The sequence below is a fragment of the Echeneis naucrates genome, chromosome 17, assembly GCF_900963305.1.
Source record: "Echeneis naucrates chromosome 17, fEcheNa1.1, whole genome shotgun sequence".
NCBI lineage: Eukaryota > Metazoa > Chordata > Actinopteri > Carangiformes > Echeneidae > Echeneis > Echeneis naucrates.
This window is the reverse complement of record NC_042527.1, coordinates 19,184,701-19,289,007: the sequence shown is the minus strand read 5'-3', so window position 1 is coordinate 19,289,007 and position 104,307 is coordinate 19,184,701. Positions and strand designations below refer to the sequence as shown.

Genomic DNA, 104,307 nt, shown 5'->3' with positions numbered 1-104,307 from the left:
GTTTCATTCAAAGCAGCAGACTGTGATGCGTTCAAGAGTTTTTTCTGACTGTAGGTGGATTCCTGTATAGATCCAGACTGGATCAGGTCGCTGCCTCTTTCACAATGACACAATGTCTGCCTTGCTCGTGGGTTTGTTTCCTGTGTGGGTCTCCCGGAGGAGCTGCATTCAGCGGCTGAACACACAGCTCCTGTGTCCTGCCAGAAGATGAAACCTGCTCGCTCTTTTATATCCACACAAACGGCTCAAAGGCGGATCTGTTGGATAAAAAAAAAAAAAAAAAAAAAAAAGATCCTTTATTCGTCTCCTTCTCTCTCTTTTCCATTTTGGAATATGTTACATAAAAGTCAGCCGAATCGCTTCATTCTTCTCCCATTTCCTTTCACTCTGTTGCTTATCTTTTCTGTCTGCTTGGTTTCTATTACTCTACCTGACGGTGTTGTGAATGTAGCGAAGGCCTTTGTTACTCCTCCGTTTTGGTTGGCGCTTCAGTTGGACTTTAGGAAGCTCGCAGGGAGCTGATTCGGACGCTCATATTCAGTTGGGCCTTTAAAAACAGAACTAATTATTCAACATTTGTGTATTCAGATTGAACAGATCGAAGTCTGACTCACTTTAAAATCTATATTTTAATGCTTTGTTTTGTTTGTTTGTTTGTTTTTTTTTTACATGCATGCGTGGTCAGTTTTGGTCTCACTGCACAACCACAAGCATCTTTTTTCATAATTTTATTTTTTTTATTATTTTATTATTTATTTTATTTTTCACCAGCTACAACTCAGGCCTCCGTTGCGAAGGGAAAAAAGCATTTTCTGGATGTTTTGTGAGGTGGGATCCAACTAGGATCTGCCCGTCGACCAGGTTTCGATCCAGTTGTCCCCATGGTGAACTGGTCTTGTTTGACTGGGCCTTTTAAGATGAAAAAGTGCATTCACTCGTCAGCTCATGCGTGTTGGTGCCTTTGTAATTAAACCGTCGTCAAAACAAGATGAATCAAGCTCAAAACTGAAAACAGTTTCTTACTCTGGACTCTATTTTTTCACTGTATCTTTACAGAGAAAACAGTTTACCAAAACTCTGTTATCATCTCTGAAATCCACTTTCCATAAGCGTTGAAGTGACTGGCGTGATTATAACATAATTTTAGAAATTGCAGTGGAGACGGAGAGCGGCAGGAAATCCACCTTCAGAATGTCACTGTGCTTGTAATTGACTTTGGTCTTTGTTCTGGTCATTTGGTGCCGTCTGCTTCTGTTCAGCCCCCCGACTGCCACCGAAGGAAACCTTTCGTGTCTGGTCTAATCCTGCCGAGCTCCAGACAGACAGATGTAGACAGACAATCCTGTGAGTCGTCGGCTAAAGGTCACGACTGAGACAAAGAATTAATGATTTTGCTTTCCCTCTGAAACACATTCTGCTGGTCTGAGAATGATTTCATTTTAATTCTGTGTCTCTCTCATCAAAGTTGCTGCAAACTTTTCAGTGGCTTAATTTGCGAGACAGGCAGCCAGTAATAATCTCCTGTCTCAGAGCCTGTTTAACCTCACGATAAGCTCCTTTTACACGTCTGTATAACGTGTTTACAGGTTTTTAATAACATAATATTTTCATGCATTTTCTACAGTGGTTTTATTGTGTTTAGTTTTTTTTTTTTCCCTTTTGGATTTCTGTCATTCGGTGTGTTTGTGTTTATTTGCAGCTTAGCGCTTTGTGTTTATGTGAAATGTATTTACATGCATCATCTGGATGTGTTTACCATCCACCCAATTCCATGTTATTTATGTCACCGCTGTGCAAATCGCTTAACGCCTGACTCTGTGCATCCGCATCGAACACGTTTACCGATCGATGTAAATCCACAGAAATGTCGGTGGAAACGATAGGCAGACAAAATGTAAATGTGCTAAGCGGCTCTTTCAATATTTTTCAGCAGCAAGATTTTTAAATAAAAGGTGATGTTCTTTTTTTTTTTTAAATGGTTTCCACTTAATTCTTTTGCGTTCTTTTCCAAGCCCTATCAGGCTTTCATCGATGTATCCATGGCAACTAAAGTCTGGTGTGTCTGTCGCTGTGGCGATACAGGGGCTCGATTTATTGACATTCTTCATATTTTATTTTTAATGACACCCAAATATTCTTGAATACGCGTTACAGCGTACTTGTGTTTTTCAGTCTCTGTAGTATACAGTTATGAGGCACAATTAAGAAGGAGGACCATTAGCCTGCCAGTCAGGCCTTGACGAGGCGAGTTGATGGGGGGGGGGGGCCTTGGGCTGCTTTCTCGCTGCGATGCCTAATGAGGCTTGTCGAGGCCAAGGGCAGTTCATCTGACATGGGAAATTTCTCTGAAACCACAGTTGTAGCTGACAAACGATGTCTGCTGATGAAGATTTGTTCAGGGAAAACGTTCTCATCTTTTTGTCTCTCGCAGGATGATCGTCTTCAGCGGCAAGACAGACGTGCAGATTTAAAACAGCGAGACTAATTTGGCTCTCAAACAGAGGCCTCCTCAGTCGAGAGTGGAAATGAATCAGGGATACAGGCTATTCTTCTAAACGTGTCTGTCAACCTTCAACCTAGAAAAACTGTCTCACCAATTAACACACTTCCCCTCACTTACTTCAGAAGCTATTTGGTTTCTTTTGTCACATATCAGCCTTTGGAGGGAGTTGAAACGGGAGGATTAGGTTTAATTTAAAAGGATGTCTTTGTGCGTTTCGTATTAGCATATTTCAGGAAGTCTGAGGCAGAAGAGGACTTTTGAAATGCTTCATTTCTGCTTTGCTTTATCAAAGGTCAGTAAACAGGATGCAGTGACAAACTGCCTAGACTTGACCTCTGATATCTGTGGGCAGCAGATTTCCAGCTGAAGGAGCACTATAAACACACAGAAATCCCTGAACTCTGTCCGCATCAATAGCAGGTCTTGAATTTGAGCCACGTCGGCTCTACAGACCTGCAACGCAGCAGCTGATACTGAAGATTAACAGCAGAACTTCAGCTGTCAGGAGAAGTGTATTCCCAAGCGACAATATGAGGAAGAACCCAGCCACCAACAAGATGATGGTTTTGTGTTAGCGGGGATTTTCAGGTACGGGGGCTCCGGCTCGCTGTGATCTCAGTACGTTTATCTCACTCACTGATATTCCAGACGAGACGCTCAGACTGCGTCAGATGGGTGCTAATTACACAGAGCAGAAAGAGTCCCTCTTATGCGGTCAATATGATGTGAGCGAGCGCGGCTGCTGATGGGGAGCCCGGTTTGACACCGGCGGCCCACAATCCACTCTTCTGTTGGGGCCAATTATCTTTGTGATCTCAGTCTTTCCTGTGCAGCTTGATCATTGCCATGCTGAATCACTTCTGTCTTTCTACTGATGATCTGAAGCTCAACCTGATCAGAATATTCCCTCTGAGGCAGACTGAGACCGACGCGGGCTGCCAAACGCAGAGCGCATCAGACGCTCTTAGATGTAAAAAATGAAATTTTAAACTGTCTTTTTTTTTCATTCTTCTGTTTTCTGAGCATTTGAAGGTCAGTATGAAATCTTTCAATCTGCAAAAACTGACATATAATCCGCTTTATAAAGTTTTAGCAGACATCACATGCACTTTCATTTCCAGTTGAGTTTGTGGATGCTTGATGAATGTCAGAGTTGACTCACAGCAATGTTGTGCATATTAATGAACAATTGATACTGGCATTTCTGGAAGCTTAGCTGAGCCCTTTGGGTCCTTTAGCTGGATGAGACCCAGACAGCCTGCACAATTACAGCCACATTGTGTTGTGATAACTGTATTTCTTTATTTCCAGGTGAGTCAAGGCAGTTAAAAATATATTTAAGTCTATTTTAGTCACAGATGTATAATGTGTAAGACTAATGAACTGTCAGTCATGTAAATATGAGATTATATCAACACATTTCATGTTAAATTAAAGAGCATGTTCTGGCAAAAGAGGGAATGAGAAGTGCAATATTGAGCCAGTTATTTGTCCAAACTGAATCCCGTGAAGAACAAATTACTCTCTAAATGTACCTGCTGTGTGCGGTCTGTTTATCAGAATTTAATGGATGAAAACAGCAATCTAAAAAAGGAAAAGCAAAAGTATTAAAACACTCTGTAGACCCAGAAGGAACTGTGTAGCTGAATATAGCTATCTGGGTTTGTCCTGATGTTACGGCTTTGAAAGAGACAGACATCTACAAATTGAAAATCAAACCTGAGAATGAAAGAAAGGATAGAAAGGTAGAAATAACATGACACCAAAAGTCAAATTCCCATTTTTATTGATGGGATTGCTGCAGCAACTGCAGTCAAATAAAATTTGGCTGAAATGACCCTTTAAGTATAATATTGGTTTCAAAGGGCCTGCGGGTTGGCAACAGGGCAGACTTTTGAATCACCTGAACAGGCTTTAATTACTGAACATGGCAGTCATTTAATCACAATTAAGATTCTGAACTGCTGTGTGCCGTCATAACAGTGTCAGCGCTCACGTTAATATTTATTCATTATAGAGTGAGAAAGAAAACATGATGCTACGTGAGATTTTTTTCTCTTTGGTCGGGGTCAGGGCATTAATTAATTCTGCAGTGACAAAAAGGGAATATTAAGCAGCTAATTAGTCTTGGCAGGACATAAACGAGTGTAACTATGAATAAATGGCCCACTGAATCACTGCTGCTGTTTAACGCCGTGGAGGAGAATTAAAATTTGTTTGCAGGTGGCAAAAGACAAAACGGTGAAAACGTAGAAACGTGGAAGAGCCGTTCCAGACCTCCATGGTCCAATCAGCGCTCCTCTCCTCAACTCTGATTACTGTATTAGCACGTTATTTGCCTTCCTGCCCTTGAGGCAGAAATAATCCGTTAACCCTTTGAACCTGCGGCCGCCGAAGCACAAACAGCTCTGCTGTGATTCTGCAGCGTCATTAGCTTCTCCATTAATTCCACATTCAGCAGTTCAGCTCCTGTAGGCAACAACTCAAACAGCCCGTGGACTGAACAGTTTCTGAAAAAGATCATTCACAGCGAGGAGGAGTACAGCGCTTCCTCCAAATATTCATTCTGGAGACAGAGTCACAGTTCAAACAGCCGTGCAGGTCAAACATCGAAACGCTGACTCAGCATTTGAATGCCGACAGTTTGAACTCTGAGGAGTTGTTTCATGACTGCTTGACCTTTTGTGGGAAAGTGCTGATGAGAAATTATGTGTTTAACTTATTCTGTGTCAGTCTGAGCATCAGCACAGATTGAGTCCGACCTTTGATTGGACATCCGCAGGAATCTGGTTGTTTCTCACCATCTTTAATCCGTCACGTTTGATGAGTTAAACTGACAACAAATCAAGTGGCTCCATAAAAGAGTTGATGGACTGATGAATTAGAAGGAGAATTTAGTTTTATGGCTCATTTTCTTTTGTTGGTTCATTGTCGCAGATGTAGACACCAAAAAGAGAACTTCCAAACTGCAGCCGACGGGAAAACACAACTCTGTGTGCTCTGTGTTCAGGAAGTTAGCAGCTCAGATTTGCAGCTGTTTTAGCATCTTTTAGCTCCTGAAAACGTTACAGCCTGCCATCAGTGTCGTTTTCAGTTAAACGTTTTGTGACCATCGAAGATATAATTCAGCAGGCGAGTGAAAGCTAACCTCTTTTGAAGATACTTGAGAATTTCACTCAAGTATCTGACCTCAGCTGTGACACCAGCCTGAGATGTTTGTGAACGTTTAGAAATGAGTTTGTCTGAAAAAATAATTCAGAGAAAAAGAAAAGAAATGAGTTTGTCGGAGATAATAGTGCAGGCTGTATTTGAAGTTTGAGAGCTGGTGCTGCTTGACGACAGGTTGATGGGCCAACGCGTTCACCGGTGATTCCGACTATACATGTGATGGAGCCACCTGCAAATGTGCAATGAGTTTTCTCGGGGACCAAACAATTTCCAGGAACAAAAGTTATTAATTCAGTTTGCTCCTGCTGCCACTAAATGTGTTGCTTTTATTGATGTTTTCCCCCATCCTGAGCCGTTGCTCTGGTTTTTCTGTTTCTTTTTTGTAACGGAGGAAGATTGCTGCACGTAGACGTCCTCCGCTGTTGCAGAATTGAGGTCAGAGTTTTTCCAACATTTGTTTTGTGGAAGACGCCTGAAACACATGAGCTGTGGACGAACAGGACATCTTTTCTCCTCTTTCTCTGCCTTTCGCTCTCAGTGTTCAGTAATGGATGTTTACATGGAGACAGGAGCAGTTTGCTCAGATCTGCCCTGCTGCTGCTGTCAGTGGGAGATTGACAAAGAAGAATCAAATGTCAGCTGTGACAGAAAGAAACCCTGCAAGTTGAAAAGCGACAAACAGAAGAGAGAGAACAAGCTGCTAGACAGAAACACAGGAGGGCAGAGACAGACGGTTGGACACTGTGTGTAGAGTGAGAGGAGGAAATTTCACGTGAGAAGCAGAATCCTAATCTAAATGGAGAACGAAGCCCGAGGCAGCGCTAAATGCATTAAGAGTTAGTGAAGAGCAGGAAATTATGTTATTACCTAGAAGTCTGAATCGGGTCATTACGAATTCATAATTGTCCAAATGTATATGTGAGCTATTTCCTTTTTCCACTCCAACCACCAGTGAAACTAAACCCACAGACCATAACATGTTATTTTTAAGGATTATGTATAATTTTTCATTTGTCAGCATGGCTTCATCGAAACCAGCTTTTAGATGTGTAATGAGGTGAGTGTGTTTGGCTGATTGACAGTTTTTATTCGTTAGCTTGCTGCAGTGATAACATTTGGGAAATTAGAATTTTTTTGTTGTTGTTTTTTGACCTTTTGACCTTTTCAGCATTGAGAGTGAACTGAGTACTGTGCTGCCTTTGGTCTGTGTTTGAATCTCAGCTCACAAACTGCCACATGGCACTGAGTGAAAGCCAAACATGTATTCATAGCTGTCATTTAGTTGATTTTGTTCCAGAAACACCTAACCCAGATTTGGATTTTAGTTTTTGTGCAGTCTGCTGCACAAAACCAGTGCAGATAATAAATGGATGATGATTAAGATGCTGACTCTTTAATCTGATGAGACTGAATCTGAGTGGCATTTCCAGCTGCAAATGTTTGTACTGAATGCTCACAAATGTCCACTTTGCCGACCTTTGACTTGAGAATTGAACGACGTAGCATTTCCACAGTTCCACTCATGATGGAGCAGCCAATCACATTAGCTGTGAGAGGCGTCGCCCACTGAGCTTTCCCTCTTCCAACATCACACTCCGTAGCTCCCCTCAGGGCCCCTCAGCAGGACGCCAAACCTCTCCATTTCCTTTTTTACAATAAATGCTGACAACAAAACTGTAATCTCTGCATGACCTGCAAGAAGTGTCTACACCGCCGAGCTTCCAGCAGCACGAATTCTGCGAGGACAGATGCATCATTTCTCTCTGGGTTTGCCCGTATTTTGTCCAACGAGCTAGTTCTTTGTCCTGCAGGTTCACTTCCTGGTGTTATCCAGACCGATCAGTGTCCTCTAAATGCTCAGTAATCTGTAAACAGTCACAGTGTGCTAATAGAAGGTCTGGTCCACTAACACACCATCACGGCAGCTTCTCTGTCTCGTGCGGCTGTCAGTCAGCAGACGCTCAGGGGTTGTCAGGATTCTGACGCGCCTCGCTGAGCGGCTGAGGGTCTAATATCATGCTTCATGACACCTCTCAGGCCTCCGTAGTTGGACGCTAACCTGAAAAAGCAGTCAGTTAAACAGTCTGCCGCTCCCTTTGTGGCTCATTCAGTCCCGCAGCGACGCTCTGGGTAAATATCTCGCTCCACAACACGCTCAGTTCATCTGCCAGTCATACTGTGGTCAGGCCTGGGACACCGAACGCTCAGCTTTTACAAACTGATAAAAAGAATAGTAAGCTAAAACAGAATTACAATCACAAGTGAAGCTTTATATGTGAACTGGTGAACCTACATGGTAAACCAAACTGCATCGCTTTTACTTTAAGCTTTAACATTAATTTAAGTGGCAAGAAGAAGAAGAAAATACTTTGTTGCTCCAAACAGATATTTAGTTTTGTATCTTCTTATTTTTTTGCAGTTGTATGTATGACTGCTTTGAATGACCAAAACTAAAATCCAACATCTACCGAACATTTCATATCACAAATAAAACATAGACAGTCTAGTTGTGGCCTGAGGGTCAATTAGTCGTCCTTCGGTTTTGAAGTCGACTTGAGTTTCCGTTTCCAGCCCAGATTTAGCCCATGATACCTGAAAATACAGTGTTGTCATTGATTGTGATAAGTTTGTGGCAGTTCATTACGTCTTGGCCGCGGTGAAACTGAGCATCTGCTGTCCCTGCAGCAGAATACTTCTGTTTACCACGGTCCATTATCTGATCAATCCTCTGTTGTCTGTCGGAGCAGCCAGCAGACACAGATTCACTATCAGACATCCTGCCTCTGTTTCTGCATTTGTGTCCACGATTGTGTACACGATGTTTGCTTTTTACTCTGTTCTCATTAGACGAGAGCGCTAATCAACAGAAACAGCACGATTGATTCTTGTTTGGTTTAAAAGAGGTGAATTTTCTCAGTAGATAAACAGAGAAATGGAGGATAAAGGGGAAAGGATGATGGAGACACACATACTGAGTTTGTTTCTGTTCAAACTCAATTCAAGATCCCTTTTTCCATTTATACCTGCGGAGGGGAAGTGAATGCATACACCAGGCTAAGCTTTTAGATCAACATGGAATTTCAGTCAAAAGGACTGTGAGACACTTTGTCATGGCTTCTCTCCACCTGATCAGAGATGAGCAGTGATAGTATGTTTGACAAAGGAGCTCTGATGTCCCTTATCTTGACAGACGTATTTGCACTTCTGTTGCTGTCGGAGGTCTGTGTCAGAGGAGATAAACGAAACACAGCTTCTTAACTTCAGACTGTTTGTACTATTTTCATGGGCCCAACGAAAGAGTGGAGATCTGAAGCACTACTTTCTAAAAGAAAAAAAAAAAAAAAAAAAATCAATTTCTGGAGCCGATCGTCTTATATCACCTATATGTCAAAAAAGCAGAAAGTTCACCCTTTTTTGTACTCAATCAATTCAATAAATGTGAATTTTCTGCTTCAGACAAACAGAACAAAAGAATAAGAAGATTGATCTGACAGGAAAATGTAACTCTCTCAGACAAAGCCGATCTAAAACTCCTCAGTGCCACAATTTTTATTTTAGAATACATTTTTTTATAGATAAGATAGAAACAGGCAGAATGGCGACATAGTGGTTCGCCCTGTTGCCCCACTATAAGAAGGTTGTGGGGCCTTTGTGCGTTTCCTCCAGGCTCCAGCCGCCCCTTGACCCAGAAACCAATAAGTCGTAGAAGATGAATGAATGAATGAAAATAGAAACAGAAAATTGCACACGCACACACACACACCCAGCGTTGAAGAGAGTGAAGAGTAAACCTTAGTGACTACACCTTGGTAGTCACCCAACACTTCCTATCGATCTCATCCAGTTACCACGGCAACAAACTCACTCGTATTCGCTGCTTTTTCAGGAGATGAGGTTATCGTAATTTTATTTAATTTTTTTTTTAGGGACAAAAGAAAATTTTAAACCCGATCTGTATCAGATCTGCGGTCATTAATCATTTAAACTGACTTACTGTGATGACGTGCTGCTCACCTGACGCCTGTAAGGTCATCAGGTGAGGAGACTCTTGGGCAGATTTGAGACTTCAGATGAATCCACAACTGTAGGTGCGACCGCCTGGCATCTTCGGCATCGCCACCTTGAGTCTAACTCTTGTGTGTCTGCGTCTGCTTGTTTGGCTGACAGTATTTTACCTGCAGTTTTCTACTGTATATATCAACCGGCGATAAGATTTTGTCAGGAAATTAAAGTGAATTTCCTCAGAATAACTCCATCCTGTCCTGACCAGCTCCCATCCCTCCCTATCTGGCGTCTTTTCTGTCCTCCTGCCTGCCTGCCTGCCACATCAGCCAGCCAATGTTCTGGGTAATTGAGTATTTTTGGATACAGTTCTGCTCCTCCTTCTCTCCTGCAGCACGGCTGAGCTGCACAGTGGCAGCAGTTGGTGAAATGAGCAAACTAATACAACAACAACAACAACAACATCCAAATTAAATCCATAGTTAATTTGGGCATCATTAAAAATAATCTCTCGGCACGTTCTGTCTCTGAACTGAAGGTTGGAGATGCATCCAGCACATATTCATGGTGGTAATTACAATTTGTCTGATTAATTTCCTCACTGTAGTTGAACTGCTGCTCCACAGTAACTGATGAATTGGACTCTGATAAATTTCCTTTCAGCAACATTTTTAATGAAAGAGGTGAATTGAGATTTATTATTTTCATGTTTAATGAGAACCTATTTCCCTCTTTCCCTCAAATGAGGTCATTAATGGATAAAATAGTGAAGCTCAGTTGGAATCAATGTACTCTGTGTGATTCAATGAAAGGAAAATGAAAATGAAATTTTGGGTTTTGGTCACTTTTAGTCACGTTAGATTCCTGTTTGTTAGATATCACGAGGCAGGCAACACAATCACAGTCGTCACACAATCAGACACAACAAGAAGGTTCCGGATGGTCTATATTTAGATGGCTACTCCATTTTCAGTGATGGTAATCCTTCGATAGCTGCTGATCCCTGATTAGGAACCGTTTTGTGTTCCTGCAGAAAATGGATGATATGTCGGTTCACTCCAGTGAAACCAACATTAATGAAGTTGCTAACCGATGCACCAACATTTCTGCTCCACAAATCCTTGTGCTGGAGTTGTGTTATCTGCAGGTAATCCTTTGTTGTGGCTGTTTTGTGGCAGTTGATTTGTTAACTAACTAGCTAACTGTCTGATGCTAATGTTTGTTGATTAACATCCTAAATAACTGCCAGGCGTTGGATTAACGTTACCTCATCGGTGAGGGGCCATTTGAATTATTTCAAAGTCTCTGCTGTTGGTACATTTTGTCATCAGCATCACTGCATGTGAACACATTGACTGCCAATGCGATGCACTGCATTGAGATTGGGGGGGGAAAGACATTGGTCTACATTATAATTTGACATAATAATAATGATGATGATGATAAAAACACACCAAAAAAAACATTTGTTCTCCTGGCTCGCTGCAGCGACACACCTGTCCGTCATCAGTAATCATCCCTCCCACCTGCTTCCACACAGTTTATCCACCCAAACTTCACAACCTCTCAGCTCGTTGGAGTAACTTGTCCGAGTTCTTGCTCGGCGTGTTGACTCATTCATTCCTGTTTTCCTTTTGCTCTCCGGACTGCCTCTTCTGTTGCTGTCCACCTGTTTCCTGCATTCTTTTGTAGCATTAAAAATGTCCTTTTGATGGAAGATGTAGTTAAACTAAATGTAGTTCCAACCAAAACTTAAAATCTCTTAGAGTCATAAGAGTCCATTGTCTTATTGACGTTACATTGATGTAGTGCGCTTCACAATTTATTTCTGAGTGTCACCTTAACAAATTAGAATTTTGTTCAGCCTTTTGAGAAACATCGAAAGCTGCAGCTCGCGTTAAGCTCAAAACCTGTGAACAAAATCCCACTCTTGGGGAAATATAAATGAGTTTGATGCAATATCAATTACTGCTGTGCTATTTGTTCGGGGAAAGTAAATGAATCAAATTTTATGGCTTAAGAAGTGTGAAGGCAAAAGATTAGAGCACGGAGGACAACTTTTCCATCTCGTACTGAGTGCGTCTGTTTGCTGTATGTACAGTTTATTGTTCAGGCAGAACAATGCAAATGCAAATAACATCCAAGGTCACAACAGTAGATTAAAAACAAAAACAGCTAAAGCGGAGATTTAAGATAAATACAGAGTGAGTGGAATCAATGTCTCTACTCGAGTAAACATACAGCTCTGGTCAGATCATTAATTAGGATGTATGAGAAATAAACAACAGTGTATGAATTTTAGGTGCTGCACAACATTTGATTGTTAAATATTGTTTGGAGGATGCAGGTCTTTTTTTCAGTGATAGACACAGTCATTGTAAGCCTGCATTGGAGTTTAGAGTCTACACGACTCTAAACTCCAAATAGGCAAATAGGAAACTTCATCCAGATGACGCTCACCTGTGGTCCAACCAGCAGAGACAGGAAGAACCATCTCTAAGGAAACATGCCGCTTTCTTCATTATCTGACTGGAAGCCTTTGGGCATTTCACACCATCTGTCAGCGAAGGATTAAAAAACACAGCGATCCGTCTGTGAGCTCTCTAAGCCTCTACACCTTATCTACTTATCTGGCCCTCCTCTCGTAGTGTTGGAAAGTGAATTTATTCCTCCAGAGATTCAATTTAAACATTGAAGTTTGGAACTAATCGCAGCGTTTTAGCTCGACACAGTTTGGAGTGATAAAAGCACTAGTTCCCCCTTAAGGGGGTTAGCCTAACCCTAACACTCTTCACACTGCAGGCCTGCACAAAAAAATATTTCTGTTATTTTTAAAATCAGATTTGACTTCATTTTAATTCATCCATCCATCCATCAGCCTTGAAGGCCCTTTTAGAAAAGCCCACTAACCCCTGAGATACACGCGTTGTTGAGCTGTGGGAGGAATTCCCAATTACAAGCAACGAATGAAATCTGGATCCTTCTTGAATCCAGACCACCTTTTTGAGAAAACACAGTTCCTATGGTGTCCGTCCTCATTTATTATCTCTTAGCTGAGTCAGGATTACACAACAGGCAGCCCTGTACTGTACTACGACCTAAAGGCGGTTTAGAGCACATTAAGAAGCAGATACATTTAGACTCTTTGGTGTGAAAATCAACATCGGAGTGTTCGATGAACCCGTCAGTCGAGTTCCAAGTGTTAATCAGATCTGACTTATGGCCCCTCTCAGAACTGGGCTTTTTCTCTCCTTTGGAAATATTTGACCCTCAGGAAATGAATTCCTATTACCCTCGAAACCCGGTTCGTTAAATCACGGTGGCACTTACACCATCTGTGGGACCGTCACTAATGAAGTGGCGGTGAATCAAGGTGCTAAACTGTAAACACACCTCAGCCACCTCCTGTTGGTGGTTACCAGGCCTCACCTCTGAACCCGGACCTTCTCCTGCCAACCTGGTGGGAGTTACTGTAGTTTAACAAGAAAAAACAAACCCTGGCAGTTAAATAACGTATTACAGGCAAAAGAAAATAATCTTTTTTTTTTTTTTTTTTTCATGATTCATGACAAAATGTGATTTTCAAAATGTGTGTTGCCAGCCAACTTCACGACTCTGAGACTCTGAAGCCCGGTGGGGAAGTTTCTGTACTTTTATTTTTAAAGATCTGTTATATAAATAAAATCCTTAACTCTTAGTACAACTACAAATTCAGAGCAACACTCAAATAGTGAGGCCAAACATTTTGGAGAAATCAAAATGTGAGTAAATATGGAGTTACACAAGCTGCACTAAAACATTAGATTTGAATTCTCATGTAATTAAACATTTAGGCAATGAATGCTGGTCACCCTGGGTAGCACTATCATTATGTTTGTGCTGTGAAGTTGTGTAATAGCACAGATTTTGGGGTTTTGGATGTTTTTTTTTTTTTTTTTGTTGAACTTTGAGCACAAAGTGCTGAAACACACACTTCAGTGTAAAACTGAAATACGACTAATCAGCTGGAGAAACACAAACTTGCGACTTCTTCAAACAAAGCAGTGTCTGCTTGCTGCCTCTCAGAGAAAGTGAAACCTTCCATGTGTGGCTAAACACAACTCTTAACACAAGAGTCTTTGGACACTTTCCTCATAACACAATGAACACATAATCCTCCACTTCAATGCATCTTTGATGAGCTGACAGGCCAAGACCTGAACTTTTACTGTCTTATCATAGAGAAACACCTGTGTTGTGTTAACTTTAACCCCTGGGGGGGGGGGTTGAAGGTGACACCACAGATGTCGTTGCCTCAGATGTGTCTGTTTTTGTTGTCTTCTTCGGAGATTAAACATGCCGCTCTGCTGCCCATGACGTTTGTTGTCTGTTTGTCAGTCTGTAGATGGAGTTACCTTGTATCTCCCGTATTTAAGATTTAAATTGTGAAACGTACTCTGGCTGGCTGACGTAGATTTATAGCTCCCTGACTGTTCGTATTTTAGCAGAAACATAAAAGTCTCAAGAGCGTCAACGCGTTCACATCAACGCTAACAACATGTCCACTCATATCGTCCGAGCTTTCACTGTCTGAAGATGATCCGTGCCATCTCCGAGTTTCTGAGAAGTCAGTTCACTAAAATGTCCCATGTGAGGTCAATATAGCCAAAAATAGTAAGAAGTTATACAGAAGCCACATGCACAAATATTAGTCAAGGCTTCAAAGGCCAACTTCTACCTTCAACCATCATTAAAATGTGTTGAGCTTCATTCATAGAGACGGTTATAGCAGCAATGTGGGCAGCTCAAAGTTGAGGGTGTCAATTTCCACATTGGCAGCCTGCCAGGCTGAGCAGAGGGGATAAAACCCTCTCTGGATGATAAGTAATCTTTCTTCAAACCTCCACAGTTAATCTACTTTACAATAACTCCTCCATTTGCTCCACATCGCAGGACTTAATTACAGATAAGAGCAACGGCCCACCCTGCCTAAAATGAATGAGTGTACAGTACACAGAAGTGGACTCTCTAACTCTTTTCTGGCTTCGAGCATCTCGATCTCTGCTCCGCTCTCAAAGAAACTCTGAGTGTCTTTTCTGTTTCAGCCAACTGGCCAGCCGGTCAGGCAGCAGGTCTCCAGCAGCCTGCAGCCGCCGCTGTGAATGTAAAACAGAGTCAAAGTGCATTGATCAGCAGCTCGCTCCATCTGCCATTCGGCATAAATATGAATGTGCAGCAGCAGCCCACATCATGTCAGAGACATTCAATGCTTTTAAAATTTAGTCAATTTTCTACTGGGAGCTCACAGCAGCCTGGACCCCCGCAACACATAAATGTGGATTATAGTACTGTAAAATATACATGAAAAAAGAGATAGATGGAAAAAATTATGCTTAAATTTGCAAAATAAATTAAAAGCTGTTAATGTCTTCATGTGAGACAAATATATATATGACAGTGTAGATTCATTGGTGGCATTAAAAAGCTTCACATTTCTTATTAATATTTATCAACAATATCTGAATTAAAAGTTTCATCCCAAATTTAGTTTTTTTTTTTTGGCAGATAGAGGTGGATTTGAATTGGACTCAAGGAGCACGAATAAACAGAAAACGTTAAAAATTGAAGTCAATTTTTCAGGAGTGGGACTCGTATCCAGAGCGAGATGAAGACATCAGAGAGCCAGCAGACGTCTGACTGGAGTTACAGGAGGATGCAGTGACAACAGACTACTTAAGTAAATCATGAGTCATTGTTTTTATTAGTTCCCTGTAAGCTTCATTTTCATTATGAAGCTACCTGTTTTGCATATAAATGGCAGAAAGAAAACGCACAACTAAGCAGGACGAGTGGATTGCTTTTGTTTTCCGCAGCAGCTTTCCCCAGGTAGAGCTACATGCAGTCAGGGGAACCTTTTAACCGACAGAAGAAGAGCTCATTATCCGAGGACGTGAAGAGAGCGACAGAAACAGAGTGAAGTGACCTTTCAATCAGAGAAATAACAGAAGCTACAGGTGTGTGGATCACAAGTCTCAAGCTCAAATGTTTGGAAAGACAATGGAGTTAGACCGCTATCCGCGCTAGCTCCTGCAGCTCATAAACCCATTCGTGCTACTCTCTGCCGTAAACTGTCGGTGGGATTTTGGACAAAAGAGAAGGACGGCACAGGTGTTACTCAGATGATCAACAAAGGCGGAGTTCCATTCAAAACTGTGACAAAGAGCCAGCCTGCACAATACGAGGAGCTGGAAACTGAAGCAGCCGAATGGGATTAATCCATCATTAATTTATTACCAGTAACTCACCTGCTGGGACTTCTCTCCAGACAGCTGCTCTATTAATCCCAGACAACATTATCTTCTTCAATACGAATCTCCTGCTGGGTTCGTATGTCATGTGATCAGAATTCATTTGGTGCAGGGTTTCTGCTGCTCTGATGCTCAGTATCATATTCCTCACCTTTCTCCCTTCGGCTTTCAGACACGCTGAAACTTTAGAGTTCATTTGCTTTTGTCTGTGATTTTATCTTTTCACTTGCTGGACTTTAATCCTGACTTTAACTTTGTCAATCAGAGCTTCAGACTCAGGCTGACTGTGGCTGTTGATCTGCGTGTTAAGGTCATTCCTTATAAATTAGGCCACAAGGAAACTAAACTCATTTACCAGGGAAACCTCTCACTAATGCATCCTTTTCCTGCCAAGACTGAGGGGCCGCCAAGTTTCAGTCTTGGAGGGGCAGAGATCCATTAATAATGCCTTTACTCCGACGTCTGACGGAGACAAAACCTCAAAAGTCAAAAGACATTTCTGCGACAGCGCTGCTCATTCTGCTGAGAGGGAAAGGAAACCGCCTTTCTCCATGTCCTCCATTATGGTCCAGTTTCAGTCACAACAGCAGACAAGTGATTTTTATCAAACCGCTCAGATGGAGCAGCCACTAATCTTTTTTTCCCTCCACAAACAGAAATGGCATCAATCTGCTTTTCCAGAGGAGGACAGGCTTTAGATGGCGAAACGTTTCTCCTCACAAAGAGGGTGCAGAAGCCAGTTAACACAAAGTGACACCATGTGTTCATCCCACTTAGTCATCAGGAGGATTTTATTAAACCCAGAGAGGCGTCCATTGCGACCATTAAATAGCCTGCGGTGAGTCTCAAGTTTGCAGTTTTAAAATCTCTCATTTAAATGTGGAGCAACCAGCTGGTTTCTCTGTGTGTGGTGTGTTCGTGGGCCAGCGAGGTGTGCGACACTCCTGTTGAGTATGTGTGTCTGTGTGATCCCTTATTTCTCACATGCTCAGGGGTTTGCTGTTATCAGATTCCCCCTGCTGCATTTTTTTATTTTATTTTTTTTATTTATCACCTGCCGTCTGTCCCCTCAGGAGGTTTTCATTATCAGACCCTCCCCTCGCTCTGCCTGCCTTCCCCACTCCTTTTCTGTTTTCAGGCCTTTTCCTTTGAACGTACGGATCCTGCACAAAGCCACCATCCCTCCTCTCCCATGCGGGCTCACAGTTGCCCCTCTTGCCCGCTGAAAGGCGGGGGGGGTGCATCTGAGCTAACACAGAGCTGTTCTGTTCGCCGTGTTCAGGCTCAGCTGCGTGAGCTGCATGAAAAATGGCTCGCATTTTCCGTGCCATTTTTTCCCCCTTCCTCCATTATTTTTATATTAAATTGCCGCTTGCATTTCCGCTAATGCAGACAAATGTAACCCTAATTGAGTTTCAAGTAAATGTACAACTCTGTGAAATGGCTGCTCTTTTACTGACAATTTGAGGATCTTTTTTATGAATACAACATGGTTACTTCCGTGAGTATTGAAGGTAAGTGTGAGTAATTAAATAAATTCTAAGAAAAGGAAAATAAAAGAGGAAGCAGTCTGTTGTTTTCTCCAGCGGAGCTGCAGAATTACAATCAGCAATTTTTAAAAGAAGAGAGGTTTTATGTTGATTTCCCCCCCCCCCTTTTTTTTTTTTAACGTTGTAGATGTGGTTTACTCAAAGTCCAAATTCTGAAGGTTTCTGGAATTTCTAGTTTGCTGACCTGATGACAGAGGCTGCAAGTGTAAATGTGTAAGATTAGTTCAAATCCAAATTAGTTGAAAAATGATTTCCTTGTTAAAACGTTTCAACCGTCTCGACACAACATGGCCGGCATGCTTTTCTTCCTTTTTCCGGTTGTATGTCTCGGTGGTTTGCCAAAAGGGGTTGTGGGTTTGAACTTCCGGTGGAGTTTTCGTGGCTGCTCTCGTTTCTTTGGCAGCAGCAGTGAATGTTTCCAGTCTGTTAATGTAACGCGTCGATGTCTCCCAAACAGAGAAGAATAAGATTTGCGGAGGGCTCCATTAAACCCTCCTCCTCACCGCTACATCCACTCTGCTTCAATTTTTAATCATCATCCACGAAACGTCGGCGCCCGGTCGTCGGGGGACTTTTATTTCTGCCCATCTGATCTGTTGTGCTTTAATTTCCTGCCGTGAATTTACCTTCCTATACACAAACCAATCAGCCAAGCTCTCTCATGACCTGCCTCTGTTTACATACGTCTTCTCACATCTATTCTCAGGTTGTTTGTTTGCTGTCTCTTGTGATCTGACTTCTGCACGCCCACATCTGTTGGTCGTCTTTGGCTTTGTCGGTTGTTTATTTTGGTTCCCAGCTTTAATTCTAACATTATAACATCTAACGTTTTTTTTTTTTTTCTTTTATATCATGTAGCTTCTTCCTTTGGTCTTAAACGGGTTTCACCTAATCCACCTCCCATCTGGTTCCTTCCTGGTGTCAGTGCAGCATTAGATCAATGTGTTGCCTTCATTTCGATATTTCAGATGGAGCTGAACACTCACAGTGGTCTTAACTGCGTTTGTTTGCCTTCAAAATTAGAAATTATAATTGTGTATCTCTCCTCTTCGTGCCTGTGCTTTCACCTTCAGTGAGATGGTAGACAAAGATGTTTAGCTAATCATTACTGAAGTTTTTTTATCCAACCTTGGTCATTTCAATTTCAATTTCATTCCAGTTTTATTTATTTACCCGTGCGAGTGCCCGCTGACTGCAGAAGTTATCTCGAGGCACTTTCCAAATAGAGCATTTCCAGACCTTCTTGATATGAAAGCATTTTCAGAAACCTGGAGCAGAACCAGACTGGGTGAGCAATCATCCGCTTTCTCCGGTTGGGTTGAGAGAGAGATAGAAGAAAGAGAATTGAGTTTAATAACGCGATGACAGTTAATATTATTATTTTTAGTAAGTAGCGTTGAGATATTACAGAGAATAAACTGATATGTGTAACTGATTTATTGAGACTGAGACCGTCCAACATTATCAAACTCCGCTTTAGTCCAAATGAATATCAAATGGATGGGAAGTCCACTCATTGTCGCCAGAGGATGAATCCCAGCTTATCCAGGAAAAAATTACCAGATATCCTACAAACAGATAACAGAACTGGCACAAAACAGATGATTCATTCACGGTCACAAACAAAAGGGAGAAAAAAAAAAGCTAATTTTTTGAACAGCCTAAACGAGCCACTTCTGCTGTGCTGCATATTTTGGAGTGCTTTGATAACATCGTAGTTAATGAGGCTCATTTTAAACACGTTTTATATTTCAATTGCTGAATAAATTATAGTATTTATGTTGTGCTTTCCGTGCAGTTGCCAGCTGACTGTGGCTCTGCAGCTGTTTTATTACAGGTTGTTCTCGCCTTTTGTGTAGTTTCTCATCACTTTCCAGCATCAAACCCCGATGTGTTGCCAGGTTGGATTGACAAGAAGTGGCCCAAGTAAATAAACACCGTGAGGAACACCAGAGGAGTTGCTTTCACACATTAGTCACCTGAATGCTGTTTGACGTGATAATGATGATGATCATCAGAAAATTATCTGTCTGACCTCACATTTGGTTTTTGTCATCGTCACATTACCATTTTTAACCTTTTATGTCGAACTTCATCCATCAACCACAATATTCAGATGAGAGATTGATTGGTGGTAGTGTGTGTGTGTGTGTGTGTGTGTGTGTGTGTGAGGTGGGGTTCTTTTGAATTCACACCGTGTGAAGAAACTGCAGCCTGAAGTTCCGACCAGATTATTTCTTTTCAGTGGAGATTTTCATCCTGCAAGTGTGGAATAATGCATGATTGAGAGCCTGCCAGCATCCCTCCCTCCCCTCCTCTCCTCACCTCTCCTCCCTCCTTTCCTCTCCTCCCTCCCTCCCTCCTCTCCTCCTCTCCTCCCTCTCCTCTCCTCCCTCCTCTCCTCCTCTCCTCCCTCCCTCCTCACCTCTCCTCTCCTCCCTCTCTCCTCTCCTCTCCTCCCTCCTCCCCTCTCCTCCCTCTCCTCTCCTCCCCTCCTCTCCTCCCTCCCTCCTCCCCTCTCCTCCCTCCCTCCCTCCTCTCCTCCCTCCCTCCCTCCCTCCCTCCTCTCCTCTCCTCCCTCCCTCCTCCCTCTCCTCCCTCCCTCTCTCCTCTCCTCTCCTCCCTCCTCCCCTCTCCTCCCTCTCCTCTCCTCCCTCCTCTCCTCCCTCCTCTCCTCCTTCCCTCCCTCTCCTCCCTCCTCTCCTCCCTCCTCTCCTCCCTCCTCTCCTCCTTCCCTCCCTCTCCTCCTCACCTCTCCTCCCTCCTCTCCTCTCCTCTCCTCTCCTCTCCTCTCCTCCCTCCTCTCCTCCCTCTCCTCGCCCCCTCCCTCCCTCCCTCCTCCCCTCTCCTCCCTCCCTCCCTCCTCCCCTCTCCTCCCTCCCTCTCCTCTCCTCCCTCCAGTCTTGGTTCTGAAGAGATCTCTCTTGGAGCTGGAGAGGAGAGGTCGGACGTCTCTCTCCTCCGGCAGCCACCGGGCTTCTCTGCAGCCTCTGTCGGCTTCATCATGGGTGTGTGGACTAAACAAAGAGTGTCCGGGATTATCGCTCAGGTCGCCCTGCTTCTGTCCAGCTTCTGCGGGACGACCGGAGAAGGTGAGCAGCTCGAGCCGTGCGCGCTTTTACTTTTCCCGGAGGAGACGCAGCGAGTCCGGGCGGCTCCGGACCCGGAGAGAGGAGCCTTGAACCGGGGGGGGGTTTCTGTCGCTGTCACCCTGCCTGGAAACTAGTAGTGTGTTATCTTCCTCCCTGCATGTAACACCCAGCTGTCACGTAGTTGTTGTGTTAACTTGGACGGAGTGCAGGTTGTTTATGTCTCCATGAAGGTTTTGGATTGTGGTGCGTCTCTTTTGCGCACCGCTTGAAAAGGAGAATGAATGGCAGTGAAAGTGGTTTCCTGTAAATGATGATTATTTTAATTTGATGTTATTTACTAATCACTACATGATGTGTTTGAGAGCAGCCCCCCTCCCCCCCGAAAAAAAAAAGTCTTCAGCAACCAACCCCCGCATTAATTCACTTGGTTTTGCCGCATTTAATCAGCTGCATATTGACTTCAGCGTTAAAACCACCCATCTTTGCACACTCCAAGATGCTGTAGCTCCAGAACAGACTCTCTACCAGGAAAAGAAAAAAATCAAGAGAGAAAAAGAAAATCAGTTGTGTCTCAGAGGTGCTAAAGCCGGTTCATCCACCGTGTGCGTAAAACAACATTATAGCTTTGTTTTGAGGCTGATTTAGTGCTCAGCGCAGCATGATGAGTATCCTGGGACTGAGCCACGTTTATGTAATGTTCACACACTCCAGAGAGCAGCCAGATTGGGAAGGTGTGTGTGTGTGTGTGTGTTTGGGAGAAGGTAGGAGAGGTGGGTTTGATCATTTGACCTTTGTGGTGGAGATGAAGGAGAAATGTTCTTCATTTCATAATTTTATTTTATTATTTTGTGCCAAACAGATTGTTGGTGCTCACTGAACTCAGCTGTGAAGAGGAGAGCAGGTAGATGGGGGGGGGGTTCCATCCATGCACAGTTTTACTGCCCTTCAACACATCTCTATATTGTCACCACTTCTTTCATCAGCTGATCTTCTCTTTAAATCTCTACAGTGCTTTTCTTTGCTTCTCTTCCCCTTTTAAAGCCAGAAATCCTCTGCCACATGACCTCCACCTCCACCACCACCATCATCATCATCATCATCATCCTCACCGCTGCTTCTCCCTTTCTGGCTTCCCATGAGTTTTAATCTTCCCTGTGACACGTGGTGAAGGTGTCAGAGAGCCAACGTGCTCAGTAACAACTGAGGGCTGCTGCTTCTGCAGCTGGAGACATTCAGAGATGGGTTAGCAGCTTCTTCTTCTTCTAAAGAAGTCTTCTTTCCTTTCCGTCAGCTCCTCCTTCTCCTCCTCCCTGTTGGCTCACTTTCTAACCTCTCCAGTTCTGTCTCCGTCCTCTTCCTGCTGTTTCCTTTTAGCTTCTCCCCTCCTCATGTCTGACCCCTGGATCTCTGCCCTGCTGCTGTATCTCAATCAGAGAGCTGCTGCTGTGTCGCCTTCTCTTTCTTCCTTCCTCCCTTTCTTTGTGCTGCGACCACATCACCTCATGCTGCCCTCTGTGCCCTCTCCTGCTGCTCTTTTCTTTCTCGCTGCCTTTCTCAGGTTGTTTTCTGATTCCCTCTTGCGCCGCTAAAAGATTCAGGCTCAGACACTTTGTTCGTCCCAGTTTCACTTCTGTCAAACTGTAAAAGCCTCTGAAACAGCATTTAGATCATCACTGGACAGTAGAGGTCTCCACTGAAACCCACACTGATGAAACTGCGAAATAGTTTCAAGGTAAAGAACGCTGCATCTTTTCAGCAATGGACAGACGTCTCTGCTGCACTGAACTAGTAAAAAATTGGAAATTTTCATGGATGTTCTCATGCAGCCGTGGGCATGAAGGAATTTGAGGTCTCGAAGAGCGACTGATTAATATTGAATATGTAATTAAAAGCTTGTAATGAGCTGATGCATCAGCTTTGTGTTTGTCCAGCACTGATACAATCCATGTTTACTGCTTTGATTCTCATATTTCCTGCTGCTGTTTCTCTGGGTTTTCTCTGACACACCAATCATGAACACACCATAAACCTCAGCAGTGTAATAAGTTTAGTCTGCAGAGGTGAGGGGATCCCAGCTGCTGTTTCATGTCTCCACTCCCCCCTTCGTTATGGAGATGGTACAAAATGACAGCGAAGTAGAAGTACTAGTGTTACCTGCCACAGATGGCGCTCCCATGACTTGTTACCTGGAGGGCTGAAGTGCCGCTGTAGGTAGAAACAGCTGCCCTCAGCGCCGTGCAGTCAGTGCACATTCAACCACCATTTGATATGTTGGTAGATGAGTAAAGGCAGGTTGAGGGAGTGCTCCCTGAATCAATAATGGAAAAGTTTAATCTTTATAAACGACATTAGCTTCCGTCTCTCCAGCTGCTGAAAACAAACCTTTACAGATTTGTCACTGTGACTTCCATGTTTCAAATTCCACATCATAATTTAATCAAATTTAATAATGTATAATCAAAAACATTAATTAGTGCAGCGTTAAGCACAACTTAAAGGTCACATATTTACATCTCTGGAGATGATAGGCCAGAGGAAGCTCACAGCTATTCACAGTCTGAGTCAGAACTTCTGGGACTTTGTGATGTCACAACAAAGCAGTCACCGTCCTCAGCCACCCCCCAGCCACAAATTCTTACAGATATCAACTCAGAGTGACCTTTTCTTAAAAAAATAAAATAAATGAATGTAGATGTGAATCAGGTTCAGAGAAGTAAAACCCTCAAAACGTCACGATGCGTGCCATCGTGAAAGAGCTCTCCATTCGTAACACTTTTTCACTTACACTCAACGATCAAACAGTGAGAAATCTATCACAAAGAGCGAGACAGATTCTTTCCAGCAGAAAAAAAAACCCAAACAAACTAGAATCCACTGTTGCCTCGGGGGTAGTTGTGCTCTGAATGAAGCATGAAGCTGTCATCATTACATACGATGCACAAACAAGTTGTTTGTCTGCCCATTCTCGATGTCTGGCTGCTGTGGAGGCAGTAAGCTGCGAAGTTTGAACGCTGCAGACTGTTGAGATGCATTTCATGTTGGCCCGTTCCTGTAAACTGAGGCTTTATCCTCCGTGAGACTGCTGGTTGTTCCTCAGCACCTTCAACAGGAAAAATCTGAAGGAGGTGTGAATGTAAAATATGCAGAGGCGCTAAGAGAAGCGCAGAGGAGGAGAACAGGCGTCAACAAACTCTCTAATCTGGCAAAAGAAGGTTTGCAGATGCAGGTCTGCGTCTCTGGACTTCTGCTTTTGGACTCGCTCTGTTTCTGGATAAAGCAACAGCTTCAGTTCAGTGCAGACAGTACGTGTTGCTGTTAAGTGTTTAGTGTGCCGTTTAATTAGGCACTGTTGTGCTCGTGTGCAGAGATTGACACGAGCCTCCGGGAGAAGCAGAATGATGATGAACTCAAACCCAATTATTGACTGACGGGACTTCATTTCCTTGTTTTTGCGACTAATAATAAAACATAAATTATTCAACTAACATTCAAGCAGTTCAATACTGATGTAACTATGTCTCATAGTTTGTCCTTTTCCTCTGCTCAACTTTGTCTCTTTCTGCTCAAATCAAACCGCATCCTGAAGGTTTAGCAGCAGATTGATTGATTGATTTTCCCTCCATCCAGCTGCATTGCATTCTGGGCAACCGATGCTAAGCTATGCAATGTTCCATTTAAAACTTTTTATTCTGTCACCCTGGTGCTCTGGTACTTTAGACTCAACAAGCATTTATTTGATTGTCAGGGATATTTGTAGATACATTTGTGTCAAAACATATTCTATTGTACATCTTATACATCCTGACATATATATTATATTAATACAGATAAACAGTTTAATGTAAAAGTCACGATCTAAGCAGGGGGAATCATTAAAAAAAATGAAATTAGAGATTTGATACAGTAGTTTTTTTTGTAAATCTGGGATGGATATAAAAGTTGTGGAGATGGAAGCTAAGCAGACAGAAGAAGCCAGGCGTGTTCACATATGACGTGTGAAGAGCAGTAAAAGGTGACGACCGCAAAGATCAATGCAGACAAGCACTGAAAATAAAACAGAATTTGCTGCCTCAATACGTTGTGATAGAGAAAACCATCTTGAATTTGAAAGCTCCCGGCCTGCTGAAACCAATAAGTTGCCCTTTAAAGCTTCCATTCCTCAGAGAGTCCACCTGTTGTTCATCATCCACTTAATAATTGTCCGTGACTTCTCTTCACACTTCATTTACTTTAGTGGTCCGCTGGTGCCGCAGGGCGAGCGCTGACTGAGGCTGTTTATCAGAGGGAAGCCAAGGAGCTGCAATACGTCCTAAGACGTTTCCTCGCTCACCGCAACTCGCCATCTGTGCGGTTCGCCCCACTCGGCTCAGCGCTTAATTCAAGCACAGCAGGCACTGTGATTTATTCAGTTATGGCTAAACGGCGAATACACGTGGCTCTATGCGTGTTATTTTGATGCTCAGAAAATATAGGAAGAGAAGCAAAAATGCTGCCTCTGCCACTCTGAGCAGTTCTGGGTTAAACCCTCGTTCATATAAAGTTTTGAATTATGGCTAAAACTATGTTTTCTATGGTCAGACTGACTTCGACCTTTGACCACCGAACTCTAAAACCTTCATTCTTGAGTCTGGAGGTGTTGTCTTCACAAAATCTAAATCAGGGTTTATAAAGGCGCTGTGATCTTGACCTTTGACCCTTAGCCACCCACATTTACCCAGATCTTCCTTAAATTCAAGTAGAAGTTGAATTGTGTATTGTGGCTCCATGGGAGTCACGTGATCAGAGCCTCTACAACCTTCTGAACTCCACTGAAGATGTCGTAGTATCTTTGGATCTGTTAATGAGGCCAGTAAATGAATCACTGTGGTGTAGTTTTATATGATGGGGGTCCACTTCCTCCTCATCATTCCCGCTAAACGTTACTGGTTGCGTCAAAGTTGAGAGCAAAACAGGGTCAAGTTACGATGACGCATGTTTATCATTTATTCATATAATGCTGTCCTCCCTCGTAGGTTCTGCCATGGGAGAGTTTTCTCTATGAAGTCATTAATCATATTACTCATCGCCCACAGATGGGAGATAGATGGCTTCTTTCACTGTCCTCAGGAATTCTGCCGTCATGTCTTTAACTCCCCTCTGATTTAGAGCCACTGAGGTGTGTGTTATAATCACAACCCGACAACAGAACACTAAATGACTTTAAGCCCAGTCTAATGACACATAATGACTCTGACAGCGCTTCGACTGTGTGCGTTTGTGCGTTTTTGCATTTTCGGGCGTTAAAGTGATGTTGGTCTCCTTCTTTCGCCTCAAGCAGAGAAGTTTCATCCTTGAAGCCAGTTATTAGTAGTCAGCTTGTTGTCTCCCTGCAGAGCGAAAGAAAGCTGTCCCGTCCTGCCTCAAAGCCGGCTGCTCAGTTTGAAAAGCTGCCGGTTAAAACGGAAGGTTGTGAAAGTCACGGAGGGATTGATTCATATTCAGACAATATCCAACTTTTTTTTTTGCTATCTGATTACACAACAAAAGAAGCTGATGTGATTTCTTTGTTTTTTATCTAGTCTGTTAATTACACTAAATTAAAGACAGCATGGGCCGGTAACTCACACATCTCATACTGCAGGGAGCTACTGAGATGCTGGAGGCTGAATGACAAATTGGAGAGAGTTAGTGTTTCTCCAGTGAAGGCTAGTGATTCTTTCAGGCAATGTTGGTTATTTAAGCTTCAGGAGCTCCGGGGGAATTATTAGAGATGCTTGATTAAAAATCAGAGCTGTTGAAGAATCCCTCGTCTATTCCAGATTAATCTGGTAAAGAAAATGCTGAGGAAGGGGCAAAACGCAGCAGCCTGTTTGGCAAAGCACTGCCTCATGGGAAGGTATTACTTTTCAATGAGCTAGTTGTTTTCACTGGGGACAACATAAACCCGGGAATATTGACTATTAGCTGTGAGTATGTGGTGAAAATCTCTGCAAGCCTCCTGCTCCTGTTTGATTCATGAGAGGGCAGCATCAGAGTGAACCAGGATGAGGAAAAAGGGAAGCAGCTGAGGATAAATCCGCCTACATATTTCTTCTTTAGTGTCATTTATGGAAATGTGTGCAGGCAAAGCGGAGCCACGGACGAGCTCTGATGAAGTCAAGGTTACAGAGCCAACATGGAGCCACCAGCCATGAATCTGGAGTTATTAACCCAGGAACAGGTAGTTTAGTGAGGAGCTGACAGAGGACTGCAGACCTGCTGGACCGGATTAGTTCAAGGCCGACCCCAAAAGGAGTCCAGCTCCCCCAAAAAAATGGAGCCATTCATTGTGTTTGGTTGTCATCATAGATTACTTTTGTTCCACCTGCAGGGTCACAGTGTTCAGGTACTGAAACAGGTGTAGGGAGCAACCGAGTGCAGCACACAGAGTCACAGGTGTAGTTGGTAATGACCTTTATTGTTTAGAGCAGCACGCACGCACGCACGCACGCACGCACACACACACACACACACACACACAGCGGGAGAGTGGAGATGGCAGCAATCAATTCAGGAATCAGCAGTCAGGCCAACAGTAAGTCGCTGAGCAGTGCGGGTTGACAGGAAACAGGCCTGGAGAGTCCTGCATGCTGCAGAGGAAGTGGAGGGGGGTTTATATACCGGGCTGATTGCAGATGAGAGACAGGTGAGCAGTGAGAGGGGGCGTGGCTTCAGTCCAGGTGAGGTGAGGTGAGGTGAGCCATGAGAGGTAAATCTTCATTCACATTTTTCTCTGGTTGTTCTCCCACTTCGGTAGATTCTGCTGAATTTTGAGGAAAGTTTGATGGTTCATATTGAACTATTCTGCAAAACGCCATCAAATGCTCTGTGGTAAATGTCTATGTATGTATGTGTGTGTGAGATCTGAAGGTGTCGTGTTGACATCCATGCGTGGATTTAGATTTGCTCCACCTGGGCTCAGGGCGTGGATCAGGATGTTTCATTGTGACATCACAAAGTTACACGGCTCCTGATGGCTCAGTTTTTAATTCAGGCTGCATGCTTTTCTCTGTGGACGCAGAAACTAAACACAAATGTAACACAATTTTTGGACTTTTAAGACAAACTGCTCCTGGTTCCAGATTCATTTCTTCATTTGGAGAATCTTGTGTATCTTGTGTATTTATGAAGGTGCATATGTAGAAAACATAGTTCCTCTGTTGTCATCTTGACAGAGACAGCTGGTGTCACTGAGACCGGACTGCTTTGGGAATTTTAATGTAACATTTTCATATGTCCTCCCCTCACATACACAAGCGTCCCCTGAATGTTGTGCTCATGAAGTTTGCATTATTCAAAAACTTCTGCAGGGCTAATTGGCCAATGTCCGTCTTCAGGACTTTATTCCTCACAGTCAGGAATCTGATGTGGATCTGGTTTCACACTGAAATAAATGCAGATCGCTGTTTGTTTTTCTGCTGCTCTCGTGAGGGGAATCAGGGAATCAGAGCTGGTCGCTGAGTCAGTGGCCATTAAAGACGGAAGGTACGGCTGAATTTCAACACAACCAGACAGAGCTGAATCAAAGTGTGAGGTCAAACGGAGGTGAGGAGGGGGGAGGGTACAGTAAAGGTGAGAGCTGAGAATGAGGAGGGGTGATGGAGATGGGAAAAAGGCTGGAAGAGCAATATAAAGTTTGGAAACGCTCAGAAGCATTTGCTCTTTGATTCTCACAGCTGCGGCAGCTGACATTTACTGCTGCCTTTCCTATTTTATCCCTCACTGGCTTTTTGCTGTTTGTGCGTTCTGGATGCACCTCACATCTCGGATATGATTTGACTTCATGAGACAAAGCAGGAAGCAGATGAGGACAAGGAGGATAGCAGGAAAGATGGCATGTATGGGAAGAGAGAGAGGAGCAAGGAGGGTAAGGACAGAAGGAAGGACGCAAGCAGGAGAGTGCTGGAGATGTGATGTTGGGGAGAGCAGACGTGGAAACACATTTGAAAGGAAGAAGACACTGAAGGGAGGAGGAGAGAGTTCAGGGCTTTATCTGCCTCCTCCAGTCTTTGTCTGCAGTGACACTCTCAGCGGCCTCCACGATTTCACGCCATCCTGCGGTGTGTGTGTGTGTGTGTGTGTGTGCGCATTTTAATGTTCTGCTCACAACTCTGCAGAGTCCTGCAAGTTGTCAGTTAGTCCAAGACTGCGCAGATTTTAATATTAATGTCTATCAACTTTGAAGGAATGGCCTCCAAGCATCTGAGTTCCTGAAGTTCTGCTCATATTGCACATTTGGTGCTTTGGTGCAAACTAAGAGTCAAATTAAAATGGTGAAACACGTCCATCATTTTCAGAGAGAGGGCTCGACAACAGACTTTCTTTTACGACTTCTCTGGGAAACTGATTTGGGATTTGGGTTCATCGACAGCATTGGTGCCCCCCAGCTCTGTTTTCAGTGCATTAAATGCCATCTTTTTCTGTCAACTTCTCGTCCACGTCAGCTGTGAAAATCAAAGTTTAAGTCTCTGTTTTGGTTGAACACAAAGATGATTTCTCTCTTTTGCAGACGGGAAGGCTGAGAAGTCTTTCTGTCGGCAGATCTAAATCTTGTGTTAACTGTCTAACTCAGTGAGAGTTTGTCTGACAGGACAAGGATGCACATGGACATTATAGGAGTTGTTTGGTTACATGTGGAACTTAGAAGGCTGCAATAATGTTATTCATCACGACTTTTACATTTTACTGTTCTGTGTGTAGTTAAAAACGAGTCAAATATCATTATTGCACGTGCGGATGGTTATGAGCATCAGGACTGAAGTAATCAGAGAGCGTTCATCCAAAATGTACCAACATGGCGCCGGCTGATGGTGACTCGCTACGAGCTTCTGTCTCCCCTGACGCGCTTTACGTAACTCACTGATTAGCGGGATTGCTTGCTCTTTATTCTCACGTCTGGATGTTCCCGCTGGGATTCGTGCCATATCGAGCATCATCATAAACACGGACCTGAAAAACAATTAGAACTCGTGTGTGAGCAGATGTTGCTGCTCTGGCAGAGCGGTCTGCTGGTCCTCAGGGAGCCGTGTGCTCAGGACACATCACAACAGTGTGGTGCGTTTTACACCAGAGCACCGTGAACCAAAACAACATTCGTTTCATCGTTTTAAAACTCCTGAAATAATAAACACAATCGCCACAACCAGCATCTTCCTGAGGAGGACTGATGGCTGAAGATAGCTCCCCTGTTTTGTGTCATCTGGTGCAAAGATTGCGATCCTTTCTTTTTATTTCTGCGTACCTTCAGCTTGGCCATTGTGCAACATTTTTCTAATTGCTGAGTTGTTTAGGGTCAGTTTATCCTAACAGGACTGTGGCCAACAAGCTGTGACGGGAGATATTCGCCACCATATGCTTCATGTCCAAACGGTAGACTAATTGGGATCGGTTCACATTTTCACTGATCGCAACAAATCTTCTGCTCTTTGAAGCCCCGATAGCTCGGGCCAGAAGTTCTGCGTTAACGCTGGAAGGACACAAACTCTTTGTGTTTCCAGCCTCAGGAAAGACAAGCTGTGATTGAAGAAGAACGCCAGATTTTTTTATTTTTTATTAATTCTTTTTTTTTTTTTTTTTTTGAAAGCGCATTCATCTTCTAACGTCTCCAGATGGAGGACGGTTTGAAAGTTAACCTAAGCAGACGGTGTGACGCTCAATTCATCTCACAACGTGCACAAACTCTCTGCTGTAAATGTTTAACCCCGACCTTTCTCTGAACTGTAATATCAACCTAATTCTAACCTGAACCTTAAAACCAGGCCTGAGGGGGAATCGAAGAATGAGGACTGGTCAAATATTCACTTTTCCAAAACGTCTTCACCTTCTAAGGTCTATAACGGAAACAAGCTCTTCTAAATCTCACCAGTGTGAATGTGGAGGACTTGACTGCAGCAGGAGGTATTATAATTTTCAAATCCCAGGTTCTTTGGAAGTTTTGATCTCGTTGGTGGTGTCAGCCTCCTCGTACCTCCACAGCTGTCCTTGAGAAATTGTCCAGCTTCACCATTCAGGTTCAGTCTCACTGGTTTCAACCAAAGACCTCTAAAAACTCGCCGTGCTCAACGCAGGCAGCCAGATGTTGGTGGACGTCAGACCCAGAGCTTAAAGACCATGAATGTTCAGCTTTCAGCGGCAGCTTTTCCATTTCTGTCACTGTTGTGTAATTTTATGTCACATTTCGGTTTGTTTGGGATGTGGAGCTGTGCGATGAGTGATATTACTGAACACTTTGCTGCTGAGCAGTAGGTAGATTACGATAATAACTTAAATGACTCATATTTTAGTCTATTTCTTTTTTTTTTGTTTTGTTTTTTTCCAGCTGTGCTCAGTGCTCGGGCCGTTGTGTGTAGAAGCAGCATTATGTGTAATCATCAGCCATTCTCCTGTGTTGCTCCCTTTTTCTTCGTTTGTCGGAGCGGGTGTTACGGTAAATACTGAACTGTCTTTCTGGTAAACTGTCAAATGGAAAAAAGAAAAATGCATCATTAGCCGTTTCTCTTAAACAGATGTAAATTAGCTTCTTTAAGTTTTGATAGTTACGTTATTACACCGCTGTTTAACAGGAGTGCGGTTTTGATTGCCTTCGATGCAGCGGTACAGCGAACAGGGTGAATTTCTTTAGGTTTTAAAGCTTTGAGTAAACAAGGGCAAGTTGCCTTGATTGACTCGTGGTGAGTGCACGTTCTTCTTTTGGCCTCCGCAAACAATCAACCCATTCGTTTTGGATTAGCTGGAAGTTTAAGGTGGAGTTGGTCTGACCCACCACAGGTCACAGTAAAGAAAATAATGCATCAATGGGCTGTGCTGGGAAACTAATATAAATGAATGATTTAATAGTTAATATCATATTAAATGCTATAATTCAAGCATAGTGTATAATTTTTCAGCATTGTAACTCTCGCAAATGAATCAGCACTGTTTTCTTCCATTTCATGAGTCCTTTGGGTCCCATTAAATTTAATTCCTCTTATCTGAAATAAATAAATTTTACCAGGCTCTCTGCATGATTTGAATATCTTTGTCGATTTTTGCCTGAATGACGGAAACAAATGACCTTGTTTCTATGGACATGTGTTGATATTTTCAACAAAGATGAAATACATTCAATCATTTACTTAATGCAGCTGCTGGATTAGTAGATATTTTATTATTTGTATCTCCTCCTGAAGCCATTAGTACGACTGATGTAGCCTGCAGCATTCCCTCCAAATCTGCATAATTCTGGTAATGAAATTCACAGCGAATGTAATTTTGGGGGGCTTCAGCAGCGTTTGAGCTCAGTCTTGTTTCTAACCTCTCTGTGTTTATGTGAGTTAAACCTGTCAGTTTAAAGATGAAGAGATTTTTAAACGCTGCTGTGATCTCTTCATTTGGTTGATGTCTGTCTCCCACTCAGCCACCCACATCGCCGCTCAGTGTGATGAGCCTCGGTGAGAAGGACGATTGTTCTCTCCTTTCAGAGGCAGCAGTCAGGATGCTGTTTGCAGTGCACAGGCACTAAAGTAATAATAAAGTCCATGACAGATCTGATGCTGGGAGGTCTTTTGGCACTACAGGAAAGAAAATCTTGGATTTTGTCTTACTCCTACAAATCAATGAAGTCCAACCCATAATAGGTCATTTTGAGGTTACAGCGTGTGTTTGGTGTGTTCTATGCTTAAAGAAAAAGATTTTGCTGAAACAGCCTGACCACACAAATCCAAACAGACATCCTTGAGACCTCTCACCCATTTCAGATCCAGACCTCTTTGAAATGCTAGTTAATCAAGACAGGAGATGTGTTCATGGGTGAATCGAGAAATATGAGCACTTTATATCTGCGATGTCCTGAGCCGCTCTCCTGACTGAAATGGGAGAGGCACGTTGTGCAGATTAAAATCATTTCTTCACCGTATCTGGCCATGTTTTTCCCTGACAGCAAGTAAATATTGTGACAGTCCTTCTCCTTTAATACATTCCAGCTCTGTAGTGAAGAACTGGGTTCATGAATAAGAGAGAAAATTGTGTGTGAAATGTGAATGTGAAAAATGGTTTCAATGCAGCTCTGAGTGACTGAGTTCAGAAAAATAAACGCTCAGGTTTAATTATCATAAACTAAAAAGAGTGAGCAGACAATTCAGATAACAGCTCGTCAGTTTTAGTTGGTGCTGAAAATGCCATAAATGGATGGGATGAGTCTTCACAGCTGTCACTACTTTGATACCACAAGTGCTGTAATGTCAGTCTGCTCGGCTGGAGATTATTCACTCTGTTCCCTCCTCAGCAGAGCCGGCTGTCTTTATTTTTGTCAGACTTAAAAATAAACTCATAGATTAAGCATTCTAATATGTACCTTACATTGTTTATATCAGTAAAATGAAGGTTTGGTTTTATTATGGCCGGACAACGCCCCTTAGGATTAGGTGAAAATAAAAATAAGGATATATTCATGGTATTCATGGTTAGATGGATAAATACTTATCAGGGCAGCTTGAACACACAAAACACAACACCACACAAAAAAAGTAAATAAAAGCCTTGGTATGCATGGTGAAAAAAAAAAAAGAATGATTAAATTCATGAAATTAATTATTCATATATTATAAAGACTAACATGTTTTTTTTTATACAGGTCCAATATTAGAGTTACATTACAATAAAAACACTTTTAATATCTAGTAATAAATTCATACAGTTTCTGCTGACGGTACATCTTAAATAATGTTAAATCAGTTTATATAAATAAAGTGCATTCACTGACTGAATGGGGTATTTGAAGCGGTGCTGTTGGGGAGGGGGGGGGCTCCAGGCCATATGCTGGTCTGGAGCCTGTGCTGTTAATTGCGTGTCAAAACAATGCTAACTAAACCAGGAGAGGAGAGCTCCTGCCATGTCCTCACCTTCAGGGTATTAGTTAGCACAGTACTCTGCTCTGCATTTCAATAAATCAATTAACAAGTCGGGCCACAGGCAGCTTTAGAACAGATACTGGCTCCTTTTGAATAATTCAGTACTTGTTGTATATGTCACAGCCTGAACATAAACCGAATTTAGTGTAGAGAGAGAAAAAGTTTTGTTTTATTTTATCTTTAAAGCTGATGTTGCCGCAGATTCTTCACCAAGATCATTCTGTTGTTTATTTAATTAGACAAGTTAAAAGTTTGAGAGTGACAGTTTGACATAATTACAGTTGGAATGGGACACTCAGCGTTTAGGGGAATAAACAGCAACCCTTTAATGCTTCCTTCATATCGGACCTTCAAGCTGTCTTCAAAGTGTGGATGTGGTAGAGAAGCTGCAGTGCAAAATGGATCTTTGATGGGAATGCATAATTTGGCCACGCCCAAGAGTTTCCATTTTCAGCCCGTCCTGCGGTGCTGTAAAAGGAAGGCAGACACTTCTTATTAAATAGACTTTCCTCCCATTCTCATGTTCCACTTCTCAATTTTTCGGACAAGCGTTGTTCTCTTTCTCAGGCTGAATGTCCTCACCACAGGGGGAACAACCAGCAGCTGTCCGAGTCCTGCTCTGCTGGACCATGATGTGAATATGAAACGATCTGCAGTCCTGACAAAATGTCAGGGCGAAGGAACGGCCTCACACTGAGGAAGGAAAAGCGTCAGGGCAGGCAGCGTTCAGCTCAACGGCAACTCAAAAATTCTCATTATCGTCACCAAAGGATTCATTGACGATTAAAGTCGTTGAAACTTGAACATCAGCTTTTAAATTCCCGAATGTCAGAAAGGATCAGCTCATCAGATGATCAATGGCAAAATTACTTTTTTGCAAGTTGATTCATCAATTAATTGATTTCCTGAACTTTCAGTTTCCTGCTCCCAAAATCATTATTCATGGAGTTTTGGCCATAAATTAAAAGTTATTTGGAAACATCACAATTTTCCAGTCAAAAGGATACGTTTTGAAAACATGAACAGATTAATTGGTTTGTTTCCTGACAGAGATTAATTAAAGTAAAAAAAAAAAAAAAAAATTCATGATTTTAACGTTGCTACAACAATCCACAAACACTGTTTTTATATTTCTGCAGCTACTTTGGGTCAAACTGGATGTAGAAGTTGTGCAGATTAGTTGAATGGACGTCGACGGGCTCTGCATGAGGACGACTTTTAGTTCGCTGGAGCAACAACAGCAACAACAACAACAACAACAACAACAACAACAAAAACAAGCTCCAAATTGCTGGAAGCTCATTATCCTGCCGGCTGCGACGTGCTCTGAATGGATAAATCAGCACTGAACTCGGGCTCTGAAGTGCAGGACCTCCTGTCCGCCGCTGTTTGTTGAGGTGATGGATGGAGCTCATCAGTATTCAGGGTCTTCACCGCAGACACTTTGTTTTTCAGCGTAACAGTAGAGAAGCGGACAATGCAGGTGGACGAGCTGCGGCCTCCCTCTCCAAGTGTTAGTCCACCTATCAGGTGATTCATTGTGCCCGACTGTGCCAAGGACCCGACACTCCTCAGATTTTTATTTATTTACGCTGCTGTCAAAGTCACAGTTTAGTCACCTGGACTCATGAAACTGGACGGCCTGCAGGAGAGAGGTCGGACTCTTCGAACGCTGAATCCTCAGGTAGCAGAGAGGATTAAACATTCGTTTGATGGGAGGATATTTTATTGAGAGAAAAAGGCATTATCGTATTACTCAGATGTCAGTTGTCAGAAGGCTTCCCTTTCATTTCTTCACCTGGGCAGGAATCAGGAATGGGACGACTCTGTGAACTTCTTATTGGTTGTGAGTGATGCCGCTGATGCATAAATGTTTCTTCTTTTATCGCGGACGCTTCGGATTTAAATGCCATGAGAGGAGTCTTTTACAGTGAATTTGGCTCCGACAGAAAGAGGCAGGAGGTGCGGGGCTTTATTATTCAGGATAGCTCTCTCAGCCGGGGTCAGCGTTGAGGTCCAGTGGCTGCAGAGTCCAACAGGTATTCAACATTTAGCTCCATTTTCCTCCGAGCTGTCTGTGTTTGTGCTCCGCTGGTCACACAGACGGCGACGTCCACTCTTAAATGCCAACTCTCAGCTGAGGGAAAGCGGCCCGACGTTTTTAATCTGCGGCTCCTTTCTCTCTCTCTCTCTGATTGGAGTGTTACCTCGCGCCGCTCTCACCACACATTATCTCCTCAGGGATTAAAGCACTCAACGCTGGAGAGCCGTACCTCTTATTTCACCTCTTCAGACGGCTGTAATTCACCTGCTTTTCACGCAGGATGAGGACTCCCCCACCACCCACAGTAACAAGTGTCGGTCAGGCCGAAGCCAGCGGGGATAACTGCGGAGGACTGACTGACATGTTAAAAGCAGATCATTTCACTTCAGATGTCGCCCGGTGTCAGCTGGGATCGGGTTCAGCCCCCCGTGGAGCACCAAATGGAGGATAAACCTCAACAAAGTTGTCCTTTAAACCCAAATTAACACCCCCCCCCCCCCTTTTTTTTTTAAACCAAAGCTAATGAAACTCTTACTGTAGCACGTCCACACAGTGGGAGACTGAATCTGTGCAACCCAAACTGCTGTTGTCAAACTGTGCAGGAGTTTAGACAGGAAAGCTGTTTTTGTTTAATCCCTTGAATATATTTTCTTTCTAACTGAAGTGGCTGTGTGTTGGACGCCACATTCTGATGATGTTGAAATATTTATTCTCTCCAGCCGTGGATTTCCTCTTTTCCTTTGCTTTAGTTAGCACACTAACCAACTCGCCCTGATCTCATCTCATCATATTATTTTGTGCTGATGTGTCCAGTTCAGTCTGAAAGGATGACGTGTGCGTCTGGCTCGTGGAAAGAGTCGTAACCTCTTCACCTTTAAACTCTGAAGGGCTAAACAAGCAGCTGATCCCGGGAAGAAGTGAGCAGAGGAAATTTCACACAGCCTTTATGTTGTTGCCTAAACAAAGTCCCATCATCCAAAATACAGATTTCTAGTCTGCTAATCGTCACATCAATAACAATCTTTGGTTTTTAACATCAACCCAATTTTATGTCTGTCAATAGAGTCGGTCGGTGCAGCTTCTTCCTGCTTCCTTGAATCTGTTTAGAGAGAGACTGGATTATGTTCCTCTCTAGCTTTATGTACCGCAGCTCACCTTTTTGCTATTAAATAGTTCAGTTCTGTCGTTCACTCGCTTTAGTGAAAAACAACATGGCGGGGAAAAAAAAGTGAAGTCATCTGGCCGCAGAGGAAACTGAGAGGCAGATGAAGACCTCGTGATGTTGAGGTGAAGTGCACTAATGTTGACAGAGTAATCGAAGCCAGAGCTGTGGGCCGGGATGGGCCGCGGTGTGAATCATAGTAATTGGCTGTTGTCTTAGCGCTGGAGAACAACATCCATTAACGGAGAGGCTTCAGATGGAGGCGGCGTTAGTTTGGCTGTAGCTCACAGTCTGGAGCTCCAGAGGAGACCGATGCTCATGAGTCCGTGTGTTCAGACCTCAGAACATCCAGTTCTACTGTTTCTAATGTCACATGTCTTTTCTTGGTTCAACAACAGCAAAGACACATTATCGACGGCATATTTATGCTCTCTTGATGGGGACACTAATTAAAACACACTCAATTACTGTTAATTATTGTAGCGTGTAAAATATATAGATGATCGGCCGTAAACCATCAAAGTGTGTTAACAGGCAGGTTTCTCCTTCTCCATCAGTATCCAACCTGCAATGAGCCAGTCAGGACGCCATTCATCTCCTCAACATTCATTTATCCATCCATCCAGGCTGAATTACACCTTTCATTCATCCCACTGCACATTATTACGCTCTTCATTCATCTAATATGCTGCCTTTGCAGCTGAAAGACTAGATTCCACTTTGGGGAGCATTAAGATTCGTTCTCAGTGAGAACAAACCTCAGTTTTGATACTCGTTACGGGAAAGTTTCAGATTTAGCCGCATCTCTCAGAATAAGTCCTGTTTTTTGTTTTTTGTTTGTCACTCTGTTTTGTCCTCGGTCTGATTTGTTTTTTTTTTTTTTTTGGACCTCTCCTGTTTGAACCGTCAGCTCTGGTTGTTGTGCAGGAATCATGTTGTTGTGACACCCCAATTCATACTGGATGAGATTTCTAACAGGATAAAATGCGAAAGTGATGATTTACTGTGTCCCGAGGATCTGTTGTGTGCAGACGTAGTCCTTCGGCGGTCTGGTCTTTGCTTTCTCTTTGCTCTGCTCAGCCTCATCCTGACTGTCGCGCAGCTTTCATTCACAAAAACAAAGCTCATGGTTTAAGATGTTGTGGCTTTTGAAGAAGTCTCTTCAAATGTAGCCCTAAGTTTGGAAACAGCAGTTTTACATCTAAACCTTATTCAGTGCTGTGACTCAGATACTCCTTTTATATTTTGGACAAAAACTGTTCCGACAGTGCATTGGAGAGAAATCGCCTCCCTCCCGACCTGCTGCTGGGAACTTCTTCCCGCTCAATGAAACACCAGAAAATAAAGTGTAAAGTCTGTTTTCACTCGGCTTTCACTTTCAACCTGCAGCTCAATGATGCAACTCCACTTCCCCACTAAATTTTGTTTAGTGCGGCCAAAAGAAACGCAACACTCCCACCAAATAACATCTGGTGTGCTGCTTTTGTCAACCTCTGAGCGTTGCATCACTTGTTCTGCAGTACTTCTGTTCAACCGTGGCAACTTTTTCCGAGCTTTTAGCCTCTTTTCACATTCAACTGCGTGAGGTTTATCCTAAATGCCGACGTGTGTGGATTCTTTTATCACCATATCAACTAAATATTTAGTTTCATCTCTAAAATGCGAAAAGGGAACGATGGAAAGAGCTGAAATATGAATTATTGATGGTCCATTTTGAATAATTAATGCTAACATGTAAGTAACCATGGAGAGGGAAGTGTGGGGTATTTCTGAGAGCTGGGCAAAGTTACCACAACATGCTGTTAGTGTAGATGAAAACTTTAGAAAATTTCCATAATCTCAACTTTACTGCAACTTATTTGGAGCACAGACAACAACACACACACACCCTTTGGCTGCCCCACGTGATATTTAAATGTTTTTACCGTCTAAAGCTGAATTTCCTTACATTTTTACTTCCCATCTTATTTGGTATTCACAAAGTGCTGCTCTCTAACCATGTGTGTTGTGTTTTCTGCTCTGTGATTGGTTGACAGAGGTGTGCGACAGCCCGCTGGTGTCCAATCTGCCGCCGTCGTCCTTCAGGAGCTCCTCCCAGCTGTCCAGCAGCCACGCGCCGGGCTTCGCCAAACTCAACAGGAGAGAAGGTGAGGAAGAGTCTGACTGACAGTTTGGATCGGACCTTCACATTTATTTGGGCAGAGAGGAAGTTACGGCACAAAATGAACAAAAGATGTTTCTTCAGGATTACTGATAAGTGGAGTTATCATAATAATTTAGAATTACAGCAGACTGCATTGGAGGTTTTCAGCGTATATTGTGGCTTTTTACTAGAGTGCAGAGAAACAACATATTTCCGCTGACGTTATTAATTGTGCTGAAAAGCTATGCTTGTTGCAAATTAAATATGCATTTAAAAGGTACTCAGCAATCACCAGGGTTTGTTTGTTTGTTTTTTTTTACCACCTTTAATGGCTCTGCTCTGGCAGGAGCCAGAGATGTTGTGGTTTCTGTTTGTCTTATTTATTTAAAGTGGCCTCGGCTGAATTCCTCGGTATTCGGCACATACGTTAACTTGGTGTCAAGGTTAAACTGGTTTGAATTTGGCACGTAGTTGAGACTTCAGAATTTCCTGCTGCAAGTATAATAACAATGAGACACAAATATTTATGTGGTTATTCAAATGGTCAAATAGGTCAAACATCATTGTGACAAATCATTTTCGGCAAAAACGCATCTGGCCTTTATTCAGCGCTGTAACTCAGGAAGGGCAGATTGTGACTGTATCTCCTGCAAGTCAGCCGTTGGATGGAGGCAAACATCCAGAAGCAGCGATTCAGCTATAAACAAAGCACAGTATTTAGCCTGGCAGCATCAAGCCTGCAGGAACTGTTGCCATTCTTTTAGACAATAATGCAAGCAGTGGATCATAGGAAGTCTCATTTCTGGGAGAGTTGACGATCCAAAAGAGAGAGCCAGGAGCAGCTTCTTTGGTCTATAGTGGTGCTGTTCCACACGGTGGGAGACCCAGCAGGGAGTCCTGCAGCGGGAGTTAACGTGACTGAAAGGTTGGTTGTGGAGTTTCCTGGAGGAAACAGGCTCCTCTGCTCTGCTGTGAGGGTGAGACGGGTTTATTCCAGATCTGAATGATTTTCACCAACTGGGACGCTAATGGCAGCCGGAGCGGCAGCACATGGCTCATTTAATCAATTAAGGCTGCTTAAAATTCATTAACATCATCGCACAGCTTTCTGCATCACCATGTCTGTGCTGTTGTGCTGTTCAAAGCCACAGATGTTAGTAAACTGCATGTTCAGGCTTCCGCTGAGTAATAATAATTATGTCAGGATGAGTAAATGCAGGGTTTGGGAGTGTGGGTGTAATGAATGACCAGCCGACTGCGGTCAGCATCATCATCGCTCTGTCACTGTGTTTTTTTGTTTTTGTTTGTTTGTTTGTTTGTTTGTTTTTTTTAAAGCCAGCTCCGGCTGTCGGCAGATTAGGAGAGCTCGCTGTGTCACGATCCTTCTCTGACTGTATCTACCCGGAGCGGCCCACACAATCCCAGCTGTTTGCTGAGGAAATCGATGAATAAATGAATGTCTCCATCTCGTTTCCATCTCCTGTTGCTGCTGCAGCAGCTAACAACAATCTGTCTCAGAGGAGCAGCTTCGCTTTCTCTTCATTTACTCCCTAAATGAACAGATTAGCAGAGCCCTGCAATATCACCTACAAGATAAATGCAGGTACTTTGTGTGTGGGCCTCCTAGTCCTTCTGTCATAACAGCGGACAATACTTACATGCATGAGATGAATCTTTTGTCTATTTATTTTTACTGTCTGCCTCTCTGTAGGTCTGTATCGCCTCACTTGTGTTGGCTTTTCACACATTAAACTTGAAGTATGAAGAATTGTATCTATTGCATTTACAGGACAGCAACATATTGTGTATTGAAGGCAGCCAGTCAACATTTGTGTCATATAGAAGGACGAAGTATTTAACAGATACGGTGACCTTTAGGAAAAAGTTTAACATCGTAACCATGCCGACCAAGGTTTTGTATGCTTGTGGATGTGCGCAACATTTGAAAAGACTCACCTCGGGGTTTGTTCCGGAGAGGAAGTTTGAACATTTCTGCAGCTTCTCACAACATTAACAGGAAACATGACTGTGTGTTTCCTCTGAGAGGTTGTTGTGTGTAGACTGCATCTCCAAAAATTTGTGTGATGGTAAAGTGGGAAGTGGTGGCATTAAAATCGAAAAGATGGTCCTTCAAGAGATTCCTTGAAATAATGTGTGGTCAGGACAAAATACTTGAGACTGCAGCGCTGTAGAAGAATAAAACAGGTTTGTTTTGGACTGTGTGGAGAGTTTCAGCTATATTTTGACGTCAGGTCCCACTTCATCCTTTAATGACCCTCCACACCCATCGCAGCTCTTTCCTTCTTCTTCTCGCTGCACCGAAGCGGTCAGCTGATACTTTCAGGACATCGTGGTGACCCTTGACAACTGTAACAGATAAAGTTTTGAGCTAAAACATCCACTGATGACGACTTTGGAGGGAGGGAGAGAGAGAGCGAGCATGGGGGGGCGTGTTGCTACATGAAGTCGTTACAGTTATTAGTTTCTCTTCGTCCGCCGTTGCAGTTCCATCAGAATTAGTCTTCTTGCTAAACGTTAATAGCAGTGTCCATGTGTAAACGTTTCCTGTTCTCAGGCAGCGCAGTCATGCCCACCCAGTTATGCTTGAAAAGACTTCAGAATTATTGCGGCGCAGTAATCACTTTCCACATGAATCGAAGGTTTATAAGAAGAATTGCACTTTAATTGGATCTCGTTCTGGTTGTGTGTGAATGGATTGCCAAATAATCACGTATTGATTCATGTGCGCGTGTTCATCGTGCACTGTTGACTCCACCCAGGCCTGACATCATACTTGAAGCTGAAGTGGAAAAGTGTTGCACATCGGGAGGAGGAGGAGGCCGGTGTTCTGCTGCCCGCTGCAGAGTCGGGCCTATTAGGCTCTCTGTCCATCTGACATGTTATCAGGCTGCTGAAATTACCATCCAGCCTCGCTGCTATTCTCATTCAAATTACAAGCCTTCACTCCAGGCTGGTATAACAATTTCCCTGCAACACGTCCTTCTTCCCCTCTTTTCACCCTCCAGTCTGTGTGTAATAATTGCCCATTCACTTCTGAACTGTAAGAGCCCCCCTCCTCCTCTTCAGCAGGTCTGGTCTTTCCTTTCCCACTCAACTCTTCCTTTTATTCTTACGTCTCTCTCTTTGTACGTTCCTGTCTGTCCTCTGTACCTATCAGGTAAAAATATGGCTGCATTATTAATGATTCAGCCGTCCTTTTCTTCACTTCTCCGTCCATCTGCTCCTTACAGCCCATGGCGGTCTCATGTCAGGCTTGGTCTCCCTTCAACAAGCCGTGCAGCCTGGCCAGCTCTCCTCTGCCGCACTGCTCTAATAACAAAACAAATTGACGAGGTTTCAAGTGTCAGACTCCTTCCAGGTGGAGTAGATCACTGAAGTATGAAAGGCGAAGTAAGAGATGAACCCACAGCAGGTTAGTTTAGACTATAAAATCCATTAACGGTGACAAATTAAATGAAATGCACCTTTCTGAGTAGCGTACATGATGTATTTTAGTGGCCCGTAATGATCCAATAATTTTCTGAAAATTTATTGGAAATTCTGCAGGAACAAAGTTATAAAGGCCACAGGAAAGTATTTCATTTAAGTTGCTGAAATATTTTGATGCAATGCCGACCCTAGTTATCTTGAGGAATTTCAGATTTTACAGAAAAGCTGTACACATAATAAAATGGTCCACAGTGAATGCTCTCACTGGGCCGCTTGTTCAAGGTTCATTTACTGAACCTCACCAAATGCAAGATTTCTCACAATGCTAGGACCGTTTTATTTCAACTAAATGACTAATGACTCTGACCTTTTTATAATCTACATTCACTGGCCTAAAAAAAAAAGCATTTCATGAAGGTGAGAGGCATAAACTTAACTGTGAGTTGTTTTATTTATTTATTAATTTTAGCAGCCTGCAAATGTGGAATATGATGATGATGATACTAAAAAGATTACAAGAAAATGGCCACATTATTAAAAGGACAAGTTTGAACGTTATTGGAAATAATATGAGAGCAAAGCTCAAATAATCAAATTCACTTAAAGCTGAAATTACTTCTGAAATATAAATGAAGCGAGGTCGTCAGAAGTGGCTGCTCTATCGTGGTATTTTTTATATTTACCATCAACAGCCAACAACAACATGATAGTGGATTAATGGACGGACTGTGAAGGTGGACGTCGGCTCTGGGACTGAAAAGTGACCATCAGGGTCTGCAAAACACAAGAAGTCTCAGTTAACTTGTGAAAATTGTTGTCCACTCCGCATGGGATCTGCACATGTATGCCACTTTCTATTTACATTTCTGAAGTGATATTAGCAAGAAGGAAGAGCAACAAAACGCAAAGGCAGGAACGTGAGAAGGACAAAGAGCAGCTGGACCAGATTCAGATAATCAGATCAGACTCCTGCAGCACTCAGGGAGATGATGGAGCTGAAAACATGACTACTTCTCGTGACGCACAAATAATAACAATTATAATAATCAACATGTGGGGGCTGGTGACCTGCTCCAAAGCTGTAGTTGCATGAGATAAAGTAGGATTTAAAAATAAGAGAAGAGGGCGAGAAAAGCCTCTTAACTTCTGGGTGGAAAAATAAACAAAGTTGCATCATTCAGATTCTACACATGAATATTTTTGATGTTATGAATAACATAATAGCTGCTGGTATTCCCATTACAGCCTCTGCAGGTGTCTTGCCTGCAGCGTTACAAATCCTGCAACACTATTCATATCATAGTAAAGCTTATTTCCACCGCAGCCCATCCAGCATTTTACTGCCCGATCAGATGAGCGGACAAATCAATCGCAGAGACTGCTGTTAGGGCGTCTTAGCATCTAACTGAAAATGACTTCTAACATTTCAGCTGATTGCTGACCTTCAGCGTGATGATGCCGTCTGGGTGGTTGGCGCTGTCGCTTTTGCAGCTCGTGCAGTAAAAGTCACAGGTGAACAATACATTGAAAAGCTGGTTTAATTGACTAGAAATTGTAAATATTGAGCGGCACTATTTCCAAATCCTGAAGCCCGAAGCAGAGTCTGGCTTTGTAATTGGCTGGCAGCATGGCGATGTCAAACAGAGTCGCCATCATTAGCTGTAACGGCGTGTTGTCAGCAGATTTAGTTCCCTGATGGACACTGTGGGGGAGAGGAACCAGAGGGAGCCCTCTCTGATTTAAAGTGACAGCCGTGACAGAAAGCACTTCGTCCGTCAGCCGTCTGTTCAGCCTGTTTGAGCCTCACTGACGGGGCGGACACACTACATCACTATAATGCCTCTGAGCCTTTGAGCCATTTCCTCTGCTCTCCTGCTCCTTCTCTCCACAGTCTAATGTTCATGAGTAAAGGTCAGCGCTTCTGGTCTTTTCTGAGCCGCTGTCACTGCCCACGCCGGTTTTTCATTCATTCATCTTCTACCGCTTATCTGTTTTTCCGGGTTGTGAGGGGTGCTGGAGCCAATCCCAGCTCACATTGGGCGAGGGGCGGGGTCACCCCGGACAGGTCACCTGTCCGTCACAGGGCCAACACACAACAACCACTCACACTCACAGAGGACTTAGAGTCACCAGTGAACCCAAACAGGATGTCTTTGGACGGTGGGAGGAAACACGGAGACTCCACACAGAAAGGCCCCAGGCCGGGAACCGACCCCACGACCTTCTTGTTGTGGGGCAACAACGCTATGCCGCCATGCTGGCTGCACGCCAGTCAGTCAAGTGCTGATTAGCTTAGCTCCAGAAGCCGCAGGAGTGACACCGGCTCATTTTCTCCGCAGTGATTTTCTGCCTCTGTACAATTTTCAGATTCTGCTTTTTGATTGGTGAAGAAAAGACAGGAAACGCTGAATCCGATGGGACACACAGACTTCTCTTGTTCAGGGAAAAAGAGAGAATAGAAAGCCGCAGATGAGCAAAGATATGAAATCACGATGCCAAGAATGATTGTTACTAAGTATCATAAGTGTTTCTGCAGCAAATCAAAGAGATTCCAGTCAAGAAATGACAGATCTGCGAAATTGGATTTAGTCAAGTCTCCAGCCACATGCGATGCAAATGTTAACTGAATTACCAGAAAATGTGAATTTAATGGAGATTCAACAAGTTTTTTGTCATGTGCACAGTAAAACTCAGCATTTAATCCACACAATGAAATTGTTAGTCTCTCCTTCCACACCAGATCAGGTGGAACAGATAAGTGGAACAGGGAGGCTGTTTGCAATCGTGTGCAATGAGCAACATTCAGATAATAGATAATAAAATAGAGTAGAAAGACTAAAGGGCTATAAAATGTATAACAACATAACAACGGACTACACCAATAACTATAACTAAAGATGTCGCAGGTTTCCACTCTTTCCAGCCCGATCTCACTGATGTGTAGCGGAGCATGCAGCTCCGCCCTTCTCGTTGGGTCGATAATGATTTCTTTGGTTTTACTGGCACTGAAGGAGAGGTAATTATCCTGGCACCTCTCTCCTGTACGCCGCCTCGTCGCTACCAGTGATTTAAAAAAAAAAAAAAAAAAAAAAAAAAACTTGATCATGGTGTTGTTCTGGGAGCCAACAGAGTCCTACGTGAAGAGTGTGTACAGCAAAGACCTCCGAACGCAGAGCGCTTCATCTTCTTTTTTTTTTTTTTTGTGTACTTCCATGACACCACAACCTGTGAAATGAGAGTCAGCTCCTCCAAGTCAATGTGCAGCAGCGTACTGCTGGGAAACGATCCATTGTCCCTTTCTTTCGGGGACCTGAAAGCTGAGACAGACCGGTTGGTGGTACCTGAGACTCCCAGTGAAGACTACACTGCTTTCCAGTCGACCTCAGCTCTGAGAAATCTTTCCTCTCTTCCCGCCGTTTGCTGCCTGTCGGTCCCAAATGGAATTAACTGCTGTGCGGTTCTGAATGATGGGCCGAACGACTGACACAAAGACGAGCAGAAAGAAAAGCTTCCTGCAGCCAAAGTTATCTTACGACCTCTGTCCTCAACACCAAAGTCAAACGGCTGACTGCCGTTCCCTGGAAGCTTGCGATAAATTCAGTGTGTTGCTTCGTTTCAAAATGTTTGTGTCCTGCTGGGAAAAGCAAATGCTGACAACAGCATGACAACACGAGGACACGTGACATGTATACTGTTTGTTTTTTAATCATTTCCAGGAGCTTATCCACATCCAATGTTTGTGCGTCGCCTCTCTTTGTGTGTGTGAGTGTGTGCGCTCAGTGGGACATAGGTGAGCAGCCCTCTTCTTCAGCACCGTCCATCTGCTGTTTGAGCTCTGAGGCCTGACAAAGCACTTTCCCACGAGAGAGCGAGAATACAGCCCCCCCCCATCTATCTATCTGACAACGCACACATTTAATGACTAATCAGTCAGCTGACCCACATACGCCGTGGTGCAGCGAGGCAACACATGGCAATGCTAGACACCTATGTGAACAAGCCATCATATTTTCATTTTCTTTGCTCACTGATCTCAGAATACAAACAATCGATACGTTCCAATGCCGCTCTTTAGGGGTGATGTGTAACATGGGAACAGCAAAACCAATCAATAGATCAACCAACAGCCCCGCGGTAATGTCATATCTGCAGAGAGATGAAAAGGCTGCTGGATTCTCAACAACTGAGCGAAGCGCGGCACCGCAAACTCCTATTGATGTTTTGTGTTTGGGTAATATAATAAGGTGCCACACAACAATATTAAAGCAGCTCTGGTGAAACGGTTCGGCTCTGATGTCGAAGGAGATAGCTCAGATAGTTTTGTCACGAGGATGTCAGGACTCGCAAGCAGAAAAAAGAAATAAAGAATGAAATGACACAATAATGCAGCGATTCTGCCGTCACTGTCAGCCAGCAGCCTCGCAGGCAGCAGGGGGTCGAGCATTACTGTAGAAAACACGGCAGGAGATGATGGACTGTAAAAAAAAGGTAAATTGAAGGTTGAATTTAGTGGATTGCCATGAAATTGAGAAAATGACATTTGTGGTCACCAGAGGATGAATCCAATCCAATCTTCTGTTTTTGAGTGGAATATCTTGACAGATGTTAGATGGACTGAGATGACGCGTGCTAATGATGCACTAACATGCTAACACCAGCATCAAAAGCCAAAGCTGGATGTTCTGTTAAATTTAATAGTATCATTGTCTCATTCACACGTTTTGTGAATATATATTTATATATATGGGTGTACTGCGTTTCAGTGTGCAGTCCATTGCTGTGTAATGTGAATTTAGATTGCAGGTTAGATGTTGTGTTTTCGGTGCAGTGCGTGGCGCTCAGATAGAGGTAAAAGTCTGCCATCCCGTATATATCTGCTGAACACCACATACACACACACAAAAAATACATGTCTGAAGGCAAATGATAAAAAAGCCAGAGAAGTTGTAAAGGCTGCAGGTTTGGAAATTGGAAATGGCTTTCTTTTTTTATTTATTGCGATTTTATATTATCATTATTATTATTATTAAATGGACAAGTGAAATACAGCTCTATGTATCTGAAAAGACTGTTTTGTGTAACACAGCAGCAATCTGTGTGCCTCAGACTCTTTATATGTATATATATTAAAAAAAGTCTCCTGTAGAGTTTTGAAATTAAACCAACTCTGTATTTCAACAAGGAAAATACAGCGGTGTTTATCTATTGCACTGAAATCGATTTTTGTGAGTCACAGAAATCTGATTCATTCAGGTGCTGTTATAGAAAAATGTTAGTACAATGTGCAAATCATTACACACACACACACACACACACACACACAGGCTCACATTCACGCTGGTGACTCAAAAGCTCATTTTTCTCCACTTATTCGTTTTCTGTCTCTGCAGGAGCTGGAGGTTGGTCCCCTCTCACCTCAGACAGGTATCAGTGGTTGCAGGTCGATCTTGGCGAGCGGACCAAGATCACCGCCGTCGCCACCCAGGGCCGATACGGCAGCTCCGATTGGCTGACGTCGTACCTGCTGATGTTCAGCGACACCGGACACAACTGGAAACAGTACAGACAGGAGGACAGTATCGGGGTGAGTCACACTGCGGGGAATAAACTGCCAGTTGAAATGTCTCGATCATCAAACCCTGCTGTCTGTCTAAACACAATCCACTGTGAGACAACAACAGACGGTGCTGCCACAGGAAGTATAAAGAGGGCTGAAACAGTCCTGAAAAATAATTCACAGTCACGCATAATAACCAGAATGACAATTCAACATGAACTTATTTACAAGAAACGACACGATTTTATCTTTTTTTTTTTTTGCCAACGGTGTCTAGCTTTGTTTTAGGAGAACAACAAAATGCTCAACAACAGCAGAAATCCATGCAGGCTTTTGATTCCCAGTAAAAGGAAGCTTGGTTGGTTATATGACAGATTGTTCTTGAATTCATTCCAACAGTAGAAGACAGCAGCAAAATAAATAGAGGAGAACCATCTTGAGGGAATTGCACGTGAAGACCACTGAAGTTGGTTACAGCTGATTTTTGAGCAGTCGTATTTACAGAGGACCTGGTGTTTAGCAGCACTGATCTGCAGGGATCAGTTCAGCCTGTGGAGATAATCACAGCCATCGGAGGCCTTTGACTCCTCATTAATAATGGAAGGACGAACGAAAGAGCTCTGCTGACTGTGTGGACCGTCTGCCAAAACACTTGAGCTGCTGTTGATGGACGAGCAGCCGGATGATCGAGTCAATGAGGAAGAAGTCCGCTGCGTGTCAGGGAAAAAGAAAACATCTCTGATCTGATTTTAACTTCATCTTCACTGTTTCAATCATTCAGTTTCTTCTCTCTTCCAATAAAAAAACAGGCCACGCAACATCCACGGACACACGGTAGAAGCGGACAGATCCGCAGCAACGCCACATTTGTTCCAGCGTTTCAGACGGGGAGCTTTTGATTTCTGAGCTGAGCCGAGGCAATTTCCTCATCGAGGGAGAAATCCGGCTAATCTGAGTGCAGGGGATCGTCTCTGTCGGAGCAGAGAGCAGCTTGTCACGGCTTAAAAACATGTTGATCTGACACTCAACACAAACTCTGCACGATCCCACTCACATTTCAAAGTGTTTATGAAGTGCCACGCATTAGTCAGCCGGGCTTATAGACTCATCAGAGGGGAAAGTTTACTGCAGGAGCCGCTGGGCCTCCGCCGTCAGCTTACTGGGCTACACCTGTTTACTGTTTTTACCTCGAAAGCCTCTTCCTTTGAAAATCTGCCCGGAAAAACTGTATCAGTAAAACTTTTTTATTATTTATGATTTACACTCAGTCGTTACATCCTGACCAGGACCATCAAACGAGCGCACATTACCCCACAAACACACCACTTTGCCACAAGTGTCTCTTTTCATCATGTGAAGAGATCCAGCTTCACTCACTTCCAGAGGAATTAATACGTTAATTATGTGTCCGAGCTTTTGTTCAGCCGCGTGAGAGTCGGTTAACCTGCAACCTTCAAAGGAGGGAGGCGATGAGGAAAGACGGACGGATGGCAGAGATGTGAGAGTAGCACAGAGACATACCCATCAGTTTAATCTTATTTATTGCACATTACTATTCAACATTGCATGGAAGAGGCTTGGACTACACAGTCTAACTATAGAAGGACCTGTAGATGGTTCAGGCAGACGTTCATGGTCCCCAGAGGATGATGGGCGTTACCTTTGTTTTCCCTTTTGTGCCAAAAACGAGTTCGACATTTGTAGCTGGAATATCTTCGAGCTGTGAAAACGACGAGCATCCTGCCCTCTCTATCTTTTTTTTTTTTTTAACTCCTGGGCCGCTTTAAAAGCTCAATCCTTGGAACAGAACACTTCCCCTCGTACCAATACAAAGGCCGGATAATGACTCCTTGGAGCACTTTTTGTTTTAATGATAGCAACCAAATGTTCAGGGCTGAGCTGAAAACGGGAGGCTCTGTGTTCCTCTCTGTTTGATGGGGGGCGATCGCGTTGTTATTTTCCATCTGTTCCTGAATTTGTAATTTACCTTTTTCTACCCAGCCATCCGTGTTGTTGTTGCCGTGATGTTTTTAGTAAGCATTCGGACTGAGATAACAAAAACACAGTATAAGTTAGTCCATCCAGGCACAAAGTAAGAGATCCTCTCAGTGGCTCATCCTAATAACAGGAAAAATTTAAATCCTTGGACTGAAGAGGAGAGTGGGAAGAAACAGTTTGTCTCTTTTCAACGCAGTCAAAGTGTCTTTTTTTTGTGCGTTTTCAGTCTTTTCCAGGTAACAGCAACGCCGACAGCGTGGTTCAGTACAAACTGCAGCAGCCAGCCATCGCTCGCTTCCTCCGCCTCCTCCCTCTGGACTGGAACCCCAGCGGGCGGATCGGACTCCGGCTGGAGACGTACGGGTGTCCTTATAGTGAGTCTGTCGATCGCTGAAGGAGACAGCTGGAATCTTCCTGCTTTGGTTGAATTGAACACAAATTGACCAAATAGAATAAATATCAAATGTGAGGCTTCTCTTGACCGCCACGCAAACAACAAACCTTTGCACATGTGAACGACACTGTTTTGTGGAATAATGCAACTCTGTGTCGTTTTGGAAATTTAAGTTGGTTTTACTGATGTTTTAGGATTCACAATGTTCACAGTCAGGAACTTTAGGAAGTCTTTACACACACACACACACACACACACACACACACACACACACACACACACACACACACACACACACACACACACACACACACACACACACATGCACACACACACTCACACTGCTCACCTCCCTCCCAAATCCCCGGCTACAGTTTTATTTCATGTGGCAAACAGAATCCAGCCTCCCTTCCAAAAACAAACTGCATCACATCAGCACACAAAACCTTCATGGTGTGTGTGTGTGTGTGTTTTGTGTTGGACAGGAGACACATTCATGACACTCAGCAACAGAGAATCTGCGTCCATCGTTGGTCTTTGACTCGTCGTCTAACGAAACCTTACTGCCGTGTCCCCGTTTTGTGTTTCCAGCCTCTGATGTGGCGAGTTTTCACCACAGCTGCGGCGGTCTGGTCTACAAGTTGAGCCCCAGCCCGAGGAAGACGTCCAGAGATGTCTTCTCTCTGAAGTTTAAAACCCCGAAGAATGCTGGGACGCTGCTGCACGCGGAGGGTCACAGAGGACTGAGCCTCAGCCTGGAGCTGGACAGAGGAAAACTGCTGCTGCTGCTCAGACAAGGTGCAACACCCGCAACGCTCGAATCTACCGAAAGATACTGATTCATCAATTAGTATTCATTATTGATGAATCAGTATCTTACAGTATGAATACAGTAATTAGTATTCATTATTACTAATATCTGCTGCACTGGAGAATGCCATGTCTCTCTGCAGAAGCAGGCTGGGAGATAAAGGGATCCAAAATGCCGTGCTAAACATCATATTGTTCAGAAGAAAATGAAAATGTCGCAGACAAACACATGAATGTTATTTTTCTTAAATCAAACAAACAAAACAAACCGTCAGCTGAGACGGTTCGATCGGCGATCACTTTGTAATTTGTGAGTCTCTTTATGGCCGTATTGTATGAGATATAAATCCTCTGGAGTAACTGTAGATTGGTTTTGGTTGGGTGAGATGGCCGACACACACGCCGCCACCCGATTGGTTTAAATTTTGGCTCGCTCTCTGCTGCTGCATCTCTGTCTAGTTACAGCTGTGATGGATGGGTCTCGTTTACTGTAGCATGTGTTGGGGCCGGACTCTGAGAGACTCCACACGTAGTTTACACTGTGGTGTGTGTCTGTGTGCGTCTGTGTGTGTCTGTGAATGGGGTTAAACCAGAGGTTGTTGGGCTGCCATGCTGAATCATCCCCATATGGCTCTCCTCTTTGCCTCCTCCTCCCTCTTCCTTCATCTCACATCTTTCGGACCACTCCTTCCTCCATCTGCTTCCCCCTCTCTGCCGCTTTACTTCATCCATCTTCTCCGGCTTTTTTGTGACGCTTGTCCAAACACAAAGACAGACAAGAACACACAGAGTGACCGAAGTACCTTCAAAGGGAAATCCTCATCCCTCGAATCGTCTGCTGCGTTATATTTTGTTTGATGTGATCCTAATGTTTAATTACTTTTGGGGATTTTTCATATCAGACTCCTTCTTCCCCTTCCTGCTTTTAATGTCTCGTCTTCCAACATGAGAATAATTTTTATTTAAGCAAACGCTTTTGTATTTTTCCTATCTTTTTATTGTCTGACAGCTTTCTGAGCAATCAAATAAAAGCACAGTAGGTCAGATTTCAGGTATGAAACCCTCACCTGGATGGTGGGCTGAGGTGGGCGGGGCTTGGGGTGTGTCTAAGAGTGATGACGATAATTTCATTTCAGATATCCTGGCAGGTGGTTTTAAGGCTCAGTTTCTGACTTCAGGACCAAAGTGTATCTCTGTGGACTGAGACCTTTGATATATTCACAGTATTAACATCGACCTGGACCTGATTTATAATCAAAAAATAAAAAGGGCACCAATTTAATACGAAATGAGACCAAGCAGCAGAGCATTATCACGAGTCAGAGGTGTGGATTTGGAGATTAGCCTGCAAAAATGTTGACATTTTCAAAAGAGCGTGCCGGTCGGGTTTAATTTATTCAATCCTCCCTTTTTTCCTCCCCACGTTCGGCTGAGCCACTCAGACAGAAACATTACGACGTAAACCGCTCACATCTCTAAACCTCGCCTGGAAATACGCCGGCTCAAACAAAACCCAACGCCACTGTTCTGCCATGTGACACGTTCTAGTGTTTTCTAAACTGTCACCTCGGAGAAAGGTCGACGGACTGCGGCTCACTGAAAGGAGATTAAACTAAAAACCAAACTCTTCTTTTTTTTTTCCCCTCCTTGTTCCTGTCAACTCATCTTTTTTTTTTTTTTTGTCTTTCGTTTTATTCTTCGTCCTCCGCAGTTTTTATTTCATATCAAAAGAGTCTTGCTTTTTTCAGCCTCTCATATTTTCATCTTGTCATTTCTGTTTTCTCTCGTGACATTCTTGTGTATTTTGACCTCTTGGATGTGCTTTTGAAACTCCTCACCCCTCTCTGCTGTGTTTTCATGGTCCGATACCCTTCATCTTTCTTTTCTCCTTTTTCATCTCCACACACACACACACACACACACACACACATCTCCCTCCATCTTGTTTTCTCTACATTGGCTTTTTAGGTTACTGATTGTGTAATTTAAGTCATCTACTGTGTGCATTGACCCTGAGCTCATGCATGGCCTGCTCCGCTCCGCTCTGCTAACACTAACACATCCAGGTCTGAGCACACTGCAGTTTGCTTTATGAGGCAGCTCCTGAGTGACAGTCCTGCAGAGAAACAACAGCGATGACCGATGAAATCTTTTTCAATATATCATTTTTTTCAGAGGTTCAAAATAAGGCTCTTGTTGAAACTTTGCTTTATCCTTTTGTTATGAGATCTTTGTGTTTTGGTAATTTTAGGGATGCTGATACTGTAACCAGGTTTTCACTCAGTGCCTAAACACCAGACATGCTGTTTTGTTTTGTTTTGTATTTTTTAGATTTATGTCCGCAATGCAAAACTACCACTTTATCCCCTTCTGCTTTACATTCATCAAAGTGTCAGGTCGGTATATTGTGTCTTTGTCGGCTCATAACTCAGCCGGTCCTTTCCTGTTACTTTAAGAAAATAAAAAAGCGTCAGGTCGGTGTGTCTCACTTTGATCTGAGTTAAGGCTCTGCTGTAATCACACATATCTGCCTTTAAACAACTAGACCTGTGTTCAATATCAAGAGGTGCTACAATAATACATCTTTCATTTGGTTGCCCTGCAGTGTTTTTTCCCCCCTTGTGTATGTGCCACTTTTGTGTTTGTCTGCCAGAAGTATGTTGATGTTGTGTTGTTTTTTTGTTTTTTTTTTTACCAGTTTAAATCACCTTTAGTTCTGGAGAGGAGGAGAACTGTGGATAATAGGCTTTGGGCCATTGTGAGTTCATGTTGTGATGCTGTAAATCAGTGCAGAGGTATTGGCTTTGTTTGTTTTTGCATTTATGCTCAGAGCTCCCAATAAGCCCGACCACTGTTTTCCTGTGTAATTAGATTTGGAGAACAGCTGTAATCCGGTGAACAGGATATGATATTGTGCTGCACTGGAGGAAGAAAGCAGGAAGTGTTTGGCAGAGGCTGCCAGAATGAGGCAAACACACCCAGTCCGACCGTCCTCGGCATTAAAAATACATGCAGCAGTCATTGGCAGCTTTTTATCTGTTATTTATTTTAGATTTTGCTGAGTGTGCTCGCTCTTGTTCAGCAGCAGCGGATTTCCTCGTGTCGTCTTACACGTCCTGATTCACATCCACCGTCTGACTTTCTAGGCTTTTTATAGATTTCCAAGCGGCTCAGACGGAAGACGGTAACAACAACAACAACACACCACATGAGTTCTGCCCTCATTTGTGCTCCACAGACGAAATGAGTTTTGATTCCTGAGCTCCCATGACCTTCTGTCCGTGCCCGTATCGCACTAATCTTTATATTTTGGTCCCGTCTGCTGACCCCGTGCCTCCTAATATTTTCTGTGTGCTTTCACACCCCAATCAGGACGTGACTTATTGATTCTTGATGACCCCGAATCTCAATTCACACAGCAGCCTACTGTCAGCTCAAGGACTCGCTGACAGTAGCTTTCACACAAAGGAAGTGTTGCTGTTTTTTATTCTACACAGTTTTTCCCCAGTTCATCCAAAAACATTAAAAAACTAAATCTGTTGTCTTGATGACCTGAACACTGATTAAAAGGGGGGGAGACCACAAAGGGAAAGTAAAGACAAGCAGCTGCAGCAGAGAAGAAAGCCCTCTGTATATTAATGTAATTTCACTTCCTATTTGCCTTCTCTCAAATTTCTTATATCGAATCCTGCTTTCTTTTATTTAGCCAAGTAATCAAAACAACCGTCCAGTGAAACACTCAATCTCAACATCCCCTCAGTTGCCTCCGATAGTGTCACAGTTATTCAGTTAATGAGAGCCAATAAAGAGATATTATGCGTTTTGGTTTTGTTTTTTTAAGTCCTGCTGTCCTTCCTCTCACATTGATTGCTCTGTCTCCTTCCATTCGCTGACTGTGATTAAATAACTCATCACTGTGATTGTGTTGACAGAACTGGTCTCCGCTTCATCACTTCGTAACTGCCTTTTTTTCTCACCCCAGCTCCTCACAAAATGGGCTGATCTATCAAAGATACATTTGTCCGTCATCCTCCAAACCGCCCGTGTTTGTCTCCGTGACGCTGGAATTGTCTCTCCCTAAAGACCATCTAATACATTTTTAATGACTCGCTGCATTCAGCTCTTTCTACACTGTCTTCTGTCAGCAGAAGCACAAAGCTTCTCCCTTTTTTGTTGGATGGCAGAAATGTTTCCACTAATTCAGCCCTGCTGGTGTTCATCTGTCATGAATGATGTCTCACCATGTTTCCTCTGCAGTGTTTTATTTAGTATACTTTTGCTTCATTTCTAAAATTCATGTATGCAGATATCTCATGACCTCTGTGTGCTTGTCTTTGACAGGATGCTGTCAAAATTTGAATATTTATCTCAGTAAAGCTGCTTTTATTAAGCTGGTCTTCGTTTCTCGTAGCACCAGGTCAAATGAAACAGTGTTTATAGTGAAATCAAACAGTTTACTTCACTCTCTGTCAGGTTCTTCGTCCTCTGAGCCCCAGCGTCTCACTTCCCTCGGCAGCCTGTTGGATGACCAGCACTGGCATCACGTAGTCCTGGAGAGGCGCAACGCTCACCTGAACCTCACAGTGGACAAACACACGAAGAGGGTTCAAATCCCAGCAGAGTTCAGCCACTGGGAGTTGGAGCAGGTGAGAGGAAACAGGAAACATGACTGAGATGGACAGACAACTAGACTGTAATCAAATATCCAAAGAATCATTAAAGTGTTGAACTACTGTAGCAACATTAGAAATGTAGTTTTTTTGTTATTGCGTGTATGTGATCCGGATATTGTGCCCATATAGCTGAGTTTTGGGACAGTCCAGAGCATCACGTCTACGAAATCAGGCATGTCAGCCAGATCCTTCCACGGCTGTCTGGAAAACGTGCTGTACAACGGCCTCAACCTGATCGAACGAACCAAACAGAGCGACCAGCAAGTCACCGTCACGGTAAGTTCATTTCGCCCAGCGCAGCCACCGGTGAGTTGAATGGCCATTTAAATGAACTAAACACAGCGTTGTTTGGTATTTTTGGAGTTGTTGCGTCTATTTGAGTTCCATTGTTTTGCTGTTGTGAAATAGTCTTATAAGTACTTTACTTGTGTGCGTTAAACACACTGCAACTCATTTTTAAATGTAATGTTTCTGGAACTGTTGTTTTTAAAAGATGGTTTTAGTCTCTGCCAACCCAAATGGACTTCAGCGTTCTGATAAGAAGTGTCAAACTTCCTGTAATCGACTAACTTTTATTTAATTCATGCAGAAATGTAGATGAAATAATGGGATGTGTAGAAAGAGGAAATGTGCATGCCTTGATATAAGAGCACAGCATGTGATGTTTCATTTGGTTTCGTGGTTACTAAATGTCGATGAATGGCAGCGGTGCAGGATAGCTGCCTATAGAGAGGTGATGCAATGCCCGCCTGTCCATGAATAGAAAAGCAGCTTTGTGTTTTCCAACTTAAGCTTTGTGTAACGCTGCAGGCTGTCGGGCTTTTATGTGAGAGAGAGTGCAGCATCAATCTCTGGGTAAGGGCCAACAAAACCAAAATCTCAAGGCTGTCACAGAGTCTGGCTCTCAATAAAATCCTTATAGGTCACTCAAACATCCTTCTTTGGGGCTTTTTAAAATTAATTTAATTTAACTATCATCCGTGACCAAAATGTTGCATAACCACAGACCTGCATGTTTATCTTTTACTGTTGAAGTTTTTGTCTCATTTTGCTTGCAGTTCTTTTATGTTTTTATTTTTTTTATTTTTAAGTAGAACTGAGCCTGTGTGTGTGTGTGTGTGTGTGTTAGAGTTCCCCTAAACCCTCTGGGGTTCAATCTTAGTGGTGAAATATTGGCGGCCTCAGCCTGTAGCTGCAGAGCTTAATAAAGGACGCAGGAGTGTGGACGGTCACACTGTCACTAATGCCTCCTTATATTGGCCATTAGGACCCTCAGATGTTTCTACATTCACAACGAGCGGAGCGAGCTCATCATGTTGAGGCCGTGAAGCGTTTCTGCAGGGAATGATAAACTTGGTCTCATTACAGTAAAGATTCAGACGGCAGATTAAAAAAAAAAGGAAAAACTAATTTTTTTCGACAACGAGGTACACAGATTCATATGCATGGCTGGAAATCTAATAGAGGGCATTTTGTAACGATGCCGTCGCTCTTAAAGTAGTTGCCGCAAAGTCACACTCCAATTTAATACAGAGGCTGAACGGTGTTTCATGTGGCACTGTGAGGGGAGCATTGGTGCAAACACAATAAGTGTAGATGGTGGCACTGGAGCTTTGAAGGTTACAAACTTTGTGTTGTGGCGCAGCACATCCCACTCCAACACGACTTCTTGTGCTTCACTTTAAATGCACCACAAAGGGCTTTTACGTGTCGTCTGTACTTCCAGAGCATTACAAAGATAGCGGTGTGATACTCCCAGAAGAGAGCTGGGAGTGTAATACTGCCGCAGCTTCAGCAATGGGCCCGGAGTCATTACCACAACTCAAAACTATAGACTGTAACAGAGATGTCAGGATAAAGCAGTGCCGGGCATTCTGTGTGCTCTCCTCCGTTCATTTTCAGTCTTTATCTTTGTTGCATCCAGCGCCAGGTGACTTTGGCATCTTCGGTTTGCTTTCCTAATCTCGTCCTAAGCTTTGCTGTTATCATTATGGTAATGCCAACGTCCTCTTTAAGGAGACTTGCTGATGAGATTGCTGTGACACGAGGTCACACCGACACGCCCTCTGCAAGTGATTAATATTCATGCTTTCATGTTGTTTTATCTCCACTAATCATTTCCTCTCCTCGCACTCTGCTGCTTCTCTGCATCTCAGGGCAACGTGACCTTTTCCTGTGCTGAGTCGCTTTCCGTCGCCGTGACGTTCCCCGGCCCGCAGAACTTCCTGCAGCTGCCGGGGGCGATGGCGTCCCATTCGAGGGGCGTGGACGTGGGAATGCAGTTCAGGACGTGGAACGATGCGGGGCTACTGCTCACCTTTGGCCTTCCTCAGCAAGGAGGAGTCGTCTGGATGTACCTGAGCGAGGCTAAGCTCCGGCTGCAGATTCAGAAGGCGGGCAGGGCGCTGCTGGAGCTCAGCGCAGGTCAGGTGGCAACCTTTAACCCGAACCGATGATCGTGTTCAGTTCCTGCTGTGCCAGGCCTCATGACTTAAACCCCGTACTTCCATATTAACCTTAAAATGAATAAGATGCAGGAAGAACACACCTGGGGCCAGATGTGTGAGTGGTGCATACACAAAAACCCATGCATGCCCCCGTCCCACAAATATTTATGAATGCAGCAGACAGCTCATGCATTTTTTGGTCCATGCATACACACTGCAAGCCAAGATAGAGACAAAACAAACAAAACGCACAACTTCACGCGACCTGAATTCTGATTATTATGGTTAGCTTTACTGTTTAAACCTGCAAAAACTACTTGACAATTCATAAACAGAAGTTGTGACATTTCTGGTCACAGCCAATAATAAAGTAAAGAGGAAAACAACACCTGGAGTTCCACCTCAACATTACTGATGAGTTCAGTTTGTTATCCAACTGTCCCTCTTTTTTTTTTTTTCTCCTCTCAGCCGTGCCCTAATATATCCTGGCGATGACTGTGTGCACAATTATGGATTAATTAACCAAATCTGTATTCATCCAGCCATAATTATGGGAGTGGAAATGAGGCTTGTTTCTTTAGCGGTTACATTTATAAAATCAAACGAGTTTAATGCATCTGGCCCGTCATCTGGATCGTTTTGGGTCCTGCCAAATGACAGTCTTTGAAATTCAGTTTGAGAGCTATGGCAAGCCGATTTGATGCCTGTGTGGCCGGTCTGCAGTAATTGGTCATCTAATTTGGTCATTATTACATGAATACACATGCTTGGCCTCTTCTCCTTGGAACTAAAAGCTTACAACATCTGCTGCCTTTCTCCCCGTGCAGCCATGAACACGAGAAGGAAAAAGAGAAATCGAATTTTCGGCCGTGTGTTAATGAGTTTTTGGTTCCCAGGTTCTGCTCTGAATGATGGTCAGTGGCATTCAGTGGAGCTGAGGTCCAGACCAGGACGTCTGACCGTCGCTGTGGATAGAGAAGAAGGAGGCGCCGCTCACGCCAGCCTGTCGTTTCCTTTCACCACTGAAGGCCACCTCTTCTTCGGTGGTAAGCGTAAAACATCTGTCTCTTTGTTTGCTGCTAAAAACCCGAAGACGGTCTTAATACACTTTTACCTCATCAGGTTGTCCCGCTGTAGACGACAGTCAGGGATGCAGGAGCCCCGTCAGCGTCTTCCAGGGCTGCATGCGCCTCTTAACCCTGGACAACACGGACCTGGACCTGATCCTGGTGCAGCAGAAGCAGCTGGGAAACTACAGCAACCTGCAGTTTGACATGTGTGGAATCATGGACAGGTGAGCTTCCTGCAGACAGAATCTGCCTAATCATCAACACGCAGGGAAACAGGCACAGACAGACAGGACTCTGGGAACGAATGTCGAGCTGTTGGTGCTTTGGACACCCACCAAAGGCTCCAACAGCCTGTTGGTGCAGTTACATATCTAAGAAACCGCCAAGCATTTTGATAGACTTTACTCTGCTGCAAATGTTCCACGTTCATGTTCATCACACACTGAGCAGAAAGTCCAACTGGAATTAATTGACGTGACAGCGAGTTCAGGCCTCATGATAAACATTTTCAGTGCAGTTTATGGATTTTGAGATGATAAATGAAGGTGCAAATCAGCAGTGACAACGCAGCATCGGAGCAATAACTTCACCCCGAGGAAATGAGCTGGAGGCAGAGGGAGGTGGGGGAGGGGGGCAGTTACAGTCACAGCAAACAGCAGCACAATTAATGAGACAATTACAACAATTATACACCCACCCAGAGAGCACAGCGCACACACAGTCACACACATTCAGCCCTCCCCACCCACGCACACACACACACACACATTTCATGTAAACGCACACTAATATTGAATCAACCACATATCTTTGGTAGATAAAGAGAATCTGCTCCAGTGGGTTTAATTAAAATGTCTTTCTTTTTCTTTTTTGCCTTCATTAAAGTATTAATCAGGACAACACAGTTCCTGCACAGATCTGACTGTTCAAAAAAGACACACACACACACACACACACACACACACAAGCACATGCTCTGAGTGATTGAATTTTGGTCCCTTGAGATGTATTTTAAAATAAAAGCCAGGAGGAAAATGGTCATTCAGAGCAGGTTATTATATCAGCATTGGTGTGTGTGTGTGTGTGTGTGTGTGTGTGTGTGTTATTATTATTATTCAAGGCAAACACTCTGCTAACAGCAGATATGGAACAAGGAGCCTCTTTATTAGTTCAACACCTTGTTTGATACCAAACCTTCCTGATCATTTTTAATTGACTACATAAAAATGTAACACTAACATGAGAAAATCATCCGTGTGTGTGTGTGTGTGTGTGTTTCACTGCCGGCAGCATGATTAGAAATAGAACAGAAAGTCTGTCAGTCAGAGTCTGAGCGGTGAGAGCAGGAAGGTTGTCTTCAGAGCTGAACGTGCCGACATGAAGCGGTCTGTGTGGACGGAAGGTACAGGTGCTGTCAGGCTAAATTGGATCACCTGGGCCTGATGGACTGTGGGAGAGTGTGTTTCAGACATTTCAGTGCCGTGTCAGTTACGACATTGCTGACGCAGTTTGCAGTTGGAAAGGAAAGGCTAACTTGATTTGTTTTTTTGTTTGTTTGTTTTTGTCGTTGTTGTTGGTGACATTGTGTTTGATTCAGCTGTTGTCACAAACTGTCAGTGTTCAGTTCTGATTAACCAGCCGTGTGCATATTTGTTTGCCATGTTTGCACGTGAAGCAGTGAAGGCATTTATCTTTTACATTTGGTTCCTGTGTGGCGTTTTATGAAAAGAAGTTCATCCAATCTCGAAATGGATGCTTCATGAATCATGTCTGTTAATGTCACGATTTAGACGCTGAATCTCACCCGGTGCATAATCTGTATGAAATAAGTCAGCGGTTTTCAGCGGTAATTAGAGTTAACACGGTAAAAATGAATGCGAATGTGAACTTGCTAACTTTAGATTAAAGCAGCGAGGAGATAAATGGAGGTTAACATCGGCCTGTAGCTGCCTGACAGGCTGCTGACTCAGCACTTTTGACTAAATAAAAGGCACGCTGCAGATTCTGTACAGTCATCACTTTTCTCCTGAACATTCCTGCCTGCCTGATGTTGAGCAGCTAGCGTGCATGGCACGTTATCGCGGCGTCTCAGGTTTGATTCCAGCCTACGCTGCGGGTCATTCCACTCTCCACCTCTCCCTATTTCCTGGTCGCTACTTAATAATAGAAATAAATGCAGAAAAAAATAGGAATCAAAAAATGTTTCTGCTTGGTTTCAGAGAAAAACATACACTGTCACATACGTCTGTATTTAAAACCTGAATGTTTTATTACAGTACAGAGACGAGGCGGCTCCTGATCCTAAAAAATACCAACACACAAACACATTCAGCGAGACAGAACAGAGAACTGTGGAAATGGGATAGTTAGAAAAGTGCCTATTATTATGGGCTTTGTTGTTGTTTTTAATTTGTGTCTGTGTTCAACCCTGGAACAAATTGAAGCAATGAACGTGAATCAAAACACTCTTATCTGAGCCAAATGCAGCAAGAAAAGAAAGAAGTTAAGGCCAGAGAGCATGCACATAAAACACGCTGCTTATCAAAGCTACAGGTGCTCACGAGTCAACAAACGAATAATTCAGCAGTCGGACAGTCATCGTGTTAACAGAAACACAAAGACGTACAACGTTCCACTCAGAGATTACTACAGCGACATCTTTATCGATTGTCTCTGTCGTATCTGAAGATGCAGCCTCAGAATGACAAAAAAACGATGATGGATCAAATTTAACTGCGCCCCGGTATCATAATCTGGCTCATCCTGCCGGCTGTTGGTGACAGCATGGTTCTTGTTTTCACACTCAGTGCAGCTGAGGTGTGTATTTGGTGTGACAATGAAACATGATTGAACACGTGTGGTGTTGAATTGATAAGAAAAGAAAACAGTGTTGGTGGATTTGTGGATGGATAATTTGCAGAGCCGACCTTTTGGATTTTTCGGTTTGGATCATTCTAACAAACATGTTTTGTTCTCAAAAGAGGATCTAAGTTCAAAGATTCAACTTGAAATGTAACATCTTATTTGGAAACTTGTTCAACCCAAGTTTTGTGTTATGAGGATTTTTTTTTTTTTTTAATCTCTTTGACATCAGCTGATGAAAAAACAAAGAAAAAAGCTGCAGTTGTGGGGAAGTAAACTTTATTTTCAATCTCTTGGAGCGGAATCTGTTCAGCTTTCCATCCAGTAGCTGTTTCATTTCAGAGAGATTTTGTCCAATTCAGCAACCTCCCACAGCAACACGCTGTCAAACTGCAAAATATGACTCCCAGACGTTACATCAGTTCTGACCCTCCTGCACACTTTTGTCCAGGAAACCACAGGAAACGCTTTCTGTCTGTTTAATGAAGATAAGCCTGTGAGTGTTAGATAGAGCTGACTGATGGTTCGATCCCAACACACTGAGCCTGTTAAGACTAAAAGATGTTTCAGCTGCTTTAAAAATAAAATAAAATAAAATAAATGAGCGATGAAGGCTGAATTTTAACATCAACTGCTTTTGTCGTCTGACTGATTTTCGGCAGAGAAACTTGGAGGACTGTGATGGCTGCCAAACCAAGCAGGCAGTTATAAATCTGCCATCTGAGTAAACGGCCTCTGTCTCTCTCTCAGGTGCTCTCCCAGTCACTGTGAACATGGCGGACGCTGCAGTCAGTCCTGGACCTCCTTCCACTGTAACTGCTCCGGCACCGGCCACAGCGGCGCCACCTGCCACAGCTGTAAGTCCCCCGCTCTGTCATCTGGTTTACTGTCTGGTCCTTCGGGCTACGCAGCCGCTGGTTTCCACAAGCTTAGTGATGGAAATCCAGGAAGAACTGAAACAGGGAACAAGCAATTTTAAGATTAAACTTAACATATTGGGGTCTTAGATGATGTTTCTCAGTATCAACTAAGGCCACGATCGTCCTCAAACTTCCAAACATAACCACGGAGAGGTTGAATGTTGTTTTAGTTCATCATGCGGATATAAAAAGATGATCTGGATGCCGTTATGTTTCTCTCCCAGATGTGCTCTCTGAGCCGAACCACTCAAGGAGAAAGAGCAACAGGGCAAAGAAAGATGAAATGAAAAATGACTGAATCAACTGAAATGTGACAGAAAGAGCAGCAAGTTCCTTTTACACACACAAAGTGATTTTTAGGTTATGTTTTTCTTTTTTAAATCACCGAAGCAAACTGAAAATAAAAAGAACAGAAATGGCAGAACGCTATGAATGAGTGCAACAGCCCGGAGACGAGTATTAATACGCTGCTTAAACGAGACAGACATTAAAGTTAAAGTCTTTGAAGATGACATTTAAAGTGGGATGCTGGCTTTACAACCTCCAACACAAACCTGAAATTTAGAGTGCGGCAATCACAGATGAATTTAACCACAAGACTATTTAGTAATAACATTATTTAGCACTGTTTTTTTTTCTCCTCTCCGTGGGTTTTTTTAACCACGCCGACGTTATGTGATGAATTAAAGGAGCGAGATAAACAGGTGAGAAGAGTGTGGGAACCTTCAGATACGGATTTGACTGCAGAGGAATCGCAGGTGACTGGAGGAGGAGGAAGAGGAAGACGTGGAGCTGAGAAAGCTTTGATTTACTGACTCGTTTCTGTCCTCTCCAGCTGGACTGATCATGAATTTCTCCGCTGCAGCTGAAGAAATAAAACCTTTTTGGCGATACATACATATGAAGAAACTCCCATAATCCTCCACGGGGTTGTTATCCTCATCCCCTGGCAGCTTCCATGTGCCAGCTGATGTGCCGATGTTGACTTGATTTGTGTTGAAGCTGATCTCATTATTTTCCTCCCAGCTGTGTACGAGCAGTCGTGTGAGGCCTACAAACACAACGGCAACACGTCGGGACACTTTTACATCGACGTGGACGGCAGTGGACCAATCAGACCACAGCTGGTCTACTGCAACATGACAGGTGACACACACACACTTTTATTCCAGGTTCAGATAGTTAACATTTCCATCACGGGATGTAACGGATGGTGCTCCTCATCTTTCAGGATGGTAGTAACGTTTGCGTTTCTTCGTGTCTGCAGAGGAGAACACGTGGATGGTGATCCAGCACAACAACACGGACCTGACCAGAGTCCGACCGTCTCCAGGTCTGAACCGGCACTTTGTCCACTTCAAGTACCCGACTGAAGAGGAGCAGCTGCTGGCTGCTATCAGCCAATCAGATCACTGCGAACAGGAACTGTCTTACCACTGCAGGAAGTCCCGCCTCCTCAACACTCCAGGTAGACTGTTTAATGGATTTATCAATTTATCAATAAAACGGTGAAACTGTTTATTGAGGAATCCCCAACATGTAAAGCTATAAAGGTCAAAAGGTCATAAAAGAAGAGCTGCATCGAACCATTTAAAGACGTTAATTGCTCAGAGCACCAAAAAGCGCCTCGGGACGTCCCTGGAGCTGGAGGACTGGAATGATTTCTGGGGAGTGAGGAATAATCACTTTTCTGAGTGGCCCACATTTTGTTTCCAGGGATTCAAACATGAAATCCTGCGGGCTGCCCGAAGATCCTCTTAAAACAGCTCAACTCAGACGACAGGAGGAAAGAAGATTAACGCTGATGACAAACAGATTCAGATTTTTATCTACTTATCGTGTTTGAAAGACTGAAGCCACGACGGCTGAGTCACTCTAGTTTTACTGTTGGTGTTGTCTTAAACGCCGCTTTAACAACGAGAACTGGTGCGATCAGTTTGTGCCAAAGTAAAGAAAACTATCAAACTCTCTGCAGATCCAAACACTTTCCCGTTCTACCAGATAAAAAGTCATTGTTATGCACATTCCAGCAAACCTAATCAGGTTCCAAGGATTTTCTTCCCATTTATTAGTTAGTCAGACAAATGGATTGTGTACAATTCGTTTAAATGTCTTCCTCTTTTAGACTGAGCTTTAAGGACAATTAGTCTGTCTGTGTTTTGTTCTGTGTTTTTCCTCAAAGGCTTTTTCATGGTCTTACAAATCATTAATTGACCCTAACACTGTGATTTAGGATCAGTTAAAACAACAAAAGTGTCTGGATGTGCAATTTTCTTCTGGCAAATGCTGCCGGTGAAGAAGCGGTTAGGAAATGATTTATGAACGCCATTAAACAAACTGAATTTCAACATTTATCTTTATCTTTATTTTATTTTATTGTGCCAAAGCAGCATGTAGTGCTCTAATTTGAAAAGTTTATACAAAACCACTGCAGGCCATCAGGGGTGATCATTTGGTGTTAATAATGTCTGTCTTCAGCATCAGTCAGGGTTTAGAAGATGGAGGCACGGATGGTTTGAGCAAACATTTCCTCTCATTGTTGTTTTGTTATTTTGTACGGCCGCACACACAAACATTGTTCGGCAATGTTAATCTTGTGTTGTGGCTGATAGTGTCGACATGGAGCCATGTTTGGCCGTGGAAACCAGAGTCTTATAGATAAGGAGATAGAGAAAAGCTCAACCCCTCTATCCAAATCGAATTTTAGTCGAGAAGTGAAGGCCGTTTTCAGTAAACTGAGGGCGGATGGATGGATGACTGGGAGTTTAGCCTCGAGTTCGCTCACCATACCACAGAGAGAAATGACATTGTGTCTCACAGCACCGATTCAAATTATTTTCAGCCTGGCAGCCTGTGACATCTGAATCTGAACACGGTGATGGTGGGTTTTTTTTTTTTTACCCCGCCGCGCTTTGTGTTCAGTTTGGGGTTTTTAAGAAGACAGCACGTCGGCAGACACACAAAGCTGAAGATCACCAGAGAAGCTGTGAGGAGCGTGCCTAGCTCCAGATGCCTCCACATGCAGCACCCATCAGCGAGGACGTCAGCATTTTTCTAAAACACAGACAGACGCTGCGCTTCCTCTGACAGCCGGGAAAAGTCAAGGTCTCATCCTCAGACTGCATCCATAGATCACACACAAATCTATGCATTAAGCTTGTCTTTATACACACACGGATGAAAGTAATCTTCTCCTGAAAAGGAAATGGAAAGAGAAAATCATACTTTTTTTTTTTTTCAATATGTATATCATTTGTCCCTGATGTGTTTTTAGTTTTATTGTGATAGATAAAACTTAACAGGCAGCCTTTCTTAGGAGAAGTTAGCACACCTTTCTGCTCACAAATACATTTTCCACTTGTAAAGAAAATAGCTAACTTCTGCTTTTTGTGATGTGTAAATCTGAAATGAACGCATTTATCTCATAGATAGCGCTGCATCATTCACGGGGAAGGTTACGAGATCGCTCCCACATGAAAGTTTTTGTGTTTTGCAGCTGTGCTTTTATCGCCGTTGGTGGAGGCAAATGTTCCCATCTCCTCCGTTTTTATGCAGCGACATGTTTCCCCTCAGCAGGACGCGCTCCTTTGTCTCGTTTTGTGCGAGCAGAGAGAACAGAAGACTCTAATGTGAAAGAAGCCAATACAGCAAATAGTTGTCTGGTGTAAATCACCTGATGTGTTTGTGTGTGTTTCAGAGGGCTCTCCGTTCAGCTGGTGGCTCGGTGGTCCCGGCTCCGGTGGTCTCCAGACGTACTGGGGCGGAGCTCACCCGGGCAGCCAGCAGTGCGCCTGCGGCCTGCAGGGCGACTGTGTGGACCCGCAGCACTACTGCAACTGTGACGCAGACCGCCTGGAGTGGTACTGAAACTCACACCTTTTTTTCTCTCTTCCTGCATTTCTAGAATATTTTTCTTGCTGTTTCTATTTAGCATCAAAAGGTGATGTTTTTCTCCGGGGCGGATCGCACTGGCATGTGGCATGTTGAGCTTGAGCATCTGTTTTCAGCGTCTACCGTCAGCTCAACACAAAACAAGATTAAAAAGACAGAATGTGCTATTCCTCACATTTAGTTCCCGAGGGTGGTATTTCTTTTCTTCGAATTTGTGTGTATTAAGTGGACTGCTTTTCAGGAAGATGAAGTCATGGTGCATTGACGTCAAACTAAATATGAACTGACTTGTTTTTTGTTTTTTTGCGTTACCAAACTGCTAGAAACTTAAAATTTATAGTAAAGCCAAGACACTGAAAGAAACAAATCTGGGCTGCTCAGCAAAACATGAACTGAAAAAAATGCTGAAGTTGATTAAAATTCATAGATGTGAAAATATTTTGGCAAAAATCTAATGAAAAAGGCAGGAAAAACAAAATGTAATAACTAGAGGATCCTGCCGTGCCTCACTTTCTGTCTTCCATCATTCTTCTACCACCTGCCCAAACTGCCTCTATTTTTACATACCGCCGCTGCGCTTCAATATTTTATCATGCTCAAACTGCTGAGTACATCCGTCCTTCCAGCCCCGAATGTATTTTTATCTGCAGCTTTCCTGTAGCTGAAGGGTCAACAGTAAGATTACCCAGAGTGCATGAAGCTGAGAGTAGGTGTCGATGGACTGGAAGAGTCTGGTCTTAAAAAAAAAAACAAAAAACGGTGCGTGTGTCGAGCATCCAGACGACGAGGGTTTGGTTTTTGGAGTAAACAGGAGATTTCACCCGCAGTGTGCAACGTTTGCATCAGCATGTGACAACATATGAAGTCATCACCAAAGTGATGTAACGTTGGGAACATTCACAGCGTATGAAGGGAAATGAAGAGTTTGGCTCCGGTTGGCGTGTTCTTGTTCATATTTTACTCTGTTTCCTGCAGGGCTGAAGACTCTGGCCTGCTCATCCATAAGGATGGCCTCCCAGTCAGGTCTCTGATGCTGGGGGACGTCCGGAGGCCGGGGTCAGAGGCCGCCTACAGGGTCGGGCCGCTCCGTTGTCATGGAGACAGTAAGTCCCATGCCGAAAAGTAAAACAGAATTCCAAATGAGCAGAAATTTTCTCTATAGTGGAAATTTCACCTTCTGCCCGTCCAAACAGATTAAGTAACGCTGTAGTTCAGTTTTTTTCTGGTTTAATCAGCACTGAAGCTGAAAATCTGTCTGCGGTTGGAAAACTGGCTGAAATCAGCACGATGTCCACTTAGTACGTCTTCCCCGGAGACGTCTTTCGTCTTTTTGACGCAGTTCACATTCTGGATCTGCTTGTGCTGGTTGTGTGTGTTCTGTTTGAATGTGCTTTCCTTCATGGTGACTGAAATAAACATGACACCAATCTAAAGCTTCATATTCACAGCCGCCACTGAGCAGAATTACAGCCTGTGGTGACTTTATTATAATAAACTTTTTTTTTTTTTTTTTCAGTTTTGTTCCGTCAGTCTTCAGCACCTGAAAATTGATAGATGCGATACAAATTTGAAAACATTTTTCAAAGAAGGTTTCTTTGTTCTCAGCTCCGGTAATTATCTGGTTTGTGTCTTGAGGGTTTCTTTGGGTGTATTTGTGTGTTTTTCAGAGAATCTTTGGAACGCTGCGTTTTTTGACAAGGAGACGTCGTACCTGCACTTCCCCACCTTCCACGGGGAGCTGAGCGCCGACATCTCCTTCCTGTTCAAAACCACGGCCTCCTCTGGAGTGTTCCTGGAAAACCTCGGGATCAAAGATTTCATCCGCATCGAACTGAGCTGTGAGTCGGAGCTGAATCCCCACACACTTCAAGGGAATGTGTTCGCATTTAGGCCCTTCATGTTCCTTTATGACGAGCTCTTATTTCTACTTGTGAGTCTAAATTGGTTAGAAAATGCAGCAGAATTTAGTTCGGATGACAGTTTATTCATTCTCATTCTGGCTTTTAAAGAAGCTTCGTCCTTTTTCTTTACTCTCACTTGACTTGAATCCACATAATTTTAACTACTCCTGGATTGTGTTGTTTCCATTTTCCTGTGTTAATTCTGCTTTAGGCTGTTTGCCGGTTGCTTCAATCAATTCCGGCTCTGCAGCTGAATGCCTTATACAAGCCTCTCTGGGTACCATATTCTGGTCCTCGAGGGACGAGGTTGCATTTACCATACAAAACCGATAAAATGTGAACAGGATCAATTCCATAAAGAGAGACTCATAATTACTGCAGGCAGTTTCTTGCAGCCTGTTTTTAATTTAACATTTTCAAAGCAGGCTGAATGGACTTGCCGGGGCATTTTCACCGTGACCCTCCATTCATTCATGACTCCTGCATTATGCGCACGGCGTAGTGCGTCATTTAGATTATGACAGTAATGACTGACAGGGTGTTATTTAGTTTATGGAGCTCCGTGGAAATGTAGCAGGGAGTGAGATGTATGTTTATTGCCCAGCATAGATTGTGTCATTTGAAACATAGCTGTGTTTCTCAACAAGGTGTCCTTGCTTATATGGTTATGACGGTAATGCAGTGAGGTAAGAAATAAGCCTTTATGGGCAGCAGTGATGTGAAGCAGGCGTTATCAAGTCAGCCATGCTTGGCTTCAGAAGCTTTGACCTCACATTGCTTTGGTGTGGTTCTATTTTTTGTGTTGTGTTGCGGTTCAGAGGATGTTGTTTATAAAAGTGGGACACAGAAACACAAAGACCTGTCCTTGGGAAATCATTGTTGGTGTTGTTGTTCTAGCTCTGCACACTGTTGCCCGTGATCACAACAACTCCGACAGCAACTGCCAAATGAAGTCAGCGAAGGATGCTTCAGTCGGTTCAGTCTTGTTCTGCATTGTGTAGTAACACATTGTGTAGTGACACATTGAACCGACATGGAGAACAGGACCGGAGCACTGAGCTGCCGTGGCGCTCAACCAGCAGAACCTAAAGCTCATTGTTTAACATCCCCCCACAACTTCTACCGACCAGCCGACAACTGTTGAAACAGTCCAAACACACACATTGCACGTCGGAGAATGGTTGAGAACAAAATCAGACTTAAGAGAGTAAATATTAGATTTACATCAATCAGCTTTGCGTTGCTCTGGTAAACAATTCATGTCAGCTTACAAGGAGAACATGTTTGGACTAAATGTCCAGTTGACATCACGAAGGAAAATATAAACTATTTTTGAACTACTTCAGATCTGTGCTTTGGGGGTGAGTAAACAAGACGACTCCAAGTGAGTGATCTCACGTACCAGACAGGCAATAACACAACGAGGTGGTCTGACTGAAGAATACAAAGTACCCACAATGGAGCAATTACCATCCAGAAGCTAATTTAATCAGGACTGAGGCCACTGCATTAAATCAGTCACATTAAAAGTATCGAAAAAATGCGTAATTCATTTGTTTTTTCAGATTAATCTTCACTCAATTGTAGTTGAAGAGCATTTTATAGTTGTACCTGGTTCAGATAAATAAATCTTTGGAGTAGTTATGTAACCATACGTCATATCTTCATATGACAGGAGCAGAAGAGAATCTGGAACAACTTCAGTTAACCTTCTGATTTGTGTTTTTTTGCTTTCACACTGTAGGAACAGCAGGAAACCATCTTCGTGTAATCAGGACGTAACGTTTTAGCTTCGTTGTTTGTTGGTATCCCGTGAGAACAGTTCTCAGGCTGCTCGGTTAGAAAGCTCTGCTGGCTTTAGTGTTTGTTGTTTGTTGTGAGAGAATAATTCAACTTTAATCCGGAGAGCGCTGCATCAAGTCTCCCAACTCACCACCACATCTGCCGGTTCGGTCCAGCCCACCTGGCTGTTAAAGCTCCAGTTTTTTCCCCGATGTGGCGTTGGCCGGTCTCTGTGTGGAAGTACGCAGCGATAAAAATTAACATTCATTCCAGCCGCACTTGGCAAGATTTTTATGTAAATATACACTTGAATCAAAAATTGAGGATTCTGCAGATGTGTCCCCTTCACCTGCCTGCTTTTCCAACCACGCCCCGCCCACATTGTTCCTCTGCATCATGCACAACTCTCCAGACTTGTTTCCTGGACTGTTTACCTGATCTCCGGGAAACCTGGTCTGCCTGCTGTAGTGGGTGTGGCTTTGTGAACTGCATCACAAGTTAACGCTGTTTTTCTGGCATTTTTAGTCATTTCACAACATTATTGAATTAATTACTGCTCTCTGAGATCAGATGGTATCTTCCTGATTAAATCTGGTTTTGGAGAAGGAAAATATTTACATCAATCAATGCTGTGCAGTAACTCTCACTTTTTTTCTTCCCCAGACCTTATTTGGCTTTTTCTGTTTTCTGCTGCCACCATAATCCCACTTTTTGTGATTTGGCAGATTGAACCGTAGAAAGTAATGAGATTTTTCAATTGAGCTATCATATATGAATGTTTTCAGCTGCTGCAGGGGTTTCTTCACAATGAATCAGGCGGGGGGGGGGGGGGGGGGGGGCAAAGGAGCCAGTTCTAGCTAATATGGAGTGAGGAACAGTGATGTGTGTGGATGAATCTGTCACTGTAGTTATGGGGACCACAGGAAGAAGAACCATTTGTAGAAGAAATATCTTCCCACTGAAGTAAATCTGCTACCATTTTAAACTTCTGCTCCCCTTCCTCTCCTCCACCAGCCTCCACTAAGGTCCTCTTCTCCTTCGATGTGGGTAACGGCCCGCTGGAGGTCAGCGTGGAGTCCAGCGTCTCCCTGAACGACAACCGGTGGCATCGAGTCCGAGCCGAGAGGAACGTCAAGGAGGCGTCGCTGCGGTTGGATGAACTTCCTGCCGCCACGCAGGAAGCTCCTGCTGACGGACACTTTCACCTGCAGCTCAACAGCCAGCTGTTCATAGGTGAGGAGCCTCTTTCAAAAAAAGAAAAAAAGGGGGGGGGGCGCAAATATGAAGGTCCCCATATTTTGGATTTGGTTTCTTTGTTTATGAAAACTGGGACCTCATCATCTGTGTCTGTGTGAAGTTTCCATTTTCACAAAGCGCTTTCTTGAATTTTCTTGCCTTGCTACCTTTTACTTTACTTTTTGCTTAGTTTCTGTCTCTGCAGCCCCTTCCTGAACTTAGAAGCTCAGAAAAACTCAGTTGATCTCTTTTGGCAGTAGAGCTCTTGTTTTTTTCTTAAACTTTCCAAAACACAGAGTGTCTTGTTACCCAAAGCTTCTGTACATACTGGATCATTTACATCGGCGTCATCGCTCGTGTATTATTTCTAAAGGTTGGCGGTCAGCTGTACGAGTCAGAAAAAAATTGAAGTTACTGTCTAACAAAAGAAAACAAATATATGTGTTGCCCATGCCGAATGAGCGTGTAGGATGAACCTCCTTATAAACCATCTGCAGATGTTTGGCACAGATCACTGAGATACCATAAAACTGGAACTGCACATATCACGTGTTCGAGTTTTGAAGAAAACGGGAAGGACGTCGCTCCATGGTGCTCGTCAAAAGCTTTTCTTTAGGTTGCAAGGCCACAATTTAACCTTGGAAACCAGTTTAATCAGGTTACCAATGAAGGCCCTCAAGGTAAATGTAAAAAAAAAAAAAGAAAGAAAGAAAGAAGGCCACCTGAGAGAAGTAGATGATGTATAAAGGCATGACAAGGGTTCAGATTTAACACCGATAATGCTCAAACAGATAAACTATAATGTTACACATTCATGTTCTGCTCCTTTTGGCTCAATTTTTCACACCTGGACACATTAATACGCCGTGTTGGGGGAGCTGACACTGTCCCTTTTTATCGATAGCTAAATCTGACACCCAAAGTGAAGTTTAGGGATCGGAGTTTGGCTGGGAATGTATTCCTTTTTAAATTTGTGAATCTGCTGAATCCCGTTGACTTCTCAGCAATATTGGGGAAGAAAGATGCTGAATCTGCACATTTGCTCTGTCGGGCTTCTAGTTGTTTCCACCCACCCTGACAGATCCAGAGCTCAAGACTGCCCACAGACTGAGGAGGAGTCTGAACCTTCTGTTGGACAAACACCACCAGCAGTTAATACAAATATGAGAAGCGTTGAGACCACTAAGCACTTAAAAACCTTCGATAAATAAAAATGCAGCAGGCAGCAGCGGTTTAATCACAGAGAGTGCTGTGGTTCGTTACAGCGAGGGTCTTTAAATAATCTGCAAATGAATCTGAACCTGTAAATTAAACGGTACACAGTCCCAACATGATCAATACTGCGTAAACGTTTATCTCAGCTTCGTCTCATACAGAAAGGAAATCGAGGTGAATATCGACCAGCTGCATCTTCAGCCTATAATCCACTCTGATTAACTGACAGGTCGCCTCCATCAGCCCCAACAGACACAACAAACACGTCTTCTTGGGAATTATCAAACACAATGGAGTATTGTTTGAATGGGGACATGCTGGATGTCAGGCTGCGTGGCGATGATTTGCACACAATGTACACGTGCTGAATAAATACCACAACATCTCAGTTCAGCCTCAGCACTGAATACATTCTGTGTGTTATAGGTTACAGGCCTGTGTGTGTGTGTGTGTGTGTGTGTGTGTAAGCCTGCCTTCCACACATTTGTGAGGAAAAGGTTTACTTTTGTGTGGATGTTTTAATCTTGGCATGCATTTGCAGCTTCGATATGATGTAGAGTGAACCGTCAGTCTGTCTTAGCTGTATTAATTATAAATCAGTCTCGTCTGTCTTTATAAGCTATAACTTCACCATCAGTGTATTTATGAGTTTTAAGTATTCCATTCAGATTTATAAGGAAGAGAATTACATTGTCCCAATTAATAACTCGTTTTATTGTCTTGCAGTAATTTATAAGCCATATGGCTGCTTTTCCAGTTCCTTCACTGCCTGATTTTTGTCGGCGTGAAATATCCCCACACAGCAGTTTTCAAGAGACAGATTTTTTTTGCATTCAGTGCCAGCAGCATTTCACATTGTTTGTTGTATTCCCTGGTTTGGATAGATAAGGCGTAGTTTATTGCTGCTGCAGGGGCATCAGTGTTGGGGGGGGTGAACATGTTTGTTTTGTTCATCCTGTCAGTCGTAATATAAGCAGAATATTTCCAGTTAGTTTAAAAGAAAACATTCTGCCGTCGTCTGGATTTTGAGGTATTGTTTTTCAGATTTATACTCTGATTTCTGATATTCCTGCAGCAAATTGCAGAAAATTATTTTGAATACTTCAGTTTCTTAAAGTATACATCATTCAAGTAATTTGTGAATTACATTGATCTGGGGTTAGGGTTAGGTTTATGGAGCTAATCAGAGTGTACTAACTCCAAACAAGATCTCAAACCAGCCACATCAGAGACTCAGACAACACTGCTCTGAGCTAAACGCCAGCAAATGTTTAAAGTATAATGCTCTACCGTTTTCACCAACTTTTTTCAGCACGTTGGCATTCTACTAACATTTGCCATCGGCAATATGTCGAACATTTTCACATCAGTCCATCCAATCCACGTTTCCCTAAAAATAAAACTAGCATGAGCCTTCTGGTGCTGCGAGAAAAAAGGAAAATCTGATCATAGTCATAATGATTCATTTCCCAGGAGGCCAGGAAAATGTAATAATTTCTTAGAGGGTTTGAACATCATCAGGCTCGGTGCCCTGCGGCCACGAGGTTAATAACAACCACTTACATGATAAAAGATGGTGCTGCTGCCTTTCTCTTCTGTTTGCTCATTAGTTTGATGTGTGCCCCCCCGTGTGAGCCACATGGGCTTTTCCCGTGTGAGCTTGGCTGCATCAACATCTCACTTTCACTGCCAGCTGCCAGTTTTAGCCCTGAAGTGCAGAGCCCGGTCCCGGCTGGAGCTTTTCCAGTCTTATCGACCACTCAGGGACAATTAGGGCTCAGCACCTTGCCCGAGAACTTGATAAAAACTTAAGGATCGACCCCAAATCTTATTAAGGCCCCCAGAGAGTTTCTCCACTTTTAGCTTTTTGGATCTGCAGGTTGAGGTCCAGAGTATTTTAAGGCATCCACATTCCCTTTGATAATTTTTTTAACCCTACATCAGTATTTGTTTTTCAATTTGTGTTCCTGTGGTCTCATAAGTCCAAAGTTTGTTCTTATATAGAAAAGCTGTGATCATCTCGCGTGAGGATGTGCCGTATATGAGGTTGAAATTCTCCCTGACAGCCCTGCTGCTTTCATCAGACATAATCTACATGTGGCTTTTTTGATCTTTCCTTTCATCTTCACTCGTTTTTTTTTTTTTTTGTTGTTTTTTTTTAATTAACGGATTTACTGTCCAGGAAGTAGTTCCCGTTTCCACTGAAGTTCCCGATAAAGTGCTTCTGTTGACAATCTGGATGAAAGTGCTCTTACAGATGCCCTTTCAGTAGAGGGAAACATGATAGTACTTATCAGGAAGTAAATAAAATCAATGAAGTAAGCAGAAGGACAAGGTAAATAAAAAAAAAACCAAACAAACACACACTGGGCTGCCAAAATGTCCTGTGAACGTATCAGCCTCGGCTAAAAGGAGTACAGTAATTTGTTTTTCACTTGTTAATGAATGAATTTGAAAGTTAGAGGTGATATCGGAGCAGTGGGAGGTTTATCGCTTTACCACCCCTTCTTCCATGGGGGGTAAAAGGTAATCTCATCTTTGGCTTCATCCCAAGTATTTTATTATTCTGTTGTTGCAGTACCTTTCATTTGTTCAAAATATTCACTTTTGGGTCCATAATTTGTCAACTTCAGTTCTACCCTGTTCAAAAAAAAGAAGGTATTTTTCACCTTTGTTATTGCTCAGTTTGTGCTTCAAACATATTCATGGCGGTCGGCCATTTGTTGGTGTGAAAAGCTGTAGGAAGGTGTGAGCTTTTGGGAGCTGAGAGCAGCCGAGTGCTGAACGCTGAGGACAATCATAATTTCACCCCATGATATTTACAAAAATGACATGTTGACAGACCTGACCTTAGTGTGTATGTGTGAAAAGGTGGATGTACTTTATATTATTTCTCCTCTGGCCTCATGTTCAAAGCCATTATTGAAAAAAAAAAAAGAAAAAGCTTCTGAAGAGAGGTGATGGAGAAGGGAGGAGCTGCCTGCTCCTCACCGACGGATGTACAGCAAACAGCCAACACCCCCCCGTTAGAACGTCAACAGTTAGAATGACACTTTTCAGCCAGAACATAAAGACAGCTGATGAAAGTTGTGCTCCCAGATCAATTTTCCAGCTACAGCTTGTTGCCTCGCTGCTGTTTCAGCGTTGTGTCGTTCTCATCAGAAGGCTGTTGACAGTTTGGGGCGTGCGGCGGAGCAGAGGCGACATGTGGAGCTGCTGGAGATGACAGGAAGAGGAGGGGAGAAGACAAACTGAAGGGAAAGAAAACAACGATATGTCAGCATCCGAAGAAGTGAAAGAAAGGCTTTGGTGGGGCGGCTGGCTTTGATTGCTACATGCTTTGATGCTGCTGCTTTTTGATATCTGCAGTTTGAGCAGCACAGGGAATCTGGAGTGGAGCTTTTTACTCCCCTGCATGGCAACACAAAAAATATTTACATTTTACAAAGCAATAATTACCATTCCTCCTTTCCACCGCCTCAGGAGGCACAGCGTCCAGGCAGAAGGGCTTTCGGGGTTGTATTCGCTCCCTGCAGCTGAACGGCGTCACCCTGGACCTGGAGGAGCGGGCCAGGATCACGCCTGGTGTTCGGCCCGGCTGCCCGGGTCACTGCAGCAGCTACGGCTCGCTCTGCCAGAACCAGGGCCGCTGTGTGGAGAGAGCCAACGGCTTCCACTGCGACTGCAGCCTGTCGGCCTACACTGGAGTCTTCTGCCACACAGGTATTGTCCACATGCTGCGTCTCAACTTCAAATCAGACGACCGACGAAGGCAAAGTGTTTCAAAAGTTTGAGTTCTGCCCATGAAGTTGTCACGGTCTCTACGAACACACATTTCTTCTCTAGCTCACCGGTGCTCCCTGCCTTGACCTGTTTCTGTGAGAGCTGTCCAACCAGCTGAATACATGTTGCACTGAGTCCCATTCACTGCCTCTCCTCTGCTTTACATTCAGTTAGCTCGTATATATCACCAGCCAAGGTCAAAGCTGCAGCCCCTTCCGCAGGAGAATGGAGCAGATTGATTATCTGCAGGTTCACCTCCAGCATCTCCATCTAGATGCTTTATTTCTATAGCTGTTCTCTCACAAAGCATTTAATAACTCAAAGAATCAAAATGTAAATAAAATGTGCAGATCAGAGCCAGTGATCCAGACCATCCATCCATGGGTGTGTTTGTTTTGATCAGGGCTGTGGACCTTTTTACTGCACTCAAATGTTTCATGCAAATATTGTCTGCTTGATGTGCTGGAAGCCGTTTAAGCCATTTGTTTGATGTCAGAGTAATTTCAATCATAATGCATCATCCACTTTACATCTGTACCTATCTGTCCACTGTCAGCAGGGCGAGGCACACAGTACGTTTTAATTAAACTTCACAGCTCCATCGGAGCAGCCATGTTTAAGGTTGTCTCCTGAAAACTGCTTTCTTTCATCGGTATAAAGTTTTTCTTCAGTCTTGCGTTTTGAGAACATCATGCTGTCTGATGACGCGCATTTTAAACTTGATTCATCTTCTGTCTTGGAATGTCTCGGCATTAGTGTTATGAGATTTGTGTACATCTGCAGCAGGTGTCACTTCTTCTATTCACAAACGTCTGCCCGGCTCATACACGTCCCATTTGCTTCCCACAAACCTGGAACCCATCAAAACGTCTTCCACACTCCCACCGCCTCTAACTGGCTGACAGCTTTGTTTACACCGACAGCATAAAGGGTTGTTTACCTTTCCGGAGCAATTCAGCGGGTTATTGCTCTCACTAGACAGTCAACCAGACACCTCATAGACCTGAGATGGAAGCACATGTCTCCTCTGAGCCGGAGCAGATGGATCACATAGGTCTTGCACTGCATTAACGTTAAATACAGTTCTTAATAAAAGGATCTCTAAAAGCGTCTAGTGAGACCAGGAAATGTTCTTATATTGCAGACGAGCTGTCTGTTTCGGCTGAACAATGCAAATGGTAAACTCCAGAATATAAATATTTGCAGTCTGTGTCAATAGTCTGAAATAACAGCTTTTTTTTTGCCCTCTCTTCCTCCAGAGGTGTCGGCCACCTTCAAGTCGAGCACATCCGTCAGCTACACCTTCAAGGAGCCGTACGAGATCATCAGGAACAGCAGCGCTCTGCCGTCCTCCATCTACTCCGACGTGACGCTGAGAGGAGAGAACGTCTCCCTGAGCTTCAGGACCAACCAGAGTCCGGCTCTGCTGCTCTACATCAGCTCCTACCACAGAGAGTACCTGGCCCTGCTCATCAACAAGCACGGTGAGGAGGACACAGGCCTTTTCTTTTCAGCCAGTATTACTAGTTTTATTATTACGCACATCATGACGTGAATGATTTCTGTAAAAACCTCTCTCACTGTGGACATCTCTGTCCACATTTTCCGACCTACAATGGAAAAAGACTTATCACCTTCCAGCCTCTCATTTTTCTTCTCCATCTCATCTTCTTGTGATATTGGCCTCTCGTCCTCCTCCTCCTTCCTGCTGCAGCTTTACCAGATCTTTCAGGATCTGTCAGACCTTTCCCCTCTCTGGAGTCACCCTGTCAGCCTCGACTGCTTTTTGATCCATCCTGCTGGGCCGGCTATTATGTTTTGTTTCTGGCTGAAGAAAAAATAAAAATAAAAATAAAAATCAGCTTATCAACTTTTATGAGTTAAAAGGAACTACTTTGAATTTAAAATTCCATTTTCAGCATCCAATAAAACCAGAACTTTTCTGCCGAATTTGCTTTAAAAGGATTTTTTTCTGCTTTTAATGGCTCAAAGCTGATGGACAGCAGAGCGTGGAGGTTTCATGGTTTCATGACCGGAGTTGTCTGGTGAATGTTCTTAAACTGAAGTGTTCAATTAAACTCCCAAGGGCTGTATGTTGTTCAGCTCATTTATTTCTGAAGTGCTCTGCTGAGGTCTGAGGAGGTTTAACTGCAAACCGACTGCTTAAGAATAAACTCTTTTATTATCAGCAACATCAGCAAACTGGATGAACACAAAAAAGTGTGTAATGAGTCAAATGCTCTTTGTGGCGTCAATCACTTCACTTTTAACTATCATTAAAATGATGTATGCTCCTGAAGGTCAGCGTATAATTTTATGTCTTTGAATTTTAAAAGACATCACAGCACTTTTTTGGAATCTGCTCTTAGAAACAGTTAAAATCGATTAGAGTTGCTGTAATTACATTTCAGATAAGTGTTAATATTACTGATGGAGAGTTAAATTCTCATCCTATTGAGTTTTAGATACTCATCATTCAAATTCAGAGGCAAAATAATTAGAGTTGCAGCCCTGCATGTTTTTTGTTAAGAGAAAGCTCGTGTGTGTCATTTTGTGTAGATAAACTGGAGGTGAGGTACAAACTGGATGGCAGCAGAGAAGCAGAGGTGTTGAGGAGCAGAGTGAGGGGTCTGTCCAACGGACAGCTACACACTGTGACCATCAGGAGGCTGACAGACTCTGTGTCTGTGCAGGTAACACACACACACATTAGTCTGAAATGTATTGACAAAATGTGAGATTGTGCAAAGCAAATTTGGAGGCATTTCATGATTGTTCAACAACATGCAAGTGTGTGTGTGTGTGTGTGTGTGTCGGCTGATTGTGAGACTAAGTAGCTCTCAAAATGCAATTACAGCTGTTTTACTACATTTTAGCATTTCTGCTGAAATGACTCTCAGCCTGAAACGGGGAAGCTGAGCATCATCTGTTCAATTTAAAGGACCAGCTTGTTGTGCATTCAAAATAAAAGCTCGCAGCAGCTCAAAGTGGAGAAAAGCAGCAACATGCTTTCTGACATTCATCTAAAAAGATAGATATGAGTGGTGTCGCCCTGATTGACGGTTATTTTCAGGGTTTCTGACATTTCATGCGGTTTAACGATCACAAATGCGTGTGCATGCTCTTGAATATCGTCAAGAAGTCTGAACAGATTTTGATTTTTTTTTGCGCCCTCTCAACATAAATAAGATGAATAAAAACTTTCTGGTTAACCAGAGAAGAGGCTGTTTTGGGGATAAAATCAAACATGAAGCGTCTCTCCTCCTGCTGGTTCCTATGCCCTTAAAACATTGCATCATTAGCAGCACACTCAGTTTCAGAGCTGCGTCCTGATGGCCAGCAGGCTCCCGTCCTGACCAAACGTCCTGTTGAGAAATTACTGTATCTGGGCAGCTGATACGCCATCTCCTCAGTTCGTCCAACTCATCGGCCAACATGCTCCAGTTAGTCCGCTCTGTTCAAACACCAGAGAAGAATCACTCCAGGCCATAATATCCAGAAACAAATTGGAAAATAAATCATAGTGGTGCAGGGAAAAAGAGAAATACCATTGAGAGTTTAGTTTTTTTGTTTTTTTTTTTAATCTAACTGCAACATGTACCATTTCTCATAAGTTTTAGTTGCAACCATTCAAAAGCCGTATTAAACTCTTTTCACGCCGAGCTGGAAGACACTGACCTGACTTGGTTTAACGTTGCATCGCACTACAGACAGGAGAAAAGCAGGAATTTGTCTTTTAATATGAGCCTCCAACAACCATTTCAGCACAGAAGGTGAAGGTGATTGAAGGTGATTAATTTCCTCAGAGCGTCACCTCATCACCTCTTTGTTTGTCAGCTGCTGATTCAAAGATTTGAGTTGGTCAACTGATCGTTTAAAAAACAACCACGTTGCACTGAAGAAGACTTAAATCTAGAAACTGAGGCCAAAAATTCACCAGGAAAACATTTACTGTGCTAGTTATTTCCCATAGACTTCAATGTCATGCTCACGTCACACATCATAAAAGTCCAACACTGTTTCCCTCTACAGGTTCTCATCTAATACCTCAACTCAGCTCAGTTTCCATCTGCATTAAAAAAAAAAGCTAAATGAGGTAACAGTCTTTTAAGAGCAGAACCTCCAGGATCTCCTGATTAACACAGGAAAGTTTCGTCTCTTCGGCTGCACGCTGAGATTGAAGAGCAGCTTCCACTAACGCAGACTCCAGCAGAGAAATTCGCCCCAGATGGCTGAACGCTCTCCACTGAGAGTTTGTGCCCCGCTACTCATTACTCCCACCGACCTGAGAGATGAAATAAGAATGAAATCTGAAAACTTGATACCCACAGTTTCAATTTAAAGAGTGGCTGTTTAATTCAATCGGCGGCACTTTGTGATTTTCTAGTCTCCACAAATCCAGTTTACAGACCGCATTTTTTATTTTATCCTTTTTAGATGGAGCGTCTCAGAAACAGAAAGGCAAACGCTGGCCTTCCCGGTTATTGGACAGCATCCTTTACTGCCTGAGCCGCGGACTAATGAGGCAGACAAACATGTTTTTCTCTGAGCTAATTAGACGAACGTGTTGGTTGTTTCAGATCGACCTAAATACCAGAGAGGATTTCAACCTGACCTCTGACGGAGAATTCAACGCCATCAAGTCCTTGGTGGTGGGTCGAGTGCATGGTGAGTAAATCCGTGGTTAAAATGGAGCCTTGAAGCCATCTGACACTCTTATACTCAAAATCTACATATATATATATATATATAAAGCTTCAACTTTTAATAGTTAGAAGATTAAACTCACTTTATTGTGTGCTAAATAGAGCTGAGTGGAGATGTGAAAAACTTCTCCAGTGGAGTTGGAGTCGTGGCTGATGGATTCACGTTGTAAAATGATCACTAGTTGGAGATTCAGTAAATAAAGATACTCTTCTGGTACCGTCATGGTGGATACAGCTAATCCAGCCCGATTTCAGCCGAGCCAGTGTGCAAGTAAAGTAAATTCCTTAATCAAACATCTCTGCACACTGTAGGAAACGCTGTCCGACTCTGAATTCCACCAAATAGTTAGTGAAGATGAGCTGCTGATGAGCTGAGCACAAATATCATGAGTCGCAGCTGTTCTGGGTTTAATTATGTGGGGCTTTTGCTCGAAGTGGATTCATCATGTAATTTGATAAATTGGGCCTATTGTCCAGCTCTAATGGAAGCAGTAAGACCTGCAGCATGAAGAACTTGAAGGTCGAGGTCCGTTCCTTTTGTAAACGTTCGGTCACTTCCTGTCTCCTCTGCGTTGCTTCTACAGAAGCGAAGAGAAGAAAGTTAATTTAAATGGACACTTTGCTAAAGTTCCACCAGCACTGTGCTTTATCTATTTAGCTGTGTAGTCCCGGATGGCGTCGTGTAACTGAGCTGGGAAGGGTAATTTGCTCTGTCATGACTTATTCATGTTCAGTCTGAGCGGTTCCATCGGAGACCGACTCAGATATAAGCCGTTAATAACACGAGGGGCTGAGAGGCCACAGTCACGGCTCACCGATGAGGCAGAGTCAAAGCAGCGCGCTGCCAATTTAAAGGGGGACTCATCGGCTTTAATAGTAGAACTTGAGTCAGCTTTTTTATACCACTTTGGTGTCCTTCAGATGTTCTTCACTAACAGGAAGTAAGGCTGAGACTCACATTGCTGCTTTCAATGGCAGTTTGTATTTTATCAGCGGCCCAGTGGTGCAAAACCGTGAAGTTTCTGATTCGTTTTTTTTTACTTTTGTTAACGTCTATAGAGACTGGACGTTATAATTTCTTCCATTTTATGCTTAAAAATCTATTAACTTTATTCAAAAACATTTTATTTTGGCCTTCAAATGTCAAATGTCAAGTTTCATAATGTTTAAAAAAAGACGTCACTCTAGATTTTAGGTGATATGAAAGGAAAGCCGCACTTCTAATGGAGCAGCCAAAATAAATTCTCAGAAGGACTCTGCATTTGAACCTTCTCACATCTGGATGTGAACGGTCCTCATCTGTCACACCGGAGTCAGATCGGGATCAGAAAATCAGCTGGGAAGTGTGTTCCTTGTCGTTCTCCACCAACCCCATCATCCATCAGTGTAACTAATGGAGCTGGAAGGAATACAGAGAGGAGGTGATGGAGTGAGGGCTGGATCAGCTGAGAGCTTACAGGCTGCAGTAATGTTTCCCGTCGCTCTCATCAACATGCCGATGTTTCCTGGTAAAACCAGTCACCTCTCAGTCATCTGACTCCGCTGCAGCCGGTTTCTGCAGAAACGTCGGCTCTCCCAGCTGCTGTTTACTCTGCTGCGAAGGAGTGGAGGTGAATGATGGAGGGGTTCAAGTCAGTAAGACCAACAGATAGAGGACGAGAGTGCACATCTGTCTGGTGCCGTGATCGGTGGAGGCTGAATCAGACCGGCTGTCTACTGTAACGGGGCTGTGTGTGACTGTGCGTTTGGGGGATGAGTGTAATTGATCCTGACGTGATGTCAGTTCATGTCTTACTGCCGCTGCACTCAGGAGAGTAAACAAACACAGAGTTTTGTTCTCAGTACAGGCGCTTAATCAGTTTGAGTAAACATATTTCCAGTTCTGCTACACAAGCAGATACAGCGAGGCCGTCAGTCAAGGTCATCGTTTCAGCCCTGGCCTTTTAATCTTGAGCCAAATATCCGGCTGTTCTTTGTGCAGCTAATATTTGCAAAACCACAGAAAGACTAGAAAAAAATCGGCTACGCAGCATCATTGCGATTGAAAGTATTTTAGTCTGACAATGTTGGACGGTCCTCACTGCTGGGATGGAGTTCATCCTCTCAGAACCGTGTGCATCACTGCACTGTAGTGGAGGAAAAAAAAGGATAAACAGAACGTCATTTATGGTTTAGAACTGTGACTTTCTGCTCTGCTCGTCCAGATTCTGATGACTTGGATCCGGACCTGGCCAGGCTGGCGGCTCTCGGCTTCACCGGGTGTCTGTCGGTGGTCCGCTTCAACTCCATCAGTCCTCTGAAAGCTGCTCTGCTCCACCCAGACTCCAGCCCTGTGGCCATCACCGGACCTCTAGTCCGCTCCAACTGCGGGTCCCCGGCCTCGGCCAATCCCTACGCAGCTGAGAACACGCACCACCTGTCAGGTAAACGACCGGAGGAGACCAAACTTCTTTTTTTTGTTGGAGGAACAAAGAAAATGTTCGATCCGTTGTGCATTTTGGAAGTAACTTTGCAGCAGAAATACCTCGATTAGCTGCAATCCTGCACGTTTAATAAATGACGTTATAAAACAAGATAAGTTATGAAGGAAAATCACATCACAAAGTTTTGCCATTTTATAACTAGCATGAGCATTTAAAATTAACACAAGATCCGTTCAGTTTTGCAGCAGCCAGTGGGCCCAGAGTGTGATGGTCAGAACCAGGAAGTGCTGAGAGACACTGTTGGTTTGGGCCTTTTCAACAATAACACAACTAAAGAAAATTGTCATCTTTGGTCTGTCAGTATTAAATATAAAGTCAGAGTCGGTGCAGCGAACGGCGACGACAACGGCGAAGCGTGCTGTGCCAGATTGGGAGTCATTAAAATGTCTGCTTTAGCCCGTCAAGCCTGAAGCTCTTATTATGTAGCACGACATGCTGTTCTGCTCACCCGGCTCAAACTTGACGTGGCTTTTTGCTTCTGTTAACACTCTGCAAATTGAGCGACACAAATTAAGCGGCAGCCGATGAGCCATTTCACTCCAAGTTGAGGATGGTTCGATTACGTAGCTGAATTATCACCGTCAGGATGTCGGTCTAAATTGTTAAAACGTTTATTTCAGCTCTGTCTCTCTCTCTGCACTGTGATTTGATTCAGTAGCATGGCCTTTTGCCTTCCAGTGTCTTTGTGTGTGTAAATAGCATGAAAGCTGTTTTTCATGCTGGCGAGGGGCTTATTAATCACGTACAGTACGCTTCTCGTTTTGGGGAAACTAATGACGGTGTGAAGAATGATTTAATTAATTTGGGCCTCACAGGGGGAGTTTCCTCTGCAAATTCTTTCCTCTGGTGTCTCATCCAGTTTGTGATGCTTTATTAGAGTCAGTTGGAGTCGCGCTGCAGTTTCGCCATCTGCTTTCAACAATTATGTTCTTACCTTTTGCTCTGTATTTTTCCTTTCTCGCTTGTCTGTTTGTTTTGTTCATACAATTTCTGCTTTTCTGTCCTACCCTTGGTATTTCTTTGTGGCCCTCATTTTTCTCTTCCTCTGCTGTAGACCAATCTGGTTCAGTGGGTTCAGGTCAACCTTTAGTCAATGCCATCAGGACCGACTCGGCTCTGATCGGAGGTACTGAACTGTTTCACCCTCTTTCTCTGTACTCAAACTAATTGTGAACATGATCGGATATTAAATTACAATCATTTTCATTTTTAACAGAGGCTAACTTTACGTGCAACCTTTACAAAGTTGTAGACTTTAAGAAAGAGTAAAGTCATGTGCCAACGCCAGAGTCCATCTAAAAGTCATTTAAAACTTTGCCGCTACAGATTGGTTCAAAGCGAAGACTGAAAGGTTCAATCTGTAATCGTGTAGATAGAAAAAAGGTAAGACCCCTAGAAAAGTCATTTAAAACTGCCCATTAAAGTGGCCTTACTCCGTCTCAGTGCACAAAAGGGCAGCTCACTGAATTAAACCTCTGGAGGAATGAGCTTTCTTGCTGTTATCTTAAGCAGCACACTGTTTTCAATATAATGTGGCATTCAATTGATTTCAGATGCATTTTGGATTTCCAATTAAATGATATCTGCCATCATATCCCCCATTGTGCTCGGCCCCGGAGAGCCGATTAGCTGTAGAAGGAGGTTTAATGTACTTTTTAGATCAGCAAGATAATCAGAACTTTGTGAAATGAAGTGACGCGCCGCAGGGGAAAGATATTCTGTTCTGATTTTAGTCGTTTTTTGAAGCATTCATGCATACTGAAATTTAGAGAAATAAAGAAAAACAATTATCTGCTATCTGAGCCTTTCACATCCAGACATGTCCTCTGCCTTGCAGGTGTGATAGCGGTGGTGATCTTCGTGCTGCTGAGCGGCCTGGCGATAACCGCCAGATTCCTCTACAGGAGAAAAGAGACGTATCGAAATCAGGAAGTTAAGGGAGTCAAACAAGACGACAGCCAAGATTTCACTTTCAACAACCAGACTGACTCCCAGCACGTCTCCAGAGAAAGCCAAAAGGAGTATTTCATTTAACCAGAGGCCCGTTGGCCTGATGAACTGGTGGGTTTCTGGAGCTGGGGTGTCCTGTCAGGCCTCAGGACTTCTCACTGCACTCAGATACTTCAGACTTCACTGGTAGAAGTGACTCTACAACATGTGACAAGCAAAAAAGGAAAAGAACAATGCACACAGTGTTGTCTCTGTACATTGTGAATACCGATAACAGGGAACAGTGTTGGACTTTAAGGTGTTGATATCTTCGTTTTATCTGCAAACTTAAAAAAAAAAATGTAAATTCTGTCTTTGTAACAATCTCTGGCTAATGTCACTTTGTCATATTGAAGAGTTAAAATATATATATAAAAAAAAAAAGTTCAGTATTTTTATGGTGTCCTGGAAAAATTGAAAACTGCAGCCTCTTATTGTCAACTGTCTTATTTACCACTTAAATAGCCAACTTAACTCCCCACAGATATTTTAATGTCTAACTTTAAGTAAGGCAGCAGCTTTGTCATAATCACAATTGGTGTATTTGTTTACAATGCAGCCAAACAACCTCATGTTATTCCTAATGGGTGGGGAGGTATGAAAATACAAAAAGCTAATCCTCCAAAATCCACATCCACGACTGCAAAAGGTTCTGCGTTGTGTAAATTTCATCAGTGGAGGGTGAACTCGAGGCTCTGCTGGGCATCACTATGCATGAGAAAAAAAATAAACATGGACACTGTTTGAAGAGAAGCTATGAGCCGATCTCTGCCACTGCGAGTCATCTGTAAAACTATAGGTCCAGATAAAAAGGAGCTCCTCCTGCCGAGGTGACAGAGTTTTAATTGAACAGGCGTGTGTTTGAATTTTCAAAAGGTTCATATTAAGAAACAGGTCGACAAGAAAGCTGCAAGCTATAGTTAACCTTGACACAACTCGTTGAAGGTCTCATTCAGACGACAGATCTGAAGCTCGAGAGGTGGACCGTGAAGTTTTCTCCCTCTTTACCTTCCATTTGAAGAACTGAAGCCATTGCTGCCTCCAAAAATCACACCGCTGACTTCCCACCTTCTCACAGTGCAACCGATTTTAAACAACTTTAGTTCTTCAGAAAACTCCAAGTCACCAAAACAAATCCTCATTATCTAGAGTCCCACCACGTGCTGTTTGTTCAAAAGCCATTTCATCCACTCAACTTTTAAATTCTGCCCCTTCTCAAGTTTTCTCCCGCTCAGTGTCTCTGAGCAGAGAGGCTTTTAACACTGACACTGACTTAACACAGTGCCTGTCTGTCACCTCGCTGGTCTCCCACAGAGACAGCTAATGTGCTTTTTTCTTTGAAATGCTGATCTACTTCGCTCTGACAGGGCGATTGTGGCTCGATTTGAAAGGCGGCGGGATGATCGGAGTGAGGCCGTGGGATAATTCAGGAGGCAACGTGTCAGGCAGACACGGATGTGATGAAAACAACATTCTGATACGCTGAAAACGAAGCAAATCCCTCCATGTGTTAATTCAGCATGTGTAGAGATGCAGCTGATGGAGGGAAGCCGAGAAGCAGAAAGAGCATCGACAGCAGCTGTTTATCAAATCCACACCACCGTCTCTCTGCGAGACCCCGAAGTACAGATGGGATTTTAATGAGAAAAGTTGCTTGAACTTCAAAGTGCATCTAATTTTTTTTTTTCCCACTCCATCACAAGATGTTGATTTGGCCATTGTTATTAGCTGTTTCTCCATCACTGATTTTATAATGTGCTCACCACCGCTGTGTAACTGCTGCATCAAATCTGCAACAAAGAGCAGAAGGAACTTTTCTACAGTTGGGTTAACAAATGTTTGCCCTTTACAAGAGAGAGAGGGGTAACAGAGAGCTAATTTGAAATAAATGATTTTCTACTTCTGCCCTCTCCTTCTACTGTAAATGCAGTGGGTGTGACATGATTCTTCCAGGACTGATGAGTATAACAACCTCTCAAGTGTCCAATCAGAGATTTTGGACTTAATGCAGATTAGGAACATGTTATAGACAATTTACAGCCAAAATACAAACAGCGAGCAGGTGTCTCCAACTATACTAAGCAGCTCAAAGACAGATCTGGATCAGGTAGATAACTTTATAACAAACCTTTCAGGGTTTGAATGTTAACAAATAGTTTGAATTGTGACAATGGTCATAGAGGGCTGTCAGGTTTTCAATGTTGCCATGCAATATGCTCAAATGGCCTGACAGCTTTTCCTTTTCCAGGAGCAAGAAATTGCTGCCATTTTCAAAAACCTTTCAATCAAAGAAACACAAACAGAGAAAACGAAAAAAGCTTAAAGTGCATATTGCAGGTTAAAACTTTTTTCAAAATATGTATCTATCTATCTATCTATCTATCTATATCTATATCTATATATATATATCCCCCCTTCTTCCCCCCCAAACACGTAGGCAGAGGGAGCTATATGCTAGGAGGAGATTCTGAAAGTTGCACAAACTCCAGCCTGTCAGGACATATATAAGTAAATAAAGAGAGTAAAATAACTAAATAGAGGAATTAATTATTTCTGCCCAAAACATAACATACTCATGTCTGCTGGCCTGCAGAGGTTCATGCTCCTGCCTGCTGTGCGTGTAGGCTATCTGAAGCACGGAGGGATGCAAACAGTGCTGTGTGAAGTCCTGCACTTGGAGCCTGGGGCTGACTTTCTCCACTACGGCCCAGGAGGCATCTACCTCCCTGCAGCACGTGCTCTCCTCAGCTGTGGTCATGGCCTCACATTTCCTACTCAAGCATCTATCAAACAAAATGTGGATCACCAGAGTGTTTCTCTCCGGCAGGAGCACAGCGCTCTACATCATAGTGTTGACGGATATTACGAGAATGAGACACTTCATCAGGATCAATAATTCTGTCTTCTGTGTCAGAACTGAGATTGGGATCCACTGTTTTCCTATTGTTCACGTTCACTGCTCTCCCTCTGCCTATGTTACTTCTGCTTTAGTTTTTTCAGATGCAGAAGTGAAATTTTCCTCACAAAAACAACTCCAGAAGCCTAATTAACGTATTTACCAATGTATTTTGAAGAAAATATAGTTCCTATATTTTTTTCTAAACATTGATTCAATCGGGGCTCTAACCTGCAATATGCTCTTTAAAGTCTGTACTCAATGAAAGCTATTGCAACTAACAAACAGAAAATAAGTATACAAAATACCAGAAAAACAATAACATTTTGTGAAACCCAGACATTTTTACATTAAATTACTAATTGAGTGCAAATAGTTACTAGTAAATAGTTATTGTTTTAAATTTATATTTTAATGTGTTTAAGTTGAATTGTCTCAATTTCACTGCATTTTTGTATTTTACTTCTGAACCTACAGAGCTTTACAGGCTTTTAAACCTTAGTTTTTACAATCAAATTTTAATTAAGTGAAATTACATAATTGCACAAATGATTACAATTAAAAGCATGAAATGCTTGAATCATGCTATATTTAAAATTGCTCTCCAAATCTACAAGACATTTCTAACGCCCAACATAATCAACATTAATCCCATAATTCACCAAAAATCAAAGTGAAATACTTTAAGATGCGCTCAACACATAACAATTTAAAATGTAATATTTACACATTACGATTTCAACAGTCAAGCAATTAGCACACAGACATCAATTACCAAGCCACGTATCACTGGGAGACCCCGCAGCTAAGCTAACACAAGCTAAACACAAACACAATTAACCACACTGACCTACAACATTAAATGTTAAATCTGTAGGAGTCTTTCTGTTCGACGTCTCTGGTGTTTGTGATCACAGACATATTATATGTCTGATTGTGATACTCACCAAAGGATACCTGTTGTTGTTGTTCTTGTTCTTCTTTTTTTTTTCTTCTTTGAGGTTTTAAGGCTCTCCTTATAAATCCAGTTCCTAAAAGAAAAATTGAATATATCATCTCCGGCCTCTCTCCCCACATTCCACAATACTTTTCCCATCCCTGTCAACATGCTTAGTCTTTCCTGGATATAATTCCTCCAATTTATAATCTTCTCTTCGTCTAATCGTCTTCTATTGTTTCAGCTTTTTTTGGTCCCGTTTAAATTAGTGTGTCCTCTTCTGTTTCTACTCGTTGCTTCCATCTGTATCTCACTCTATTTCGTATTGTAGATGTAGATGAAGATGTCTTCCATTTATTTCCCGATCCAAGTATTGCTGCCATTTGATTTCCTTCTATAAAATATTGGTTTCCTCTGATTTAGAAAGTTTTATTGTGATGTCTAATGACACCTGGAGTGGTGTGCGTCGCCCTTTATGGTCCGGACAGTAACTGGGCGATGGTGCACACGGTTCCTGCTTCCAGGTTATTTGTCATAGCTTTTTATGCTGAGTTCCGACCCGTAACTCGTGTTTTTCCCACCTGAAGCTCGTCAAAGTGAACTGGACTGGCAGTCGAACTCGTACCAGATCGACGCAATCCGATTTGCGACTTGTGACGTCACGTCGCTGCCTAAACAATATGGCGGCCTCCGCGGATTCGGCGGCGCTGCGCGTTACACGCGGACTTTGGAACAACGCGAAGTAAATTCGCACGTTGCAATCACAATATTACACAAACGATTGTGTACTTACAATCTCTTATGTGTCCGAACGGTACCCAAACATGTCGCCCACAAGAAATAGCTAGTGCTCGCTAGCGATAGCTAATGCTAGCTAACGTTAAAAAGTCGATCGTGCTCATTAAATTACTCCGCATGGCGAAATTAGACATACACTATTAATCAATCCATCAAAATAACGTTGTGCTGTCGTTAATCAGTACGTTTCAGCTGCAGGCACCTTTGGCGATTGAAATGATGAAGCATGAATCTTATTGTGTCCGCCATGTTGGTTTGTTTACATACCAGAATTCCTTGCGCTCAAACGGAAGTCGTAACTTGACTGGAACGCAGCAAGAGTTCATCTTTGCATGACTTTTAGTTTATTCCAGTCCGACTTGACATTGTGGGTCTGCTTGTCTGTCTTCTCCCACTGAAATTTTTGTATCTCAGAATCCTAAAAGAACTTAACAAATGGGCCTGAAATTTAACGAATTACCAAAAACTGTGGGACTAATTGAGATTCAGTGTCCCCAGAGAAACCGCCTGAAGAAGATGGTGATCATACCTGATGCCATCGGCGGCTTTCAGTGGCAGCGGTGAAAGTAGGTCATCCGTGAATTGGCAGCCCTGCGTCCAACACTTTAGATTGCACCGCTAAAACCAGCTTTTATGTAGCCTGTGCAGACGGACGTATTGATTATCTCGTCTTTCAGACACACACAAAAAGAGCGAGACAGCTGTGGGTGTAGAAACCTTTTGAGTCATGATGTTTCATGCTTGGAAAAACTTTTCAAGTACATCACAGACAAAAATGTCCCTCTCCGATGACAGGAAAACATCCTTCACACAGACAGCTGACAACAGCAGTTATTTCTAACCAGGACATGCTGATGCTCAGCCAAACTGTCCACCTTCAAATTTCAAGATCAATATTTTGATTGATGAATGATGTCTTGTTACCAGTTACCAGTGTAGCTATAGTGTGATGGCGCATAATACTGGCGATTGGTGAATAACTGATGTTAGTGACACGCCTTTGCAAACTGAAATATGTCCAGGAGAGTTCAACCAGGTTCAGGTTCTGGTTGGTTTGCTTACAAATGAAATCCTGATTGAAAATAATAATACAAAACATATTTTTTCCAGAGACTGAGGGTGATTTGCAAAAATCCAAAGTAACATTTGTGGTTAAAAAAATAATAATCTACATTTAATTTGTTCATTTCTCTGTTGAACGTGGCTAACAAATGGAGGAGCTCTGCTTGCAATTAGCCCTTCACATTTCTCATCGTTGCTTCCTGTCAGCCGAGCGGAAACGTGACAACTGATGCTTGTTAACATGCATCTTGCTGCAGACCAGAGATGTGTGTGGGGGGGTTATCAGCAAAGGCGTGAAGCATCCAGCAGCTGTCAGAGCGACAGCATGTAAAGGGTGTTTTAGCTGCTCTGCCTGTCCGGATGCTCATCAGATGATTGGACAGCCTCAGATCAGCGATCCGTGTTTGAGTCATTTACATCTCCTCATACAGGCTGTGATCAGAGACTAGGTGAAGAGCTGACAATTGACAAACACGACTCATCTGAAGGCTGTGCGAGTAAAAGGTGTAAAAATGTTTCTATTTGGATGCATCACCTCCGATTCTAATAAACTGCTGCTTAAGATGTAGCAGCTTTCTTTAATCTAAGTCTGAGATCTGATATTTACTCAGCCAATGAGATTAAGTGAAGAGATGCTGCAACTCCAGTCAGGAAGAGAAAGCTCAATCCTGCTGAGATCTGGGACGACTTCTCCTCCCTTTATGAAGCATCTCGCTCCAGCTAAGTCTCGATCAGCAGAGTCTGAGCTCCAGGTGACGCAGGAGGAAGTCAATCCTCTCATCTTCTCCCTGTGCAGCCCGCATCAGGAACCCAGAGCGCTCCTGCTGATTCACCTCAACACATTTCATTTGGAGGCGTAAACTGCAAGTGGAGGTAATTTAATGATTAAGATCTTCTGTTTTATTCATTGACGTGAAAGAAGGAAACTCAATGAATTATGAATATGGGAGGAGAACTCAGAGATTTCAAACAGGCCGAATCGTCGGCTGTAATATTTCTGATGAACTGTCTTGTATCACTTACAGCATTTTCCTCTTAAAAGCAATTTAAAGATTACGATCAGCCCTTTATTTTTTTCATGTCTTAAGGAAATGAATAGAAGCCGTTATACAAACACTCCTGGAGGAATTTGGCTGGTGGTCACCTGAATTAAAGGCCCACCATCACCATTTGATGCCGTTTAGAGAAATTATTAGACTCACTTCTCTCAGCGGGTGGCTGGCAATTATCAAGCCCACCTATAGTTTATAATCTGAGCGGCTATGGAGACGGTTCTCAGTGTGGAGTTTGAATTCAATCATATAAGTGATTAGATAACAGTTTATGCTGCTCGTAATCAGCCCACCTACAACACTGAAACCAAAGCAGACTCGGCCCACCATCGGTCCACTCGCTTCTCTTATCTAACAGCCCTTCATTTTCATTCATGTGTGGGTTTGTTAATTCAGGATGTTTGTTCCTCCCTGGATGCCAACAGCTCATTAAAATCTATGAACATTTAAGACGACGATGTCCGTGCCCCTCAGTATCAATCCTAAAGTGAACCAGTGGACACGATATTCCCATGTTTGGTCAACGTAAACTTTAAGGTCACAATATCACAGAAGGTATCCCTGGTTCAGATGTGAAGAAGAAAGTCTTTCATTTTTGAACTTGGAGCGGTTGGTAATGATGCTTTCTGGGATTAAATGTGATAAAACTTGCAGTTGCATTGTGTTTTTATCTAACGTCCAGATGAATCCTGAATCCTTTATCAACTATTCACTCTCACATCATGTTGCGGGTCAAGTTCGAGGATGTGAAGTTTGTGTTTAGAAGACCTTTTGTATTTTTGGAGAGCAACTACTGCGGCGCTCTAAAGTTCGATTTAGATCACAGTCCAATCTTATTTCTCTGCAGATCGAGTGTTGAGGTGGTCACTTGTTTAAGTACGTCATCTACCCCACTGCTCCTCTCCCATCACGTCCACAGCTCAGCGGGCTCTCTCCCATTCTCTATCTTCCCATCTACAATTTAGCCCTTTTCTTTTCAGAATTTTATTTTTTGAACCTCTTTGTTTCTGGTCCTGTTGAGCGTATTTGCCCCCCCCCCCATGCTTTTTGCATAATAAATTCAGACCATTTGACTATCTTGAATTATGTCCTGTGACCTTTTCTCTTGGCTGTTTTGGAGAAATTACAAGTTTGCCCACCAAACCACACTCATACCTGCTATTCATCCCCAGTGTGCAGCACATGGATAAATACGTCCGGCTAAAGTGAAGTTGATTTTGACACCAAAGGAATCATTAGTCCTGCCCGAGGCTTCAGGTCTGAGTGGACGCCACGGCCAGAGAGATATATATCACAAACATATCTCACAATTTATTCACCCAGTGTGGAGGCAAGAGAAATGTCTCCAAGTAATGAATTAAACATCGCAGCAGGTAAAAATATATTAGCGCTTACCAGGGGAACATGAATAATGCATTTGCAAATGGATCCATTTAAACCAAGATAGGTTTTCTCTGCTTGTTTGTATTTTCACACAGGGAGCAGCACAGCCGAGGCAAAGCTGACAGACTGCGATTAATTCCCCCACAGGGCAGATCTGGCCTCGTTGAAATGGCGGTTTAAGAGCGGTCCCGCCTCTGTTGGATATACATTTATACACCATGTGAGCTTAAAGAAACGCTCGACATATTCAGCTCAGGCGTTTGGTTTACGCTCACTTTGTTGTTGATTTTTAATGACAAATCTTTTAACAAAATGTTTGCAGCGTGTCAATATTCACTAATGCGCACAACAGCAAACAACCCGAGTACCAGCAGCAGCAGGAGGCAGGATCTCAGAGGGGGGGGGGGGTTTATAAAAAGTGAGACAATGCAGTTTGAATATTTAGACCTCAGCATGAGTTCTCAAGTGCATTTCCAGTCCGACAGGTTCTCTACAGGTCTCCGAACGCCCAGGATGTGGACCAGTTCTGGGCCTTACAGGGTCTCAGCCCTCTTCTGTAACTTTATAGATATTTTAGTGGCGACACTCCCTGAAGTCATCAGTCTGTGCTGAGCTCTGTCAGCAGCCTTTCAGTGTCTACATGAGCGAAGGTGCGACAGAATATTTTAGGAAGTAAAATCCAGAGCAGCAGGAAAGTTCTGGGTTTCCTCCACAAACTTAAAAAAAAAAAAAACTGTGCAAATAGTGGAAGAACAAAAAAATCATTCAGGTCCTGCTGTAGTGGAGAGACAGAACAGCTGACTGCAGAAGGAGAAGAACACTTTATATACAGACACATACAGCGCTCCCATTGGCTGATTGATCCCTCCGTAATCAGTCGCTCATCTGCGTCACCTGACGCTCCACCTGCCTTCAATTTAGTCATCACTCATTCACTTCTGCTGACTTTGGTCTACTATTTTACAGAAAAACAGTGCCTGACACAAAAACCCGCACCATTAAAATTATTTATGATAAGCAATCAAGAAATGAAGTAAAAAGAATGAGTAAAAGAGAAACCTTTTAAGAGGGAAGCATTGGCGCGTTATCATTGTTACAAAGCGCACAATATGAATAAAATTTTAATAGTTTGTGTGAAGGCAAATTTTTTGTTTTGCTGTTTTTACCGCTGTGTGCAAAGTGTGTAGTTTTTATGACTAAGAATAAAAATAATGCAAACGTATTGCTGCTGTCTTCAGGTTTATCGTAGCTGAATAAGTTAAAGTGGAAATGTTAAAACTCACACTGTGCAGCGTTTCCTCCCTCTACAACCTGAGTTGTTGAGGCCAAATAAAAGTGAAAAATGAGTTTTCAAAATTTTATTAAAGGAGAACAGACTGTTTCAGCACGGCACAGCTTCCTTCCTAAATCTAAACAATTTCAACCCTGTTTTTGCCGCACTTGTCTTCACAATTAACTGTTGAGTTAACTGTTGTGTGTGTGTGTGTCAGTGGGTCATTTCAGTAGGAGGCAAAAAAAAAAAAAACAACCTCCTCCTATTCAGTCACTGTTTGAACAACAGCTTGTTACGTGAGCTGCCACAGCAGCTCCTTGGTGGTTTTTATGAAGGTTGGCACAGCTCAGCACTCCAAGGGGGGTCTGACAGGAACAGAAAAATAACCACAATGTCAGAAATAATGTCGGTTCTGCTGGAGTCGTGGAGGATTTTAACTAATCACAACAGAAAACTCTGCAGAATATATGAACGTTTGCCACTTACAGAGGAATCGTGTTATTTTCTAAACTTCACGCACTTGTATTATATTTAATCATTTCTGCCTCCTCTGATCCATAAAAACCAGTGATACCACCGCAGCAGATGGCTCCGATCTGGACCTGCATTGTTTCATAATCGCACTGAGCAGGAACACCAGCAGTTTGACAGCAAACCAATTTCTCTGCCCGGATGAAAAGTGTCACATATTTAATACCGTGTTGTCTCACACACACACACACACACACACAGGAAAATCAGAGAATAAATTCAGCCATGGCTGGAAGAAAATATTGTACTTTAGATCTGGAGTGGCCGCCTGTTTCACTCAGACTCTGGCTGCAGGTGAGTCTGAGCCAAAAAAAAGCAGCAGCCATGTAAACACTGGAGTTGGCAGAGAGTGAATGAGTAATTTTATACCGACTGGATAAAGAAATCGTTGCATTCCTCTGGTGCAGTCCGAAGAAGCTGTGGAGCTGACCTTTACATCGTGTGCTTAAGGCGTCGAGGCCTGAAGAGGCTCACCGGGTTCAGATCCACTGACATCTGGACCTGACCTGCAAAATGCCACGCAAAGGGCCAAAGCGGATGGATGTAGAAATTTGCCATCTGGGGAAGCTTTTCACGATGATGCCAGCAGAGTAATCATCGAGGCTGCACAGTCAAATAAAATACAAACAACACAGCAGAGCGCGATAGTAAAATCGCTGTAGCTGCAAGAAAAATGACAAAAGCTGCAACCTTTTGATTAAACTCAAAATGTGCAGAGGCATCCTGGCCGACGAATCATATTCACAATGTTCTCAACGGTTGTTTGTCTGGTACAAAGCCACCAAAGATTACAGGAGCAGAAACTTTTTTGATGAAAGTGTAAATGCGCCAGCGTAGCATCATGAGCTTTATTTGGTACTGTAAATGAAAAATAAAAACCAACTTCCAGCTAAAAGTGCTGGAAGTTGGTTTGCTGCTGGAATAAATAGAGATTTTATTATTAATTATTAGAACTACTTATTTAATTTTGCAGCGTCAGATTCTCAACTTTTAATGTGGAGCTACGAGTTTGTGGGGTTTGTTTGTAGTTTTCATTGTTGTTTTTTGCTCTGGTCTCTCTGTTTATGCTGCGGTGGCTGTTCCATCACTCTGCTTCATGGCAGCCAACATATATCTAAGCAAATGTTTCCCTCAGTGTGTCAGACTGTTTAGAGTCAAGCACACACAATAATATCAGTCGTGGATTTTTTACAGGACGCTCATTTTTCCATCTGATCCAGACAGCCATATGAAAGGTAATCGCTCTGCAGCCCTGCCGTCTGTGTTTTCAGGTGAGAAGGTTTCATTATGTTGATTTCCCAGGAGCCTCACATCTCCTCAACAACCCTTTGTTGGGTCATTTCAGTCCTTTTTTCTCAGACCCTCGCATTACTCTGCAGTTCAACACCGAAACATACGGATCAACAAATGTACATCTCGAGTTTGTGTCTCATTCAGCCTGCAGTCTGTCATGGCTCTGCCTCCGGCTCACAGCTAGTTACTGTGTCAACTCAGCGACCACCCACGACTCAGCGCGGGCCCCAGAGGCTCATGGGTAATGTGATCCAGCTTAAACTGAGATATTATTGTGGATTGGTGTTCACCTGCATTCATGTTAAATAGGGAGTCACCGATCGGTCCATCACAGGGCTGACAGTTACAGACACATAACCACTCACATTCACTTTTAGAGCCACGAACTCAGGGACAAGATCCAAACTATCTGGAGCTTCAGACAGAAGAGGAGGCTGGGAACAAATCTGTTGCATTTAAAATAAAATTAAAAAAAAAATGGTTTGGAGAGGAAGCATTATTTGGATTACGATTTGGAAACTGTTGGTAAGTAATCAAAGTGTTCAGAGGAAAAATGATGAATATTCAACGAAATATTTTATCTGTTACGGATGATTCAAAATTCTAATTAACACTTAAGACAAAGAAGCCCAACAACTAAATGAATAATTAGCATTTACTGGGTAATTATGGTTGGGGTCCAAACGCCGGTGAATAATCTGTTCCTGTAATAAGATGCATATTAATTCTTCCAGTGAAGAGCAGTTTTTTGTGGGTTTTGTGGGACTATCGCACTGAGGCAGCTGATGTGGAGGGAAAGCCGGAGCAAAGTGAATCAGAGACGAGACAGACAACAGAAAACGGAGGCTGCTGATGGAATTTGGGATTTTTCCTGAACGGCTGCCACCCAAGATTCAACCCGCTGGCTGGTTAGGAGATCCAATCCCCATTGTGTAGTAAAGTCTGTCAGTCGCATGTTAGCAACACGTCCTAAAAAAATAAGTAACAAGTCAAGACTCAGATTCTATTGAAGTCAATGGGAAAATGTCTCTACTTATCACCTGAGTCACTAGCTGCCTTCTATTTATGGTGATTAAAAATAATGAAACAGGCTTCGGAAAATCAGAGAAGTCTGTGGGGCTTTTCTTGAACCGACTATTAGACGGCTTGGACTTAATAGCCTGAGTTCAGTGTGGATATGATTAAAGGAAGCCAAAGATGCCGGCGTGCTCTGTATCATGTGGTCAACTTGTTTCCGCGTCAAGTTGCACGACTTCGCTCTGCCCCGCTCGTTCTGATGAGGCTCATCAGCAGAAAACAGATTTCATGTGCAAATAAAAAGGGACGCATGCAGCTGAAGGAAATGAAGGAGGGCCATTTGTGGCTGGACTCACATCGATTTGGGAAGCTGGCACAAACTCTGCTGGGAAATTAACTAAGTAGATGCACAAATGTTTTCGTGGTTTAGATGAACCACGTCAGAGTCCTGAAAACAGGCCGACCAGGATCCAGTTTGGACAGTCCAGGGACAAACCAATCACAGCTACACCGAAGCGACCCATTCTGACACGGGTCAGTGGACCAGATTGTTTTGTGGTCACTAGGAGGAGAAAATAAAGTAACGGTTGGAGACTAATTGGTTTTGCTGCCTGCGGTGGAGAACGGGAGCGAGCCGGATCCACAGCTGCAGGTTGCAGGTGATTGACAGCTCGGGGCTCGGACTGAAGCACGGGACAGGTGGAGACGTTGTCTGGTGACTGGGAAGGGGCAGAAGTCTGAGGCCAGCAGAGCAGGCAGAGACTGGCCTCGGATCAAAGCCGGAAGGGGTCCAGAGGGCGGGCCTGGACCCAGAGAAAGGTCGTGACGGCTCAAACCCAAACTATCCTCCGGTGTCTGAACTTCTGAACTCGTGCTCGAGTCGTTGCACAGTTTGTATCGCTGCTGTGATTTCCAGACAGTTAACTTTATGACTTTTTTCCTCTCTGATTGTTTTCAGCTGCACTTTTATTGAACTATGAAATCACCACGACATCCTGAAAAAGGAAAACCGTTCAGCACGCGTCCTTTTCCCTCAGACTCCGCTGCTGAGAGACAGATCAATCCATCCATTATCTACACGGCCTTTCCATCAGCGTTGGGTTGTGTGGGAGGATTGGTTGGTGGTGGTGGTGGGGGGGGGGGCTGGATCCAATCCCATCTGACAACACCGCATTTATGTCTGTGTACAAACTGAATCTGGTTAGCTTGGCTTGAAGTGGCCGCCTGCCAGCACGGAGCAAACATCAGGAGGGTACGATGCAAATATCTATCTGAACGTGGACGAATCCCCCCCAAGGTCCTCTCAGAGAAGGACAGTGGAAAAACAGCTGGGGGGGCTCTGAATACCAGAGTGAAACTGTTTGGAGCTGCTCCTCAATGGGCTCCAAATAAAATGTGAGTTTTTGTATTCAATTGGCAGGCTCATAAATCTGTCTAACACAATTGTGGTTTTGTTGCAGCTTCATGTTTTTTTGTTTTTCTGCCCAAACTGTTTTTATTTTTCACATTATTTCAGTCGGGCTGATAGATAAATCACCTGGGGTGGGGGGGGCAGGTGTGTGTGAAGCATGAAGTTCCACATTGTGTACTTTTGGAGGCTGCTTTGATGCATGAGCGTCCCAAAGTTGGGTATAAAGTTTCAAGGTCACGCTGCACCACAGGCCACTAACGGGAGCTCACCATTAATCACGTTTGGGCTGAAGACGATGGGGACGAAACCGACTGGCAACGAGTGAGGAGGACGAAAACGCACCCCGAGGCTGAGCGCAGAAAAACCTTAAATCCACTCTGTGAAATGACCTGCGACTGCTCTGAGGATTTCGAGCACCTCTTCCACGTTTTTGACCTGCGGAGGGACTTCGCTGTCATCTTGCTGTTTTTAAAAGTGCTGTCCGCTCCGCCTGCTCGTCTTCCAGCTTCAGCAGCTCAGTTCATGTCCTCGCTCCCTGCTGGAAGAGTCAAAGAAGTTAGAAAAAGGCTGCGTGGAAATATGCAGACGAAGGTTTGGAAAACTGAGATGATTGTTCTGGACTCGATCGGCACTTCAACCTTATCCAGCTGTGAATCAGACGGATTATTCATACTGACCTGATTATATTCCAGGTTCAGATGATGAATCCTGATTAATCTGATATTCCCTTCAGCCTTAAATAAACCTCTTTGCTACCTTTGATTCATGAACCAAAGAAATGACGCCCATCATCACTCAGTGCTCCGTAACCCTAACCGCTTCAATTAAAACTTTACACAAAGACGCAGCGTGAGATTGTGTTAGGTCTTAATCTCATGAGTCAAACAGTTTAGGAAGCAGCACCTTTTGGCTTTCACGTCTCACCACAGCCATACGAATCCATCCCGCCAAAAAACGGCAGTCTTTTGGCCATTAAGGACACGCTGAGGAAGAAGGGATGTGTAAATGTTTAACTCCGCTTCCAGAAAAATGCTTTGCTTCTTGTCTTGTAAGAAAATTGAGGCACAAATTTATTTCCACCCACTTCTGACCTCCACTCCATTTACAAGACAGATTGAGATGGCGAACACTTATTTTACGCCCGCGTCCATAAAAAGGGTTTTCCCTCTGGCTGTAAGACAAACTGTGACAGCAAACACTGAGCCGGGCGGAGGGGGGGTGGGTGTAGCTCTGCGACACCTAACTGCTTCACAGGACTGAATTAGTGTCTCCTCTGGGGGAAGAAATGAGCTGGAGTTGAGCCAACTCATCGTCATTCTGCTGGAGAAGACAGGAGGTAAGGAGGGAAGCTGAAACAGGATGAGTGTCGAAGCGAAGGTGAAGACGAGCGAGGAGCTAATGAGCAGCACGAAGGAAGGACGTAGTTTATTCTCCTCTCACTTTTAATGACTTCGACTAATGGTCTCCATTAATGCCTGATTGTCAGACGTTCACTAATGAGGACTTTAACAAAAGAATTTCACTAATGACCTTTTTAACAATGTTCAATGACGACTTCTAAAGGAAGCTCGGCCTTTACGACCTTTTTAAAGTCTTTTGTTTCTGGTCCACTTGATATTTACATCCTGATATCCTGCTATTCATAGTTCTGCTACCTCGTTGTTGTCGTGCTTTGATAAAACACGATTTTGCTCATTCTGTTCTGTTTTAAGGCCACTCACCTTCAGAAACATTAGAGATGAGCGTCGACGCGATGATGCCACAGCTGATGTTTACTGCGCTGTTTAAGAGAAAGAACGTGAAAGTGTGCCGCTCGGCTCGATGTGTAAATTGGAGTTTAACCATACAACCTTAACGACTGTCAAAATTAAGGCAGCAGCAGTTTGAGGTCGGGGAAAAGATTTGTCGTGCAAGTTGATTTAATGAAAGATTGACAGAAATGAAAAAATAAAAAATTAAGCAGCTTCTTTTTGAAATCAGATGAACACTGAGCAGGACTGAATATTAACTTCTGTAAGTGTTCAGGTATTTATAGCCTGTTTTTTTTTTAAAAGTTATTTACTGGACATATTTCAATCCCAGAGATTTGTCACGCTTCAGAAAACAGCTGAGTGAAAACAGACGACGGCACAATGTTGGATTTTCTTCTTCTTTAAACAAAGGGTCGTTAGATTTAAATTTGGAAAGGAGATTTAACGAATGGCAGCCAACCTGAGAGCGTGTCGGCAGAGAGGAGAGCGAGGCGGCGAGCTGAGGGATTATTCAGGAGATGGATGGTTTAACACAGACTGAGCTGTCGCGCCATGATCCATACACTGTAAAGGCCTGCCGGTTCATAACACACTCTGCTCATACCAATACACACCATGACTGTGTGTGAATAATGGCTCTGCTGAGGATACATCATGTTGGTATTTATAGACGTCGCATTACAGAGCTACTTTCCTGCATTTCCTGGCTGCTCAATTTCCTCCATAAAGAGGCCGACTGTACAAACAAATCGTCTGAGGAGATTTTTTTCAAATGGCTTTAGCCCCGTTTTGAACCCTTTCACTTTCCTGTCAACATTTCAATCAACTACAACTCCGCAGGGACCATATCAGAACCAGTCGCCTGTTTTACGGTTTGTCCAGGTAAACCTGAGGTCAGTCGTTCATCTCGCTCACCTTGTGAGGTCTTCGTGGACGTCCAGCCGTGATGTGGAGACGGCTGAGGCCAAACACGAGCAGGAAGAACCATCTGCCTCTTTTACTGCAGAGCTGATTAAAGAGCGCATACAGCTGTGGAGGCGAATCAAGTGTCAGGTGAGGTGGCCACGCCCACGAACGGCGCCGAGAGGGAGGAGACAGTGACCACCAGGCCTCATTCTTCTGGTCAGCAGCCTCCTCAGGAAACGCTGCCCAAAGCTCAGGGGCGTCAGCGCTCTGGTTAAAGATTAACTCATTTAAACATTTTTAAAGTATAAAAAAAAAATCCAGGCCTTGAGTTTCTAAAAAGATATTTTTCCGTCCAAACTTTGCTGGTTATGAGTCTCGTGTTTTAACTAATTCCCTGGAAACTTTCCACACAGTGTTTGAAAACTCGCCTTGTTTCTAAGAAAATCGCCTGCAGCTGTTTAAACTCTTTTACTTTAATGCAGCTTTGCAGATAAATCTTTGTTTCGTCTGAGATGAATGTCGTGTCTCAGATGTTTCCCTCAACGTGGAGCATCTACGTTGGTGGGATCATTTTGGGAGATAAATATCTGGAAAATCAACAGCCTCTTACATCCACATTTATATCGCAGCCACAGTCTTGCTGAGAGAGACGTTTTGTGTGTAGAAGTAATGAGACGTTGCAGCTACAAAGCTGCCTCTGAGCCGTCGTGTTTGTGAGGCATAAAAGGATAAAATATTGTTTTTGTTTTTAGCTCTCAGTGCACACCGGATGCTTGTTGCTCTGAGATTTGTGAGATTTGTGAGATTTTTTTTTTTTATTTTTTATTTAGGCCATTCTGTGAGTTGTGTTGACTGACTTGTTTTGCATGAGGTCACTGATTAGTCGAGTTAAATATGTGTGTGTGTGTGTGTGTGTGGGGGGGGTGATCCCGCTTGGCTGCTTTCATGACAGGCAGCAAACTTATTCAGCAGGACGACCGAATCACTGGGACAAACCTCAACAGGCATTTAGCATCTGTTACACACACACAAACACGCACAAACACACGCACAAACACACACACAAACACACACACAAACACACGCACAAACACACACACAAACACACGCACAAACACACACACAAACACACACACACAAATACACACACAAACACGGGGTGCTGGTTGAAAACATGTAACTCTTGTGGGGTCGTTGAAGAAGAATAATACTGCACTTATTAAACCTAAAAAATTTGCTTTATCTGAGTTGTGAGTAGCGATGAAAACATCTCACACACACACACACACACACACACACACACACACACACACACACACAGGAATTTATAAGCCATATGTCCATCTTTCTAGTTTTTCTTTCCTCTAAAGCCGAATCTCATCTTTCATGTGCCTCACTCAGGGATGTAATTCACTTTTTTATGGTTTATTGGCTTGAATGAGTTTTCCACCAACAAATCAAACTGCAGCTGCACAGCAGGAGCGATAAAGACGGTGGGCCTCGCTGTTACAGTCCATAACGCTCTGTTGTGCTTTTAAGAACACTGCTATAATTTCACCGGCAGACTCATCTGCCCCCTGCGATGTCACATATTTCATTTTTCCAGCACACACTGCCCCCCCCCCCCAGCTAATTATGCAAGAAAGCAGATTTTTGCTGCAGCGCCACGTTTCTCGGCTGCGGTTTGACCCTGTCCTCACCTGATACACACCGAGCAACACCAAACACGCTTCAGTCTGTGATAACCGAGCAAACAACATCTGCTGAAAATGAGGTGATGTCATGGAAAGCTGCAGAACTCCTTCTGAACAGGAGTGTAAGTTACACCAACGGATGTTAATGAACTTTTCTTTGATTCATTCTTTTAATTTATTCATATTTTGGGGGTGTGTGACCAATCGGTGACAGCTCACGTGTCCCCATAGAACACACACTACACTTATCATACACACCAGCGCCGTCACAATCAAACAT

The 104,307-nt window shown here is 43.3% G+C and overlaps 1 protein-coding gene across 1 annotated transcript; it reads left to right on the top strand.

Annotated features, from left to right (window-relative positions):
* Positions 1–20,457: 20,457 nt before the first annotated feature.
* On the top strand, positions 20,458–86,764 carry LOC115057166 (contactin-associated protein-like 4). The gene is made up of 24 exons (XM_029524060.1): positions 20,458–20,602; positions 38,750–38,860; positions 47,697–47,890; positions 50,088–50,235; positions 50,847–51,053; positions 55,539–55,711; positions 55,868–56,014; positions 57,895–58,162; positions 59,082–59,231; positions 59,308–59,479; positions 62,868–62,974; positions 64,064–64,183; positions 64,305–64,505; positions 66,735–66,897; positions 67,904–68,031; positions 68,596–68,766; positions 71,626–71,844; positions 76,546–76,785; positions 78,105–78,329; positions 79,405–79,538; positions 81,426–81,513; positions 83,756–83,974; positions 85,089–85,160; positions 85,872–86,764. The coding sequence occupies exons 1-24, from the start codon at positions 20,515–20,517 to the stop codon at positions 86,066–86,068; spliced, it is 3,942 nt and encodes a 1,313-aa protein (XP_029379920.1). The 5' UTR covers positions 20,458–20,514; the 3' UTR covers positions 86,069–86,764.
* The last annotated feature ends 17,543 nt before the right edge of the window (positions 86,765–104,307 follow it).

Coding starts and splice junctions, on each gene's coding strand:
- LOC115057166 (XM_029524060.1), top strand. CDS start 20,515: ATGGGTGTGTGGACTAAACAAAGAGTGTCCGGGATTATCGCTCAGGTC. Junction 20,603..38,749: donor CTGCGGGACGACCGGAGAAG/GTGAGCAGCTCG, acceptor ATTGGTTGACAG/AGGTGTGCGACAGCCCGCTG. Junction 64,506..66,734: donor CCGCCTCCTCAACACTCCAG/GTAGACTGTTTA, acceptor TGTGTGTTTCAG/AGGGCTCTCCGTTCAGCTGG.